A 120520-nucleotide genomic window follows, 5' to 3' on the forward strand; every position below is an offset into this window, starting at 1 on the left:
CAGTACGCTCGTTCAAATATTCTATTCTCCTGCAAAATCACAAGATAAAAAGAAAATCGCCAAAACAAAGGAAGATGACGAGGATCGAAAGTCACAAGTAGGTTCTATACATACGTTATATATTTCGGCAAAATAAATACTAAACTAAACCACATTGCAAAAGGAAGGGCGCAACTCAATGCGAAACCGGTCTCTGATATTTACATTTTCAACATCCCTAAGGATAATTTGTTTTCGACTGAAAATCCAGCTTCATTATTTTATTTTTAGATCATCCTTTGAATCCTTTGAAACCAAAATTGAAAACACTGTATATGTAGACTCGCATCGAAAATTCCGAATTTCAAAACTGTTAGAGCATACAAAAAATATAAAATAGGAATTATTCATTATTTTTTTTAGATTTATGCGATAACAGAGTTCATTGTTTTAACGAACATCTTAAAATATTATAAGCCTAACGAAAAGTGATATAACTTTAAAAAGTTTTTACAAATAGGCGTTGCAAATAAAATGCAAAATGCTATCGTCACAATTTTAAAAGTTACTCATACTCAATTCTTATTGATTAAATCGATTATAAATACATGTCAGAAAACGATATGCTAATATTTAACTTTCTATTGCTATTAATAAACGAAGATATCACAGAAAATAATCCGAATGTAGATTTACAGCGATCTAATGCCAAATAATCATTTGTTAGAGCTTAAAAAGTTAAAATTATATTTCATTTAGTTTTTCGTCTATAATGAGGTTGATTGTACTGTTTGTTGCAACTTATTTTGAATTATTTTTCAATGCCATCACAAACATAAGCACTTATTTTATTAAACGAATCTTCTTTTTCCATAAAATTTTACTTCTAGAACGTAGATTTGCAGTTCGTTAAAACAACATCTGAAGAAAGCCTTCGGAAGAGGGCAAATTTTAATACTGGAAGCGGCTTCGAAGGAACAGATCGTAATGCAGGAGGTCGCGACAAAAGTGGCTGGAACGGAAATAATCAAAAAAGTTCTAGTGGTACCAATAGCAAGATTGAATCAAACACTTCACGGAGAAAATCAACGATCCCAAAACCACCAGAAATAGAAAGTGTTTACGGGCCAAAGCATGTATCATCATCGTCTGCTAGTTTCGATGAACCAGAAAACTCGAAATCAGCTCAAATATCATTAGATCCTAAATATACTTTACAAAACGCACGTTCATCAGCCAACAGAACTATGCCGATAGATAATCGAAAGGGAAACGAGAAGTCGTGCAACAAAGACGTAAGAGTTTATATATCTATATATATATATATATATATATACGCAATACTTCTCCCGAACGGCTGGACCGATTTTGTTTAAATTTTATAATCATTATCAGTATGACTGAGAATCGGCTAACATATATGTTTCATACTCCTAAGTATACAACCATTTTCTATTATTTTATTTTTATAATTCATAATTCAAAAACACATCAAATCCTACATTTCACCCTTCAATCACAAACCCCATATTTCGTAATAATCACTATAGCAATCAAATCAAAAATGATAATTCAGTTTTTGAGAGAATGAAGCGTTCGATTTGATGAATTCAAAAAACATTTTGTTGAATATACTCAAAAATATCTAAATTCTCAAAAAGTTAAGAAAAACTTTTTTTTAAAACAAATCGAAAAAATTTCAAACTTCTAAAAAAAAAGTCAATATTTTGAAAAAAATTCTAAATTAACAAAAAAAATCGAAAAAAAAAATCAAATGTATTATAAACATGCACATAAGCTGTTTGTAAAATACACTCGTCGCCCGATTTAAAAAGCACTTATAAGTTAACAGTATGTATTTATAATAAATAATCTATTTGAAATTATTCAAAACAATTATTGATTATTTTCATTTCTCGAATGCTTAATTACGGTACAGAAAGTTCCAGCAATTTGCCTTAAAGCACGATGCCATGCGCTCCACTAGTTCTTTACTGAATTTTGATTAAGACTTTCTTAAACTTATGGAAGAGCTTAAATTTAAGTTTAATAAAAAAAAAACTTAATTTTAATAAATCAATATGCTCCAAGAGCATTTATGCTATATGTGACATGCATTGCATCGGGTAAACGATCCTTATAATTTGTGTTAGCTATCCCTATCACTTATATATCACTTCCACATTCACATTCAGTTAGTTAACTTTTATAGCAGAATAGTATAATGCTTAGTAAAATTAATGAAGTTCCTATATTTTTCAGACTTGCGCATTTCGCAGAAGCAGCTCAGTGAAAATAAATGCTCAACCAGCTAAAAATGAAAAGGGTGGACAGGTGAAAGGAATATCTCGAGAACCAGAAATATACCAAAACGAATCTGATGATATAACACCATCAGTAAGTAATGACAGAGGTTTCATAGACAAAATAACACCAAAAATATTACAAGTCACAATTATATACATATATAAAATTGAATATAGAATTCTGCGAAAATATATTATTTAGCTGAGTTTATAATAACCTGAATGTTAATTAATATTATGTACCATAGGACATGACCGAAGATAGCGAAGATGTATCAACTGATGATGATCTTGGATATGGACATCAAAGAAAATGATGGCATTTTAAAAACATTAATATTGTACGTTTATAATGAAGACTTCTTAATGTTATATATAATTAAATGTTAAATATAATTATTATGTTATTCAAAAAGTTCTAACCTGTAGGTTCTGATAATTCAATAATTTCAACTTCTTGCAAATCATTGAAGTGTGTTCCTGCTCTTATAGAAATGCGACTAGGCGTGTAGCTCTCATCAAGCTTATAATCAGTGTATATGTATATGTGACAAACTGAAATAAAAAGAATAACATAACTAATTTAATAAAAATGATTTATATATTTAACTTAATTTCATATTCATTTTTTGTTGTCATATATGGGGTTTATTTTGATTTTATGACTTTAATATATTAGAATTTTGTAATTTAAATATGTTGTGGCAATAATTACTATAATTAGCAATGTTTGCACAGCCTTATTTTCATTGTTAGATAATTACCTAAAGTCTTCTTTAAAAACTGTATATTAACAAGATGTGGTAACTGTCCATCAGACTGCCAATATGTGTCAATACAATCATCTCTTATTTGATCAACGCCAAAACCTAAATGTATAGTAAAATAAAATAATTTATGACACTATATACAAACATAATTATTGTAAAATAGTATCATTTTACCAGGTTTACAAGAAGATAAGCTCCAAATTGCTTTATTTCCAACTTCGCGAACAGTTCCTGTCCTCTCTACCTTCGCAGGATCTGTTTCAGGTTCTTTTTGAGTAGACATCACTGACTTCAGTCTAAAATAGATATAAAGAAAATTTCTTTCTATAAAGTCAGTTTTTATTTCTACACCTGCTATAAATACCTTTAATAATTGATAGTCAAATTTATATTAATTTGATATGATATAAATATAGCTGTATAGCCCAATGCTCCATTTAAGACTCAACCACAAGACCTAGAATAGTTTTCTATCTTAATCTTATAAGATCAATATTATTGCAGTTTTTTTTTTAATTTATTGTTTATTATATAAGTATTATTATTGCTTTAATATGTTGCATTCCAACTGAAAATAAAAAAATTTACTGGCTTATTGGGAGGAAATCCGAAACTTCTCTAGTACAAAGTACTTCTGTGCAAAGGTATAATAGTGCCCATTTGGACTTATGGAATCAAACTATGGGGTCGCCCTTGTAAATCAAACACAAACATTATTCAAACATGCCAGAACAAAATTCTAAGTATCTTAACTAATGAGCTATGGTATATTTCAAACTTTTGCCTACATAAGGATTTAAAAATCTCTACAGTCAAGGAAATGATCAAAATTACAAGTTTATCTTTCAACAATAAATTCATCCAGCATACAAATCCTACTATTCAAACGATTCACAGACCGTTAAGAAGACCAAGCAAGAAATGGCCTTCTGACCTACCTTACTTAATCCAATGTCTGCACAATCCAGATCTAATTAACGCACATAATTTACAAGCACCTAACTTTCAAACCGCATTGACAATATTTTCTTTGGATATTTTAATGAGTTATTCTGTCTATTCTTGTCTGTGAGTGTCTCACTAACTAATAAGACAGTTTGTAATTCAAATTAAAAAATAAAAAAAGATGTATAACTGTTACACTTCTAATACAATTTATCTCTAGTAGTCTCTTCAAAGTTGATATATCCCAAAAGTTTTAAAATAACCTTTTAACAAGTCTATATTCTAGGAAACTCCTAGAAACTAACCTTTACGGTCACAATTTTAAAGATTAAATGCATGGGATATATTTACTTCCAATTTTTTATTAATACATGATTCCATATTCGGTAAATACCACTTTGATTAAATACTAAATAATTTATAAATAAACGAAATAATAAACTAATTCTTAAGCATAAGCGGTACCTTAAAATTGTACATTACTTTCATAGCCTAGAATGATTTACTCACTTGAGCCCAGATGTTTTAATAATATTACAATTGGCTTGATACTATCAGTTCCAAATTAGATAAATCTTAATAATATTATTCTTTAAACTATAAAATAAAAATACGATGCGTTCGTTAAAATTAACTGTACAACTTTGACAGCCTAGACATAGACGTTTCATTCTCGCGGTATTTTGGTTCAAAGAATTAATTATTGCTACGGGCGCTACATTGCTATGGCGCTTCAATAGCATATCACTCGGCATTCAAATTAAAGCGCCAAAATTTGAAATACAAATATTTGTACTTTAAAAATAATGTATTATTAATATGAAAAAATATAGTCCTAAAATAGTTTATTAGAATTTGAACTTTGAATTATAATAAAAATATATTAAGTAATAACAAAAGTTATTACTATTATTATTAGACAATAATAATGTTTTCTTTGAATCAATCGCGCCTTCGAGCACACAATTGACAGGAGTAATACACAGTACACTACATTATGTATTCTTACATACATTATACACTTTCTATTATACTTCTTCTGCACTTGTTCTGCACTTCTTCTGCACTTGTTTATCTATGTCATACTCTTTGTTTAAACAACAATTAAAACTTTATAAACTTTTATACACAACACTCGTTACCACACCAGTGGCAAAACACAATAACAACCCTGATCAAAATGGCGGCTTAATGCTAGAGAATTAACAACCTGTCACTTGGTATCGACGCACTAGCGCCAAATTCTCACCTAGATGTCGATAACACGAAACATGGTTTGTGAACGACGATTTTACACGGCTCTAAACACCGGATTAACAAAGTGCTGAAACGAAAAAATCACGGTACCAACATTCAAAAATCAGAAATTCTTCTGAGCAGGCATACCAACTGCAGAGCATTCATATATGTCAAAACATTTGTCGCAACTGTCGAAACTTAACCTCAATTTCTTATTTTGGTGTTTAGTAATTAATTTTCATTCAGTCAGATATTGTTGCAATATTGGATTTTTGTTATGTATGGTAGATTTCAATTGAAGAACACTGGTAAACGTGAACTATTTTGTGTGCATAATTTGCTTGAACACAAAAATGTATAATTATGTAAGCCAAATACTGCTACATTTACAATCTTTCGTATTTATTATAGCAAGACTACTTGTATGATAGAATATCAAAATTAAATTTTTTTACCATTTCTTATATCTGTTCCATACTAGTGTGCAATATAATTGTTGAAAACTTTAAATATTGTTGACTACAAATGACTGAATTTCAGAACACAATCTTTATTATCAGAATAAGTGCATTATTCAAATCCAGGACTGTTCCAGTTTTTAACAGTAGTTTAAACTGTAGAATGCAACATTGAATAACTGAAAACTTTTAGATCACATAATTTTGCTACAGAAACAAAGCTATTTTTTTAAAAAAAAGATAAAGCATAATTGTGGTAATATTTTTTATTGAATGTGAATTAAATATATAGTTATTTACAAGAAATAGCTTACGAGTTAAAATCTATTTACACAATGTTAATATTAATGAGTAAAGCATGGCGTGAAGGAAAATTAGAAAACAAATTGTACCACATACCAGTATAACACACAACCACATACCAGTCAAACACAATTCTTCATGATTCAAAACTTATTATTAGTAATGTTATAATAAATAAATCAAATATTCACAATTTAAAACCTATCACTAAAAAGTGTAATAATAAATAAATCATATTTACAATTTAAAACCTATTACCATAATGTAATAATAAATAAAAATATATCGACAATTCAAAACGTATCACCGTAATGTAACAATTAATATCATATTTACAATTTAAAAACTATTACCGTAAAGTAACAATAAATAAATCATATTGACAATTCAAAACCTATTACCATAATATGAAAAGAAATATGTATGATTATAATTTAAAACTTATCTCCGCAATATAGCTTTAATAAATGTTATTCACATTAGAAATTTGAAAGATAGAATTGAAATGATAATATAAACAAATGAAACCAAATACCATAAATTGTGAGAGAAGAACTTTGTTGCATCATTAGATACACAAAATGCTCATTTCAACAATAGTGAGTTATTACAAAAACACACCACTCAAGTTGATTAAAAAGTAAAGCAACATAAATTATATAACATTACAGGTTAAATCCAACTCACCAATAACAATTAAAACATACGATGATATTTTCAATCCATTGCTTTTGGATTAATTCTGTTTATGATTAATGTATATATTATTTTTTCTGTTACTTATCTTATCACAGATATTTTTCGATGATTGAAAATCTATATAAAAATACCAAATAATAGAAAAGTGCATTGACAAAGTCTATAATCGAAAATGAACAAACCATTAAAAGAAGAAAATGTGATTTCTTCATGCTGGATGTGGATGGTGTGATCAACTTCGATATGTTGATGTAAGCCATTGTATCTGGATAATAACCTTTGACAATTGTCAAGGGGGCACAAGATCCTAGATTTCCTTTGAGTACCTATTAAAACATAACATTATTACTGTTTGCTGCATCATTGTTTAATAACATGTTTGGTACACATACCTGAAATATAGTTTATCTGCTGTTGAACACTGGTGCAAGAAGTGGATTGTGTGGCAATGGAGTTGATGATGGTGGTAGAAGTTGATGGTGTAGGTGAAATTGAGGCAGCATAGGAATGAAGGGCGACTGATGTTCTAGGGTTGATGCGGAAATTATTGAAGTAGGTGTTGTAGGTGATATGATCGGAATGAACTGTTTGAATATGTGAGGAAGAATTTGATGAGTGAGTGTCAGTGGCTAGAACAGAATTGGGAGCAGATGGTTGAAGAGGAATGGTAGGATGAAAGTGTGTAATATGTCTTTTCAAAGCATATGTCGAATGCAAAGCATGTAATATGTCTTTCAAAGCATATGTCGAATGCAAAGCCTTACTGCAATAAATGCACTGAAATGTTCGATCAAAATGCATGGGTTCTTTCCCATGCTTGGCCCTAATATGGCGATATAAAGAACTGTTTGTTTTACATACTGTAGAACAATACAAACAGGTTTTAGTAGTCGTAATATCCATAAGAAATAAAATAAAAATGTAGATTATATAAACATAATAGAGTAAAAACGTAAGTGTTAAACCTTAAAATAGTAAATAAGCTATACCTTAAAATAGTAAATAAGCTATACCTTAAAATAGTAAATATGCAAAGCTATATACCCTAAACAATGAATGAAATGAAAAGAATAACCTAACCTAAGTGGTAATCAGTAAAAAATGAATAAAAGGAAGCTTATAACTAAAGTGATATACCCTAAAATGATAAAGTAAAGTGAATAACCTAAGTGATAGCCTAAAGTAAATAATCTAAGTGCTAACCTAAAGTGATTAAAGTAAAGTAAAGAATGTAAGTGATTAATGTAAAGTTAAGAATCTACGATAATAGTATAGTTAAGAATGTAAGCGATTAAAGTAAACTTAATGTAATAATCTAAGTGATTAAACTAAAGTTAAGAATCTAAGTGAATAAAGTAAATCAATAAAAGTGATAGGGGCTGAAAATAAAATGAAACTAAAAGCTAATGAGATGAAAAAACTCGCGTCTCTTGCTGAAAAGAAACTAACCTTATTCCCTATAGAAGCTCTTGAATCCCGCAATAAAATAGCAAATATAAAATGTAAAGAAATAAAATAGCGCACAATCAACAAAATCACAAAATGATTAGTACACGTAGCAAAAAAACGTAATGAAAGAAAACGCGAATAAAAAATATAAAATACGAGACGCCCGAGTTACACAATAAGCACGCCGAAAAAAAAATTATAGTAATGGAGTCATAGATAAAAGAAGAGTATGGAGTATGGAGTAATCGTAACAGCGAATCCAACATAAAAAAGTTGAAAGCACAGTGCAAAAGATTTGACAAATCTGTAATGTGTTACAGCTAACAGGAGCCACTAAATTCTGATACATGACAGATGGGTTTTGACGTTTAAAAAGCACCTACGCTCTGAAGTTGGCTCCGGGATAGAGCATAACCTGTCATTTCGTGGAATATTTAGTCCCGCGTTCTTTTCTCATTTTTGTCGCGTCGCGTCGGTTTCGTTTCAAGTAAGCGTTTTATTATATTTTCTGCTTTTTCTTTTCGTGTAATTAGAATTCTTTCGTTCTGTTGCTATTTCTAATTCTATTATTTTTTTTATTTGTTTATAACAGTTTTTTTCACATATTTCGGTTCGGTTTTTCGTTTTTTTGCTCTGGATCGCTTTCCTTGCGTTGCTTTTTTTGCTCTAGTAAGCCTCTTATTATAATTCATGCTTATTTTTCATATTTCATAGTTACAATAAGTGTTTTTTAGGATTTTTTACTTTTTAGTTTAGTTACGTGTTTTTTTAGATTTTTACTTAGCTTGCGTAAGTTTATTTTTCGTTTCATATTTTTACTATTTAGATACTTACTTTTATTTCACTTCAGGTTACATTCTATTTTATAAGCTTATTTTTAGATTTTGTTCATTTACATTAGGTTACATTCTATTTTATAAGCTTATTTTTAGATTTTGCTCATTTAAGTTTATATTTAGTTTAGAATTAATATCATTTAGATACTCACTTTATATATTTACTTTTTCGCTTCTAATTTTCTTTACATTTATTACGATACGTTTTATTACCTTCATTACTTTTATTTTATATTTCACTTTATTACTTTACTTATGTGACAACATGGACAGCGACTTTTTCTGTACCGAGTGTCAGATTCCATTCACTGCTCGTAGCTCCTTGTATCGCCACATGAGACAAAAACATGACAAAGAGCCAAGAGCTGTTTATCCCAATGCGTGTGCTTTCTGCCTTAAAACTTTTAAATTTAAATATTTATTAACTCATCATGTGAGCCAAGTTCATAATAATATCCCTAACCCTTCACTTGCCCAATCTTCTTCGGTATCTTTTGAAGACATTACACACCTTTCCTCCTCCACTAAAACAAATATAAAGCATCCTTCTTTACCCACCTCATATACTACTACATGTTTGACATCACCTTACAATTTACTTTCACCCACATCAGATCCTCTTCACAAACATCCCCACGTAAGTTTATCGCCGCATCCTTGCACTTCCTCTATTAAAGTTCAAATTCACACGCCTCCCACTCCCAGTTCCCCAATCAGTTCTAAGGAAAATTTTACAGGTATGTAGTGCTTTTATATATGTACATTCATTTTATTTATTATTGTGTTACATATAAATCATTTTTGTAGGTACACCATCAACAAAAGAGAAACTAAGATGTCCACTTTCTGCTTGCTCATCTTTTATCTCTGCTCCTTCCATATCAGATCGTCTTCACAAACATTTCCACGTAAGTTTATCGCCACATCCTTGTACTTCCTCTACTAAAGTTCAAATTCACACGCCTCTCATTCCCAGTTCCCCAATCAGTACTAAGGAAAATTTTATAGGTATGTAGTGCTTTTATATATGTACATTCATCTTATTTATTATTGTGTTACATATAAATCATTTTTGTAGGTACACCATCAAGGAAATCCAGAATAAGATGTCCACTCCCTCCCTGCTCCTCTGTTTTTTCTAGGTACACAGGTTTATACGATCATATTGAGTTTTATCACAAAACTACAATTGATTATGAACAGTTTGTGTTTCAAAACATTAAAGGTTTGAAGTCTTCTCTCTCATAATTTATAACCCTAATTACACAATTACCTACATTTTTGACTTTGTAGATTTTGAATTGTGGAAAACAGACATAGAGCGGAAGGAGTTTTCGCATTATGTAAAATGCAATTCAGGATATAAATCAAAAACTGATGACAAGACAATTTATTTCGATTGCCACAGGTCATATACATATGACCAAAAACCCACTGTACGCTTGTTTACTAAAACGAGCAACAAAACCGGATATGCTTGCCCATCAAGGATTAGTTGTACTATTAATCACAATGGAACAGTTCATGTTGAATTTTGGAAGACACATATGGGACACAGTCAAGATATAAAATTTATTTCGTTAGATAAGAGCCTGAAAGAACATATCAAGGGTAAATTTTTAATTGACTTGTATGATTATAAAACTAAATACATTTTTGTTTTATTAATAACTTCTACAAAAAATACGGTTTTTCGGTTGGTGGAAGTTATATAACAAGGTTTCTGTCCATACTTCCATTTAAATTTTAAAATTCAGTTTTCATTTATTGTTCGGTTTAACTTTGGTTTGGCTTCTTCAAAATGCAATTCTTTTCTCTTTTTTATGTTTAATTTCAATGTTTATATTTATTCTATATTATTTATATTTATTCTATGTTATTTATATTTATTCTATATTATTTATTACATGTTTCCTGTGACATGCTTTATATTGTAAATAGTATGTGTATATATTTTGAATAAAAATATTTGATGAAATAGATGGTTTTAATTGTGTTTCTTATTACCTATGTTAATCATTGTTAGAAAAAGTAATCAGATCACTTAAAGATAAAAATAGGCAAAAATATCGGACTGAACTTAAGTTTATTACATTACTATACATATGCTAGCATGTAATATATATATATATATATATATATATATATATATATATATATATATATATATATATATATATATATACATCCATACATCCATACATATGAGTTAAGTTCTAATAATCAGATGTTACATGCTACAAGACTCTTGTAGCTATTTTGATGTTCAGGCTGAAGTCCTAATCTTAATTCAGTGAACCCTACAATAGAATTAAAACACACTAAGCAAACAAAAACAACCTGAATAACATTTACCTGGGTAAATAAAATAACTATACTAAAACACTCTGCGAAGCCCTAATTAAAAATTTCCTAATAATTTCTAACAAAACTGTACTAGGTTTTGAATAACTATATGTTTGGTTCCCTGAAATAATATTGGTTGTGAAGAGACAATGTATGACCATGTAAATGTAAAAGAACCGCTTTCGTAAATAATTATATACTTACAATTGGGATTTCTATGTAACTGTCTAAAAGGTGTCTAAATGTGAGAGGTGAGAGGTGAGAGACAATATAACAATGGGTGTACTATTTTGACGTTTGACAGTTTTGTTTTTTTGTTTGACAGTTTTGTTTGACGCACATAGGTTTTTTGTCTTTCAATGTTGTTACACTTTTTTTATTCTCGGTTGAGCGTCGTATGTTGGTATGACAAAGAAATGTGATATTATCATAAATTAGCTTCGTGTCAGCCAAACAAGTATTATTATTATTATATTGTCTAATACCAAGATGATAGCCTTTATCTTAGACAATATATTACGTTAAAATACAATATATCTTGTTCCCTCATAGCAAATATTGCAGAAAAAACGAAATATATCTGTCAATTCCAAGACAGTATGAAGTATTTTGGTTTAGTATTATAACATCAAAAGTGTTTCAATTTTATTTCATTACTGAACCTTCTATTTGTTGTTTGTTGAGTTTTAGTTAGCTTCCACTGAATTAAGGTTAAGATCGAAACCAAACCTAATAATGTATACAACGTAACCCTAACAAAAATAATGAATAAAATGTAACCCTATGCGTAAAACGTAAGCCTAAATTATTTTTTAAAACAAAATTATAACTAAAACATTGTATAAAATCTAAGCTAGACTAAAATGATCTTTGAATGAAAAGAATCCTAAAATATAACCCTAAAATGTAAAAATTATAATAAGAACTAAATATGCGCGTAATCAAAAAGCCAAAGCGAATAAACTTGAACGGACATAAAAAAATAAACACAAAAAGAATGAATCATAACGAAAAGCTAAAAAATATTAAATATGAAACAAGCCTACTTAATAAAAAACAATACGCCGACACAACGCTGATATAAAAATGAACAAAATGGCCGACGCGCTCTTGACATCTGAAATGCTTGACAGCTTGATATCAGTCTTCGCCGGCAACTTCATGCTGGCTGAATTATGCAAAGTCTTAGCTTGATTTAATGCCTCCTCATAAATACTTATGGCGTCTCCTGACACCTAGCGGTGAGAGTAACAACTAGAAACGCCAATACCAACTTCATAGGCACGTTGCGTGTGAAGAATGTCGCAAACTGTCAAAAATGCAATCTCACCCTCTTGTGCATCAACCCTTGGAAGAGTGAAGACATAAACCTAATCTAAATATATTTTATATCAGTGAAATACTTTATACTTATTATTATTATTGTAAATTAAACTTATATACACGTTATTCAGTTCTTTTAATTAGAAATATAAATAATATATAGACACAACATCTATATACTCTTCTTTCATCTATAAATAAATAAACATAGCATAAATGCAAACATGCTCTTTTTTATCTATGAGTGCATATACTCTTATTTTATCTATGAATGCAAATGAGCATGCAATGATAAACCTGTTCACATTTATTTTATCTATGCCTGTTGAGCATAGTGTGGTTTATTTATCTATGGTCTGGAGCCACAACGAACACAAGCAAACATAGCGAGCAATGTTGCGCAACTTATCGGTACATCAAAGAAAATTGTTTGTTTATGTTTGAACTCGTATGTTCAGTGTCGACGATACCACGAATGTAGACAAACATTTTTCTTTTCTGATGTTAGAGTAGTCATGCACTGATGTTAGAGTAGTCATATAATAATGATACTCTTCTTTTATCTATGGTCATGCATTAGTTTTGTGGACGTTCACGCCATAGATAAAAGAAGAGTATCATTATTATATTGTCTAGGAAGAGTATATTCAAGCCCTCACTGCTTTGAAGCGTTTGTTCAAGATTGTTTGGAATGATTTGCCTTCGTTCGTGTTCGTTCTTCTTTGTATTTTCATGTTCGTCATGTTCGTTCGTGCTTGTTCGATAGGTGAGGGCGCACCTTTACAATAGTTGATGCGTTAACGAATGAGAAACGGCTGAATAGTGTTCGGTGATTCAACGCCATAACTTTTGCAAACGTCAAACTACATGTGCTAAACATAACCTCTTTCACGTGCACATCATAAATATTTTTATTACAAAATAATAAATAACTAAAATAATTAAAATATACATAAATAAATGTCAGAATGGCGTCTTTTAAGAAAACGAATAGTAAAATATATATAAAATCGAAACCTATTGATACAGATGATACCATTTATTGGAAAAAAATAGGGGTATTAATTAATTATTATTCTTTGTTTTTATTTTATTTACATTTTATTTCTTGTTTCACTACCATTTTATTTTCTGTTGTAGGTACCAGTATTAGTTAAAGAATTTGGAGCTATAGATCATATAGACTTTTCTCCAGTAGAACCATATTACTTTGCAGTTACTTGTTCGATACGAGTGCAGTTGTATAATCCAATTACTAAACTGGTAGCAAAAAATATATCACGATTTCGTGAAAGTGCCTATGGCGGAACCTTTAGAAAAGATGGAAAACTATTATGTGCTGGTGGTGAAGAATCACATGTTAAACTTTTTGATGTCAGTTCTAAAAGCATGCTACGTTTATTCTCTGGACATACAGCACCAGTATGTTTATGCACAGGCATAAAATATATTTTATTAAATTTAATTAAATAGCACATTTTGATGAGTTATATTAAAATAATTTATTAAAAATTCCAGGTACATAGAACATCTTTTACATCAAATATGAATCAAATTGCGAGCTTTTCAGATGATAAAAGTGTAAAACTTTGGGATATCCCAAGTGAAAAATCTATTACAAACTTTATGGGACACAAGGATTACATAAGAGCAGGATGTTGTAGTCCAGTAAGTCCAAATATATTACTTTCTGGTGGATATGATGGTATAATAAATATGTGGGATGATAGAGATTCAACAAAATCTGTAATAAAAGTTGATCATGGCAATCCTGTGGAATCAGTTTTATTTTTACCAACTGGTGGTATTTTTCTTACTGCAGGAGGTACAGATATAAAGGTATATTTAATACATTCAAATTTTTAAAATAGATTTAATTTGGATAGTAGATATATAATATTAAAATATAAAGTATTAATTATTAGTTTAATACCTTTATTACTAATCATTGACTTCTTTCAAGGTTTGGGATGTTTTAGCTGGTCGTCTTTTAGCTAAAATAATACAACATCATAAAACAGTCACTTGTCTCAGGTTAGCTTCTGAAAATAAACGTTTACTCTCCGGGAGCCTAGATCGCCATGTAAAAGTTTATGATATTTCTACATATAATGTAATACACACAATTGATTATCCAAGTGCAGTACTTAGTTTGGCAATTTCTAAAAATGATGAAACATTAGTAGCAGGAATGGTTGATGGTTTAGTTTCAATTCATAGAAGGGACGAAAAAGTCAAAGCTACTAAAGCAAAATGCAAGATTAAATCATATAAATATGCATCTAACACACATTCAACTTTAGTTGATACGGTGGTGCCTGAAACATTAAAAGAATTACAGTCCAAGCACGATACTTGTTTGAGGAAATTTGAATATTCAAAAGCATTAGATATTGTTTTGCAGCCTTATGTTGTTAACAAAAATCCACATGTGACTGTATCGTTGATGCAAGAATTGTTGCGAAGAAAAGGATTGCATACTGCTGTTGCAGGTAGAGATATGAAGATAGTTAAAGCACTTCTTAGGTTTCTCATAAAATATATCGGAGACCACCGGTTCACAAGAACATTGATTGATGTTGCCAATGTTTTTCTTGATGTACATGATAATAGCTTAAATCAATTTCCACCTGATGTTATAAAAATGATAATTAGATTAGGAAGTAGAATATCCGAAGAAGAGCAGTTAAGTTTAGAATTGGCTAATCTTGAAGGCGCAATGCATTTGCTTTTAGCTGGATCAAGTGTAGCTGAAGACGATTCAGAAATTCAGACAGCCAATTTATTGCGATTAAAACCATCTGAGAAAGCAAAACAAAATATTGTAATTGATGTTAACTGATGTAATCTTATAAGATATAAATATTTTTATTTAAGAAATAAATATTGTTTTAATTATAGTACCTAGTAAAAATATTTTAAATTGTAAAATTAAATCTCAATAATAATATTAAAATCAATTGATTACACTTTTCTGAGAGCCTGCGCTCTGACGTTGCTAATAAAAAAAATCAAAAGCTATTGGTAAATATTTACTTATTTATCTCATTAACAACTTGTTCTTATTGTATAGTTATTCCCATGTTAATAGTATAGTTCAGACTCATAGTATAGTTATTTTCATGTTCCATATTGATGGACATGTCCTTCTAGGGTTAAACTATTAATAATATGAGCTATTTTAATGAACGAAATGAAAGTAATTTGAGTTTTTGATGATTAATATTCTGCATGAAGCAATTAGGGTTTTTCGGTTTTTAAAAACCCGTTTTTCGACGAAAATTATGGAATTCGAAATCCGGTCTTTTAGTAGATAAAGTCGGTTTTCACTGTATAAATGGTAAATGACAAAAATAACCAAATATAAAAAATAGATGAAGGCGTTTTGATTCTTGAAATCATATCGGTTCGATAATATTTGGAATCAATATCAGTCCGCTATGGCTCCCAGAAAGGTTTCGTGTTACCTTTTGTCTACTGTATATATTAATTTAGATTTTTATACCAGTTATATATTAATTTAAATTAGTTTCTTTACTCAAACTTGAAAAAAAAGTTTTAAGCCCTAGAAGCCATGTACAGATAAAAGAACAAAAAACTTAGAATTATTATATCAGGCTTTAAAACCAATTAAGCCTAGTTCGGTCGCAAGTAAGAGAGTGTTTCTGTGTCGGAAAATTTTGTGAGCGAACAAAAGACACGTCCAAGTAACAAATCAATATAGGTTCTCAGTTTTTTAAAATCATATTTTATTAAACAAGAAAATAATTAGAATTTATAAAATTAATTAATTAAAATTGCTCGAAATAGAAAATACTCGGGATTTAGCTTAATTGTTTTTAAAACTAAAATTGATATGTATCGACATGTACCTAATTTTTTTTTAATTTAATAAATGTTTTTTATTTAAAAATGTATTATTTTTATTTATTCTAAAACTTTCCTTTCACTACCATAAAAATATATTTTCATTCTTATATGTGAAAATGATGCATGAATAACGAATAATTATTTTCAAAGTTATTTAATCCACATATAGTCTTATTTCTTTGATCTACTATTAAAATTAAAATAATTTTGTTTACTGTCCATAAAATTAACCAATGAATAAATTTAGTCAAATACTGCTTTAAATCGCACTAAATTTGCGGATAAATATTTGTTATCACAGAATATTCGAGCAAAAATTTATTTTCTGTAAAAAATTCGAAAACCGGCTAAAACCGGTTTTCTGGTAAAATTAAAATTCGAAAGCCGGTTTCGAAAACAAAATTTTTGTATAAACCCTAGAAGCAATATTAGTACATTAAACCCAATTGGGTTTTTATTTACAGTTTCAAGAAAAACTTGCTCAATGGACATATAAATATATATATTTCGAACTTTGATTATATTATGAAATTTGATGCAATATGTTGTAAAATAACCTCTAATGTTCTACCAGGTTTAAGAAATAGTCTAATTTAATATAATATACGCGTATATTACGGAACCGTACCTCAATTTTCAATTCTGTCTTGAAAAGTGACGATAACTTACAAAATGTTATTTTTAACTTCCCGTAGGGTAAGCAAAACAATCGAAAATAAAAGTCTTTGCATATCTTTACGTTTCAAAGGTTTCTGAACATTTTGGCCTACCATAGAAAAAATTTCATCGACGATTTCACGAACACGGATCAACCGTTTTGAATAATTCAAATTGACGGGGAGACGTGCTGATAAGTTCTTAGCAAAGGCAAATCTAAATCGATTAAGTCGATTATTTACACATATCAGGAAGTTTATGCGACGTGCCTTAAGGCAAAATGACACCTAAGTAAGTAATTTACATTTAATTTAAGAACATATTATATGAAATTCATTAGTATAATAAACTTGTAGTAGTGTAACAATAATTATGCAGGAAATAATTCACGCTTACTAATAAGTTTAAACCGCATTACAAGCTAAATATTATATACAGGGCCGTGCCTGGGTATATGGCCGCCTACGAGCAAGTATAATTTTTTTTAATTTGAAAATTTGCTTTATTTGACTTAAATACATACATTGATTTTTACATAACGATACAAATTGTATACACCTACTCTGGGAATATCATTATACTATCATAATATAATATTGTTTGCATATATACATATACGAGGTCTGTTCAAAAAGTACCCGGAATTTTCGTTTTTTCAAAAAAATATTTATTTATTCGTCTACATTAATGTGGTCCCCTTCAAAGTAGTCCCCCCCAGATATAATACACTTATGCCAGCGTTTTTTCCAATTTTCGAAGCACCCTTGATATTCACTTTTTGATATGTCCTTGAGCACTCTCAGCGATTTTCTTCAATCGAGGAAAACCGCCGTCCTTTCATGGGTCTCTTCAACTTTGGGAATAGGAAAAAGTCACACGGAGCCATATCTGGTGAATTTTTGCACTTTGCAACACTTTATTTCATTTTTTACGCAAAATTTAATACAAATTCTTTGACTTTTCAATTCTTCCATTGTAAAAATCGCCGAGCTCAGAAAAACACGTCGAACCTTAGCGACTACCACAGACAAAGTAAACAGTGAATATAGCTGAAAATTTCATCATACTTTAGGGGCATGTATACCAACACAATAAAAAAAAAATTTTGACAATCAGACACTCCAGACCCGCGAAATTTAATTATTAGTAATTCCGGGTACTTTTTGAACACACCTCGTATATATATATACATATATATATATACATATATATATATATATATATATATATATATATATATATATATATGCAAATCTATTCTGGGAATATCATTATACTATCATAATATAATATTGTGAAATATATATATAAATAATATATATATATATATATATATATATATATATATATATATATATATATATATTTGTTTCAATTAACTTATATAAGTATGAAAAGAGCTATTAAAAACATACTGCGTTCAAGTACATATATGCCCCCCCTTGAAAATAACGTAACTTGTAGCAGAACATCAAATATATTCTCACGAAAAAAATCGACTTGTAATTTTTATGTTTTCTCGACATTTAAAGTCATTCTGAATCGTTTGAGATTCAGGCCGATTTTTGACTTCTCGCCAACGTTTTCTCAAAAAACGGTTAAATCGTTAAATCGCAGCGTTTCTTTACGTGAGTCAAAATTTCATCTTTAGTCGACGTTTTCTTAAAAATACGCAAATCTATTTGAAAAATCAATGAAACTCGATAAAGACTCATGCTTGTTAGTTCTGCCTCACAATGCCCAAGCCGTTTCTTTAGAATTATCAAAAAAGTGTCAAATTTTGGGTCGACGTAACAGCCTAAATTCGTGAATTGATTCGAAAATTCAAAAACCATTACAAAGGTACTATTTGAGAATCGTGCTGATTAGCTTTTGTCAATGATCGGTCGAGTCGTTTCACAGTTATTATTAACAATTTTTTTGGCGTTTTTGGATTCTCTTCTTAATGAACATACTACAAGTTTGTTTTTTGTTCAATAATATGTAATTTTTAAACCACTTTTAAAAAATAACTAACATTTTTAGAAATTTTGCACAAGATTGCAATGTTCTCATGAATTAATATATTTTTTTATAGTTAAGTCGATTATTAACACATATTAGAATGTTCGTGCAACTTGCTTGAAGCCAAAGTTTCACTTACATCAAGTTTCCACACTTATAAATTTATATTTGTAAACAAAGCCTTCAATAGCCGCTTTTTAATTCGATTCTTCGGCTGATTTTTACTAAGATCGTCTTTTAACTTAGCGGACTTTCAATACGGCCGCGAAATAATTCAGCGGACTTTAAGTTTGGCCGCCTCTTAATCCAGCAGAGTCTTTTAACTTGGCCGCCTTTTAATTCAGTGGAATTTTTTTGCGACCGTTTTTTATCACGGCTTCTTGTCGTTGCGTCGCCTTTGAATTTGCTCGTTGTTTGATTTGGCCACCTTAATGCACGCATTGCACGCTGGCCAGGCACGGCCCTGATTATATTAGGTTGTCAAATATCTCCCTTCCGCCTTTTTGTATTATGAACCAAGAGCAAAAAAGCGGAAGGGAGATATTTGACAACCTAATATAATATAATCTATTTGATGATTACTGTAATATGACTTAAAATACTATAATATCTATTTGCTTAGAAATTCTTTATGATAGTGTAAATATTATTGTATTATACACATTTTTCATACTTTCGGGACGGCACCGATTTCAAAACAATCTTGTTTACCGGCTGTAAACTTGATTTCATTGTATATGTTATGCAATTTGTTTGATAAAAATTTGTGATCATTGAAGGACTTGCATTTATAATACTAATTTATTTTTGATCATTTTATAAAGAATGGTGACCTTCAAAACAATTTCCAAAATGCATAGTTGGTTGATTTTGACATGCTTTACAATAAAATGTTGTTCGCCGCCTTTATCCTAGTGCTTTTTGTCATAACAGACAATACAATCTCTTTTTCTTTCTCTCGTATTTAGAATATGCCACTAATTAGTCAGTATATTTGTTCATTTTTGTGCTGCCATAATAGTTTGTTTTTTCTATTATATTATCTAACAATTCATTTGTAAAATATAAAGTAAAATAATCTCTTGGATGTCTTATATTGCTTGGTATTTGTAGTAGGAGTGTTTGTTGATGTATGTCAAACTATAGATTATTGAAGGAGAATCGGCACATTCGCTAATGTCTTCCTGCTCTTAATTTATTTTGTCGAACTTCTTCTTTTTATTAGTTGGATAATACATCATCACATTCATCACTATCATCGGTGTGAATAGTAAAATATGTCTGTATGCAGTGGCGTAACTATAGGGTGGCGTGGGTGGCAAAATGCCACGGGCCCCCGGCCCAAGGGGGCCCCGGCCCAAAAGGACGCATGCTCAGAAATATTTTTACATTATATTCTAATACTTTATTTTACTTGAAAAGTATGTTTTCGTAAGAATCAGGGGCGTAACTACCGTCGTATCAGCCGTATCAAATATACGGGGCCCCCAATGTCCGTAAGAAACATTAATAATATAAAAAAATCATGAAAAACGAATTAATCATGGAAACTTCGTTCAACCAAATTTAATGTCGTTAAAAAAGTACGCGAGGAATGTAAGACTATTATTTTAAAGAGTTTTATTTTGTCTAGGCCACGGGGGCCCCAAATACGCGTAAAAAAGTACGCGAGGAATGTAAGATTATTATTTTAAAGAGTTTTATTTTGTCCAGGCGTAAAAAAGTACGCGAGGAATGTAAGATTATTATTTTAAAGAGTTTTATTTTGTCCAGGCCACGGGGGCCCCAAATACGCGTAAAAAAAGTACGCGAGGAATGTAAGATTATTATTTTAAAGAGTTTTATTTTGTCCAGGCCACGGGGGCCCCAAATACGCGTAAAAAAGTACGCGAGGAATGTAAGGTTATTATTTTAAAGAGTTTTATTTTGTCCAGGCCACGGAGGCCCCAAATACGCGTAAAAAAGTACGCGAGGAATGTAAGATTATTATTTTAAAGAGTTTTATTTTGTCCAGGCCACGGGGGCCCCAAATACGCGTAAAAAAGTACGCGAGGAATGTAAGATTATTATTTTAAAGAGTTTTATTTTGTCCAGGCCACGGGGGCCCCAAATACGCGTAAAAAAAGTACGCGAGGAATGTAAGATTATTATTTTAAAGAGTTTTATTTTGTCCAGGCCACGGGGGCCCCAAATACGCGTAAAAAAGTACGCGAGGAATGTAAGGTTATTATTTTAAAGAGTTTTATTTTGTCCAGGCGTAAAAAAGTACGCGAGGAATGTAAGATTATTATTTTAAAGAGTTTTATTTTGTCCAGGCCACGGGGGCCCCAAATACGCGTAAAAAAAGTACGCGAGGAATGTAAGATTATTATTTTAAAGAGTTTTATTTTGTCCAGGCCACGGGGGCCCCAAATACGCGTAAAAAAGTACGCGAGGAATGAAAGATTATTATTTTAAAGAGTTTTATTTTGTCCAGGCCACGGAGGCCCTAAATACGCGTAAAAATTAGTAAAATCTAACAAATTTTGGTTTTATTTCACTAATAACAGAAGTTAGAATAAACATGAAAATTTTCTTCTAAATAAATTTAATTTCGAAAAAAAACATGAGCGTGTAAGAATGTAAAAATATAATTTTAGAGTGTTGTGATTTTTTTTAATAATTTCTTTAATATTATTTATGCAGCTCTATAATATGCAAATAATAACTAATAAAAAACTAACTTTTCATTAAGTTTTGAAAATACTATGGCTCGTTCATTAAATTTTGATGATGTCATAGACACCTTTGCAGAACAGAAAGCACGAAGAAAAGATTTTAATTAATAAATACCTTATTGAAATTAAATTGTTGTTTTTGTTTCATTCCAAATTTATGCATATTTTAAATAGGTTTCTTCACCAAAAAGGGCCAGCGAGTATATGACGAATATGAAGTTTTCAAAAAGTATTAAAAAAGATTTGATTGTTGAGAAAACACGTGTAAAATTGATTGTTAATGTTAGGTTATGTAATAATTATTTTTAACCCCAAAGTACTATGTTCTTTCTCTGTTGAATTCAGTCATAAAAAAATCTTTCTATAGTTCATGTATTACAATGTTTAAACACAAAAATTTTATGTTTGATTTTCAAAACAAAGTAGTAAGTAGTAACAAACAGATGTACTTTTAAATTATTAATTTTGACTTATAATTATTTTTATTTTTATGTTTTCTTGTACTTATACATTTTAATTTTTTTTTTAAATTTTTGTATACATACATTTTAAATAATTTCTCAATTTAAAACCATAAAATATGAATAAGTCGAAGTAGATTTACTCATTTTTAATACAATTCATTACAAATCGTGTATATATATATATATATATATATATATATAACATTTAAATCAACACGTTGAAAAATTTCGAGTTTTTTTAAATTAAATTAAAACCACTTGATTTTACTGATGGGGGGCCCCATAAAAAAAATTCGCCACGGGCCCCGGGTGGCCTAGTTACGCCACTGTCTGTATGAATGTCTATTTGAAACTCATCTTTACTACTGCTTAATTCACAAAATTTACCAGTCGTTTTGCCATATTTAAAAGCGCTCGGTCGTTTTAAATATTAAAAAAAGACCATATAGCAAAGAAAAAGGCTAAAAATACTACTAAAATAACTTAAAATTATTTTCAAAATACAACACTGTTTATCACGGCTATATGTAATTTATTCAACTTTTCTATGCAAACTGAGTCATTGTTTATAAAATAGCCTGCGCCTCACAGAGTATGTTTGTCCACTGAGGTGAACAGCCGTCCCCAAAGTGTTAAAACTTCATTTATCTTGTCATCAGCGCGTTCTTTATTCGCTTTATTTATTATTATTCATTATTATATCATACGCGTTCACTATTCTTTACACCTATTAGAATCTATAAACAAGTGCAATTGTTTTCAGTTAACCAGTTAAACGTGGCGCGCTCATAGAATAGTGCCACGGACGTGTCTTATATCAGATCAAAAAGATTTTTTTTTTTACAAAATTGAAAGTTTTAATACTACATTTTAATTCTTATTAAATATTGGGCCAAGTCAAAAGTTTGATTCGTTTATTTTGTGAAACTCAACAAGTTTTTTTATAATTATTCAAACTAAATATGCTTCATTAATATCGGCATCGGTGAAGATCTTCTGTGGTTTCTGGTTGAAAAGCTAAATCAAGCTCTTTTTCAAATCAGTTTAATTCCATTAAGAAAGTTATGCAGAGATCGGAACAAATATTAGTCAGAGGGTGCTATGTCTGGAGTATACGGTGGATCAAATTACTCAACTAAGCTTTTGCAACTTTTGGCAGGTCATCAAATAAGTGTATGGTCGGGCTTTGTCATAGTGGATGACAATATCTTCAATTGATGTAATTATTTTAATTGTTTGGCGTAATCTCTCTATTGATTTACAGTATGGTTAATAATTAATGGCCTGACCAACTGAAAGTTGCTGATGACGATTGACAATTACCTTCCAGTCCCACCACAAACACAGCATCACCTTTTTTAGTGCCGTTCCTAACTTGTAAACGTTTGTCGATGCTCATCTTCACTAAACTATGATTTATTTTGCCTTCAATTGTCGTATATAATTTACTTTTTCTTACCAGTTATGAAATGTTTCAGAAATGATTCGATTTCATTGCATTTCAGCAGCGTATCGCGGAAGTGATTCGGTCTATCAAGTTATTCGTCTATCCAAACAATTTGTACTTAGCACGGTTAACATAAATTATTTTTTTTAACAAAAACTCAATTATCGATTAAGTCGCCTTGTTAAAAACCTACTAACAACTACTTATTTTATAACTTGAAATATTTACCATCTTAAGTTAGAATGATTTGTTTTTCTCCAATGCTAATAGTCAATGATTTATTTACACGCAAATATAGATATACTTTTCCATGACGAGTATTCTTGACAAAAATAGTTAAAAAATTCGAAAAGAAAAACGACAATCTTAATATTGAGAACTTCTTATAACTATTGTTATATATTATATAGACAACTTCTAATTACAGATTTTCTCATCCTCAATCATTGCGGGTTCAATTGTACGCACATTTACGAATAAAGGCAATCATACATAATTATCATATTACAGAAATACTAGGTTAAAAATTATTTTAATAATGAAAAAACATCATTTGAAGCATCTTTATTTATTCGAAAAATATTTATTGTTATACATTCAGTAATATAAGCACTATAACCTAAAAGATAGTCTTTTTAATGCTGCACATTGATCAGATAATGGTTTAACATCGTCCACCTTTGGTTTATAAAACTCACACATTTAACATGAAATGCTTCTATATAAGCTATGATTTTAATTCACCGAATGGGTATGATTTGAGAAATTAATTTAAAAAAAATCTAACTAAATAGCATAGTTATTGAGCAATGGAAGTTTTGAGATCTCAGAATATTAGATTCTTAATTAAATGCACTGTGCAAATGAGCACCTTTAAAATTTGACCTTATATCGGGCCTAAATTTCACTTTATTTTTTCCAGAAACTTAAGTGCTCTAACGCTGCGGACATATTTCACACAAATAAAACTGGTTACAATTTTGTCGTATTATTCGAAAGAACTTCGGAACACCTGAGCAGAACTTTAGACGCGAGAGTTCGAGTCGAATTTAAACCAGGATTATGATTAACGTGGTTTTGATGTACTTGCACAACCTGATATTTTTTCATGTTTCTCACATGATGATTGTTATTTCCTGAATATGGAGAGTCTTCAACCAGAACAAGAGTTTCCTCTTCGGGCGATGCCACTTTAACACGAACTGTTCCGGTATTGACACGCATTATGGTTGCATTTGTCACAGTACTGCGACGATTCAAGGAGTTGTCTCTGAAACCAATTCATTGGCAATATTATTAAAAAACAAATTAAACTCTACTAGAGACCAGATTTATACATTTAGTATGATACTATCACTTTTCCATGTGCACACAAGAAAAAAGCTTATCCATTGGTTAAATATGAATTAAATGATTTGAAATGCGATAGGCGTGTAATACTTAGGTTTATAACATCATGTTACACGATATTATTTATAATGAATTATATTGGGCTGCATTTATGAGTGAATTTTGTGAGGATTAATTATACTTACATAAAACAAAATCTTTTTAAATTTGCCTAGGAAAAAACTTCGTTCCCACGATAAAATCCGATCTTCACTGTGAATGGTTTTGAGACTAAAATTGGAAAAACTAGTGTGTATGTTGTGTGAGATGTTTAACCTTTCGCCGACTTTCTCTCAAGATTATTTAATCTATATGAAAATTTTTAAAAGATAGAGACTAATCAGTTGTCCTGAAACGAATTAAAAGAAGGGTGCAAAAACTTTCGTTCACGGTTCAGCCAAAAATCTAAAATTCCTTTTAACTAAATTCGAAAACTGTTATATATATACATATATATATATATGTATATATATATATATATACATATATTAGGGTGGTCCTTAAAATGGTCATTTTCGCATTTTCTTGCTCAGAGGGGCTTAAATGGTTCCAAATAGATAAGAAACAATTCTCTGAAAGTTTTAGCTCTTAATATTAACGTTTAGATAGAGCGCAATTCAATCAAAGTTTTGTAGCATGGAAAAATTTTCAAAAATTTTCAAAAATTTTAATTTTAATTTTTATTTTTATTGATTGTGTTTTTAGTAAAGATGATCCGGACCGTTTCTTTGTAAGTTGTTCGAATATTTTGTCTGGCGATTTTTATTACAGTTTTTTGCTGTTAAAGATCATGGCCTTATATAACATACTAAAATATTTTGAAGGAGCTAACATTACTTATTCAATAACTAGCTTGTAAGATATAGAATCTTTCAGGCCTACACTATACATATTGTAATGTATTATATTTTTGTTATATGTATAAAACAATTTTTTTTTTTTTTTTGAAAAAAGAAGATGCCTTTAGTTCAGAATAGTGTATTATGGCCAACGATTGTAACCGCTGATTGGACAATCTAGGGGATATTAAAACAATATACGCACTAACTGCATAATTATGGACCAATTCTCTCGTAAAAACAGACCAAAATGGGCAACGCTATATTACGCTGCTTTTTTCATGTAAAATGGTAGTAAAAACTGCCAAAATGCTATGTATTTGCTGTGCAATCAGGCATTTTATACATAAAATCTTACTTCTTGTATTTGTTATTATGGCACATCACAAAGATGCACTTACGATAAAATTACATAGTTAGCATTTTGACAGTGTTTAATGCCATTTTATACAAAAAAAGCAGCATAACTTTATTCCATTTCACGGCAGAGTTGGTTTATTGGACTAACAAAACTATGTTTATAGATTTATAAACCCATATCGAAAACAAACACGATCATAAAGATTATATATAGAATATCTATATAGAAATATAGAAATCAAATTCTATGAATTATATTAATAATTGCAATGCCACCAAATAAAAGTCATATTCTAGCGAAAGCTTCATATAATTTTGAACTTTGTTTTCTAAATTAGATAAAAATGTACAAGATGGTGATCTGATGTTTCGATTTCATTATATTGATGTTATTTACTACGAATCCAAGTTATGCTGACTACATTACCTCGCATCTCAATTGCAATACACCCTCAAGGGCTTCGATTTAGAACATTAGAACTAAACCTCATATAACCGTGACCGGCGGCTTATTCAAATTGCGACAAGATACAAATCTTGCAACGCAAGCAGAATATTGAACTTTGGTTAACAGATAATTAAAACTAGTGCTGAATGTTGAATTGAAAAAAACAAGTGCATGTCAGATTGAATTTTACGGTTTATTAAAATTGCATGAAAAGCTTACAAAAGTGTACAGATAATTAAATAATTGCTTACAAAAAACCATACATAATCGAGACTCTAATGTGCGTTTGTGGAATCAAAAAAATGTCTTACATTTCAATCAAGATATAGAAGCGAATATGGAATCGGACAGTAAACCATCAGAAATCCCAAAACTACGTAGGACCGTTATTGGATCCAGCAAATACAGCAAGATACCTCGCGAGGAAGGTCGGACCAATATGTTTACATCGGAAAAGATCTCGCTGCGTTCAACTTCATCAGTTACTGACTCAATGCAGGAAGTAATATCATCTAGTAATAATGCATCTACAAGCCTCTCTCAACCACATTCTGATGTCAAGAAACCTCCTAATTCATGGCAAGTAGTCAATTTCAAAAAAAGAAAAACTTCATTTGAACCATTAGGAATAGATGTCAAAATTCAAAACAGATTTTCGGCCCTTTCAACAATAGACACAGCTAATGATGACAACTCAGTTAAACCGGCTCCAGTTAGTAAGCCCCCTCCAATATTTATTTACGGAGTTGACGATATTAATGATATGTCTAATCAATTAAATGAAATAATTCCGCACGATCAATATTTCCTGAGAAGTTTAGCTAACAATACATTTAAAATTCTATGTAATTCTGTCGACCTTTTTCGAACTTTATCCAGACATCTAAAAGAAACTAATGCCGTATATCATACATATCAATTAAAAGAAGAGAAGGCTTATAGGGTTGTTCTTAGAAATGTACACTTTTCAACAAGCACAGATGCAATTAAATTAGAACTATTAAAACAGGGTCATGTCGTACGTAATATCCTAAATATTAGACATAGAATAACAAAAGAACCTCTTAATATGCTTTTTGTTGATCTGGAACCAAATAGAAATAACAAAAATATTTATAACATTTATAAATTATTCAACTGCATAATACGCGTCGAACCACCGAGAAAGTCCAACAACATTATACAATGCACTCGCTTTCAACTCTTTAATTATACCAAAAAATACTGCAATAGACCATTTGCTTGCCTAAAATGCGGTAACAATCATAATACTAAAGCTTGTACCAAAGATCCGAATGCTCCGGCATGTTGTTATTTTTGCGACGGTGCTCATCCAGCTAATTATCGCGGTTGCTCATACTTCCAAAAAATTAAAGAACAAAGAAACAAATCTCCAGTAAATGAATCAGTCATAAATCCAAATCCAAATAACCAAAATTTTAAAAATTCTAATAATTCTAATTCTAATAATAAAATAAACAACATTTCTCCGGCCTTAAATCCAACAATTCAAAATTCATCCTATGCAGACATTGCAAAAAACAATTACTCTGCTTCTAATCATTCACCTTCAAATCCCGATTCTGATTCTCTAGCAACACTTATTTTAGAATTTAAAAATATCTTCAATCAGCTTTTGCAACAGAACACCATAATAATAAATATGTTATCCACGTTAGTCAACAACAAAAGCAATGGCAAAAATAATTAAAATTGCTGAATGGAATGCCAACGGTTTAATACCTCACAAAAATGAAGTAGAATGTTTTTTAAAGTTAAACTTAATAGATATCTTATTAATCTCAGAAACTCACTTCACTGAAAAAAACTACTTTAAAATTTATAACTACACTACTTATAACTCAAATCACCCAAGTGGCAGGGCTCGCGGCGGTTCGGCTATATTAATCAAAAATAATATAAAGCATTTTGTTCTACCAAATATTTCTGATGATTTTCTACAAGCAACTCAAATTTCTGTTGAAACAAATTTATAAAATTTTTGTGTTTCTGCTGTTTATTGTCCACCAAGATTCAAAATTTCTTGTGCTCAGTTTTCTTCATTTTTCTCTCAATTAGGTAATAAATTTATCATTGGTGGTGACTTTAATTGTAAACATATTGCCTGGGGTTCTAGACTGACTACAGCCAAAGGAAAGATTCTTCATGCAGCCATAGGGCAAAATAACCTCTCCTTTATTTCAACTTGCAGTCCAACTTATTGGCCTTCTGACCCTACTAAAGTTCCAGACCTTTTAGATTTTTTTATTGTGAAGGGTATTGATCTTTCAAATCTCAATATTGAATCTAGTTACGATCTCTCTTCAGATCATTCTCCAATACTTGTGACGTTTAGCACATTTCCTACTCCAGTTATCAACAATCATATTCTACACAACAATCTTTCTAACTGGATTCAATTCAAATCCATACTTGATTCAAAATTATTTCCAAAATCTAGGCCTACAAGCGTTATTGATATAGAAAATAATATAGATTATTTTTCTGAGATTGTACGTGAAACAACCAAGCAGATCACCCCGAACATTATTCCAAGAAATGATAATCTAATAATTCCGCAAGAGATTAAGAAGCTAATTGCACAGAAACGAAGAGCAAGACGTACCTGGCAACATTCTCATCTACCAACGGATAAGACATCGCTTAATCATCTCAATAATACGCTGAGGAAAAAAATGAAAGAATGGAAGAATTGTACATTCAGGTCGTATATATTGCAGCTAAATAGGTACGATAATTCCATATGGAAACCAATCAGAAACAAAAGTAAACCCCTACAACAAAACCCTCCTCTGAAAATAACCAACCAAAACGGATTCATTTGGGCAAAAAGCAACGAAGAAAAAGCGGAGGCATTTGCTGATCATCTAAGTAGCATTTTTAGCGCTCGAAATATTTCCCAGAATAATTTAATTAACAATTTCGTAAATCAACCCATACATTCTACACCGTTAGGACATTTTTCACCAAATGATGTCTTATGTGAAATAAAAAGGATAAAAAATAGATCTTCGCCGGGTATGGATAAAATTACTCCAAAGATGTTAAAAGAATTGCCTACAAAAGGTATTTTATATATAACAAATATTTTCAACGCCATACTTCAATACAATTATTGGCCCACAGCGTGGAAGACTGCAGAAATTATTATGATCGCTAAACCAAACAAAAACCATCACACTGCTAGTTCATACCGTCCTATCAGTCTTTTATCGATATTATCGAAAATTTTAGAGAGACTTTTGTTGCAGAGATTGTCAGAAGATCATCCGAATGATAGTTGGATTCCTCACCATCAGTTTGGCTTCAGAAAAAATCACTCTACAATTCAACAATGCAACAGAACGGTGTCTCGTATTCTTGAAGCCATGAATAGAAAGGAACACAGCGTAGCCGTATTCTTAGATGTCAGTCAGGCTTTCGATAAGGTTTGGCACTCAGGACTCCTATATAAAATCAAAACAACTTTTCCAAACTACTTCAATATCTTAAGCTCATATTTGCTTAATAGAAAATTTAGAATCAAAATTAAAGATGTGACTTCGAGCATCAGAAATATAGAATGCGGGGTACCACAGGGCAGTGTGCTAAGCCCTGTACTCTATCTTCTTTTCACAAACGATATGCCCACAGATGATCTTCTAACCATATGCACTTACGCCGATGACATAGCAATTATTTCATGCAATTCCGATATTAGAACAGCAACTTGTCAGTTACAAAATTATTTATCTAGTCTCGAAAAATGGTTTTTAGATTGGAATATCAAAATCAATATCGAAAAATCTCAGCACTTAATTGTTTCTCTAAAACATCACAACAGTCCACCTATCATCATGAACAATTCAATAATTCCACTATGCAATTCTGTTAAATATTTAGGCATGCACATTGATTCGAAATTGACATGGAGAACGCACATTGAATATAAAAAGAAACAAATCCAACTGAAAATAAAAGATTTTTACTGGCTTTTTGGGAGGAAATCTGAAATCTCTCTCGATAACAAGGTACTTTTGTATAAAACTATCATAGTGCCCATTTGGACTTATGGAATCGAACTAAGGGGTTGCTCATGCAAATCTAACATAAACATCATTCAAAGGTGCCAGAACAAAATTCTGCGTATCCTTTCTAATGCGTCTTGGTGTATTTCGAATTTTTGCCTACATAAGGATTTGAAAATCTCAACAGTCAACGAAATGATCAAGATTAGAAGTTCACCTTTTAACAACAAATTAATCCAGCATACAAATCCTACAATTCAAGCGATTCAGAGACCGATAAGAAGATTGAGCAAGAAATGGCCTTCCGATCTACCAAACACCTAGCCCAATGTCTGCACGCGTCCTGACGTAGTACGCGGCATACATCATCACGTCATCGTTCATTTATGTTATTATTTTTGTATTACTGTTTTAATTTAATTTTTATTTTAACTTTTTTCATTTTATATTCAATGTATTGCATTTTTTGATTTTTTGTATTTTTTTTTTTTTTTTGCTCATATCAATTTTGTAAATAAGACATTAAAGTCTTGATTAACAAAAATAAATTGTATCAAAAAAAAAAAAAAAAAGAATGTTGAATTGCAAATATCTGCAAAGATAAATCGCTGAAACTATCCGATTTTTGTTCACTAACAAAAATTTTAACTTCAACTTTTTCAACACTTTGAAAAAATAAAAATTTATACATTTGCTATTTTAAGAAATCTTTGCTCGTGTATTTTTAACAACCCGTAGAGTAATTAACTTTCCGTGGGGTTAGACATAGTAATCGTAAAAATTTTATAGTATGTGTATAGTATGTGTGTGTGTTCGGATACAAATTTTTGTCGACGATTTCGGGAACACGATTCAACCGATTTGAATGATTTAAAAAAAAATTCGATTCCTTTTCAAAAGGAGACCTGCTGATTAGTTTTTGGACAATGCAGAACCAACCGTCAAAGATACGGGGCAAGAAGTAACAAACATTCAGTTTTTAAGAGAATGAAGCTTCAAATTTTAATAATTCTAAAAAGCGTTTTCTCGTATTTACTTGTATTTACAAAATGAAGAACTTATTTGAGTTTTGGGAAAGCAGCCCATATGCTTATTTTAGAAATTTTAATAATAAGTATAAGTTTTGTTTACATTTTGATGGGTTCCGTAACATTGTTTATTCGCTAGACAGTGAAAAGAAAACTTCAAAATTTTCAAGATATTTCAAAATATAAAAAAAAATTTAAAAAAAGGCTTTTCAAGAAACGATCAAAGGTCAAATTATATCAATTTTAAAAAATGTTAGATTTTTTTTTGTATGGAAAGTTCCAGCAACACCACAAATTTCAATTTAAATTAACTACTAAGTACGGAAACCTAATGCGTAAATGAAATGATGTTATTAACTTCTCTGGAGAATACAGTCAATTATACATTATGTTTGCTTGTACTATAAATGAGGAATATAATTTTCAAAATAAAATTAGGATGCAAGATAAAATTTTAAATCTACTGTTAATGGTTTATTATGAAATGTTTTTTAATATCACTATTTATTTGATAGATTATAAAAAGACATAATACAGATACAAGAATAAATTTTTTACATCTATACAAATTCATGAATAAACAATAATACATAGTACATTTCTCAAGATGAGTTAATAACAAAATTTCTCAAATGGTTCTCAAATAGAGAACTCACATCACACATAGAGAAAGCTAAAAGTTAAATTGATACAAATTAAATTGAATCAGTTACACAATTTCTTTTGGGAAGCTTCACGATTTTCAAATTAAGCAGGAAAATTGATAGTTCATTAGAATGATCTTCAATCATTTAAGTCGTAACCATCAGTCTCCAATAAAATCTTTTGCGAACGAAATGTTCAAATAATTATGAATTATGAAGTTCGAAATATACCAGGAAGCATCAGTAATGGTTATGATAGTTTTAGATAGTAGTTTTTGCATTAGTACAATTTTCGAATTGCTGACCAATCCCAAAAGTTCAGAACAATAAGGATTTAAGTATGGTTTTATACTTAAGGTCACATGCTTAAAAAGAATGATTTGAATTTTTGATATTAAAACAGTGGTAAAAAATTCATTTTCATTTGGAAATACATTTAGATCAAAACATGTGTCCAGTGAAAATAGCTCTTCCCGGTAGTGCTTAGGTTCAAATATGTCAAAACACCACTAGGAAAAGAATAACAATCATATAGAAAGGATATCTTATAAACAACGTTGTATGGAAACTATTTAATCGCAATTTTAATTTAATTCTTAGTTCTGATTGCCATTCAAATAAATAATACAAAATTGCATAAATGAACTCAAGTAACTTGATAAAAGTAATGTAAGGCAAATATTCATATTCAGATACTTTTTGTTTATGCTTTGAGCGAAAAGACATTTTACATTTTCTTGAAAACAATAAATATTCGATTTGAGTTGAATATAAAATGATAAAAAGGTTGTGATCCTTTAGAGCGGAAAAAAACTGTTTATGATAACGAATCATGACAGGAAGGTTTTTGATCTAGGAAAATCGTGACAAGGCTTCTCTTGAAATATTAAGATGGACAGAAATACAAAGAATAAGATTGATAAAGGGTTCCAGAAATGTCAGAAATAAAAATGCAAAACCTCAGATCAATTTGCAATCGAGTGAAATGTAATATGCAACTGCTGTAACTTCGCATTGAAAATGAATATCATATGAATATAGAGAATTTAAAAAAAGATTATATGTGACATTTTAAATTTTATGAACGTTAAAAAATTACATTTATATATATATATATATATTTAAAAGAACAGGAAAAAACTGAACACTTAAAAAGTTTGAGCTTTAAAAAGTTGCAAAATATTGAAAAATTAAAAAAAGCAACTCCTGTCAATTGGCTGTGATTATTAAAATCATTAATTGATTGATTTTCTCTCAAAACCATTCTCAACTATATATGTACATTTAATTTTTCGAATATTATGTAAAAATGATCTAAAAGTACTAAACTTCAAAAAACTAACAAATTTTCATTAAAATAGTTTAAAAAGATAGTAAAAATTATTATCAAACAAACGATTTGCTTATATGTATTCGACAATTTTTATCACTGGAAATTTTGATACTAGTATGGCTGGTGAAAAGCCGTTTTCACTCGAAAACATATTGCAGACTATATTTTCAGTAAATAATTTTGATGACACTACTGCCCGAGATCAGGCTGATTGTGGAGGGTATCGAACTTGCAACCTTCTATTTGGAAGGACATAGCTCTAAGCACTATGCTACGCAAAAGACTATGTGTAATACATCAACATCAAAATTCTTAACGATATACATAGAAAATATCAACAGATTTATTTTGTTGGGCAATCAGATGCAGATAAGTAGCTGAAACGTTTCATATATTGTGTATACATATCTCAAAATTACTTAAGCAATAATTTGGAGCATCTTTAATTAATACGGTATCATTCCCTTCCTGGACTGAAATGCATTAATGCTAGGATTGCATTATTCGGGTATACGGACATAGGGAACATATATAATATAAACGGGAGCCTGATGACTTCATTTATTCATAAGCCTTATTAGATGAATTCTAATAATAAAGTCATCACATATGGATAGATTAATCATTGGGTTACCATAAAAAATACAAAGTAAGGAGAAGTTCCAAAAAGAAGAAAAAAAATCATAAGCAAGGCCCTTGTCAAGCCCATTTATAATAACTTATTAAAGTAAAGTGATTTTATAGTTCACAGTCAACCCTATTACAATGCGGTTTTCACACCTTTCAAAGCCTACAGACCTCCTTATAACATGGTACTCCTACAGTGCGGTTTTTGTTCAATGACCATAGTAACATAGATATTGTAGAGGCTCTAATAGAAATTATCTATTCCATTCAATATAAACAAATTATATTTTTTATCATATCTTTATATCAAATCTTCAATTTAATAAAAATAATTTATAATTTATTGGATTTTTTGTATTTATTAGTCTCCATATAACGCGGCACAAATGATGTGCTTTGCGCTAATTTAGGGCTTTTTTAATAGTGCGGTATCCATACAGAAACAGTTAAATCCGAGTTTCTCATTGAGCTGTTTCAAAAAAAGAATCGATTTGACAATTCTTAAGAAAAACACATAATAATAACACTGGAATAAAGTTTCAGTTACAACTGTGGGTCAATGGCATGACGTTGTGCACTCACCACATTATAATAAGGAATTAATAGAAGGGTTGACTAGCTGCACAACCTTCGTTATTCAAATAAATAAAACTAAAAGTAAACATGCATATATCAAAATGCACAAAATCATTATCAATCACAAAACAAGTAAAAATCTTGCGCATAATTTGCTCATCTTGTCTTGAATATTCGTTATAAAGTTCTCTGTTTTGAAAATTGGAAAGATTTTCAATAAAGCCTAAATATATGTGTAACTATAAAATTTTTATTGTAAAAACTATAATATTAAGAAGTAACGATAGTTGCTGCAGCGATTATATTTGATAAAAAAAAGTAATTGGTTGTACTATTTATCATATGGTTGAACTATAAACATAACAATTTGTTAATTTTATTGCAAAAAAGTATATTATTTATTACAAACACAACTTCAAAAGGTGTAAAATGGCTTACTTTTGCATGTATTGAAACTGGTGATTTTATTAAATACTTTTCTACGAAATAAAATGATAAATTCTATGAAGTTTTATTTTAAAAAATGAGCCATCTAGATGCTTTTGAATATATAGAAATAAATATTAATATTTACTGTTATAGTCAAGCAAAATGTAAACGATAAGAATAACAAATTTTAATTTATTAGAAGTAACTTTTATTTATAGTCATTTGAAGAGCTAAAATTGTCTTGATCACTCTTTAACATTCAAAATTGTTGGAAGAGGTTAATATCACATCTTACGGCAAGCTCAAAAAGGGAAAATGAATGATATTCATAATTCATTTTATTTTAATGAAATCATTTTGCTTTTCATTCTTGAAAAAATAAATATTGTTCAATATCAAGCTTTCAGCAAGGCAACTAATATATTAATAAATTTACAATATTAATGTATATCATAAGTATATACCTATAGGATTTAATCCAGACTTAATAAATTATTTGTTACGCATGTCATATACATAACCTTTATCATTTGAAAATATTTTAATGCTAATCATGTCCAAGCCCCTACACAATTATTCTCGAATTATCCTGAATTTCCTGGAGCGTTCTGATAATATATATGAGATAGCTATACGATTAAAATCAAATATTCGGTAGTTGATACGATTGTCTGTGACTGAAATTCATGCTATTATAGCTCATGTAATTTTGGCTAAACATTATTATGTGAACAATTTAATATTCAGCGTTAAATTGCACTTAAAGTAATTATTATTTTATTGATTATTCTAAATTAGTTATTATTAGATCATATCTTTTAGCAAATATTTTTGGTACAAAGCAAAACATATTCAATGATTAGTAGTAAGGTGAACATATTTTTTCAAGTCGGTATTTTGTTTAAATACTTTATCTATGATAATTATTTACTATCTTATATTTTCGATCTATATGTTTATTTTGCATTCGCGCCTTGCATAAAATTCTATTCACTTTTCTTCATAATTAATTTCAAAATTTTAGCACTTGTACGTTTGTTTTCATAATTTCTGTTAATTTACCCATTAATTTTTGAAAAAAAAACAGGACAATCCGGGACAAAAGATCTAAATCTAGGACAAATATTGCTTTTAAAAAACTGGGACTTATGGTCACCTTAATAGTGGTCATGCATGATAGGATTCTAACATGTTAGCTAAAAGCAATTTGTTTTTTAGTAAAACTGGCAAGCAAACTCGAGAGAATTCTCATAATAATAATAGCAATGCAAAACTTGTACAAAACATTTTGTTAAGGAGGTTGTGAAACAGTATGTAAATAAAATGTTCTTTACTAGTAATGATATAATTTAAACTTCTGAGATGTATATATAAAAGTGCATTGTAAACTGAAAAATCTTATAGTGAGTTATGTATTGTTTATTTTTTATTACAATGCAGCTTTTCTGAATACTGCTCAAGGTTCTATAAAATTGATTGTTTATAAGAGCAAGCATTTATAATAATTCAAACATATCTTAAGAAAAGCCAGCCAAGATAATGGAAATTACTCACAGATTATCGTCAGTCAGCATTCATTTTTGTCAAATATATTTCTTTCTCATTTTCATTGCTACAAATAGAATATCATGAACACTAAAAACATATTTTTCCAAATAGGAAAACATTAATGATTGCATATCATGTTCACGCTTCTTACCAGAATATGATCCAATGGTGGAACTTGAAGATTTTGTTTCTATTACTATAAACTGATATTAAAATATAGAAATCCTATATCATATATATATCTTCTCGTTAAAAATAATCGACGTATAGGGTTAATAAATGTTCTAGTTAACAGAGCAAACACATTATGTTTCTGCTCATAATATGAATGATTTGGTATAAAAAGAGTAGACGTGTTGATAACATATAAACAGAACAAAATATTGATAAAACAAAATATTAGTGCGAGAAATAATATTGATTATTGCCATGAATCGAATATAAACGTAAAATTCACATTTTAACGAATAAACTTAATTCTAGAAAACTTCAGGCTGTTTTGTCATTATTTTTGACTTTGGTTTTAGAAACTTTATTTAATGTTACAGTTTCTAAGTTTAAATTAACTAGAAAATCACTTAAACAAATGAATAATAAGAATTGCATAGTATATTTTTTTCCCAAAGGAGAATTTTAAATTTTCATCAAAAATGATTCGCTAATTTTATGTTTCTTCGACATTTCAAGCCATTCTAAATCGAATGAGATCAAATTTGGAAAAAGTATGTGTGTGTATGTGAACAGATTTTTTGCCATAAAACGACGTTTTCTCAAAAGCGTCTGGACCGGTTTCAAAAATTTAAAAGTCGTTCGATGTATCTCAATGAGGACTAGCGTTTATCAATTTTGCGCGACGATCGGCCGAACCGTTTCTTTGTAAATCGCAGAAAAGTGAAAAATTATTCGTCCACGTTTTAGCCCCAATTTTGAATCGATTTTGAAAATTTTGGAGATATTGGTTTTGGAATCGATCTGATTAGTTTTTGGTAAAGATCGGCCGGACCGTTTTCTTGTAATAAAGTGTTAAATTTTTTTTTCTCAAAATCGCCTGAACCGATTTCAGAAATTTAAAAGCCATTTGATGTATCTCGATGAGAATTATCGTTTGTCAGTTTGTACGACGATCTGCCAAGCCGTTTCTTTGTAATTTGGAAAAAAACTGTAGAACTTTTGATCCACATTTAAGCTCATACTACAGAATCGATTTTAAAGAATCAAAATCTTTTCGAAAGATATTAGTCGGGAATGATACTGATTAGTTTTAGGTGCCAATCTACCGAGCCGTTTTCTTGTAATTAACTGTTGAAAAAAAAATTAAGCCGATTTTCATGGAACTTTTTTTTGGCGATATATATCATGGTCTTATAGAACTTACTGAAATATCACAGCGTTACGACAAGCAGATTAATTTTAAAAATTCATCAAAGTTTGAGAGAATGAGTAGTTTTTTTGACATTTGTTAGAATTAAAATTAGACGATTTACTTGGTATAATGAGTACTTGGTCTTAATGAACATACTAAACCATTGAAATCCTACGGAAACTGGTTCAATTATAAAATTATTTGATTTTTGAAAAAATGCTTTTAGAAAATTCTCCGAGTTAACGTGTTCGTTCGTTTTCAAATATGTGTAATAAATCCACTCGGAATACTTTAAATCACTAATAAATTAATTTGTTTTTTATTGATTAAGTCAATTATTTACACATAGCGGGAAGTTTATGTAACTTGCCTCAAGGCAAAATACCAATACCAACTAGTTATGATAGTTAGATACAATCATAAACTTAGTTTATACTAAATTTGCGATTGAAAATTGCGCTTCAATTACAATATCAGCATTGCAAGGATGAAAGAAATAAAACGCAAATTATTCATAATATTAAGATGGAGTTTCAAACACAACGCATAGATGTGTTTTCAGAAAAAAATTACTTTATGAAGTTACTATCAGATTACGATATCACCTTATCCAATTCCGTATTATTTTTGAATTCAATACTCACAGGTTTACTCTTCTGGGATAATGATAAAACTTCACATAATGATAGAGTTTATAGTCAAACCGAACACCTTAAAATAGTGTAAGTCTATCTATAAGAAGGGGTTTAAATATGAAAATTAATTAAATTTACAAAAAATAGACCGCGCGCAATACGTACGCGTGTAGTGTACTGTATAACCATGAGAAGTTTCATGAAAATCCCAGAAAAGTAAACTTGAAGTTCTCCTTGTTAGCATGAACATTCAAATCAAATGTTGCCAGAATATTAAGTAGGTTTACTTTTTATGGAACAATCTCTATATATTAATAAAAAAATAAGTCATTTTCTTTGTACATTTGTTCTATAAAAAAACTATTAAAAATAATTCAAATTTAATTGATAAAAAGAGTATTGTGGCATTTCAATTTATTTTATGATAACGAGTGATGAAAACTATCCCACCACCAATAGATTGATATAGTATATAAATATAGATATAGTAAATTTTTCCAATAGGGATATGGCATATGTATGATCTATGATCCATGATCGTCGCTTAAAGAATGTTATGATGATTGATGGTTGATTCAGATAAATTGGAATCCTCACAACGACGAAATGATTGCTTCTAAGGCATGCATGAGTCCAATAAAATACATGTGGTTTATGTGGAATGTACAAAGAGATCGTATTTATAGCCTTTACCTGTTGCTATAACGGCTGCTCGTGTTTCTCTTCCTTTTCCTAGATGGCCACAGATGAAAGGCGCCGTATATCAGCGGATTTACGAGACTGTTGCTACTACCGAAGAAAAATATTGCCTCTTGAAGATCATCGCTTTCCTGAGAAGAGAGAAAATATTTTTTGACATATTCAAATAAAATTGCATACGTGACATCATCAATTGCATTTATGAGCCAACAATCGCACTTGTTATTGAACGAATGTACGCGCTGTCCATAGAAATGTTATGCACGATTATTAATACTAGTTGGCAAGGTAAAGAAAACCAGGGTGAGGGTAATGCATGATCAGTAGGGTTTATACAAAAACCGACATTTCAGAAACCTAGTTTTTGAATTCTAATTTCCTCTGAAAACGGGTTTCAACCAATTTCGAATTTTATATATAAAAAATTTTCAACAAAAAAAATTATTATGATTAAAGTAGTTTTTGACTGAAATTAGTTACTGTTTAATTCTATTGGTATTTTTTTTATTCAAATTATTAGAACAAAAAAATAATAGTCGACCAGGATTAAAAAAATTAAGAAAAATTTATTCGTTGTTAATGCATAATTTTCAGATTTAAGGTTATATCGTTTTCGTTACCGTTTTCTTGGAATTAACTGTTGAAAAAAAATAGCCGATTTTTATGGAACTTTTTTTGGCGATATATATCATGGCCTTATAGAACTTACTGAAATATTACGGCCTTACGGTAATATAGTAGTTTAATTTTAAGAATTCATCAAAGTTTGAGAAAATGAGTAGTTTTTTTTGACGTGTGGTAAAGTTAAAATTAGATGATTTACTTAGTATAACGCTAGAGTACTTGGTCTCAATGCACATACTGAAGGAAATTAGTTCAATTATAAAAATTATTGATTATTATGAAAATGATTACTAAAGTCCTACGGTAACTGGTTCAATTATAAAAATTATTGATTATTGAAAATTTGCTGTTATAAAATACTCCGAGTTAACGTGTTCATTCGTCTTCAATTGTGTGTTAAAATAAAAACATATAAATTAATTTTTTTTATTGATTAAGTCGATTATTTACACATATCGGGAAGTTCATGTAACTTGCCTCAAGGCGAAATACCAATACCAACTAGTTTATTATTATTTTTATTGATTATTCCTAATCATTCTAAGCATGTTCTAGACAATTTTTTCCCATCTAATTTGAAAATCAACAAAAATTTAATTTAGTTTAGAATAAAATCAGCAATTAAAATAGTGCGCGGTTGAGTGAAACATACCAGAACTCTAATAAATATTTTATTTCACAAAGCCGTGATTAAAAATTTCTGATAATGTCTGTTTCACAAAAAACGGTGAAACAGATAAAGGATCATCTAGTAGGAATAAATGCGTGTGGGGTGTATAATTATCATATTAAATTTGTTCATTTTTTAATATTTTGAGTTGAGCACACATTTTTTGGATGTCCATTTGCTTTTTTTTTATAATTTCAGAATTACACAGAGATTTTCATCATTTCTTGTAAATGCATAAATATTTTATTTTAAAATATTTCTAAAACTAAATAAACTAAAAATAAACACTATTCAACAAAAACAATGAATAGTTAATTATAATCAGCTTGTATAATAAAATTCTTCGAGTCCTCATTAGAGTTCTGTTACGATACAATAATTAAGAGCGATAGCCTTAAATATTTAAACAATATTCTAAATCTTCAACTCATTTATGAAATTATACGTTATTATTTAAGAAAACCATTTTTTGTGCATTTTATTAATGGCCAGTAATAATGCCGTGAGATAATGAACATTAAAAAGTTACTCTTTATTAGAAATTATTAGAAAGTTTAGTACATCCTTCTATTTAGTAGTTGTTCTATTTTATCGATCCCAAATTTGATGATTATTTTATAGAATAAAAAACGCAATGGTAAATATTCCTAATATATACAAATAATTCAAGTTGAATATATTATTTCAAAATGTTTAATATTATGACGAAGAATTAAAAATTTAAAGTATTTATTAATTGATTAAATATTATAGGGTAAAGCGGGGCTTGAAGGTCCACGGATATAAAGATCAACCACCGATATCTCAAAAACCAGTAAAGTTAGGAATTTTAAAAAAAAAAATTATTTAATAGTAGAGTGAAAAATATGTATCACCTGGATTTTTACAACGTAAAGGTTTGAAAATTCAGAACAAAAGTATTTTTTTCGTTGTTAGTTTATTTGATTGTGAGCACTGTTATTTAGTTGACGAGACCTTAATATAATTTTAAATAATACTTATTTTGATTTTTCAGGAGTATTGTTAATTTTATGTTAGATTCAACCGCTTTTATATATAATCTCTACATCTGGGTGATACAAGAAGGACCAACTAAATCTTTACCCTAGCAAAAAATAGCAAATAAAAGAGTAAATTAAGTTAAAACAATTTACAGGAGATAATTTAAATAAATAGTTACTCCAATCCTTCTGATATTTTTCTGACAAAATACCAGATCAAGATTATTTACAGTGTCATCTCTGTAAAAATCCACCCATAAAATTCATATTTTGCATTGGTTGAATAATGTAGCTATTATTTTGTAAAATCCCTTTAAAACTAAAATAAAACATTAAACCTGTTTCTCCTTAGCCGTCCCAATTTACACCGCCTATGGGGTAAAAGGAACCAAAATACAAATTTTTGAAAAACAGCAAATAACATTTCTACAATGATGAATTAGCTGGGAGTTTTACTGAACATAGTCAGATAGTTGTTTGCTTGATATGTGCTATTTGCTGTGATATATAATTGGTTTGGTTTTCACAATATAATTGGTCAGAGTCAATTTGAACCTATGTACTCCGCCCTACCCTATTTGTTAATATATTAATTTATATAGTACTATAACTGTGTTTAATAAATGATAATAAATGAAAATAACCGTACCATTTAATTTATTGTAGGTACCATTAGATGTACAATGTAATAAATCATTAATTACTGTACTACATAGAATACATGAAACAATCTTCTCAGTACTTAAGACTGGTTCCAATGCGCATACAAATTGGAATTGTAAATACAATAACATAAATCATTACTATTGCACAGTATGGTTTCAGACAAAGACGTTACATTTTACATTCGTTAGTGCAATTAATAGAAAATAAGACATTGAATTTTAATAAACGTGCGTGGATGTTTACTACTACTTGGAAAAAGCTCTTGATGCAATACGAATTAAAGGAGTTCTTCACAAAATAAATTAAAAATAAAATATGAAATATTTGAACAGAGTTCACAATTACAAAAATTTACAGACAATAATTCAAATCATAACTTTCGTCCATAATACAGCTATTAAAACTATTATCACAAGAAGTAAAAAATATTAAGTAAATAGCTAAATCTTAATTTTTGAGTATTAAGTATATTATTTCCACATCTCGGGAAGTCCATGCAACTTGCCGAACATGCAACTTGGTGAAATGCCGAAGTAGTTGTACTAGGGCAAGTTGTAATAGTTTTTTTTAAAACTAATATATTTTGAGATGTACTGATTATATTTCTACGAAATAAAGATGGATAGTTGCTGTAACAATTACTCTACCGAATCAAGCAAAAATAATTCGATAACTTTTATTCATTATTTCACAATTTTCTGGAAAAATGGTATGTTACAACTTACCCCGTGTTTGAGGCTAGTTGTATGCAACTTCTACCAAGTCTAGTAGCTAAAAATTACAATAATACAGGAGAAGCCCATGCACTTCACACAAATCCTCTAATTAAAGGGAGACTTATTGATATTAAGGCATAAAAACATAAAATTAATTGATCGAATGTTTAATATTTAGAGATAACTCTCGATTGCGAGATTTTCAAGAAATACCTATATATTACCACGCGAGCGCATGGCTTGGTAAATATTCTGAAATATCTCATTAAACTTCAAAAAATCATTAATTTTGCATATCAAAAGAGAAATAAATTTATCACTAATATCTCTCTGAGATTTCAAAATTTTGACAATTTTTGTATTACGTGTAAAATAAAATATTGGACTTGAATTATTGTTTTTCCATATGTATTATCCATAACTGTTCTAAAGAAACTTTCTCTGTTCTAAAAGTTCTCTGGTTGTTTATGAAAAGAGATACATTTACGATTTTCTCAAGAACTACTTAAATAATTTTATTAAAAGTGAACCAAAATAATTAGAATTCCGTCATATCGCATCATAGCATTTTTCAATGGAAAAGATTGCAAGCATTTTGCATTTTGCCTCGTATTTCGATCATGCCCTGAGTCGGAATGCAGGGTCCTTCGAGTGCTTTTGTGAAGTCTGGTTACACATCAAAGTATAATATTTTCTGAACTGCTAGACCACTTTGATATTTAGAATATTTAGCTTTACCATAATGAAATTCCGAATAAACAGCTGTTTGAATTAAATGCTAAATGATAATAAAAGCAGTTATGCTTAATAAGAATGAGAGAAAACGCTTAATAACAAAAACATTTTAAAAATAGTTATTGAATTTTTAGGTGTATTGTATTGTCTACTTGTCTAATAAAAAAAATTGTCTAATAAAAGTTGAATGTTGCAAGATATGAATTTAAATTTCAGTTCAATATGGGGTGAACTTTTTTCCACAGCCATACGTAGAAAAAAGCTACGATACGTCATAAACAATTTATATTTTAACTTCACTGTATAAGAAATTACCCTAAGAAACCTTATATATAAAAACAAAGGACTTGCGCTTGACGACCTTTGTGATGATTGTCGTCTATAGACGATATAGACGAAGTCAATTGACTTTTGCTTCAAGATTTATTATTCTGAATTAAACTAATGAGAATTATAATTTGTTATCGTCATATTTAGTTCTTTAGAAAATCATTTATACCACTTGTAACAAATGCTGGGGCAGTTTTATAGCTCGTACAAGAGTGAGAAAAATACTTGAATTCCGCTCATTAAGATTTATTTCAAATTCATACGATTCAGACTTTTGTGAGTTTTTTGTCAGTTTTCAACTTCCCGTAGGGTAGTTATAGTAATGGACCAAAAATCGAAAATAAATTTTTTTGCATATCTTCACGTTTTGAAGGTTTCTGAATATTTTGGCACACCTCAGAAAAAATGGATGTGTGTGTGTAGGTGCGTTTTGTATGCCCGCATTTTTTCGTTCACGTTTTCGGGCGTACGGATCAACCGATTTGAATGATTCAAAAAACATTCAATTTTTATTGATAGGAAAATGTGCTGATTAGTTTTTGGTAAAGGCAAGTCCAGCCGTTACGGAGATACAGAGCAAAGGATGCCAAAACTATAAATCGAGATTTTGAGGGAACGGAGTCTTGATTTGAATGATCTAAAAAACATTCAGTTTATAATGATGGGGGAGAAGTGATCATTAGTTTTTGGTAAAGGCAGACCCAGTTGTTTTAAAGATACGGAGCTAAATGTACAAAAATGGCAGTTTTTGAGAGAACTAAGCTTGTTTGATGAAACAATTGCTTTCGCAAAAATCAAATTTTTTTTTTCATTTTTTTTTGTATTTCAAAAACAATTCAAATTTTAATACTTGCTAAAGTTTTAAAGTTCACTTATATACTTTAAATAAATAATTTTACCTTTGCAAATCAGTTTATATAATTCTTATAAATATTAGACAATGTTACAGTATTCATTCATAATAATAAATATGAAAACATTTTGTAACGGTACGGGAAGTTCTAGCAATTTGCCATAAGGTACGATGCCACACACTACTAGTTAAATTTTATATTGCACACCCTAAATATGTGCCTAATTTATTAAATATGTTAATTTTTTGCAGTGTTTTATAGGCGAACCCCATGTCAAAAATGTAGTACAATATAATAATTTATATAAATCCCTAAAAAATGGAAAATAAATCGTTTCAAGAAATCTTATGGTTTTGACATACCTTAGGTAAAAGGGATATGTATATCTGCATGCGAGTATGTATATATGTACGTCAAAAAATAATTTTTCGTCATCGTTTTCGAGAGAGCGCTTTAATCGATTTGAATGATGAACATTAGATTCGTACTGACGTTGAAAGTTAACATAACATGAAAAAAGAGGTTTTTAAGCCCGGCTGATACATCTCTTGTATTATTATAATAAAATTAATATATACATAATTTAAATAAACTAGATGTACGTGGCATTCAAGGAAAGAATCTGTTTAATCAACAATAATCGAAATAATCAACAATTAAAATTTATCAACTTTTAAAATTATGATTAGAATTTTGAAAATTTGACATTGCTCATTATTTCAAACAGTAATGAATTTTTATATTTTTTATTGGTCTCGTTTAGCCACCTACAAGATTTCATTTTCTTTCTTTATATTCTATATCATCTTCATATGCTATATTCTATACTATCTTTTCATGTATATCATATTATTCTATCTTAATGTTCTACTAACTGAATTCTTCATTCTTCATTTTTTCTTCTAAATCTGATCTTCAATTCTAATCTTTTTTTCTTCTTACTTTTGATTTTTTATTCAAATTCATCTTAACGTAATTCTGATCTCCAATTCTAATCTTTTCTTGCTTTCTTCTTATTTCTAATTGTAATTCAAACTCAATTCAACGTTCTAATTATATTAAATTTTTTTCTAATTAACTAAATTAACTATTTCTAGTCAACAATTCAATTTCTATTAAACTTTTTCATATTTTTTATGTAATTGCTAAGAATTGATCCAACAACCGTTAGCGTGCGAGTCGGGGACGCAACTGATGAGATATTCCCGCCACAATTTTTATAGTTAAAACAATTTTCGTACACCTTTAATATTTTAGAATGTTTATTAAAACCATGAACTCTGTTACTAAGCAATGTTTCATTAATTGCAAAAACGTTTGTGTTGTATAACATAATCTAGAGTATATTTCCATATCAACATAAGAAAAACTCAACACATATAATATATTCAGTAGAAAACCTAGCGACCATATGAAATAATTATAATTTTGAATATTACTGATTACTGAAATTATTTGTAAAAATATTTCAGTTAATTCAAACCAAATTACTCAGCTATCTTGATTCAAAAAACTCATTTTGCCTAGACGCATTTGCTTGGCGAGTGAAAAAAGCTTTTTGCGGAAAAGCCGTTTTTGTGCAGCTTTAGCTCTTTCCATATTCCCTTTATAGTGCAGTATATTATAAAAGGTTTTCTCAAAAAATATCACGGTAAAATGTAGTTTTTATAAAGCAGATAATGGGTAAAGCAAACTAATACCACAACCAATTCCACTGACATACTCAATTTGGGTTAAATTAAAGTTATTTGAATTAAAACTATTTGGATGTTCTTAATGCGCTGATAATTAATTCAACAACGACTACTTATAAGTTCGCTAGAAAAATTTTACTACATAAAACAAACTAATTCGTTAGCAAATATAATAAAAAAAATATCAAACTTATTTAAATTTTAATATAATTTATTCAGTCTGCCTGTAACACCTAATAATAAAGACAGAACTCTGGAGCTTGGATATGAAAAATTAAAAAAGGAGATATTGATTTCAAAAGTTATTATACTTGAAATTGCATTTAAAACTGAGAAGAGTCTATTTCTGTTTGCTATTTGCTTGATTATTAACAAATTTCTATAAATTTGGTTTACTTGATTTGGATAGTATGTGGCCAGGGCCGATTTGAATTGTCTACTGAAACCATTTTTCATGACATTTATTTTTGTGAAAACTGGAACAGTCAAAACATAAACAAAATGGAAAATATATAATATAAAAAATATATATTAAATAAAGTGTAAAACAATTTTGAATACAAACATATTTTTAGTCTTCTTGATGAACACTGGGTAGCATTTAGATAATTAGATTTTGGTAGAATTGCAATTCATTGTTGTAGAGAGAATGTATTTCTAGTCTTGATAAATTTAGTGAGGTAATGAATTTTAAAAATTATTTTACCAGAAACATATGTAATCTATTTTCTTTCTATTTACTACAATGATGCTGATGTATCGATTAGGTGAAAAGTACATTCTAACTCAAAATTGTATTATTTTTTTTTACCGTGAGTTTATCTTTGTATAGTATATATATATATATATATATATATATATATATATATATACAGTGGCGTTGTCGAGCCGGAACGCGCCGGAACGTCGTTCCGGCAAATCATTTTTGAGCCGGAACGCGTTCCGGCAAGAAAAAATATAAAAACATCGCTACATACAGAAAATGATTTAATAAGTAAATTTTATAAGTTATTATTCAACTAATTTTTATTAAATGTTATTATTGTAATAAACATACATATATGTGCACAAAATGAGTTTTGTAATAATTTTTGTTTCTTTCCTTTTTGAACGGAACTGGAAAAACATGAAAACCGGTTTTAGAACCGGTTTTTAAATTTTAGCGTTCCGGCAAAAAAATATTAGCACAAAACCACTGGTTTTATCAAAGTCGTTTTTAATTTAGTAACAAATTGAGGTGTATGAACTTCTTATAGAAAAAATAATATTTATAAATTAAATCTTACATTCATTCGCATTTCTTATACGCTAACATCTACATCATAGGTTCCTATTCATGTATTTTTATAGCCTTACGTGTGCCTATACGTTGCATTCTATACTACACGCCTTACATCTGTACCATACGCTATATTTCATTATATACTCTCAAATCCCTACATTGTATACCGAATACACCTAACCTATATCTACTATATATCCTATTACCTATAATTTCCCTTACACGCTACATTAACCCTACCGAGATTCGAACCCGGGTCCGCCGCGTGGCACGCGACGACCTTATCCACTACACCACCGTAACGCTACAATCAACCGTCTTTTTTCGCGTGTCGTCGCGCCACCTTAGTATTAATTACCTAATTAATTAGAAAATGACCCGCGGAAACAACAGTGCGTCCCATATTATATTATTAGTGGGGGTATCCGATAGGGTAGTGGTTAAGGTGCGCGACTTCCACGCGGAGGTCCCGGGTTCAATTCCCGGTATAGACAATAGGTAGGTAGAGATAATACATAGAGCGTAAGGTAAACCTATATAATATAGGTGAATATATAAATTAGACAGTAGTATTTATAAGAAGTAAAAGGTCTGTAGGTATATAATAAGTTAATGACGGTATAGATATCTCACGGTATGATAGATAATAGATATCTATATATGATATACAATAATATAGTATAGTATGATAGGTAATAGGTTATCTATCATATTATTAATAGAATATATAAATTAGACAGTAGTATTTATAAGAAGTAAAAGGTATGTAGGGTATATAATAAGTTAATGACGGTATAGATATCTCACGGTATGATAGATATTAGATATCTATATATGATATACAATAATATAGTATAGTATGATAGGTAATAGGTTATCTATCATATTATTAGGTTAAGTCTTATAAAGTATTGTAATAAATCTTTAGTACTTTTATATCATAATAAATACCTGTAGGTATTAATGAATACAAATAATACCAGAATAAATATGATTAATGTCATTGAAGAATATAAATTATGTACTCAATGATTCCCTCATACTTGTACAATTTAATATATAGACTAGCTGTGTATAATAGAGTTAATTATATAAAAAGTCAATATATTAGATTTGTGAGTTCTTATCGAAATATATCAAATTTTTTGAACCGATTTATGAACCGGATTTTAAATTTTAGCGTTCCGGCAAAAAAAAATATTAGCACAACACCACTGTATATATATATATATATATATATATATATATATATAGTGTACGTATAATTGCATTATTCTACCGAATATATAAATAACTTTATATGTATTATTTAAAAGCTCCCGTGAAAGCTCTTTCTAGTTGATTAGATAATGAGACCTTTTCTTCTGCTCCGTAACAAGACATCCTGTGATTCCTCTGTATTAAATATTAATGCATTAAATAGCAGTCCTTTCTTTACATAGGACTATTTACTCTGCTCTGCATTTTTTGTAGATAAGACAATTTTCCTTCCGATGTCATTTCGATCTAATCTATTTTAAAGTTTTAAAGCAACCCTTCTCACAAAATAACTTCATGATAGAGATAAAATCATAAGATCTGCTTTTCGTTATTTATTGAAATTTATGATAATTACATATTAATATGATTTAAAACATCCTTTACAGCATGTGTATTAAAATATAAATAAATACTGCAGTATTACATCAATAAATATTAAAATTGAAAATTAGGCACATAATTTAAATTTCACCAAATACAAACTCAACATCAAAAACGTAGATGTCAATCGATATATGACTAAGATCTCTTAAGCAAAATTATAATCATATTTCACAATTAGAGTATTTGAACCGAAATCTGATTATTGTGTTAAGTCAAATGGAACTAGTGTATTGTAATGGACTTTTAAAGTATAATTTTTTTTCCTTTTATGCTTGTTTGAACAATATCAATTTAAAATTTCCTAGAAGCTCAGGGATACATAATACCAGAGTAACTGATTGATGAGAACTGACATCATTAGCTGTTATTTGCTTAATTCTCCGCGTTTCATTCATATTTTAAAGTTGAAAATACAGACAATAAGTATGTTCTGTCTTATGATATCTGAGATTCAAAGAATTTATTCCACGAATGTATAATACTTTCATAATAAAGATACATAGACTTTAAACTCTTTCCTTTTTCTAATAAAATTTTTCGAATTTGTTTATGAAGTTTACCCTAATCGGGAAAATTTAAATATATGCAAATTTTCGAATAATGTTTAAAACAAACTTAATTAATTAATCAATCAATTTAGGCCAGACCACGTTGTTGGTTTTGATATAGCAAAAATTAAAAAAAAATCGATTTTTTTAGTGGAATTACATTTTTTGAATTAACCATTTGATCTGTATTATAAACACAAACCGAATAAATTTTTAAGACGCAAAATACATATTTATATTCATGGAAGTTTTTAGAAAGATAAACAAATCATCTATTGATTAATCATTTTTAAAGATATTCTTTCGATTGTTATATTTGATTATAAATTCACGGTCATGATTTGAAATTATTTGAATTTTCAAAAATTTTAAGATTTTTATTCAAAATTATTTTAAGTTTTCGTTATTAGTTAACAACGTGTTTTTCATGACACTAGTCCTTTACGATCATCAAATTCACTATTTTAATTGTTTTATTTTATTAAACAAAAACTATAAGAAAATAATTTAGACTGAACTTATATAAGTTTGCATCTGAATATTGAATGCATCATAAGTTTGATTATTATGTGTAATTGGAATCGTACTAGTTACATCAGGTGTGAATTATTATGTTGCAAGTTATTCAATTTTGTGTGAAATCAACAAAACGTGATATGTACTTCCGACAAATAGTTTGAATATTATATAATATTAAACAAAAAATGAACACGCACTTAAAATACACGTGTATTTTTAAAAAGGGTAACCAATTATTTCAAACTTCAGACAGAACTCTGGAGCTTGGATATGAAAAATTAAAAAAGGAGATATTGATTTCAATAGTTATTATACTTGAAATTGCATTTAAAACTGAGAAGAGTCTATTTCTGTTTGCTATTTGCTTGATTATTAACAAATTTCTATAAATTTGGTTTACTTGATTTGGATAGTATGTGGCCAGGGCCGATTTGAATTGTCTACTGAAACCATTTTTCATGACATTTATTTTTGTGAAAACTGGAACAGTCAAAACATAAACAAAATGGAAAATATATAATATAAAAAATATATAATAAATAAAGTGTAAAACAATTTTGAATACAAACATATTTTTAGTTTTCTTGATGAACACTGGGTAGCATTTAGATAATTAGATTTTGGTAGAATTGCAATTCATTGTTGTAGAGAGAATGTATTTCTAGTCTTGATAAATTTAGTGCGGTAATGAATTTTAAAAATTATTTTACCAGAAACATATGTAATCTATTTTCTTTCTATTTACTACAATGATGCTGATGTATCGATTAGGTGAAAAGTACATTCTAACTCAAAATTGTATTATTTTTTTTTACCGTGAGTTTATCTTTGTATAGTATATATATATATTTATATATATATATATATATATATATATATATATACAGTGGTGTTGTCGAGCCGGAACGCGCCGGAACGTCGTTCCGGCAAATCATTTTTGAGCCGGAACGCGTTCCGGCAAGCAAAAATATAAAAACATCGCTACATACAGAAAATGATTTAATAAGTAAATTTTATAAGTTATTATTCAACTAATTTTTATTAAATGTTATTATTGTAATAAACATACATATATGTGCACAAAATGAGTTTTGTAATAATTTTTGTTTCTTTCCTTTTTGAACGGAACTGGAAAAACATGAAAACCGGTTTTAGAACCGGTTTTTAAATTTTAGCGTTCCGGCAAAAAAATATTAGCACAAAACCACTGGTTTTATCAAAGTCGTTTTTAATTTAGTAACAAATTGAGGTGTATGAACTTCTTATAGAAAAAATAATATTTATAAATTAAATCTTACATTCATTCGCATTTCTTATACGCTAACATCTACATCATAGGTTCCTATTCATGTATTTTTATAGCCTTAAGTGTGCCTATACGTTGCATTCTATACTACACGCCTTACATCTGTACCATGCGCTATATTTCATTATATACTCTCAAATCCCTACATTGTATACCGAATACACCTAACCTATGCCTATATCTACTATATATCCTATTACCTATAATTTCCCTTACACGCTACATTAACCCTACCGAGATTCGAACCCGGGTCCGCCGCGTGGCATGCGACGACCTTATCCACTACACCACCGTAACGCTACAATCAACCGTCTTTTTCCGCGTGTCGTCGCGCCACCTTAGTATTAATTACCTAATTAATTAGAAAATGACCCGCGGAAACAACAGTGCGTCCCATATTATATTATTAGTGGGGGTATCCGATAGGGTAGTGGTTAAGGTGCGCGACTTCCACGCGGAGGTCCCGGGTTCAATTCCCGGTATAGACAATAGGTAGGTAGAGATAATACATAGAGCGTAAGGTAAACCTATATAATATAGGTGAATATATAAATTAGACAGTAGTATTTATAAGAAGTAAAAGGTCTGTAGGTATATAATAAGTTAATGACGGTATAGATATCTCACGGTATGATAGATAATAGATATCTATATATGATATACAATAATATAGTATAGTATGATAGGTAATAGGTTATCTATCATATTATTAGGTTAAGTCTTATAAAGTATTGTAATAAATCTTTAGTACTTTTATATCATAATAAATACCTGTAGGTATTAATGAATACAAATAATACCAGAATAAATATGACTAATGTCATTGAAGAATATAAATTATGTACTCAATGATTCCCTCATACTTGTACAATTTAATATATAGACTAGCTGTGTATAATAGAGTTAATTATATAAAAAGTCAATATATTAGATTTGTGAGTTCTTATCGAAATATATCAAATTTTTTGAACCGATTTATGAACCGGATTTTAAATTTTAGCGTTCCGGCAAAAAAAAATATTAGCACAACACCACTGTATATATATATATATATATATATATATATAGTGTATATATATATATATGTATATATAGTGTATATATATATATATATATATACTGTATATATATGTATAGTGTATATATATATATATATATATATACTGTATATATATATAATTGCATTATTCTACCGAATATATAAATAACTTTATATGTATTATTTAAAAGCTCCCGTGAAAGCTCTTTCTAGTTGATTAGATAATGAGACCTTTTCTTCTGCTCCGTAACAAGACATTCTGTGATTCCTCTGTATTAAATATTAATGCATTAAATAGCAGTCCTTTCTTTACATAGGACTATTTACTCTGCTCTGCATTTTTTGTAGATAAGACAATTTTCCTTCCGATGTCATTTCGATCTAATCTATTTTAAAGTTTTAAAGCAACCCTTCTCACAAAATAACTTCATGATAGAGATAAAATCATAAGATCTGCTTTTCGTTATTTATTGAAATTTATGATAATTACATATTAATATGATTTAAAACATCCTTTACAGCATGTGTATTAAAATATAAATAAATACTGCAGTATTACATCAATAAATATTAAAATTGAAAATTAGGCACATAATTTAAATTTCACCAAATACAAACTCAACATCAAAAACGTAGATGTCAATCGATATATGACTAAGATCTCTTAAGCAAAATTATAATCATATTTCACAATTAGAGTATTTGAACCGAAATCTGATTATTGTGTTAAGTCAAATGGAACTAGTGTATTGTAATGGACTTTTAAAGTATAATTTTTTTTCCTTTTATGCTTGTTTGAACAATATCAATTTAAAATTTCCTAGAAGCTCAGGGATACATAATACCAGAGTAACTGATTGATGAGAACTGACATCATTAGCTGTTATTTGCTTAATTCTCCGCGTTTCATTCATATTTTAAAGTTGAAAATACAGACAATAAGTATGTTCTGTCTTATGATATCTGAGATTCAAAGAATTTATTCCACGAATGTATAATACTTTCATAATAAAGATACATAGACTTTAAACTCTTTCCTTTTTCTAATAAAATTTTTCGAATTTGTTTATGAAGTTTACCCTAATCGGGAAAATTTAAATATATGCAAATTTTCGAATAATGTTTAAAACAAACTTAATTAATTAATCAATCAATTTAGGCCAGACCACGTTGTTGGTTTTGATATAGCAAAAATTAAAAAAAAATCGATTTTTTTAGTGGAATTACATTTTTTGAATTAACCATTTGATCTGTATTATAAACACAAACCGAATAAATTTTTAAGACGCAAAATACATATTTATATTCATGGAAGTTTTTAGAAAGATAAACAAATCATCTATTGATTAATCATTTTTAAAGATATTCTTTCGATTGTTATATTTGATTATAAATTCACGGTCATGATTTGAAATTATTTGAATTTTCAAAAATTTTAAGATTTTTATTCAAAATTATTTTAAGTTTTCGTTATTAGTTAACAACGTGTTTTTCATGACACTAGTCCTTTACGATCATCAAATTCACTATTTTAATTGTTTTATTTTATTAAACAAAAACTATAAGAAAATAATTTAGACTGAACTTATATAAGTTTGCATCTGAATATTGAATGCATCATAAGTTTGATTATTATGTGTAATTGGAATCGTACTAGTTACATCAGGTGTGAATTATTATGTTGCAAGTTATTCAATTTTGTGTGAAATCAACAAAACGTGATATGTACTTCCGACAAATAGTTTGAATATTATATAATATTAAACAAAAAATGAACACGCACTTAAAATACACGTGTATTTTTAAAAAGGGTAACCAATTATTTCAAACTTCAATGAATTTTTATAATGAATCCAACTGTCGTAGGTTATATTTAAGAATGTTCGTTAAATTGAATCTATTTAATAGATTCGCAACCGTTATATATCGAACAAGTTTCGATTTTTTAAAATCTGTTTGATTTTTGGCCAAAATGTGGACAAAAACTTTTGCACTTTTCTGGTAATAATAAAGAAACGGCTTGAATAATTATCGCACAATGCAGGAACTTTTGACTAAATACATAGATTGGCTTTTGAAACTTCTGAAATCGGTCCAGTCGATACAAGTTTGACACACACATATATATATATATATATAATAATATTTAAATAATACACATACTTTTACCTCTAAAACGGTCTCAACGTTTTCTAATGAATTAAAATGCATAGAAAACATAAAATTAACAAATTATTTTTTTTGTGAAAATATAAACTATTTCAGTTCTATGATTCGATATTTCATCTCTACGCAAGAATCTGCTACGCAGCGCAATTGCTTTAAAAATCAAATACTTTAAAAAAATCGAAATTTCTTTTAAAAGCTTTTAAAATTTTCAAATATCGGTACGTGAAGTTCCAGTAATTTGCTTTAAGACACGATGAATCTGTAACTTATAAATACATTTGCATTAATTAACCCCGTTCAGGGTTTCCCAACGTTTTATGGGTTGCGCCCCATATTCACGTTTCTAAAATTGCTGTGGGCCTCATATAAAATTTTTGATCTCTAATAATGTTTTTTTTTTAAATATAAAATTAGAAATCACTATCAAACTGTGATCAAAACTTCGTAAGTAAAACATGTTACAAAAATTTAAATTCAAATTAATTTTATTACTGGCTTTTTTACATTCAATCAAGCCTATTTTTTTTTCTAACTTTTTGAAAAAGTGTTCAGAAAATTTTAGTGTCTAATTTCATGATTTTTGGATGTTTTTTGGCATTTACTGGAAGTTTTCTCAAAAATAGCTGCACCGGTTTCAGAAGTTAAAAGGGCATTTGATATATTTCTATAAAAACTCGTAAAACTCGTAATATATTGATTTCTTATTGATTAACTCTATTATAAACAGCTGCACCTAATCTTTACATTAAATTCAGGGAGTCATGGAGTAGATACTTTATATCCGATAATTAAATTTATTTGGATATTAATTGTATTTATTAACACCTACAAGTTTTTATTATGATATAAGGTACGCAAGATTTATTGCAATACGTTATAAGACTATCTAACGCTAATGATATATATTATATTATCTTATACTATTATCTATCATACTATTATATCATGCTATATTATTATATATCATAGATAATCTAACTATTATCTATCATACCGTGGGAAACCTATACCATCAATTCCTATCCTTACAAATAATCTGTTACCACTACATTATTATTTGCTTATTAACTTATTATATATGAATAACTTACACCATACACACCCATTTCTACTATTTATACGCTATTAATTTACGTCCTTTTCATGATCTTTACTTATCAATTGCCTACACCGGGGATTGAACCCGGGGCCACCGCGTGGCAGTCGTGCGCCTTAACCACTGCTCTACTGGGTCCCCCAATTAACAATATATTAAGGGACGCACTGTTTTTCCACGGTTTCTTTACTAATTAATTAAGTAATTAATACTAAGGTGACGCGACAATACGCGAAAATAGACGATCGATTGTAGCGACACGGTGGTGCAGTGGTAAGGTCGCTGCTTACCACGCAGAGGACCCGGGTTCGATTCTCGGTAGGGTATAAAAAAAATTAGCGTTTAAGGAAAATTATAGGTGTAGGATAATAAATCGTATTAGGCGTATAGGGGGTGTGTAGGTTATAGTAGTTATAAGGCGTATGACAACATAGAATGTAATGTTTAGGCATAAATAAGCGTATACACGTACACGGAAAGAAACTTATGATGTAGGGGTTATCGTATAAGAAATGCAAATGTTATATAGATTTAATTTATAAATATTCTTTCTTCTATAGAATTATTCTATATTCTACAGGAATATCGAAAATGCCTACCTTCGAAGGCAATGGTTTAAAGTCGTGTCATTTTTCAATTTGGCCCTTGAATTTAAAAATTGCCCTTCTGTGGGGAGTGTTCCTGAGATTGGGAGTACTCTACACTATCACTGTATAATAGTATAAATTATTAATTATAACAGTAAAATAAACATATATAAATGTATATAAAAACTAGTGGTGTATGGCATCGTGATTCAAGGCAAATTGCTGAAACTTTTCTCAAATGTTTTCAAATAGATTATTATAAATAATGTTACATTGTCTAACATTTATTTATAAGAATTATATAAACTGAATTACAGAGTTAAAATTATTTATTTATAGTATGCAAGTGATTTTTAGAACTTCAGCCAGAATTAAAATTAAAGTTTGAATTATTTTCGATATAAAAAAATTTTTTTTTTGAAAAACAAAATTTAATGTTTTTTGGTACATTAAAATCGGGTACTCCGTCCTCTCAAAAACTCGATTACTAATTTCTGCACTCTTTGACCAAGCTACAGAAAATACAAGAATAACTATTTTTTATTGTAAATACTTCCATACAATCATTCGATTAGATAATTAACTTTGACTAGAAGGACAAGCGAAATGCAAGAGTAACATTCAAAATTAAGAATCTGTTTTATTAAGATAATTTTAAATATTTGAAAATATAAATATAATAAAATAATAAGTTTTAGAATAACCTAGTGAAAAATTTATATGTACACTTATATAATATTACAGTGAATTTCATTATTGCTGAGGTAAAACAACAAGCTGACCCGGAAAACTTTGTTTTGCTAAGAGAGGTATTTTCTAAACAATTTCTAGAGAATCAAAAAAATAATATTTTATTTTAGGAGTGTAAGGATGTGTTGTTTGAATGGTACAGACAATGAGGTATTATAAACACAATAAACCCCAAAGTCTACTTGTATAATAATGAATTATATAATTTATAATAACAATATTCGTTTCAGACATTTTTAACCCCGGACCTTCATATATTACTATCTATTCTTAGATAAATTCTGGGAAATTATAACTGGGAAAATGTTATTGGACAAAATGTCTATTTGATCCATACTAAATTTAGGTTCAGAATCTGAAAATAACATATATGAAAAATAATATAACTTAGAAAATGTTTTTTAAATACCAATGAATATATAATTATACAAATGAAATCTTTCCGAGCACCGTGTTTGAGAAAAATATGTCAAAAAGTGCATTTTCATAGTAACATTTCAAAAAAGTTGATATTATGAGTTTCTAGTAACACTTACGGCCCGTTTAATAACGTTTTTGTGTATACATAAAACTACGAATCAAACTACTTACTACAATTTATTCATAATTAAATAATATTCACGTTAAACATCCTATTAAAAGTAATTGAACACTATCTGTCAAAAACGTTTGACATTTCACATATTAGCCACCGTCCGGCTTTAGCCGTTTTCGAATTTTACCGAATCATTTGATCGAGAGCTCCATTTTTATATATAAGAAGATATGTAATGTTTTTAATATGAACTGAATAAATATTATCTTCGAATATAACTTCTATAATTGTAGGTTAAATATCATTCACCAAATTTTAGTAAATGTTAATAAAATGACGTATGGCTTTATTTGTATCTATTATTAATTTCAAATGAGAAATATCGCTTGAGTTCTCGTATGGACTTTCGTACGTGTGAAGAATTTTAAGAGCTTAGTACTGGAAAAACTTTACTAAATCGAAATTGAGAAATGTAGAACAAATCCCGCAGTATCCAATTCTCGTTTCGGGAAATCATTAAAACTATTCCACAAGTTCTACTTGTATCTGGAGAAAATGTGATCAATGAAGTTGAACATTCTCCAAATTTCCTTAAATCGAAGCACACTTGATTTAGTGTATAATAGGTGTTACAAGAATTCTTACGAGTTCGACTTATAAAATTTTGTTAAAGCATTTACATGCTAGACTTACTTTGCTTTGTTTCAATCACATTCCATGAACGCTGTTATAAATAAGTTTAAAATACTTAAAATATTTGTTCAAGTTTAAAAACTTATGTGGTTATGCAAGATTATTATATTTAACTTCCCAAAAGAGAGGTTTATGATTTCATAAAAAAATCCGATTAGCTAATTTTATGTGCCATTCTGAATCAAATAAGACCACATTTCGAAAAAGTATGTGTGTGTGTGAGTGTGAACAGATTTTTTGGTGTTAATCGACGTTTTCTCAAAAACGGCTGGACCAATTTCTAAAATTTAAAAGCCATTCGATATATCTCGATGAGTACTAGCGTTTATCAATTTTGCGCGACGATCAGCCAAGCCTTTTCTTTGTAAATCGCAGAGAAGTGAAAAAAAAATTGTCCTCGCTTTAACCTGCAATTCTGAATCGATTTTGAAAATTCAAAAACTGTTCGAAAGATATTGTTTTGAAATCGTGCTGATTAGATTTTAAGGTAAAGATTAGCTGAGCCGTTTTCTTGTAAAAAGGCCAATTTTTATGAATCTTTTTTGGCGATATATATCTTGGTCTTATAAAATTTACTAAAATATTACGGCCTTACGACAAGTAGTTTAAATTTAAAAATTCATCAAAGTTTGAGAAAATGAGTAGTTTTTTTTGACATTTGTTAAAATTAAAATTAGACGATTTACTTGGTAAAATGATAGAGTAGGTACTTGGTCTTAATAAACATACTAAGCCATTAATGTCCTACGGAAACTAGTTCAATTATAAAAATTATTGATTTGTAAAAATTTGCCTTTAGAAAATATTTAAGTTAACGTGTTCGTTTGTTTTCAATTATGTGTAATAAATCCACTCGGAATACTTTTAATCACTCATAAATTAATTTATTTTTTATTGATTAAGTCCATTTTTTACACATATTGGGAAGTTCATGTAACTTGCGTCAAGGCAAAATACCAATACCAACTAGTTTTACATTTTTTTCTTCTTAGAAAGTTTTTTTATCGGTTTGAAGGTCCGCAGACAAAAAGCATCATGATCATTATCGCAAAAAGAATTAAAGTGGAGAATTCTTTAGTGATACTATTTTAAAGTAGAAGGCAAACTAATGGGGAGCATGGCATCGTGCCTTAAGGCAAATTGCTAGAACTTCCCGTATTGTACTTAAAAATCTTGATATAGAATCCAAAAAAATTCACACAAAATGTGTACACATTCTTTAAATCTCTATGAAATATCTGATAATTTGTTGTACATATGTCCAATAAACATTTTTGACTGCCAAATGACATTTTTCAACTTTAACTTCCCGTAGGGTAAGTTATCATAATCGCAAAAAAATCTAAAACGAAAATTTTAATATATCTTCACGTTTCAGAGGTTTCTGAACATTTTGGCATACATTAGAAATACTGGGTGTATGTGTGTATGTGTGAGTGCGGATACGAATTTTTGCGACGATTTTGGGAACACCGATCAATCGATTTTAATAATTCAAAAAAACATTTGATTCGTATTAATAAGAAGACGTGCTGATTAGTTTTTTGCATAGGCAGGTCTAGCCGTTTCGAAGATACGGGACAAAAAGTACCACAAACGGTAACTCAGTTTTTAAGAGAATGGAGCGTCCGATTTTAATAATTCAAAAACATTTTACTTGTATTGGCAAGATGGAGAACTGAATAAATTTTTATGAACGTAGGTTTAGCGGTTTCGCAGATCTGGTGAAAAATGTAAAAAAAGCCCATTGGCGATCAAAAATGATCATTAGACGTATGCACATTAAATTATCAGATATTTTATAGAGATTTTAATAAAAAGTATAAATTTTGATTACATTCCTCTGGGTTGCGTACCAATGTTTTCCGTTAGAAGGCGATGCGTTGCTTACGCGCTTCGGTATTTCGCCTCTATGCCGTTAAAGCAGTGCGATTGCTTAAAAGCTCAGTTTAAAATTTATAAATTAAATTGTGAAGAAATAGCTAAGTCGATTTTGATGAAAGTCAGTTCAAAATTAATTTAAATTGAAACCTGTGCATATGAAATATCTAATATAGTCAAAAGTAATTTTAACACTAAATAATGAATAATCGCGAGACGTTTGCAAGGATAGCAAACGAGAATGATGTAATTATATTTAGAATCTTTTAATGAAGAACATCTAAGAAGCAATGTCGCGGTCGTCAGAGGTAATTAATTAAAACATACATTGAAAGAGAGACATAAGCCTTAAAGGTGTGTAGATGTATACATAATGAGTGTAACTAAGAAGGCACTCTAATTTCTCTGGTATGATGTTTATTACTCCCAAGTGTCGAATACACTCCTGACCTGCTGAGTATCTGAATTAAAATGATACTATAGCTAATGACCATCATTACGTGTCTTATAAGCAGCGTAAAAGTACACGAGCTTTTTGATGCTTTTTGATGCTTTTGATGAGCATATTTATACATTTTTAATGAAGTCTAATTTACTGCGAGCTACTAATTTTATTACGAATATAGATGTTTCATAATAAATATAATTTATTTCAAATATGCATAAATTGCTCACCAAAAGCACACACGAGCTACATAGATATCTATCTTTCCGAAAGAAAAGTTAATATTCTGACTGAAAATCGAATTTGATAATTTTATGTTTCTTCGGCGGTACAATTGGAAAAAATATATGCTTTTATTTGTGTGTATATATGTATGATGTATGTGATTATGCGCGAGCGTTTCCTTATAATTATCAGAAAAGTGCAATCTTACTCAGCCACATTTTAGTCAAAAATAGAACAAATTTTGAAAAATTAAAAAAGCGCAAAATATCAGTTAGGAATCGTGCTGATTAGTTTTTGGTAAAGATCATCCGAGCCATTTCTTCGTAATCAATTTTTTAATTTGTTTTGATTATTTTGATGAAACTATTTTTGATGATAAAGATCATGGTATTGAAAAAACTACTAAAATATTATGATCGTTTAATTAAAATTAGCAGAAAAGAGTTCGTGCACTATAATTACTATAATTTTATACATCATATACTTATTGCACGATTATAAATGCATTTCCTGAGAATATTGCCATTAGTCCAGTCATTTGGTCGTTTTGCCGGTACAGTACTCCGGGAATTCTGAAAATTAGTAATCTTATAGATTTCGAGGTGCTCTTTACGAAAATCAACTTTGCCACCCCAAATTTGAACGGCAAGTTGCCGCCATATTGGAAAAATAGCGTCAAAAAACAGCTTTTTTGAAATATCTCCTTTTTGGCTTATTCTACAATAAAAGTATTATTTTACGAATTAAACTAGATAAAATTTTTTATAATTCTTTAGAAAACCGTTTTTATGTAAAATTGATAGTTTGAGAGTACGGCCGCCTCAAAGTCTTTGCTGCTCTCGCCGTAGTATCAAATCTCTCCATATATGACAGCACTTTGAACTTGACCACATTCTTTCTAATAAATAAATATTTTCAATGTTAAATTAAGCGAATAAGATCTAGAAATAAAATAATTTAAATATTTTTCTGTTTTTTTGCTGATTTTTTAACACTTCAAGCTTCTTACTTATAGCTTCTTTGCCATTGAAGTGTTAAAAAATCAGCTAAAAAACAGAAAAATATTTGAATTATTTTATTTCAAGATCTTTTTCGCTTAATTTAACATTGAAAATATTTATTTATTAGAGAGAATGTGGTCAAGTTCAAAGTGCTGTCATATATGGAGAGATTTGATACTACGGCGAGAGCAGCAAATACTTCGAGGCGGCCGTACTCTCAAACTCAAACTATCAATTTTACGAAAAAAAACGGTTTCCTAAAGAATTGTAGGCAATTTCATCTAGTTTCATTCGTACATAGATACTTTTATTGTAGAATCAGCCAGAAAGGAGATATTTTAAAAAAAAGCTGTTGTTAGACGCCATTTTTTCAATATAGCGGCAACTTGCCGTTTAAATTTAAGGTGGCAAAGTTGATTTTCGTAAAAAGCACCTCCAAATCCATAAGATTACCAATTTTCAGAATTCCCGGAGTACTGTACCGGCAACAGCCTTTTTTTGCACCAAATGACTGGACTACATCTATATTCACATTAATTTATTTGCAAAATATTCACAACAATATTCGATTATAGGAAATCAAGAATTAAATCAAAAATATATATTGTAACTATACATATACACATGTGACATTGTTATTATGAAAATGAAAGAAAATCAATTTTGCTCTATCTGTATATATATATATATTAATTGTTTAATATGAACAAAACAGCACTCAGATTTGTTTAACACAACTTTATTTTATGATTACAGACGTTTCGAGACCATGGTGTGTCTCATCTTCAGTGTAATTTCAAAAACAGTTACTTATATACTACACATTCTTTAATAATTTATTTAAATTTCATCTAATTTTTGGTATACAAAAAACACCAACTATTCCTTGCAATGCTTGACACAGTACTAAAGAAACATAACACTTACAGAAATATTCTAAACAAATTTGAAGTACTTATATAGATGGAGACAGAGAGGGTATCATTATAATGTAAACAAAAGGAGTGCTATCGCATACAAAATCGATAAAAATGAAAAAACAAATTAATTTATTGAAAAGAATAAGATAAATGAAAAAATTTTTATAAATTATTAATGATGTTTATATAAGTGTCATGTAAAATATTTGTGTCGGTTCTTAGATTTATGCTATTGTTAGTCCGAACTATTAACATTGATTCTGCCATGCTCCGTTTAAATAAGTCTTTCTCATGGAATAAAATTTGGGGATTGTCAAAATCAAACTTATGGTTGTTGATATTAGCATGATCCACAAGTGTACTTTTAAATTTTTTGTTATCTATTTTTTCACATTGTAATTCATGTTGCCTGAGTCTCTTTTCTAAGTTCTGGCAGGTCTGGCCAATATAAGAGCAATTACAATCCAAACAATTTACTTTATAAACTATATCTTTCTTTTTTGTTAATGGAGTTTCATCTTTAATTTTGGAATATAAAAATTTTAATTGTTTTAATGGAGAAAAAGTAATACGAATATTGTGTTTTTTGAAAAGTCTTTTTGATAATTGGTTAAAATTATTGTCAAGATATGGAAAATTAATGAAAAAAGTTTTTTCAGGAACACTTGTTTTGCCAGGCTCTTCCGGTTTCTTATCAAACGGTTCAAGTAATTTTGCGACTCTATTTTTAATAATTGGACAAATTAACTTATATGGAAAATTATTGCCAAGTAGGATCGTTTTAACTAATTTTATGTTTGTATCATAAAACAGGGGATCAGATAATAAAATAGCGTGATCTACAAGATTTAGAATGGTAGAAATTTTTATATTGAGAGGAACATGCGAATTAAAATTAATGTATCTCCCGGACCAACTATCTTTTCTGTACCAGTCTGTATAACATACACCGCCTCTATTAATGAGTTTTACGTCAAGAAAATGTAACGTCGAATCATTCTCAAGTTCCTGAGTGAATTGTAAAAAAGAATTGTACTCATTGAATTTGTTGAAAACATTATCTATATCTTTTTTATTAAGTAATATTAATGTGTCATCGACATATCTGAAATAGACCATAGGTTTGGAAGGTAAAGAATTTAAGACATGATTTTCCAAATCTTGTAATACTAAATCCGCCAAAACAGGACTTAATGGGCTGCCCATTGGACAACCTCTCTTCATCGTATAATATTTTTTATTAAAAGTGAAATATGATGCTTTTAAAAGTAATTCTATTCCTGAAATAAAAATTTCCATCGGTAAACAAGTGAATTCAACTATTTGTATCCATCTTTTCTTTATAGCTGTAATAATTAGATCATGCGGAAGATTATTAAATAAATTAATGACGTCAAGACTCATAAAGGAACAATCAGGAGGAATTACTTTATGTTTTATATGTTCTATTAACTGGAAAGAGTTATTTAAACGGTATGGAGAATCTATGGTGACATTCTTTAAAATATCTGAAAAATATTTTGCTAAAAAATAGTATGGCGAATCAATGTAGGAAACAATTGGTCTAAATGGGCAATTAGGTTTATGGATCTTTGGAAGGCAATAGAATTGCCGAATTATATTGGCCAGACCTGCCAGAACTTAGAAAAGAGACTCAGGCAACATGAATTACAATGTGAAAAAATAGATAACAAAAAATTTAAAAGTACACTTGTGGATCATGCTAATATCAACAACCATAAGTTTGATTTTGACAATCCCCAAATTTTATTCCATGAGAAAGACTTATTTAAACGGAGCATGGCAGAATCAATGTTAATAGTTCGGACTAACAATAGCATAAATCTAAGAACCGACACAAATATTTTACATGACACTTATATAAACATCATTAATAATTTATAAATTTTTTTTCATTTATCTTATTCTTTTCAATAAATTAATTTGTTTTTTCATTTTTATCGATTTTGTATGCGATAGCACTCCTTTTGTTTACATTATAATGATACCCTCTCTGTCTCCATCTATATAAGTACTTCAAATTTGTTTAGAATATTTCTGTAAGTGTTATGTTTCTTTAGTACTGTGTCAAGCATTGCAAGGAATAGTTGGTGTTTTTTGTATACCAAAAATTAAATGAAATTTAAATAAATTATTAAAGAATGTGTAGTATATAAGTAACTGTTTTTGAAATTACACTGAAGATGAGACACACCATGGTCTCGAAACGTCTGTAATCTGAGTGCTGTTTTGTTCATATTAAACAATTAATATTCGTTCCACTCATATCATAAAATTCTATAATATATATATATATATATAATAAATAATATATATATATATATATATATATATATATATATATATATATATATATCAGTTAAAATAATTCTTTAAGCATATTTTAGCAAAAGTTTTCAGTACAAAGCATTGTATATTATAATTTTAACATAAATAGAGAATGCCGTCTTTGATTATTAAAAATAGCAATTTATAATGACGGTTTATGTCTATTTACTAGGAACAACAATGCAATTAAACATCGATTAAGAATATATTTTTTTGAAAACAAAAAATAACTATTAGAATTTCAAGCCGAGAAAAAAACAATATAATTACACATACAGATATACATAATATACACACACATATATATATATATATATATATATTTATATATATGTAATTTTGTTTATTCAAATATAAGGCTCATTGAAATGTTGTAGATGAAATCAATTGTAAACCAATTTATTTTCAATCTCAACAAAAAAAGGTATTTTTGGCTCTATCATGACAATAACTATCTCTATACCGACACTAACAACACAATTATCATTAATTTATAAATATTATAAAAATATAAGTTGCTATTATTAGTTTATCGATTTTATAAGCAAATACATTAACCATAATATTAGTTATATTTGAGATTTATAAAATATTTTAATTAATATTATATTACTTTTATTAAAGAGCAATATTTTTTGGATAAGTAAAAATGTGCTCTTTAAGACTCTGTGCATTTTAAGGATTGTTTTACAGAAAATTTTTTGACGAGGGTATAAATATATGAGTAATAAACATGTGTGATTTAAAAATCCACACCAGGGTTAGAAAAAGTGAATTGAAATAATCCACTTTAAAAATTATTATCACAATATTTATTTATTCCATAAAGTTAAAAGTTGTAATTTTAATAATAAAAGAACAAAAACGTCAACTATTCCTGAAAAGCTTATTGACAACAATATTTAGCTACTAATTCACCAACAAAAATTGTAGTTTTTCAAAAAACATAACTGTCGCCAAAGTAACCAACCAATCACGTGTATTAATTAAGATACTTATTCATCAATCTCGATTACTGAAAAAGTCGAACTTACGTATGTTTACACTACAGGTATAAAAGTATAGCCGAATGATAATTCGAATGTGAAAATGAAAATCTAATAATCCATGTATTTGATCACATCACGACGACAAAAATATTTGCGCTTCTGAATATTAAATTTAATTTAAATATTGTATCGATGTTTATAAAGCATGAATAAATATTGTTCCTCGTAATTTTAATTATATTTTATTTTAATATAATCTTTATTTCAGTTTATATAAAATTTATGGTGTCAGACAGATATATTAGTGATTCACAACATTTATTTTAAATTTTGATTAATCAGTTGTATCTACTAACGATAATTAGTTTGGAATCTTAAATAATTTGAAGTTCACAAAACTTATTTTGATAGTTAATTAACACTCTTCTTGATTTTTCTATAAATTTTCCAAATAACTATGTTTTTTTTTTCGCGGATGACGCATAAATCTTAATTCTATAAAATGATGGAGACAACGAATATTAATATTTATGCCCTTTGCTAGGCTTTCTAAACTGAAATAATATTTTCATACACAGAAATGCGAATATTATGACCCGCTGTGAATTGAAAGTCACATAATTCATTATTATCAAAAAATTGGATAAAACATTTATTCGGTTTCAAATTTACATATGGAGGTTCATAATTACTGTTTTTTTTGTTTCCTTAATTAATTTCTCATGTAAAACAAAACTTAGTAAAATGAAATCCAAATCTTTTGTCAAAATTGTGCGATTTTTTTTTGAAAACCTCTTGTTCCCTGTAAAAGTATGAGACTAACATTATATTCGTAATTGATTCACAGCAGTGCCTTCATTTCATTACCAATCATGCGATATGATTCGAATCAGAAATCGAACAATTTACGAGGTCTGTTCAAAAAGTACCCGGAATTACTAATAATTAAATTTCGCGGGTCTGGAGTGTCTGATTGTCAAATTTTTTTTTTATTGTGTTGGTATACATGCCCCTAAAGTATGATGAAATTTTCAGCTATATTTACTGTTTACTTTGTCTGTGGTAGTCGCTAAGGTTCGACGTGTTTTTCTGAGCTCGGCGATTTTTACAATGGAAGAATTGAAAAGTCAAAGAATTTGTATTAAATTTTGCGTAAAAAATGAAATAAAGTGTTGCAAAGTGCAAAAATTCACCAGATATGGCTCCGCGTGACTTTTTCCTATTCCCAAAGTTGAAGAGACCCATGAAAGGACGGCGGTTTTCCTCGATTGAAGAAAATCGCTGAGAGTGCTCAAGGACATATCAAAAAGTGAATATCAAGGGTGCTTCGAAAATTGGAAAAAACGCTGGCATAAGTGTATTATATCTGGGGGGGACTACTTTGAAGGGGACCACATTAATGTAGACCAGTGGTCGGGAAACTTTTGGAACCGTTACCCCAAAATGTTTTTGTGCAACCTCTCACTACCCCACAAAAAAAAATTAACTAAAAGAGCCTATAATCGGAATCTGTTTGCAACATATTTCTGTATAACCTGCCATAACCCGCAGATTAACGGTTTGCTACATTGTTTGTTACTTCTAAACTTTGAAAAAGGCTGAAACAAATGGTTTGAAGAAAAATAAGTAAAAACTATATTCATTATGAATAAATATATTTTTCATGGAAATCCTACTCTATATATGAATAAACTAGTGGTGTATGCTATCATGCGTTAAGGCAAATTGCTGGAACTTTCCGCACCGTGACGAAATTTTCGAGGAATTTTAAATGTTTCCAATTAGATTATTATAAATACTGTAACATTGTATAATATTCATAAGATATAAATAAGCTGAATTACAAAATTTAAAAAAATTATTTATTCGAAGTATATAAGTGAGCTTTAGAACTTTAGCCAGAATTAAAATTAAAATCTGAATTATTTTCGATATACAAAGAAAAATTTTCTGAAAAAGTAATTGTTTTGTCAACACAAACAGCAAGTTTTTTTGATCATTCAAATCGGATGCTTAGTTCTCTTAAAAACTGCCATTTTTGTACATTTAACTCTGTATCTTCGAAATGGCTGGATATGTCTTTGTCCATACCTAATCACTACTTCTCCCAATCATTACAAATTGAATGTTTTTTGGATCATTCATATGGGATACTCCGTTCTCTTAAAAACTCAATTTCTATTTTCTGCACTCTTTACTCCGTATCTCTGTAACGGCTGGACTTGCCTTTGCCAAATACTAATCAGCATATCTCCTTATCAATAGGAACCGAATGTTGAATGAACCATTCAAATCGGTCCATCCGTGCGCTCGAAAACGTGAACGAAAAAATGCGGACACACATCCATTTTTTCTGAATATGAGGTATGGCAAAATGTTCAAAAACCTCTGAAACGTGAAGAAATACAAAAATTTTCATATTCGATTTTCGGCCCATTCCCATAACTTACCCTGCGGGAATTTAACAATAATGCCACAAGTGACAACAAACACGCACACATGTAATGTAAGAACATTACGTTTTGGAGAAATGGTGTTGCTTCATCTTTGACACAATTTCTTCAGAATTTTATGTCTGCTAAATATGCGAGATATGCAACCCAGGAAGAGTATTTAAAATTTTTAGCAAGAATATTTTTTTGAGAAACCATAGAGATTCCAGCTTCATTTTTAAGAGTCCATACTCAATTTAAAATATTTCCGCGAGAGAGCCACCTTACTTCTGTATAATAAAGAAGGTAAGTCTCAGCTTCACCATCCTGACATAATTCACAAAATAGTCGCGTATTTAGTGCATGTCCCTTGATAAAATTTATAATCTTGATAACATCATGAGTGTGGGTTATTTTCCCTTACAAAAGCTGAAAAACTATAAATATGACCCATCATAGATGGAGCTTAATCCAAAGACACCAAATTGCAATTTTCCCATTTTAATCTTTGCGCTTTGAAGTATTCGTTTACTTTATTATAAATATCTATTCCACGATATCTGAACTTGAGAAGAAAACAAAACAGCAATTTCTTTTCACAATTATCTGCACCTTTATAGCAAACATATACCAGTTGTGAATTACTACTGAAATCGTTGTCTCAAGCTGAATGGCAAAATATTTAGTTTGTTTTAATGCAAAAACTTCACATTTTTTGCTAAAGCAGAGATTCTTTTCGGTAGTATGTTTTACTGAAGCTGATTTAAACTAAGCAAGATATTTAACTTGTTTTAGTGCGAAAACTACTTATTCCTTCACATTTTCTGCTAATGCAAAAATTCTTTCCGATAGTAGGTTTTACTGAAGCTGATTTAGTGCTTTGCAAATATATACTTTTTACCCCCAAAAATTCCACTTTTACCCCATTTGGGGTAATTTACCCCGGTTCCCCGACCACTGATGTAGACGAATAAATAAATATTTTTTTGAAAAAACGAAAATTTCGGGTACTTTTTGAACAGACCTCGTATATGATTATCAACGAAACGAGTTGATTCTAATCAAGTAAAATCTGATTGGAAACCTAATTTAGAGTTGTCCAGGGCTTGACAGGGGAAAGAATCATTTTTTTAGCTATTGGAGATCTTTGTAATTCTGCATCTATGAGTCGTTTCATAGAAATTTTGTCTAACAGTAATTTTCAAGCCAGACAACTGTCAACACTTAAAGAATAGAATGAAAATGTGTCATATATAGTAATAGAATTTGTCTATATAAAAATCAACAAACTTGCAAATAATAGACGTACGAAAATAGTTGCGGTATTCATTAAATTTTAACCATAATCCATTGATCTGAAAGATCAAAATTAATCTGCATTGAATATGTTTAATTAAAAGTGAAAACAAGCAAAATAAATATTTAGTAATATGTAATTATTTCATTTATATTTTTTACAATTCAATTTATTTACTTTACCGATAATTAATCACTTTTAGGTAAAGTCAATGATAAACATAGTTTTTTTTACATTTTTATTTTTGAGAAGCAAAGAAATAGCGTTAGTATAGTATTCGAGTATAGATACAAAAGTAGATTGCATTTCTTACATGAAAAAATTAAACATTTGGCCATAAAACAGGATAAAAATTGTTACTAGAGTAATAACAAATTGCAAATTTAAATGTTAATTTCTATGCAGTTTTTAACGTATTATGTATCTTTTGATAAAATCTCAATTTTTAGTATACATGTAAACCATGATAACTAAACAACATCATTACATACTTCATTTCATATTATTACAGCTACATTATTATTTTATTACAGCTACTGAACTTAAGAGTTCAATAAAATATTTTTAAGATACCAATGATTGGTCTACCTATATTTGACGAACATAATATTTGTTAATTTTCTTATTTGATAATTTGTAATATATATTATACAATATATAACAAATTTGAAAATATTTATCATCAAAATTTCTCTAATAGAAATGATTAGGATTTGTCTATGATTTACGTGGTGTATTCCTGAGGATTTTTGGATCCCCCCTCCTTCTTGGTAATACTTGGTGATACTTAAAACTACCCCTCCTCCCCCACACAACATCAGGTGATCTTTAGAGAAAAAATTGTAAATTTTTTATTGAATTTTTTTTATATAGAGGTGAAAATTAAATTCATGTGACATCTTATCAGATCCTCATCTCTCCCACGTAATATTTCGTATTTTTTTGGAAAAGCCCCACCCCTTCAAGCTCACGTGATTAATGGGCGCCCCCTTAAGCGATGTCACTACTACCTAAAAACTACCTGGAAATCTTTTAGTTCTTCAGCCGGAGCTTTAACCACTAACCCAAAAGCAAGCTTTTTATGTAAATACGTATATGAAATAAACTTTTTAATGTTAATAAACTATTTAAAACTCTGTGCAATATCACGTTCTATTTTATCTATATTAAAAACATTGATTAATATAATAGTACAAATATTTCAAAGTATAACGCATAGAATGACAATTTTTGACAAGCATTTTCAATTCCGGAAGTAATTATACTGAATATGAATAGATTATTGCAAAGCATTTACATAGAAATACAAAGAATGCCAAAGGATAATATTTTAGATATACTGTCAATTCTATTTGGCTTTAACATGTATGAACTATCACTCTATGTTTATTCATGGCAGCTTCTGAAACAAACGTCGCTTTAATGGCACATATTCATATATATTCTCTACCCTTGTAGTTGTCTTCATTATAGCTTGGGGTATTAATCACGTTGCAAAAACCGCATCAAAATTCTGCAGTATGCAGAATCTACCCTGAATATGTGTTCCGGATACAAATAAAGCTATCCCATTTATGTAAGCATTGCATAAATCAAAATTATACAAAACCTGACATGATCCCATTGTATGTCAAAAGCATAAGCTCAATTTTGATTGCAATGTGATATTGTAATAATGATATTCATGAGAATCGACATTTCTAAATTTGCTTTATGAATACATTTTTATAATAACAAATTTGGAATACAAACTAAAAAATAGTAGTGAAAGAATAAAATGAACCAGGTGTAAAAATACAGATAGAGACGGAAAATACAAATGCTTATATACAAAATCGTGATAAACAAAGGGATTGACCTGTTGGAAGAAGCCCACAAATTTTGAACATTTTCCATTTAAAAAAATCAAAGTAGATTTGTCCATAAGAAACTAAAACTTCCCAAGAAGTTGTAAAAGCAACAAGTTCATCTAGTTTTAACATAGTTCACAATTACATGTGCAAATAGCTGCTTCTACACTTCTTGCTGAAGCAAATCTAAAAAGAATGAGCTAAATGATATATGTAATTTAAGACTAATTTAAGATTTAAGATTATTCTTACTGCTATTTGAAAGTTAATATATATTAGAATGGAAACTTTGTAAGTGCGATTTTGAGCTTAGATAGTTTCAATTAAATTTTTAGGTTTGCTGACGTAATCCAAATGTAAAATACCTTTAGTTAATAAATAGTATGTAGGCAGTTTAGATGGATCAAAAAAGTGTTTTGATCCATTGCGTAGTTTTTATTTGACGTTTATTAAATGATTGATGAGAAAATCAAGTCAATTTTTTTTATCATATTTTGCTTTTTTATTTCTGCAAAGACAAAGAAGCATATTGAGCTGAAGAAAAGTTAAAAGCTGTTTGTGTATCGTGGTTTGTCACACTTCGTTCTAGCGATTTTTCATTCTAAGATAAAAAACCCTAAGGTCGTCTAGCTGAAGTTGATTTAAAAGAAACTTTTATAATAGAGAAATTTCAACTATTTTCACCAACCGAATGATTAATTCTGATGTGTATTATGAACAACCCTCGAAATTAAACATACGTATTTAAATACTGCTGGTAAAGCGGCCTGAATAGCCAAATGGAAACGGTGATTCATTTCATTATTGACATCATATATCTTTGGCCACACGGAAAAAATTATTGGGGCTTGGTTGGGATATTTTGCCATATCCACCATGCGTGAAGACCTTGCAGCTTTTGTTTACTTAATTTTCGATTTTACAAAACTTTTTGAATAAATAATAAAATATTTCAATGATTATGATGATCAAATTGTACTTGACTCATTTTTTGATAGTAAGATTTATCAAAGTGAAGAAGATGATGCTGCTTGTAAGGTAACAAAAAGTTATTGACCAGAACGGACAATACATTACAAAATGTAAATGCATGAAAACATCTCTGAATTTTTAATCAAAATTTACTATTAATTTCTAACCAAATATATATAACCGTACAACTTGTTTAACGATTGCGTCGAAATATTGAAGACAAAATAAAAAAACTGAATTCTTCAATTTGAATATTCAAGAAAAATCACGTTGCCTCTCAGGAATCAGGAAGTTACGATTCTATTCAGTGACAAACTCTACCTATTACAGGATCGATTATTATGCGGAATTTTCTAAATAAATAATTATTTTGTTTGTTTTATTCATACAAAAATTTTGCATGAGTATTATCGAAAAAGAAACTGCTACTTTACTTTAAGTAATAGTTCATAGTAGAGATGGGTAACTCACTCCGGAGTTATCACTCCGATACAACTCCTCCCTCGGAGTGAATCCGAGTGGAGTTGTTTCACAGGATTTGTCATATCCGACTTCCTTAAACTGGTATTAAATCTGTTAACTCGTACAGGCATTTAGTGTTTTTGTCGTTTTTGCTTTGGAAGGAAGCGGTCACTTTCTTGTCTCGCAGGCAGTTTTATAACCTTTTTTAGGTATAAAAGTCAAAATAAATACCATTGTGTATTTTCTAGAAAATAGAAAAATATTACTTTAAAGACACAGAACAATGAAATTGTATTCAAGTGTGAATAGCTCAAATGTATAATTTATTGAATAGTAAGGGGTGATATTTCTAACTACGACAATCTTTGGCCGTAAATGACGGAAATCAGAAATATACATACCGAAAAATATACGAAACGAAATACATTTATTTAATCTTGATTTTCGATAGCCTGAAATAACAACACTTTAGAGTACAAAATTTATCAGTAATATCATTAGTATTTAAGCAGTGAAAAATATTCAGTATTATATTATTACTTTTACACAATTATATAATTGTATAAAAGTAATATTATGCTGATCGAACTACGCGATATAATATTAATTCTCAAATGGAAATAACAAAAGAAAAATTTTTAAAGCAGAATTATTATGTTTTGCTTCTATTACAAAGTTTACTACATAATTTTTATATAAAATTAATCAAAAAAATCAATTATTTTCTCATCAAAAGGAAATCATTAAATTGAATTTGATTCTCAAGTTTTGCGTTTTTACTTTGGTCAACACTGCTAAAAATACGAGTCACTGAGTCGATCATCTGGTCGACCGAAACTTTTACAATCCGTCATTTATTCGTGAATTTTTTAGAAAAATTATTTTATTGATAATTATTCACAAATTTTTATTTCAAATAATTAACGGAATTTGACAAATCCTTAGATACATAAACAGCATACTATAATACAAATTTGTTTCGAGTATTTCGGTTTCAAAATTGTCGGAGTCGTGGAGTTGTTTAGCGGATATAACTCCACCATGAAGCGGAGTCAAATCCGAGTCGATCCGGCTTCGGATATAATAAGCCATCTCTAGTTCATAGGTATATAATAAGCAGAATTATAAGTAGGAACAAATTTAACGAAGGTAGCTGCAGCTGCAGCTGCAGTTGGACCGTAAGTACATAGTTCTGTTTCGCGAAGCGCAAATCGTTGCAAATATTTGGAATACAGCATATATCATTAGTGCTTTACGTTAAGTAGTTTTCAAAAGAGATTAGTTTATAAACACTCATATTATGCCCATGTATACACATATATTTGCATACATACACACACATATATAAAGAGGACAGGGCGGGGCACCAAACTGTAAACTATATGCACTACATGACAAAACATAATATGCATCAAACAAGTAACTATCGAACTATGTTCAGTATAATGCCTAGTGAACTTCTAATCATCAAGTATTTTACGAACCTGATTTTTGATGAAAATACCTAATGCACTTAAGTGCACTTTTCAAAAGGATGGCTCCTCAAAGTCGACCGACTTTAAAAATTTCAAATGAATAGTTCAGCAGAAAAAACTTAATTCTCAAAAACTTGGGGAATTGTGTTAATATTTTTCACTTAAATCCTGTGTTGAAATAGTATTCATTGCTATGTTTTCAATATCTAAAAGAACAAAACTAATGTGAATTGACCATGATGACCGATAAATGGTCATAATTTCACCAGAGTTCTAAGTTTCGTCTAAAAGTTCATAGTTTAAAAACAACGCAAGATAATGTTTTTTCCTAATTATTTTCATAATAGCAAAGGTTGATGTTATCATTCTATATATAAATATATACAGAGCAATATATTTCATGATTCATAGAAAAGGATATTTATATCATTGAAAATATGAATAAACTAGTTGGTATTGGTATTTTGCCTTGAGGAAAGTTACATAAACTTCCCGATATGAGTAAATAATCGATTTAATCAATAAAAAATAAATTAATTTATGACTGATTAAAAGTATTCCGAATGGATTTATTACACATAATTGAAAACAAACGAACACGTTAACTCGGAGTATTTTCTAAAAGCAAATGTTCAAAAATCAACAATTTTTTTAAATTGAACCAGTTTTCGTAGGACTTTAATGGTTTCATATGTTCATTAAGACCAGGTACTCTATCGTTATACCAAGTAAATCGTCTAATTTTAATTTTTAATAAACAAATATAAAAAAAAACTACTAATTTTCTCAAACTATGAAGACTTTTTAAAATTAAACTACTTGTCGTAAGGCCGTAATATTCCAATAAGTTCTATAAGACCATGACATATATCGCCAAAAAGTTCCAAAAATCGGCTTAAATTTTTTTTTCAACAGTTAATTGCAAGAAAATGGCTCAGTAGATTTTTACCTAAAACTCATTGAGATCATCAAATGATCTTTTAAATTTTTGAAATTGGTTCAGGCGTTTCTGAGCCAACCTTGATGAAAGGTCTAGTTTTGACAAATGCTAAAAAAACGATAGTATTTTTTGGAAACTTTGACGAATTTTTCAAGCTAAACAAGTTGTCGTAGAGCCGTAATATTTTAATATGATCTAGAATACTATGGTGTCTACCATAAAAAAAATAATAATAAAAATCGTCGAAAATTCTTGTTCAATACTTTATAACAATAAATCGGGCTGACCGATCTCTACCAAAAACTCATTAGCACGATTACCAACTAATATCTTTCGAACGGTTTTTGCATTTTCAAAATAGATTCAGAACTGCGGGCTAAAACGTGAACGATTTTTTTCTCACTTTTCTGCTATTTACAAAGAAACGGCTTGGCTGATCGTCGCGCAAAATTGACAAACGCTAGTCCTCATCGCCGTACATCGAATGACTTTAAAATTTGAAATCGGTCCAGCCGTTTTTGAGAAAACGTGGATTTACGGCAAAAAATCTGTTCACACACACACACATTTTCTTCAAATTTGGTCTCATTCGATTCAGAATGGCTTGAAACGTCGAGAAAACAAAATTAGAAAATCGGATTTTTTGATTAAAAATAAACTTCTCCTTCGGGAACTTAATTATAAAATTAAAATTATATTCAAATAAAAAATATTATTCTACAAATCTTAAAATAAAAAATCTGTTCACACACACACAAACACACACACATACTTTCTCCAAATTTGGTCTCATTCGATTCAGAATGGCTTGAAACGTAGAGAAAACATAAAATTAGATAATCGGATTTTTTGATGAAAACAAACTTTTTCCGAGAAGTTAATAGTGCATTTAGGCTGAAACTCTCGTATAACGATGTAGAACATCTACAGAAAATTTTCAATTAATTCATATTTTAAAAATAATTTTAGAACCCCAATTTAAATTTGTCTATATTCATTTTCCTCCAACTTCATCTATGTATATATGCAAAAATATGTATCAAATATGTACATATCGTTAGAGTGTTATATGCTATATGTATATATATATACTTTGTACTATTTTTTGGTAGAGTCGAACTAATTATTTATAAAAAAGTTAAAATTTGAAAACTTAGTTCTCGAAATAAATTTTAATTTTTTTTAAATTTAGCAGGTCAGAAGCTAAATCCTAATAAGATATAATAAAACTCTCCAATAAATACAAAGTAAAATAGCAAAATAAACATTTAGCTTGCAATAATAAATGAGATTCATAATAATAGAAATAAACCTCTCTTTCAAGTTGGACTGTAATCATATATAAAGGGCAACAAAGTTTTATCAAAATTCATTTAATAGTTTATTGCAAACATAAATCATGACACCAAGATTTCGTATAATAGCTATGTAGATTTAAGTAGCTATGTAGTAAGATAAAAATAGCGGTAGAGTGAAATTTTATTGCACTATAAACATAATGATTCACATTAAAACATTCTTACCGGTTTTCCGGGATCCATGAACATGAAAATAATCATCATTGTGTAGTAGGGCGTCCAGCATATGATGAATGCCATCACGATAACCACGGAAATTCGCAGAGACTTCATTTTCGCTCGATGTATGAGGCGACGCCTGTTCAGATCCGGCGCTGAACGCTGACAGCGCAATTGCACTTCAGCCCGGAACACTTGCTCACTCTCTGCAAATCGAAAATGGAAAATTTAACATATTTTTCAAACACTAAACAAACATTTTCTTAATTGATTTTTTTTTGTAGTTGATTTTTTGTATGAATAAATTTAATTTTGTATATATAGTAAAATAAACTCGATTAACCAGGTTAATTGTTGTCGATAGGCATTCGGATAATTAAAAATTTGTATGAACAAATATATAAAAATCTATGTTTATTAAGAAATTAACACTTATGTATGTACACACAATAGATGGGTAACTCACTCCGGAGTTCACTTCAAAACAACAACTCCCTCGAGCGAGAGAATACGAGCGGAGTGGTATCGGAGTTTTGTCATATACGACTTCATTAAACTGGTACTAAATGTGTTAACAAGTACAGACATTTAATCGAGATTTTTTACTAATGCAAATATTTGCATCAAAAGAAGCGGTCGCCTTCGCGTCTCACGGCCAGTTTTATAACTTTCTAGGCATAAAATGTCCCAAAATAATGCAACTTTGAATTCTATAATCTGTCTACGATAATCCTTGTTCGTGAATGAATGACATCTAACAAGTGGACAGAAGTGGGCCACGTTATTATTTTTGAATCTAAAATTTTCTTAATTTTTTTTTAGTTGCAAGGGTAGGGTAGGGCGGCGCTAGTTGAGCAAATTTTCACTTAAACGAATGTAGCTCCTCAATGAAAAGTTTCAATAAATTGCTATACGACCTAATGGATTTGTTGTTTATCGCTTCACAAAAGTGTTAATACTATTATTTTGTAATATGTAAAATTTAAAAGCTACAGCTGTTTAAATGCAAAAAGTCAATATGCTCAATGTACCCCATAGGTGGGGCAAGTTGAGCACTAAGAAATTATAGATTTATTGTCGATTAGTGATGAAATAAAATAAGTTTTTAATTACCAGTTCTATACTAATAGTTTTTATTGACAGAGAAAACAAAACTTATAGTAATTTTCTTTGAATATTTAGCCAAAAGTAGAATCAACAAAACAATATCGTATCTTAGGAATTATTTTACCATTATATTCAGTGTTTTTGTTTAAAATCATCATTTCTTTATATTATTACTCATAGACTTAGCCTAAATCTTAAAAATAATAATTAATTTCTTGAAGTTAATGATAATTGTCTTAGTGACAGAACAAGTTTAGCAACTGTGCTCAACTAACCCCAACACGGAATTTTGAAATGAAAGTGAGTTTATAAAAAAAACCGTGAGAATTATACCCAGAACCTCTATGCATATTAAAAGTAGTATAACTATATGGAAGAATAACATTTACCTGTATAAAAATAAACAACATTTGACTAAAGCAGACGAAAACTCGTGATGAATTAGTTTTTTACTTTTTGGTCTCAAAATAAACAAAACGCCCGTGAGTCTCACTCATTTTTATGGGATGTTTATTTCTCCCAAACCTCTATCTTCCGCCATATAATGCCTAAACGGACGGTGAATAGTTTTCGAAATACTTCGATTGCTCAACTTGCCCCTATGCTCAACTAGCCCCGCCCTACCCTACTCCAAAATGTAACTTTTTATCATAGCAAATGCTTGAAATTATGTTTGGAACTACTTCTCTTTTTGAATGACAAAAAAGTATATTTAAGGTGTTTTCCGAAAATGTAGGGAAAAGTGGGCCACCCAAACTTTTATCCGAAAAAAGTAATACTATGACTTTTTAAAAAAAGCTTATAGATTGCATAGTTCTGAACTTGAACCTTGGCCATTAAAGTGTATTTTTATTAGTAAAATTTAAACAAAATTTTGATTTTCATTATGCATACGTTAAGTAATGATTGTTTGGCTTCAGGACACCGTGTTTAGATATTATTCTTTCGTAAATCCAAAGAGGCTTGTCAGGCTATTTAGCATATTGAATATACGAATCGAATAGTTTTATACTAGCAAAGTAATTCAAAGCTGCCAAACGTAGCAGATTTGCCAAATATATTTATCCAATACGCGTGTTAGAACGATACTATCGAGTTTTATAGCAGGGGATAGTACTATCGTGCCATTTTTTTACCAGTTAGCTGAGAGGAAAGTGAATTAAATGGTAGTTTGAACATTTGTCTAGGTGGAAATACTGAAATACGGTCTTTATTTCAGTCCACGATGGATTAGTTATGAAATCAAATTACATTGTCACAATTGTCCACACCCCCAGGGTCAGTTGTGACTGATATAAGAATAGGTTAAAAACAATAGGTATAAACACCAGAATAATTTTTGTCAGAACGAATTTTATTGTCAAAAATATGTAACACAACGCAATATATGACAAAACATAATTTTTTATACAAAGTTAACAAATATTCATTGTCAAATCTTTTTTTTCTTATATTGAATTTTCTTTTTCCTTTCTTTTTAAGTTAGATTTTTTTTATCTGTTTAATCTTCACTCGAAAAAGACAAAACATACATGTCACAACCGTACCCAAATCACACTTTTGAAAACAAATTATTGTTTAAAAAATTATTTAAGCAAAAACTAATTGCTGGTGAATAACTACTAAAGTTCAACCCTGTTCAACTTACGGCCAAATGAACAATTCAATCCATTTGTGTTCAATTAACAGTTATGATTAGACGAAATCACACATGAAAACTTTTGACCTTTTGAAAGCGATGTGGTCTACAGATCATGTTAATGCAAAGCACTGACTGAAAGCAATAATGTAAACTTGTTCAAAGAGAATTACTTCTTTCACAATTTAGACCCAATCAGAAAATCAGTATAGTTTAGTTGTTATAATGACTGTCACTACCGCACCCAGTCTCCCCTACTTATAAAAACTGAATGCTTTTGGAATCAACTTCGGGTCAATACATTTCATCAAAGCTATACAAAAAGAAAGTATCGATCAAATATCAATTTTGAAGCCAATGACTTGATATTGCGGTTGTGCCTTCAGTGTGGCGGTATATCAATATTTAAATGCTTTGGGATGTTTATTAGATAAGGTAAATGTTATTGAGTGACTCTATCAAGAACCATAAAATATCTAATATAAAATACAGAATACGTTGGCGCAGTTACAAAAATCACTTAATCTTTAGGTACGATTCTTTGTGATATATAATATTTACTCTACGGGAGCTTAATAATAACATCTGCATTTTCATTTTTGCAGAATATTAAAATTGCTTTGCACCGTTATATCTGTAAAAAATTAATTGGAAAAGAGTTGCATTGCATAAGTCGAAGACACAGAGAAACGCAAAGCTTTATATTTCTTCAAAAGAACTTAATTGAGTCTTACGATTTTTCCTTGTGATAGACTAAATGAAATTGGTTCAATTGCTTTTTTTTCAAATTTTGTTTTTTTATTTCCATTAGCAGAATCTTGCAGAAAATGAATTGAAAATGTCTGTAAGAATTTATTATGAAATGAGGTATTGTTTGAAAACAAAGCGGTAATGGATGCATTGATACTGAAAAGAATCAATTTGACGGTTAGTTTACAAGATGCTTACGTCTTAGATATTTCATGATATTACTGTCATAAGTTCAATTCCTTCGAGAGATATATTTGATATTCGAGAAATATATATTGCGTTTGGTTTGTAACGTTTATGGTATTGTGTTTTGTGATATGAGGATTGGGGAAATAAGTGACAATTATTTTATATATATATATACATGTGTGTGTTTTTTAAATGCTTCGGTTTTCTCTTTTTTGCCTTTGGCCGTGTTGTGAAATTTGATGGTTTTGGTTTTAACCGAATTGTAGTGGATTGACAATTGTTGACATTTATATTGAATCATTGCTAATATATTTAAATGTATGTATGCCTGTTTGTCTGTCTTATGCATTCAAAAATTAAACATCAAATCGCCGAAAAATTTGGAAAATGGTTATAATATATCCCCGAACAGGTTTTCGGATATTTTTATTGAACCCAAATGGCAATGGACCGAGTGCGGAAGTGACAGTCGTCATAACAACTGAACTATACCGATTTTGAGATTGGATCTAAAGGGTGAAAGAAGTAACTTTCTTTGAACAAGTCCCTGGCAAGGATTGACCACCCCGACGTTTTTTTTTATTTAATTTTTTTGATAATTTTAATTTTTTCATTTATTCATAATGCGCATATAAAAAGCCCTAAAATTTTGACCTATTTACACAACTTTTTTAATAGATGCACTACATATATATATATATATATATATATATATATATATATATATATATATATATGTAGCGGCCTGTCAACACGCATCGCATTTCTACTGGACAGATAGGCTCATCATAGTGACAGCACGGACAAAACAAAAGTTCAAGTGTCAGTTGGTATCTCTCGATTGTTTCTCCCCAGTCTCACTGCCAAAAGTATAATTAACACTTTTCCTTTTTATTGAAAACACGAATACTAACTATATTTTATAAATGATAAATATGATAACACATAGTGTCGTTACTATTTTATTATAAATAAAATATATATATTACATATGAACCACGGCTTTCCATATATATATATGCTAAAATTGTTCTCGGGCATCTATCCAGTTTTATTGAAAGAAAATGTTTTTATTAAAAAAACATACGTTTCGGGTCTTGATTTGACCCATCTTCAGTGCATACAAAACACAAAAACAAATTTATAAAACGTCGAGTTATGATAAATTTTAAATAATTGTATAATTAAAATAAACATAAAAATAAATAATATATTTTATTATAAAAAAGCTTATTCCAAACGAACATATCAGCTTGGAGTTTGTGTAACATGTCAGTCATGTTAATTACTGGATGGATGCCCAAGAACATATTATTTTATCATTATTATTTCACCATCTGAAGAAAAACCTCTCGCTTTATTTATATACATATATATATATATATATATATATATATATATATAAATAATTATTTATATATATTATAATATATATATGTGTGTGTGTGTAAATATATACGTATTTTTTCTTTAATTGTTCTATGATATCCATTGTTACTTCAGTAACTATAAAAGCTTACATATTGTTCGGGTAAAACAAAAAAAAAATGTAACAAAATTAGTACACTTGTTTAAAATGTCTATAAAACCTGATAATTTGATGTGCATATGTCTAATGATCATTTTAGACCGCTAAATATTATTTTTCTTACATTTTCCTCTATACCTCCGAAACTGCTAGACCTGCCTTTCAAAAAATGCAATCAATTCTTTACTTCACCAATACAAGTAAATAGTTGTTTAAATCTGTTACTTAAAAAATTGAATTACTATTTTTGGCACTTTTTGCCCCGTATCTTGAAAATGGCTGGACCTGTCTTCCCTAAAAACTATCAGTAGTAATCGGAATCATACAAATTGCCTGAAATATAAACTCAAATAGCCTGAAATCGTGGACGAAAAATTGTATCCAAACATATACATACAAAATGTTCAGAAACCTTTGAAACGCAAAGATATGCAAAAACTTTCATTTTTGATTATTTTGCGATTACTATAACTTACCCTATGGGAAAAGTTAAAAATCAAATGCTTATATGCTTGTAATATAATACATTTTAATAACTAAATGCAAGGGAATCGCATTTTTGTTTGGATTCTTATTTACATGTAAAACACAGCAACGCCTGATCATATTTAGCTAGTAGTGATATATAAGTTCAATTTTAAAAGTTTTGTAATTTGAATTCATTGCCATTTTATTCAATTCATTCGGAAGTTTTTTGCAACTTGCATGAAGGCCAACATGCCACTTACACCTAGTTATCAGATTTAATTTTTGTAGATAAAATACAATATTTTCCATTCGATTTCAGGCTATTCTATTTTCTTAAATCAATTGATGAAAGAAAATGTGCTGTTCATAACTATGACGTTTCAAGGCGATTCTCTCCAACAGGCACTTTATACGTCATTTAAGTAGCTGACATTTTTCAAGAATAAATACGTAGTACGACAAAATCGTCTAAAAGCCTAGATGTATGTAAATGCCAAGTTTTAGTGATTTACCAGTCACATACATTATAAATTTATTATTTATGTTCTCCCTAGTAGTATGAAATAAAAGTGATTTCTAGTTTGACATCGTAATGACAAGGAAAGTTCAATATCGAGACAAGCATGTGGTCTAAGATATTTTATGCTGTCACATAATTGATTCAGCATATTGATAAAAAAAATTGCATGTTGATGCTTTGGTAATGTGAGACCTTTCAAATATAGGGAAGACTGGGTACGGTGTGCCAATTTTTGATCATCTATCTTAATTAAAACTAGTGGGACGCATGTCGTGCCCTAAGGTAAATTGTTGGAACTTTCCGTACCGCAATTAAACATGCGAGCAATAAAAATAATAAGTACTTGTTTTGAATGATTTCGAATTGACTATTTATTATAAATAAATACATACTTAAACTTGTAAGTGCTTTTTAAATTAGGCGACGAGCGAATTCTACAAATAACTTTTAAAATAACAAAGAAATTTGTTCTTTTTTTAAATTTTTTTTTTGATAGAAATTTTTTCAAAACTGAAATTTTTTCAGAAGTTTTTTTTTTTAAAAAAAGCTTTTTTTTAAATTTTTTGAGAATTTGGAAATTTTGAAATATTCTCAAATTTTTGTAAGAATTCGTTTTTTTGAAATTGTGATATTTTCTGAAATTATTCAAAATTTAGTTTTTTTTAAAAAATGATGAAAAATTTCGAAAATACAAGAAATACACTCCCAACCGTTCCCACGCATTGTTGGTAGTAAACTACTACTGATGGTTAACTTGTAGTAAAACTAGTTGTGTATGGCATCGTGCGGCCTTAAGGCAAATTGCTGGAACTTTCCGTACCGTAACAAAATTTTTCAGAAATATTACATAAATGTTTTCATATAAATTATTATAAATACTACATTGTCTAATATTTATAAGAGTTATATAAACTTAATTACAAAGTTAAAATTATTTATTTAAAGAATATAAGTGAGCTTTAGAACTTTAGCCAGGATTTAAATTGAAATCTGAATTATTTTCGAAAAGAAAAAAAAAATCTGAGAAAAAAAAATTGGAAAAATAAATTTTGAAACAAATATTTTCCCAAAAGCAATAATCTTGTCAAAACAAGCTGAAAGTTATTTGAATCATTCAAATCGGATGCTTAGTTCTCTCAAAAACTGCCTTTTTTGAGCATTTTGCCTGGTATCTCCAAAACGGCTGGACCTGCCTTTGTCAAAAACTAATCACCACTTCTCCCCATCATTACAAATTGAATGTTTTTCGACCATTCAAATCGGTTCGAACTGCCTTTGCAAAAAACTAATCAGCACGTCTCGCTATCAATAGGAATCGAATGTTTTTTTGAACCATTCAGATCGGTTAATCCGTGCGCCCGAAAATGTGGACAAAAAATTGTAGCCATACATACATAAATACATAAAAAACGCCTAATTTGCAACTTTTATTTCAAATGTCTATCAAAAATCCAATTTTCTTTATATTTGATTATAGGTCATTCCGTGCTTTTAAGCCTACAAATTAAAACGCCGTTTATTTTTTTTTTTTCAGATAAGCCGATCAGCCGGAATCGTGGAGGAAGTGGGAGTTATTTTTTTCGAGGCGGGGGTGTTCAGAGCGCTGTAACTCTAGTTTGACTGAATATTTTTAGCTGAAATTTTATATTTATACTGTCCAAATATGTGTTAATAAATGATAAAAAACTTGAAGCTTGAAGAAAAAAAAACCTAAAATATCCCTAAAAAACAGGCCGTCACATAGGAAGACCCCCTTAACTCTTCAAAAGCAATGCGATCTACAGATCATGTTATTGTAGGGGGCCGACCTGACTTCATGCAATAATGGAAACTTGTTCGAACAATCAATCATACTTTATCTTTCTCTTTTTGGACCATATCGTAAAATTAGTATAGTTTAGCTAATACTTGTTAATACAACTGTCACTACAGTAGGGAAGAACCGTGTAAATTGAGCTATCACAAAAACTTCAGAAATAATTTATTTTTTCACTTTATGTAGTACGTCATAAACTATAATATTTCTATCAGGCTAAAAAATCTGACTCAAATAGCTATAGAATAGTATTATACAATATAATTCATATTATTGGTTAATTTTATTCACACATTTAAACACGTTATTCACGAACAAGTTCTATTCGTGGCGAATACTACATTTGAAAATAATTAACAATGTATTGCATTCATTTGATAAAATTTCCTACATGAACAGTAAATATAATACATATAAAAATATTAGAAATAACCAAATCGACATAAACAAACAAATCTTCGACTACATAAGTTTCTCTGATGCATATTACAATCAAGAAAAATGGTCTCTAATGAATAAAATTAAATTTCAAATTGAAATTGGAAAAACAATCGAGCTTCGTTTGGTATTCGATTGTCAACGATGTCCATATTACAAGAATTTATGTAGATTATATTCATAAATTCTTGCATTTCAATAGATATTTTAGAATTTAATATTTACTGTTGTACACACACGTTTTTAATACATGCGACTAATTTTTTTAAATTTTAGAATTATTGATTTTTTAAGGTTATTTGAGTAGATTTTTCATCCATTTCTAAATTTGCTATTATAACTATTAAAGGAAATACACGTCAAAATTATACCATTGTGAAACGTAATAAATTTCTTCGAAAATACCGTTTTCATAAGCTTAAAATTTCAATCCAGTGGATTATAATAAAAGCCGCAGTAAAGCGTGGCCGGGTAAGCTAGTGTATATATATATATATATATATATAGTTAAAACGATGAGTATGACTTAATATAGAATAATTATCTTTTAAAAACAGTAAATAGTAATTTGCATAGATTTAATTAAATTACATATTTACATATATTTCAATTGAATTTAGACCACAATATGTTTACATCGTGTAAACTTTACAAGAATTTGCTATAGTGAATATGTCATTAACATGAATAATTACAAATTTTAATCTAGATAAATGTAAAATTCAGAACGGAGTACTCCTGCACAATAATTTTAGAGGTCAATGCGGAATTCAAGTCAAAATATATTGATATACAGGTATTTATAAAACTTATTTATGTACATATAGAAAACTCACCAACCAACATGAAAATTTATTTCATTTGAAACAATTATTATAAATTAAAGAAAAAATAAATATTTTTAGTAATAACGAATTTTTGTGCTAAAAGTTATCCATATTGAATTACATATATCTCATATTTTATTAACATATCTTTTTTATTTTTCATTCACTAAGTATTGAGTTTCTTATGGAGATAATGTGGGTAAAATTTTAATTTGTTCAAATAATTTTATAACTTTGAGGCAAATGAATCCAAATTTTGAGAACAACATTGTATGCTTATTTTGATCATAATTAGAAAAGTGAAAAATTTTTCGTCCACGTTTTAGCCCGCAATTATGAATCGATTTTGAAAATTCAAAAACCGTTCGAAAGCTATTGATTGGGAATCGTGCTGATTAGTTTTTGGTAAAGATCGGCCGCGCCGTTTTCTTGTAATAAAGTTTAAAAAAAAAATTCGACGATTTTTATGATTTTTTTTGACGGCAGATACCATAGTTTTGTAGATCCTACTAAAATATTATGGCCCTACGACAAGTCGTTTAATTTTGAAAATTCGTCTAAGTTTGCAAAAATAAATATCGTTTTTTTGGCATTTGTCAAAATTATAACTTTGATCGTCGTTTTCTCAAAAACGCCTGAACCGCTTTCATAAATTTAAGTAATTTGATGTATCTCAATTAGGACTATAGTTTGTCAGTTTTGTGAGACGATCTGCCGAGCCGTTTCTTTGTAATTTGAAAAAAAAGTGTTAAACTTTTCATCCGCATTTGAGCTCATACTACCAAATCGATTTTAAAAAATCAAAAACTGTTCGAAAGATATTAGTTGGGAATGATACTGATTAGTTTTAGGTGAAAATCTACCGAGCCGTTTTTTTGTAATTAATTGTTGTAAAAAAAATTTCGTCGATTTCTATGGAAGCTTTTTTGGCGATATATATCATGGTCTTATAGAACTTACTGAAATATTATGGCCTTACGACAAGTAGTTTAATTTTAAAAATTCATCAAAGTTTGAGAAAATGAGTAGTTTTGTTGACGTTTGTTAAAATTAAAATTAGACGATTTACTTGGTATAACGATAGATTACTTGGTTTTAATGAAAATACTAAACCATTAACGTCTTACTAAAACTGGTTCAATTATAAAAATTATTGATTTGTGAAAATTTGCTATTGGAAAATACTCCTAGTTAACGTGTTCGTTTCAATTATATGTAATAAATCCTCTCGGAATACTTGTAATCACTCATAAATCAATTTGCTTATTATTGATTAAGTCGATTATTTACACATATCGGAAAGTTCATGTAACTTGCCTCAAGGCTAAATACGAATACTAACTAGTTAAAATTTGACCCAATCTTTGGGTGAATGCACAGGACATCAGAATTCATTTTAGAGATATGGTTTCTTCGGCAAAGTATCTTATTTTGATCCTCAGTATATGAAAATCATATGTGGTTATGTGACTTTGTTTACCCATACAAATCGACCCGCCCTAATATATATATATATATATATATATATATATATATATTTAAAACTATAATAAAAATAACTTACTGGCAATTGTAATGATTGTAGACACGTATGTGCAGACCAATACCAGTAACGGTAATATGAACATTGTCACCAGTGACAGGCTGGTATACAGCTGCTCCTGCCACTGTTCTGAGTAGAATCCATGAGTGACGCATTGATGAAAATCTTCCCAGAAAGGTCCTTTGGACACGTGGAAAATCGCCAACTGCAATTTAAATCAAGTGTCAGGAAACTAAAAGCTTTCTACTCAATGTAGGTAGAACATTGTTACATGTAATAGCTCAGCGAATTGGAGTAAGGACATATACAATCATTTTATCGTAATAGTGTAAGATTGAGAATTAACGTTGATTTTGAAGACAATTTCGAAATATAATTTATTGAATTTATTGAAATTGTTTTTTAAATAATCCACTGGAATATGCACTATATATATTGAACAAAATAATTCTACTTTTGTTCATTTATTTTTTATTGACATAACAATATTTAAATTCATTTGTGTTCTTCCTGGTATCTCATATATATGTACTTACTTAGTATTTTTTATGTAAAAATATGCAAGTTTTTGTACAATTCTTTTACAACTCCGGGAGAATATCATATATGTAATAATAAACGATTTCAAGAATCTATCATTTTTTACTTTGAGCCAACATATGAAGGTAATTAAAAGCTACAATGATAATTTAAATAGATCAGTTCATTAAAGAATTGCTGGAATAATTCTAATTTAAGCGCAATATTTTTTTGTATAATGATCATTTTATATGCCTAACAATCTACTAATTATATAGGATCTAAAATAAAATAAACTTGTATTAGTATTCTACCATTAGCATAAAATAAATATTTCTAAATTATTATGACTTATATAGCTAATAAATATATATATTAGGGTGGTCCTTAATATGGATATTTTCGAATTTCTTTTTTCCAGGGATCAAATGCTTCCAAATTGATAAAAAAAACTCTGAAAATTTTAGATCTTAATATTTTACTTTACTTTAAGATAGTCTGCACTCTAACCAAAGTTTCTTATAGATATAACATGGGTAAAATTCCATTTGTTTTTTTTAGAATGTAATAACTTATTGTGACAAACGAATCAAAATTTTGAGAATAACATAGCATTTGCTTATTTCGATAATAAATTAAAAAAATACAACAAAAATTTGATATATTTTATAAAATAAGTATTTACATAGGAAGAAAAACCAAGAAACTTTGGTTAGAGTTTCAGAGTTTTTTTTATCAAATTGGAAGCACTTGAACCACTGAGTTCAAAGAAATTCGAAAACATATTATAATTAAGGACCACTCAAATATTTATAGATATTTAAAATATTAGGTTGTCAAATATCTCCCTTCCGCTTTTTTGCTATTGGTTTATATTGGTTTATAATACAAAAAGGCGGAAGGGAGATATTTGACAACCTAATATGTTTGCAGGACTTTTACTCAGATTGCAGTTGAAATAGACTCTACTGGTGATTAGGTACATGATATTTTTGTTAAAGTTTTGTAGTTAAATATTTGACGAACAATGCAAATTACATTATATTTTGGATTATGTAATCAGCAGAACCCCTTCCAAAAGTGATAGTAATATAAAGAGTAATTGTAAATTTTAGACTTACTAATCAAAATGAAAAAACTGCAGCCATACAATTGATATATGAAATACTAATTCATTTTAAATAGCAACATAGTAATATTGAATTTCAAGAAACAATTATGCAATCATTTACTTGAGAAGCATATGTCATTATAAACTCAAAAGGAACAAGACATCCTGTACATTCTTGTGCATTTATATGAAATGCATGCAAAACACAAGAAACAATATAAAAACGCAACACAATTCATATTTTGAAGTTACAAATATTGCAAGATAAAAACAGCACAAATATATTGCAACTGTAGCAAAAAGAGAAATATAAAATATTCAAACAAAATTATAATTCGAAGCCACAATTATTAATAATGATATTTTTATCAGATGTGATTACTGCAATTATCATAATATACAGAGAAGTTTCTAAGTAACTGAATCGTCATTCATTAAATTATTATGCTTCGTTTACCTTAGATCAAAAATTAAAATTAATTTATTTTTAAATTTGATTTCAATATTTTATCAGCATTTATTTACTACTATTACCTACTATTACCTACTAGAAAACTAAATAATTGAAGGATAGTTAGTACTCACGATTGGCAATATTCAAATACACAATATTGAATTTTCAATGCGAAATTGATCAAATCATGTTTATTTTACAAGCCAAGTGATGACAAACTAATCACGCATATGCATGAATAATATACAATTTTGCCTAAGAGCAAGTTCATGAACTGACAGAAACAATAATAAGAAAGTTCTAGTAAACGGTTTTGATCTGCTTTTTGCCCCGAATTATTGAATGATTGTTGAAAAAAATGTTATTGTTGCTTTATATCAAGTTAAAGCAAATAGTCGAAAAGCCAGTGAACTATTTGACTAACTTGTTTTCTGAGAGCTAGAATTTTTTTTAATGATATTTTATTATCGACCGCGTGTGTACTGGTTCTGGTTTGTACAATTTTTCAGTGTTTTTCACAAATTTGATTTGAACGATATTTGCAGTACTAGAAGAAAAAACAATAGGCTTTTGAATAACGCTAAATACTAAAGTAATTAAACAAAACGCACTATCCGAAAATATTAATTGAAAAATTATTTTATCCTTCTCAGCTAAAAATAAAGGATTATTTAGCATATATAAAATACATCATGTGGTCTAAGCCAATATGAGTAGAATCACATATTTTTTTCGATATCTTTTATGATTATGCCAAAAATTGAGTTTGAAAAGGGGCCACTTTGGCATATTTTTAATGATATCTCGGCCATAACGTTTTGGTATATCGGATGTTTTTAAAAAGACCTTCAAAATGGTGTATAAATTATTTAAATACAAGGGTGTTAGTCGATTATGTATGGCAACGATTGTGATTATGATCGTGATTATTATGTACTCGACTGGCAGACCCTTGCAACTGTCAGAATGGGCTGGCTTTTTACATATGCTTTCTGAACAGTTAAGAGAATACACCCTCAAAATTGGGAGCAAGTAATGAATTTTTTTTGTCATTTTCACAAATTGATGGGATGATGACGCAACCGCGGAATGACTGCCAGAATGGTACTTTCTTAATGGGTCGATAATAAAATATCATTAAAACAAATTCTAGCTCTCAGAAAACAGGTTAGTCAAATAGCTCACTGACTCTTCTACTAAAATCTTTAAGTCACAAACTGTAACCACCAATTGGTGCAACCGTATCTACTACACCAAAAACAATAAATTAGATTACAAAGAGATGTGGAGGCAAGTTATGACGAAACGAAAATTATTATTGAAACCAAATTTTGTGTCGTGATATAATTAATTCAGATGGGAACCATTTCGAACTTTTCAGACAATGAGAAATTGTAAACCCAATTTACATTACTCATGTGTTGTACTAAATTATATTTCGTTAGCAAATATTATTGCAAATCAGCAATTTTGCTTAAATGTGCTTCTCTTAAATCCTGTTAAACATCAAACCGCATTGTTCGTGGTGCTACGATTATTATTACCAGTTTGCTAAAGGGAATGAAAATTATTGCCTCTGCACGGTCAATTATTCAAAACTAATATTTATTCAATGGACGTAGAATAACATACAGAGTATCTACAGGAATACACATGCGCTTCTATTTCGAAATTGACATCCATGTAGAAAAGAGCTTATAAAATGGAAAAAATAAATAAAATAAAAGGTAAATATTTCGCAAGCTCTGTTTTTATTAGGAGAATAACATCTTACGATAAAAGACTATCCTCTTACATAAAAACATTTCAAATACATGAGTTTAAAGTATATTTTTGTGCGATATTTTGTGTCATCTGGTTTTATTTACTCTTCTAGATATATTAATTTTAACAATGTTTGATATATTATAAAAATATCAGAACTTGTATATATTATTGTTAACCTCTTGACTCACGATTTAGATTCGAAAATGTTGAGCCAAAGTTGTACAAGCTGGCTCCGCGTTTGTGACTATTTTTTTTACACAGTGTACAGTTTATCACAATTTTCTTTTGTGTGTTTCATAGTTTCGTATAAATAAATATTTTGAAATACTTGGAATCACCGTACCGCGTCGTTTTTTTTCTCAAAAATGTTTTCCAAAACTAACCAGGATCAGGAATATATGTCTAAATTTTCAGAAGCAAATTTAGATTATTTTTGGAGTTACAGAAGAAATAGTAAGCAAACGTCGAGCATGTATTCGAGCGGAACGGAAACTTCTACGCGCAATTTCTCGGTTTTTCATTTTTTCGATTTTACCTAATTGGCGGGAAAGATAAGAAAAAACTGAAGATCCTATCGAAACGAGACAAAATTGATTGTATTCAGAATTGAATTTTTTCTAGTTGAACCCAAAAAAAATTTGAAATAAGTTATAACTGACCCACTTTTTAAATAATCTAAATTGAAAATCAGCAAAAAAAAACATGATTTTTTTTAAATTGCAAAAAATTGATGAATTTCTCACATTTTTCTGAATTTTTCAGTTTTAACTAGAGTCTATACTATTGAAAATATAAATTTGATTCGTTTTTTTTTTGTTTCGGATGGAAATTGTGAACTGCATCTTTCCCGCCAAACGACACATGCCCGCTCGTGGCACCTTGGCAAAATGCTTGCAACCGGCATATTATAACGCATATTTTAATGAAAAAAAATAAGAATGCTGAAATATATAAGTATAAAACCTAAAAGTTTCATTAGAATCAAATATTTTTTTCCATAAAATTTTTTCAAAAGAAGCGATTTTTTTTGAAGCCTTAATATTATATCCCGTAATAAACAGACTTTACGCTGACGAATCTCTGGCTTACGATAAAAAATGATTAAGTGTGCCTATGTGTTGAAATTTCTATAAAAATCAATTTTATGTTATGTATACATTTACATATAATTGATTTTTATTTTATTATATAATCAGAAAGACTAATAAAATTATGTCCAGATTTAAGTATTATAACATATGGGCAGTAATATTACAGTAAAATGTCAAGCGCTTCAAATATCATATTAAATGCCATTTTCACTGCAAGGAGATACTCCTCTCTAACAATTTCCATTCTTGGCTACGTCAATATTTTGGAGCTTCATTCAAATAATATCTCGCAACATAATCAAAAAACCATTAATCCATAGTAGTCAAATAAAATGGAACATAGGCGTGGTTTTTATTTTATGAATTATCAACATGCATATGGAATCCCTAACCTATAGAATTATATAAATGGGTGTTGATAAATTGCTTAATATTGATGACGTAGAAATGATAAGTAATATTCATTGGTTTTTATATCCCTATTTTTTACACCCAATAAAACCTGATCAATTTCTAATCATTGAAAAGTTTTAAGTAGACACTCTGTATGAATATGTATCTAAATTTTCAATGTTAAAAATATTAGACACAATATTAATTTCAAATCTACTTTTACTTTTAGTTTTAAAACATATTTCTAATATACAAGAAATTTAACAGTGCTAAACGTAAGAATTTTATAAAAAACTTATTAGTAGGCACTTTTTGAGCAAGAAAGCTGCCGCAAAATCTATAAAATCTGCTGACTCGGCTTCATTATCAGATGCTTAGAAAGCAAGTTCAAAGATTGACGGAATAAAGCTATTGCTTTGGGATATTATATAGAAAAATTGAATTAAATTGATATTTTTCTAAAAACACGGCGATGACGGACTTATTTTGTTATCGATAATAAGAGATTACTCAAGCCAATCACTTCTAGGAGCCGCTTCAGTATATCAATATGTAAATGAGTCAATGTAAGTAATTTTGACGGTAACTTCTTATATGGCTTTTTTAAATTGTTGGCAACCCAGTAGTTGTTCAATCCAGTTAGGGCTAATTAACTGTACTCGGCTTATTTGTTTAGATTTTATGATTTAATTTTAAACAAATTTAACTTATTCATATTTGAGATCTATTGCCTCCAGTGGAAGTTTGACATCAAATCTGCCCGATTGAAGCAGCAAACCCGAGACTATTTTGGTCACACTAGCCCATGCCTGAATAGAGTTCATTTCATCCTATTTTCACTAACGCACTGTAAGATTTTTTCTGACGATGATATGATATTAAGATTTTAGTCGATTTCAAATCAACCACTGGTAAGGGTTTCATCTGAAGTTAGCCAGCAGGTATTGATATCAGATTTCCAATTAAGATTATAATTCTAAATATAATTTCAAGTAACAGTAGCATTTCGGGGCATTGGTAATATACTTTCATCGTTATTAGAAAAATATCTAATATAATCTTATTAAAAAAGAAATATATTGAAAAAAGTTTATTGTTTTCTAGAAACATTAGGTAAATGTATGCGTATCAAATGTATGTGCATGTCAATGGATGTACACCACAACAGATTATAGAACACATAGTTCTAAATGTTTGAAATTTAAAAAGTAGAATTGATAAAAAAATGAAAACAATATGAAAACAATCGAATCTCAAATAATTATGGGATATGACTATGTAGTATATTTATGGCACATATTTAACGTCATTAGTAATAAATAACAAAATCAAATACAACATTATTAAAAAAAGAATTTAAACATCTCAATAAAACGAATAAAAAAGTTTTACTGCAGCAATTACATATTTTCGAGGCCTAATGATGAGGCTATATACTAATTATATAAAATTGAGAGTAGACATTCCTATAGAAGACATGACTATTTATAAATCAATATATGAACTAGTGGTGAATGGCATCGTGCCTTAAGGCAAACTGCTGGAACTTCCCGTACCGTAATGGAATATTTGAAGAATATTAAATATTTTCAAAAAGATTATTATAAATTCTGTAATTTATACATGTTTACAGAAAACTAAATAAACAAAACTTAATCAATCAAATTTAAAATGAAGGACATTGTCTAATATTTATAAGAATTATATAAACTGAATTGCAAAGTTAAAATTATTAATTTGAAATATATTAGTGAGCTTTGGAACTTTGGTTAGAACAAATATTAAAATTCGATTTATTTCGTTTCGTCAACACAAGCAGAAAGTTTTTTGAATCATTGAAATAGGATGCTTAGTTCTCTAACGGCTGTACCTGCCTTTGCTAAAAACTAATCACCACTTTTCCCCATCATTAAGAATCGAATTTTTATTAGATTTTTATTTTCTGCACTATTTGCTTCGTATATCCGAAACGTCTGGACCTGCCTTTAACAAAAACTAATCATGACATCTCCCAATTATTTGAACCAGTTAAATCGGCTAATCCATGCGCCCGAAAACGTGGATTATATAAGGGCAGTTTGAGTCTACATCACATATGTGCAAAAAATTATCGAACTTTTATGGAAATTGCAACTATGTCAAATGCCTTTATATATTTTAACATGAGATAACCTTGTAAGAGATCTTTTAAAAATAATTCAAAGTCTAAAGGTGTAGGTATTATATATCATATATTTGAATTTCATTTACAATAAAGCTTATCATTTGTTCTACATATAATTTTATATTCATTTGTACTTTTAAAATATAATTCGCCGGCTGAAAAAGTTGTTGAATAATCTCAAATTTATTGTTAGTTTTTTTAAGCAAGAGTGATTGCTTGTGCTTCCTTGACTCAAGGAATAAAGGAATAGCTCAAGTCATATAGAAAAGTTTTTTAGCTAAAAGTTTATGGTATTTTCAAGTTTTGAACTTTTGCAATTTTTTAGATGGTTTTTACTGTATCTGACACATTTGATTTTTTGATTATTTGATCTTTTCAAAAACAATATTTGCTTATTTGCTTCAACATTAGATCTTATCCGACCGTATTTTATCGACGCCTATAGAATATTTATGTGTATATAATAATAATGATTAGTACTGCTCTAGGGAAAAAACGTGAGCTGATTCAAACTTCAACTCTTTTCGGAAAAATATTGTGAGATTTGTCATTGGCCATTTCACACCGCAGTGCACACATTTTTATTTCAAGTAAAAATGGGCATCACTACTGCACGATGTCACGTCCGCAGGCTAATCATTACGCCATGAAGCACCAATCATTACACACACACAAACACAGATACACATACATATATATGTATATATATATATTTGTGTATGTGTGTGTTAATAAAAACTGTTCTAGTGCATAACGTATCATTTGAAAATGTAAAATTTATATAATTATAACTAATTAATTTTTGAGCACCGAAACCGGTGCGTTTGAATAAAACAAATAAGAGATTAACATCGTTATTTGCATATCATGTAATTATATGAATCAGTTTATATAGAAATATATAATTAAACTTTAAATTATAGGTTTTACCTAGTACATGAAAATTAAAGCCTCTAGAATGAAAATGCCGCTTCAATTAACATAGGAATTTAATATTACATATAACTTTATAAGTGACATCTGATTTATGATGTAATTTAGTTCGCTTTGGCAGTAGAAGCGCTTAATTACAACTACAAGTAAATGTGATAAATGAAACAAACACTTTTGGGCAATTAAAGACTAGTTAAATTTAAAAATTGAAAACCATCTATTTTTGCCAGTTTAAGATTATACCAGTAATTGGTTTTATTTACCTAAAAATAATTAGCAGTCATAATATTTTGTACCTACTTTACATATATTTAATTTAAAATGTGAATATGAAAATTATTTTATATTAATGATACTTATCAATTTATAATTAGTGATGAAAAATTTCCGCATAATATTTGTTCATAATATAAAATTGCATGAAATTAATTTGAATATGAACACAATACGCAACAACACAAATATGAGAATAATTATGACGCATCCAATGCTATATGAATTAGTCAATTAAAATTAATTACATAAAATTTTCATTTAATAAATTACATTTTTCATTATACATGTAGCTTTGAAATTCAACGTCGTGAAAGCAGCAAATCTGTTTTTGCGGTAACATATGAAAAATAATTATAATACGTAAAAAGGTATATAGATTTACAATATTTGCATAAAATAGATAGTTGAATAAATAATTGGTCAGTAATGTTTGTCATCATCTAAATGATATAAAATAATATAAAATCTGATAATGGAAATAACATTGTAAAATAGAATGAAAACTCCACTTGAGTGCCGTTTTCATCTATCTAATATTATATACATTATACGATTATACACATTTTCTGTCAGAAAATCATTTTTAAGAATTCCTTAAATTCTTGGAACAGCTGTTTTTGTTAAAAAAAATACAATATGAGCAATATATGTTGTTCGTATACTCGGAAAATGTATCGCAGAAATAATATGATATGATATTCGTTTATAAATAATCAAAAGCCTCTGTAATAACAAAGTCAAATTATATGAAGAAGTCGAGTATGTTTGAATGTCAACTGATATTCATGGTTTTATCTCAATCTGTCACCAGTAGCATAATGATCATTAAAATCTATTAAATAAAATAGAAGAAAAATTATTTTGTCTTGGTTTTGTCTATGTAAAACAAGTTAATTGGAAACTATCAAACATTTAATGTCCAATCTGCTGATCAACTTAACATGAATTCTCTTCGAAATAAGGATATATTAAATGAAGATTATTTAATGATGTTTATATTTTATTCGGATACAGAAGTAGACTTGTAACTGTTAGAAATATAACTAATACAAAATGAAAACGTCATTAAGCCAAAATTTCAAATTACGATATACAACTTTAGGGTAATATAATATAATATACAACTTAGGGTATAACAATACCTTATAAGGAATTAAAAAGATGTATACAACTAACTTCAATTATATTTTTCCTCATATCTTAATAGCAATCAAAACCTTACGTCCAATGAGCTGTTGGGCTGAAACTTCTCCTTACTTCATATTTTTAGATGGCAACCCATCCATAATTGATTTATTATTAGAAAGTATCTAATAAAGCTGACTTCTTTTATTGGCGCAGCAATGCCGGCTAAAATTTATTTTCAGCTGGAAACACATTGCTATCTGTATTTCCAAGTGAAAACCATCACTGTCCCACTGCCTGAGAACAGACAGTCCGAACGCGGGACCTCTGAATCAAGTCCCTACGGGCGAACCAATTACAATGCATATATAATAATAATATGACATATTTCTCGAACAATGCTAATAAAATTTTCCGGAAATAAAATTGATTGTTTTGAGATTCTTTTGACGGTAAAAAATACTGCAAATATTAGTCAAGCATTTTTTTTATTTTTTATTTTAACTCAGTTTTATTTAGCAACCAGAAATACATAAAGATTCCTATGAGCTAAAATGACAATATTTATGAGTGAATGCTTAAGAAAAACTCCAATGAGAACTTCTCAGTTTTACAATTAATATGATATATTAGACCTAATCTAAGACTAAGTCTAAGGGCCATTGTCGTTTCAACCTCCTAATGCCAAAAGGTTGAGTAATGTCAACTATAGAAGGGTTCAAATGTGCGTCCAGTTTGCGCTTATATTTTTCCTTAACTTCTTTAAACGTTAATTGCACCGTTTTCATGTTGAGGTCGCTGTGAATGGTTTCATTTGCCACGTACCACGGAGAATTAAGAATTGTACGTAAAATTTTTGATTGAGTTCTCTGCATTATAGCTACATTAGATTTGTAAGCACATCCCCAGAGCTCAATTCCGTAGGTCCAGATTGGTTTAATAATCGATTTATATAGCAGCAACTTTAATATTTTGTCAATCCAGGGGTCACGTCAACAAAAAAATAATTTCGCGGTCCAAAATTATAAATGCCTTTTTGTGAATACTAACAATAATTTGATATTTGTAAAAATGGCGATATCCTAATCTAAAAGAGATGTAGATTGGACATTATTTAGCCGGGAGATGTAAAATTATTTTTTACAAAACTATTGCCTAATGTTAATAATTAAACATTAAAACTTTTCGCTTGGTTTATATTTTCACAATAAACTTTAGTCAAGTTAGAAAATAATAAAAAATCGGGTAAGGGTGTCCAAGGAAAAGCCTAAAGGGTTTATTACAAAATTTTGGGAATCTATTATCTAGACAAATTAATTATATTATATTATATAGACAAATCACACGAGTGTATATTAATAAAGCCATTTTCGTAATCGCAATCACCATGCTTCTAAATCCAAAACAACCAAAACTATGCTTGTTGACGACGAAATGTGATTCACTCAAAGATACCAAACGAAAGTTTAAAGAAGAGTTAAAACTCATTTTGATGATTCCATTGATCTATACAGACACGTCCTTTAAATTTAACGAATTCTAAATTCATTGTGTTTTCACCTTTTCGAGTCAGAGAAATTTATATCTGTAGTATGTTTCGTCTATTTTTGACTTGACCTATAGTATATTTTTTAACAGTGAGTTTTATATTAGGTTGTCAAATATCTCCCTTCCGCCTCTTTGTATTATAAAACAATAGCAAAAAAGCGGAAGGGAGATATTTGACAACCTAATATATTGTTCACTGTCGACATCACTTGAAGGTCGATCTTATCAATCAATTTGTTGTAAAATATTTAACTGTACCTGTTATTGAAGGAGATTAATGTTATGCAACGAGAACCGATATAGTTGAAACGGTAATTTAACTCTTTGGGGACGGCTATCTATCTGAGTGGACAAACAAACTCTGTGAGGCACAGGCTATTTTATAAACAATGACTCAGTTTGCATCGAAAAGTTGAATAAATTACATATATCAGTGATAAACAGTGTTGTATTTTGAAAATAATTTTAAGTTATTTTAGTAATATTTTTAGCCTTTTTCTTTGCTATATAGTCTTTTTTTTAATATTTGAAACGACCGAGCGCTTTTAAATATGACAAAACGACTAGTAAATTTTATGAATTAAGCAGTAGTAAAGATGAGTTTCAAATAGACATTCATACAGACAAATTTGATGAAATTACTATTTGCACCGAAGTGATGAATGTGATGAAGTTCGACAAATTCAATGAAGAGCGTTGACATACATCAAGAAATACCCCGACTACAAATACCAAGCAATATAAGACATCCAATCGATTATTTTACTTTATATTTTACAAATGCATTATTAGACAATATAATAGAAAAAACAAACCATTATGGCAACACAAAAATGAACAAATATACTGACTAATCAGTGGCATATTCTAAATGCGAAAGAAAGAAAAAAGATTGTATTGTCTGTTCTGCCAGAAAAGCAATAGGAGGAAAGCGGCGAACACATTTTATTGTAAAACATGATCAAATCAACCAGCTATGCATTTTCGAAATTGTTTTGAACGTCACCATTCTTTATAAAATGATAAAAATAAATTAATATTACAAATGTATGTCCTTCAACGACCACAATTTTTTATCAAACAAATTGCATAACATACACAATGAAATGGGCTTGCCCGTAGATAAGCGGTTAAGAACGACGGGACTTGATTCAGAGGTCACAGGTTCGATACCCACTTCAAGCAGCTTGTTGTCAGGCAGCAGTGACAACGATTTTCACTTGAAAATATAGATAGCAATATGTTTTCAAGTGAAAATAGCCCTTGCCCCGGCATTGCTGCACCAATAAAATGTCAGCCCTATTAGATTAATTCTAATAACAAAAAATCATCAAATATGGATGGATTAACCATTGGATAACCATCTAAAAAATACGAAGTAAAGAGAAGTTTTAGCCCAACAGCTCATAGGACGTAAGGTTCTGATTGCTGTTCAAAAATAATAATGATAAAAAAAAAACACAATGAAATCAAGTTTACAGCCGGTACAGTAGATTGTTTTGAAATCGGTGCCTTTCCGTAAGTGTTAATACCTTATATAACTGTTGATTGATTCTATATTAAAATCAGAAAGAAGTATGTACTCATTAGGATTAGTATCTGCTTCTGGTATATGTCAGTATTCAGAATTGTGCAATTTTTGACAGATGAGTGTAGTATATTAGGATCTCTAACGGTATTTTTTTTAAATTATTGCCTGAATAACTTTACATTAGATAGAGTGCATAAACGAGATGTAATATGTATCCTTTTCATCTACCATAGAATGATAAACAACTCAGTCAAATCTGGAGCCATTATATTATCCAAATTAAATTATGAAGCGAGACATGATTTAACTTGAAAAATATAAATAATTTAGATTTTTCAGATAATGTTTTATTTTTTAGATACAAGATTTTGACAATAATTACAGAAATAAAATCATCTGTTTTAATTTGACAAAAGTATTCAATTTTTAACTTCTCGAAAGAGAAGTTCATGTTTAAAAAATTGTAAAAAGTATGTGTGTGTATGTATGTATGGATGTGTATGTATGTATGAATGTGTGTGTATGTAAGCCGATTTTCAATCTTTCATCGATGTTCCTCAAAAACAGCTAAACCGATTTCAAAAATATAAAAACTCTTCAATGTATCACGATGAGGACAAGCGTTTATCTGTTTCGCGCGAGGATCAGCCGAGCCATTTTTTTGAAATTAGCAAAAAAAAAAGTAAAAATTTTTGTCTAGTTTTTAGCTTTATAGAACATACTAACATATTGCAACCCCAGACATGCAGCTTAATTTTAAAAATTCACCAGAGTTTGAAAAAATTAGTAGCGTTTTTTTGATGTTTGGCAAAATTAATTGTTTTACTTGGTATGGCGTTAGAGTAGGTACCTAGTCTTAATGATTATACTAATGCATGTTAATCCTACGTAAACTATTTCAACTATAAAAATTGATTAAATTATAAAAAAATGATTTTAGAAAATACTCCGATTAGTACGTATTCGATTTTTAATATTGTGTAATAAATCCACTCGGAATACTTACAAAACACTTATAAATTAAATTGTTCATTATTGATTAAGTCGATTAGTTTCAGGTATCGGGAAGTTTACGTAACTTGCCTCAAGGCCAACCTGCGCTTACAACTAGTTACGAACATGTATTGTATGTAGAAATATTAGTTTTCGACATGATAATAATTTTCAAACCTTTTAAAATTATTATAATAAAGTGCAGAAAATCTACCACATATGAATTCCAGAAATATTTGTAGCTACTATCAATATTGTCCTTCGTAAAAGTATTTTAACTTATTTACTGATATATAAATATTTATTTAGAAAAAAACAAGTCATCAATGTATTAAAAAAACATATACATTAAATTAAAGTAATCTTTCACTTACAATGCAAATTCGCGCGTATCCAACAATTTTTGGCGCCAACACTTAATGTTGCGTGAAGTTGCAATTGATTCATCTTCTAAGCAAATTAGCACACACCTTACACATAACAAATAATACATTTTTGAAAACACAATTATACAAAACTATCTATAAAATAATACGATGAATAATTGCTACATTTAACACTTTTATCACAAAAACCCGAATAACAGTAAGTTTAGGAAATGTAACCGAAACGCGTGCGATCTAGGTACTGACGCTGCCGGCCAAATGACGCCGAAAATCTGCAAAGAAATTTGTTCATAGGGTTGCCACATTAGACAAAATGTAACTCTTAGGTCAAAGTATATATTTAGAAAATATATAACCGAAAATTAAATCTGGCAAATTTAAATCTGTAATTTTAGAGATTGATGTGTCGACAATTATTTTTGGACAAAATAATCAAATTAATTGCTCATGATGCAATACAAGTACACAGTGTTCAAACTAGGTGAAAAATTTTATTTATATAAAAAAAACTGTCAAATATGTACTTGTTGCACAAGGTTCGTTATATTTTAAAATAAAAATACGATTACCACTCTGCTTATAGCTACGATAACTGATAATGACTCACACAAGTTCAGAAAAAAATGAATACTTTCAGTATTTAGTATTTTGAGTTCAATTAGATCCCAATAGCTCATATAACGATTGCATTCAAATTGCCGTTTTTTTATAAATCGCAGAAGAGTGAAAAATTTTTCGTCTATGTTTCAGCCCGCAATTCTTAATCGATTTTGAAAATTCAAAAACCGTTCGAAAGATATTGGTTGGGAATCGTGCTGATTAGTTTTTGGTAGAGATCGGCCGGGCCGTTTTCTTGTAATAAAGTTTAAAAAAAAAAATTCGCCGATTTTTATGATTATTTTTTTGATGGTAAATACCATAGTCTTCTAGATCATACTAAAATATTACGGCCCTACGGCAACTGGTTTAGCTTTGAAAATTCGTCAAAGTTTGCAAAAATTAGTATGGTCTTTTTGGCATTTGTGAAAATTAGAACTTTCATCGACGTTTGCTCAAAAACGCCTGAACCGATTTTAGATATTTAAAAAGCATTTGATGTATCTCGATGAGGATTATCGTGTCTCAGTTTTGTGCGACGATCGGCCGAGCCGTTTCTTTGTAATTAGGGAAAAAAGTGTTAAATTTTTCGTCCACGTTTAAGCTCATACTACCAAACCGATTTTAAAAAATCAAAAACTGTTCGAAAGATGTTAGTTGGGAATGATACTGATTAGTTTTAGATGAAAATCTATCAAACCGTTTTCTTGTAATTAACTGTTGAAAAAAAATTTAAGCCGATTTTTATGGAACTTTTTTGGCGATATATATCATGGTATCATAGAACTTACTGAAATATTACGGCCTTACGACAAGTAGTTTAATTTTAAAAATTCATCAAAGTTTGAGAAAATAAGTAGTTTTTTTTAACGTTTGTTAAAAATAAAATTAGATGATTTAGTTGGTATAACGATAGTGTACTTGGTCTTGAAAATAGTAAACCAATAAAGTCCTACAAAAACTGGTTCAATTATAAAAATTATTGATTTTTAAAAATTTGCTTTTAGAAAATACTTCGAGTTAATGTGTTCGTTCGTTCGTTTGCAATGATGTGTAATAAAACCACTTGGAATACTTATTATCACTCATAAATTAATTTATTTTTTATTAATTAAGTCGATTATTTACACATTTCGGGAAGTTCATGTAACTTTCCTCAAGGCAAAATACCAACTAGTTACTTTACATATCTAAAGTTAATTATATCTTTTCATTTACGGTTTTTAAATAAAGTTGTGTATGAAGGATGTAAGATTAGATAAGTCCAATACTAAAAATAAAAGCAGAAATATCATGTTGCCCAAGGTTCTTAATCTTATATGCATGTGTAAAGGTAGGATCATCGTGTAATCATACATAGAATCAGAATGCGCTTTGATGCACATTTTTCACAATCATATCAAATAGAGTTCTCTTCTATTCCACTTTTTGAAGTTGGTACATAATACTACATTTCAAATCTCATGCAAATGTAACATTTTATCTGTTTCTTTTCCTAGCCGAAACTCATATTTTTCTGTCATTCTTCCATTAGAACGTTTTGCCGCTGCCTTATCAGTTCCATGTTTCTTTATAAAATCTAAATTATTGCTCAATCATTTGTCGCTCAATTTTCGAGTTTTTTTTTATTTGCAGCTCAGTAGTTGCCCAATCCAGTTGTGACTAATCTCCACGTTTCAGAGGTTGTTGGACATTTTGGCTAACCTCAGAAAAAATGGATGTGTCTGTATGTGTAGATACAATATTTCGTCGACGATTTTGGGCAAATGAATGGACCGACCGATTTGAATAATTCTTATTGATAGGGAGATGTGCTGATTAGTTTTTGGCAAAGGCAGATCCAGCTGTTTCGAAAATATGAAGCTAAATTAGCAAAATATGGCAGATTTTGAGAGAATTATGCATCCGATTTAAACTATTTAAAACACTTTCTGTTTCCGAGATACGAAGCAAAATGGGCATAAAATGCAGGTTTTGAGAGAACTAAGCATCCGATTTGAATGATTTAAAAAACTTTCTGCTTTTGTAGACGAAACGATTGCTTTTGGAGAAAGAATTTTTTTTATTCTATTTGTTTTTTAAATTCCAATTTTTTTTTTGTAAATCGAAAATAATTTTAAACATTTAAGCTCATACTACCAAATCGTTATTAAAAATCAAAAACTATTGGAAAGGTATTAGTTGGGATTAGTTATAGGTGAAAAATTAAAGGTAATTAATTGTTGGAAAAAAAATTTAAGCCGATTTTAAAGGAACTTTTTGGCGATATATATATATATATATATATATATATATATCATGGTCTTATAGAACTTACTAAAATATTACGGTCTCACAAGTATTTAAATTTTAAAAATTCATCGAAGTTTTAGAAAATTAGTTGTTAGAGGTTTGTTAAAATTAAAATTAGATGATTTACTTTTTTTTAAATTTTATTTACATAAAAGTCCTACGGAAACTCGGTTCAATTATAAAGATTGTTGATTTCTGAAAATTTTTGTTTAGAAAATACTCCGAGTTAACGTATTCGTTCGCTTCCAATTATGTGTAATAAATTCACTCGGAATACTTTTAATCACTCATAAATTAATTTATTTTTTATTGATTAAGTCGATTATTTACACATATCGGGAAGTTCACGTAACTTGCCTCAAGGCAAAATACCAATACCAACTTGTTAACTTTTCATACAAACATATATAAATGTCGTCGTCCAATTCATAAGCTCTTATATTTTGTTAATAATATACGAATAATGAACGAAGTTACAGTACTTATAATAATCTTTTTAAAAACATTTAATATTCCTTGAATGTTAAATGTGTCAAATAGATTACTTCTAAGTAGTGCATATTTTGTACAAGTATAAAAATTTTAGTAAAAGTATAAAAAATTTCATTACGGTACGGAAAGTTCCAGCAATTTGTCTTGAGACACGATGCCATACACCTAGTTCTAGTATTCCCTTGTCCTGCATATTTTGTACAGTTTCGTTCAGCATCAATATGTTGATCCCTTTTTCTTGCTCTCTCGACTTTTATTTTTAGTTTTCCCGGTTTCTTCACATTTAGATCTTATCTTGTTCTTTCGTGATTGTTCTACGGACGTTTATCCTTATCCGAGAAGTTTTTTATGATCAGTCACCCTTTTACCATTATCATCTGTCATATCATAGGTTTGCTTTTCCTTTGCGTCCAATCCATCCCTTCCGTTGGCGGCAAATTTGACCTTCGCTATAGGTTGTAGTGCAGCCCTGTATATTTTATTGTATAATCAAAAAATATATACCACTTTATATTAATACAGTAAATAAAGTATGATCATTGATATTTTTTAATTCCCGAAGGAGCAGTTTGTTTTCATAAAAAAATCCGATTCGCTAATTTTATGTTTTCTCGACGATTCAAGCCATTCTGAATCGAATGAGATCAAATTAGGAAAAAGTACGCGTGTGTGAACAGATTTTTTGCCGTAATTCGATGTTTTCTCAAAAACGGCTGGGCCGATTTCAAAAATTCAAAAACAATTTGATGTATCTCGATAAGGACTATTATAATCAGTACATCTTTGATTTTTGGCCCATTACTATAACTTACCCTACGGGAAGTTATCTATACAATAGTTTAAGATGTGACCATTAAAATTATAAGGTTGAGCAGCATCACTCAATAAATCCGTAGAAACTTATTGAGTGTGTATGATATCACATAATTTAATGAATAATTAAGGAAAGATATGCTTGATGTTTTATAACAATTTATAATAGCCAGTTATGATATTTTCCAAATTCCTAAATAAATACTAAATAAATAAATAATTATATATCTTACTGTTAAATTAATAATTAGTTATAATATATTCTACGGAATCCATTGAGTGATGTGTTATAATGCACTTTTAATGGGACTAGCAGAGTTTTTGAAGTAGAAAATTATTTAATTAGTAATTGCAAGTAGAACAAAAGCACAAGAAAAAGAAAGAAATAGAAAAAATTCGCGTTAAATATAGAATTCAGAATAGAATAGGAAAATGTAGGTATGGTATGATATATTTATACCATTTCAGATTTCTGTATGCAATGCTAACAAAAGTCAACCAAAATTCTAAATTACATTTTTCTTGATGATTTCATACCGAATAATTTTCTAAATTAATAACTTTTTATACCTTGATTTTAAAAAGCCAATAACGTTTTTACTGGTGCTTGTAATTTCAGCATTGAATTTAAAAGGCATATGCAGCAATATTGGCAATTAATTTTTTATATATTGCTTATTTGTAAATTGGTGAATTGCAGTAATTTGCCTTTAGAATGAAATGAATTAGTTATTGCTATGTAAAAACAAGTTAAGTACTGTATTTATTTATATTACAGAACTATACAAATCTGTATTATTGTACGTACGATTATTTTATATTCTATAATTCTTTCATTGATTTCTATCATTCTATCCGTACTTATCTGTGACATCTGTTTTTTGATCAGGCAGACGATCAGATAGGCAATCACATGATCAGAACTATTTGTATAATTATTTGAGCACTGCATAATTTTCAAGAACGATGTTGGTAGATGGCAATACATTGATTGAAAGAACTCCTGTTTGGAAGCCCATGGCTCTAACCACCAAGCCCCGGAGAAGTTTCACCGTCACATCAGTGGTTCGATTTCATGTGTAGGTTTTATAATTATATAAAATGGCTTTTTTCGTGTTTTTATTACTATTATTAGTAAATTTGTTCTCAATTTATTAACTCGATGGGGTATGGCGCGTGTCTTAGCAGGGGGGTCTTAGATATATAGGATACGTCTGAAAGTCAAATGAGAAAAATAATATATATATATATATATATATATATATATATATATATATATATATATTTGATGAGTTATTTAGAATCGGGCAGTAACAGCAAGTAAAGAAAAAAAACTAAAGTAGTTTTGAAATACTTTATTTATCCATACGTTTCGATCTTCATCGAGACCGTCATTTAGTGGAAAACTAAAAGATTTTATATGATGTAGGAGGAAAATAATATAAAGTTATAACTTATATATATAGTTAAAGTTAAAGTATTTCTTCGTTTTCAATAATATGTAATAAATCCACTTGGAATACTTTCAATCTCTCATAAATTAATTTATTTTTTATTGATTTACAAAATAATCAATTGGCTGGGATTATTGCCAAAACGTCTTCTACTTCTAATATTAGAATAGCAAATTTATTTTTGAACTAAATGAAAGTTGTGGCAATAGACGAATTTCGTCTGACGAAATGTATGGATTCAAAAAAGTTCAGAAAGCCGTTTCGGTTTGGAAATAAATGCAATGAATGGGTATGATCAATACTAAATATTTGACTTAACTAATTTTTTTATGATACTGCAAATTAAAATACTATATAAATGTTAAGTTTACAAAACATTCTATATATTAACTGCTTTATTATAAGTTTGGATTTCACTGAATTTGTGATGAGTTTAAAATATTCAAGCTGTATCAAACAGAGTTTTATATATATATATATATATATATATATATATATATATATACAGTGGTGTTGTGCTAATATTTTTTTTGCCGGAACGCTAAAATTTAAAATCCGGTTCAAAAAATTTGATATATTTCGATAAGACCTCACAAATGTAATATATTGACTTATTATATAATTAACTCTATTATATACAGCTAGTCTATACATTAAATTGTACAAGTATGAGGGAATCATTGAGTACATAATTTATATTCTTCAATGACATTAATTATATTTATTCTGGTATTATTTGTATTCATTAATACCTACATGTATTTATTATGATATAAACGTACTCAAGATTTATTACAATACTTTATAAGACTTAACCTAATAATATGATAACCTATTACCTATCATACTATATTATATTATTGTATATCATAGATAGATATCTATTATCTATCATACCGTGAGATACCTATACCGTCATTAACTTATTATATACCTACATACCTTTTACTTCTTATAAATACTACTGTCTAATTTATATATTCACCTATATTATATATTATATTATTGTATATCATAGATAGATATCTATTATCTATCATACCGTGAGATACCTATACCGTCATTAACTTGTTATATACCTACATACCTTTTACTTCTTATAAATACTACTGTCTAATTTATATATTCACCTATATTATATAGGTTTACCTTACGCCCTATGTATTATCTTTACCTATTATATATATTATCTATTGTCTATACCGGGAATTGAACCCGGGACCTCCGCGTGGAAGTCGCGCACCTTAACCACTACCCTATCGGGTACCCCCATTAATAATATAATATGGGACGCACTGTTGTTTCCGCGGGTCATTTTCTAATTAATTAGATAATTAATACTGAGGTGCGCGCGACGACACGCGAAAAAAGACGGTTGATTGTTGCGTTACGGTGGTGTAGTGGTTAAGGTCGTCGCGTTCCACGCGGCGGACCCGGGTTCGATTCTCGGTAGGGTTAATGTAGCGTGTAAAAAAAATATAGGTAATAGGATATATAGTAGGTATAGGTTAGGTGTATTTGGTATACAATGTAGGGATTTGAGAGTATGTTATGAAATATAGCGCATAGTATATAGATGTAAGGCATGTAGTATAGAATGCAACGTATAGGCATACGTAAGGCTACAGAAATACATGAATAGGAACCTATGATGTAGGTGTTAGCGTATAAGAAATGCGAATTTATATAAGAATTATAAGATAAGATATAAGATTTAATTTATAAATATTATTTTTTCTATAAGAAATTTTATCTCGGTATTAAATATCTAAAATATCCGTTAAGGCGTCGATTACACCTTACTGCTGCCTTTGCCGTTATCACTTCATAAAAAATTAATTACTGTACTTTTAAACGAATGTGTGCACTATGCGACAATAGACATAGAACTATAAATTTTATTAAATGTTTGAGTAACTTTTGCGAGCTGAATTTCTTAAGGGGGTATTCTACTGTAGAATTTTTAAAAAATCGAAAAAAATTTTTTTCATATTTTCAAAGTTTAGTTATTCAGAAATATGTCGTTGAAAGGATTTTTCAAAATCACTATTATTTCCTGAGTTATGTCCGTTTAAGTGACGTGGCCTCGGTTTGGGTCCGACCGAGTCTCAAAACTTTGAACGCGTTTTTCTCGGAACTACTTTTTTCGAGCTGGCGGTAAGGATATCTCGAGTTCTAATGAACCGATTTACTTCAAATTTGGAGAGGATCTTCTCCATACATCGCTTTATGGCATGAACCTTTCCCAAAACTATAACTTTTTATTTAGTATTTTTAAAAAAATCGGAATTGTTAAAAAAAACATGAAAAAAAAAATTATTTTTTCAAAATGTCGCCATTCAAACAAAAAAATTTTTTTTAACTTATCCAACGTTCATACGATAGCGGCATCTATAATAATTAAGAATCCATCTATTTTTTATGTTTCGGATCACCAGGAGGGTTGGAACCATGCCAGGACGCCCTCTTTTTTTTTGAGCCCCCACTTTGACTGCTTATAACTTTGTGAATTCTATTTTTTTTTAAATTATTTTTTTTATGTAATAATAAAATATCAATAAACAAATCATAAAAAATCGATAGTGAAAATATTATTTGTTTCCTTTATACAGCTCTTCAAAAACCGGCCAAAATTCATGCTTCTACAGTAGAATACCCCCTTAAGGTGTTCTTAGTCTCGCAACTTACTGAATTCTAAAAATTCTAAATTTAAAAATATAATATAAAAATTATTATACCGCTGTTTGGGAGGTATGGCAATTTATAAATATACAGACTAATATATACAGAATTTGGAATTTTTCTATAATCCGTAATATTGAGAAAGTTTGCATTAGAAGGGATCCGTATTTACCTAAGCTATGGAAATATATATGGAAAAATTATATGATTTGCACATGCATCCTGTGCTTACTTAGACTAAACAATGATCATAATATGTTTAACAATTTTTTAACAGTATTAACAAATTATATTCAGATCACCCAAAGCAAGTGGGTTGAAGTCGTGTAATTTTTTAATTTGCCTCCCCCCTCTGAATTTAAAAATGGATTTTTCTGTAGGGCGAGCGCCCCACGTTGGGAATTACTAGTCTAGGAGTACAATTTTTTAATCTACTACCAGGTTAAAATAATCGAGTGATCATCAATTCCACAGAACCTTCATCAGATTTTCAAAAGATCAAAGTTTCTATGAATATGCATACAAATCTCAAATTGTAGGCCGAAATTGAGACCATAAGTCAGTCTATCAGGGTAACTCTTTTGCTATAAATTGTCAACTAATTTACCACTAAATAGATGTCAATAAAACAATGATTAAAAAAAATTACCAATAGATCTTGGATTGTAAAAATTTACATGCGATCGAACGGCTTATATTTTTGCCTTAGATGGCAAAAAATTCATCGAATTATTAAAATATTTTTTTTTTAATTTAATTAAAAGCAAAAGAGTTCTTATGCTTTTGTATTTATAGAATTGCTTTTTTCGCTACAATCAATTTCCATTATATGAATGTCTTAAATTATTTATTTTATTCGACTAACGCCCGCTATGTCCGAAACAAGTCCAACTTATATCCGCAATATTAGGGTGTCGGACACTTTTCGGTCTTAAAGTAACATATGTGAAATTTGAAATACACTACTGTATTGTAATTGATATTTCAGTTCATACACCTCAATTTGTTACTAAATTAAAAACGACTTTGATAAAACCAGTGGTGTTGTGCTAATATTTTTTGCCGGAACGCTAAAATTTAAAAACCGGTTCTAAAACCAGTTTTCATGTTTTTTCCGGTTCCGTTCGAAAAGGAAAGAAACAAAAATTATTACAAAACCCATTTTGTGCACATGTATGTATGTTTATTACAATAATAACATTTAATAAAAATTAGTTGAATAATAACGTATAAAATTTACTTATTAAATCATTTTCTGTATGTAGCGATTTTTTTATATTTTTTCTTGCCGGAACGCGTTCCGCCCCAAAAATGATTTGCTGGAACGACGTTTATTACAATAATAAGAACATTTAATAAAAATTAGTTGAATAATAGTTTATAAAATATACTTATTAAATCATTTTCTGTATGCAGCGATTTTTTTATATCTTTTTTTGCCGGAACGCGTTCCGCCCCAAAAATGATTTGCCGGCACGACGTTCCGGCGCGTTCCGGCTCGACAACACCACTGTATATATATATATATATATATATATATATATATATATATATATGATAAAATTGTTTCTTGGGCATCCATCCAGTAATTAAAAACAGTTTTATTGAAAGAAAATGTTTTTATTCAGAGAACATACGTTTCGGGTCTTGATTTGACCCATCTTCAGTGCTACAATTAAATATTTCAGGGTTACAATTTAAAACATAATAAAAAATACATAATTACAGACAAAAATAAATAAAAATATGTAAAAAAAATATATATAAATTTAACCAATTTAATAAATTTGTTTTAAAACAAATATATATTGTGAAAGTATATATGTGAACAAGTATATATGAAAAACAGCCATAAAATAAACAAATGTTATAGAACTAAGTAAAATATTACGGCCTTACGACAAATAGTTTAATTTTGAAAATTTATCAAAGTTTGAGAAAATGAGTACTTTTTTTGACGTTTGTTGAAATTTAATTAAACGATTTACTTCGTATAACGATAACTTGGTCTTAATGTACATACTAAACCATTAAAGTTCTACGGAAACTGGTTCAATTAAAAATTTTGTTGATTTTTGAAAAATTTTATTTAGAAAATACTGAGAGTTAACGTGTTCGTTCGCTTTCAATGATGTGTAATAAATCCACTCGCAATACTTATAATCACTCATAAATTAATCTATTTTTTATTGATTAAGTCGATTACTTTCACATTTCGGGAAGTTCATGTAACTTGCCCCAAGGCAAAATACCAATACCAACTAGTTTTTACATAGATAATAAATATGACTAATGTCTAAGTTATTATAAACGTATAAATAATTACATTTTTATTTGCAAGAATAGTAATTAAATAATACAGATATCAAAATACATAAATGTATAAAATAAATTTTATATAGTAGACATACGCATTGTCTACAAATGAGTAAAGGAAAGTGGAACAAACTCCAATATTTCTCAAGTAAGATTTTAAGTAATTAATCTTTAAGAACAAATTCCTTTCCGCGTTTTATGCAGAATAATGATGCAAAAATGCAACTATTTCAGACAAATTTTGCTACATAAAGTTTTCAAGTTTTTGAAGATAATTTCCTCTGTTTAGTAGAAAGATAAATAGGGTATGGTAGGGCACTGAGGTACAACTTGACTTTGAAAAATTATATAGTCAAAAACCAAACCAATTACAATACAATAAATATCGCATATCAAACGAACGACTATCTGACTATGTTCAATAAAACTCCCGGCTATAGGCTGGGTAATGTGAGACAGCCAGGGGGCAAATAGGTATTAGATTATTTTTTAGGAGATTTTACAAAAAAAATAACTATATTATTTAACCAAAGCAAAATATAAATTTCAGAGGTGCATTTTTTCCAGAGATAACATTGTAAATATCCTTCATCTGGTATTTCGTCCAGAATATTCATAAGCAGAGTTGGTATAAATATGTATTTAATTTATTTTTTGTAAAATGATTTTTTTAACTTGATTTACTTTTGTATTCGTTTTACCTTTGTCAAAGTTGCGCGTTTTTACCCCACTCCTCCTTTCATTTGAAAAAATAAAAAGTTTATATTAAAATTTAATGCTTTTACTTTTACACTATTATATATATACATATAAATATAAACCTATACTAAATAAGCTATGTTGTAGCTTGATATCAAATTTTCTTATATGACGTGGTACGATAAAACTTATAAGCCCGAGTTGGATTATTTCTCAAGTCATCTTAACTTTCATGACATTTGGAAAGCAAAAGGGTTGAAAGAACCATCCGGATAAATAAGAAAATAATCCATAGAAAAACGAATGGTTTGTAAGAAAACACGAAGAAAATCCTATGTTTAAATATAATTCATAAGATTACATATTTTCATATATAGAATATAAAGATTTAGAGAAGTACCAGATATAATTAAATGTCAACCCCAATTCATTTTGTGTTTCATATTAAATAATTCTTGAAATCTTTTATGTTTATATAAAATTTTACTTGAAATAATCAAAAGTATAGTTTTCAAAATCAAATATATAAATATACAAAAAAACTATTCATATTTCGAGCTTCATTCAAAATTGAGCCTTAAAGAACTCTTAATATTAAAACAAACCTAGATGCGAATATTAGTTTGCTATAAGGCAAGTTTATGGGTTTTCACACACACACACACACACACACACACACACACATATATATATATATATATATATATATTTTAATCAATAAGAATTGAAATTTACAAACGTTTAAAATTGTCACGATATAATTTACAAACTGCGATGAGCTTTTTTTAATTAAAAAAACTTTTTATAAGCCTTTTATATCTTAGAATGATCGGTAAAACCATGAACTATATCATCATAAAGTTTATCAATATCGCCAGAAAATTTCTTTGAACAATCGTTTATAAAGAAACGATCAAGCGAATTTTCACCAAAAACTATAGTCAAACCCATTCGTAACTAATACTCTTCGCACGGCTTTAATTTTTCAAAATCAGTTCAAGACTTTTTTACTAAAACGTTGATGATGTTAGTTTTGCACTTTTTTTTAAAGCTTAACCAATCGTCTAGCAAAACTGACTAAAGCCAAAATTTGATTATTTGTCGAAAGTTGCATCACGGCTTTTAAATTTGTAAAATCTGTGCCATATTTAAATAAATCGCGGACAAACGGTCTAATTTTAGCTCAACTGAAAATTATATCTCCTTTTAGGACCAAGATCAAACCAATCAACGTACAATAAAATTTTGATATACAAAACTATTTTAAAACCAATATGAACATATGGCATCCAGTTTTGGGGCTGCGCTAGTAACACTAACATCAAAATAATTTAAAAAATTCAAAATATGGTCTTGAAAATCTGCTTATCAGCGCCTAAATATGTCCGGAACTAGCTAATGCACCAAGATACTAATTAAAATATTTAAGCTTCAGAAAAGAGCTATTCGAATAATTTTTTCTTTACCCAGTAAAGCCTCCTGCAGACCCATATTTAAAAAACACAATATTCTAACTGTCCCATGCATTTTTCTGCTGGTAACATTATCTTTAAAAAAAAATTCGAAACTTTTTGATATGGCTTCGTCCTCCTCAAACTACAACACTAGACACAAACTTATTAAGGCGCGCACATATAAATTAGCCAGCTCTTTCAATACGATCGACGGTCTAGGTATTCAACTTATGAATAAACTTCCACTCAATATCCGAAACTTTGACAGCAAAAAATTTCATGCTTTCTTAGTTAAACTTTTTAAAGAATTAGCTTTTTATGATATTACTGAATAATCACAATTTGATTTCAATAACTATTTTCTTGCATAATCCTTATACTTTATCTATGTAGTCTGCCTATTTATTTGATCGCCTGTACAACCATGTTTTTTTATTGCTATTTTATTAATTTAATTTTTTTACGGTTTTAAATGAGTATAACTTTCAACCTTGTGCAAGAATTTTGAGCTTAACTGGTAGTCAAATAGACTTTAATATGATGAACTTGATGATGAACATTGTATTTAATATTCGAATGCTTTCTTTTCAGTTCTTTTTTTCAGAAGCGAAATTCGTGCAGCTACTATGATTATTATAAAATTACTATGCTTTTAATATTAATTATGAATAAGCTTGACAAGAGCCTGAAATAATATCTATTATTATTAATTACGGCTTGCTTATGAATAAAATGAAAATAAAATAAAAATACTAATATGTTCACAGTCCACAAAGAAATAGCACGGTTTGCAAACAAACACAAAGAAAAATATTGAAGTCTCAACCAAATCAATTAGCAAACATTCCAAGGAGACTAAAACGAACGCATCCATTAGAACTCCGTAAAGAAATGAAATTTGAATTCAAATCTATTCATATATTTTTCTTTTACTCTATTTTTTCCTTTCCTTAAAACAAATGTATTTTGTATTTGGAGTAAAAGTAACACTGGCTAGTCAATTTATTTGCCATATGTAATCTAATAATATTATCTTTAAATTTATTAGATGTCGACTAAAAAAGTTGTAAATTATATGGTGAAATAAAAATGGCTCAACCAAACATATACACACATACTTTTACCAATTTTGATGTCAAACGATTCAGAATGAATCAAAATTTCGTGAATATATAAAATTAACAAATTTCAAAACAAACTTTTCCCTCGGAAAGCAAATAATGACAATAGCCAAGAAATGTCAAATATGTAAAATCGGATCATATCGGAATCAATTTTGATGGATTGACTGAAGCTTAGGCCTGCCAAAAGCTTAGGCCTGCGCTTTATATAAAATGAATGAAGAATATGAAATGTCGACAAGATATGCGTTTCTGTAATTTTAAATCGATTCCCAAACAACGTATTGTGCAACGACTTATCGTCTGTCAGATTCAGTTGTTCGGTAGAAAAAGTTCCCTAAGAATTTCATTTCATGGCAGTGCACGCGACACTGATGAAGACGAATGTATCAGTTTTCAATTCTATTTCCGCTTTGCTAAACAATGCACCAAGACGTGACTTTTGTCTCTGTTCGCTGACTGCAAAGAGCTATGCAACGCGAACTCTGAAGATACTTCGAATTTTTTTTATTATCTATACTAAGGCTAAACTTTGGACATATATTGAAGATAATCCAGACTCGAAAACATCTGTATTACTACCGCAATGAAATGTATCGATACTAGTGACTTAGTGACGCATGGCATCGTGCCTTAAGACAAATTACTGAAACTTTCCGTGCCGTAATTTTTTTTTCAAACTTTATTACCTTTTTCTTACATTTTTAAGATACTTAACAGTTTTTCTTACGTACACATTAGTTTTTCTTACGTATTAGAAACATTTTTACTTTTTCATAACATATTGCATGATTATTACTTTTTCCTTTTATTACTTGAATTTTAACTTCTCCCAAAGGTGCACAGAGTCAGAGTCCTTGTGTTTTTCCTTTTTGAGTACAGGGATACAATCCGAGTACCTCTTTCTTACTTGTAAGAGGCATGTTGCTACTACAACTATTGCCCCCTCTGCATATACGTATGCTGCAGCAATGCCCACGAAAGGCCATTTTCACTTGAGATCATATTTGAAATCTATGATTTCAAGTGAAAATTTGGTATCAAGCTGCTTTGATACCAAACTGATCGGAGTTGGAATCGAACCCGGGACTAGGATTTGCTAGCCCACGTTCTTACCACGGGACCACGGCCGGCCCTGTTTATATTATTTAAAGCTTGAGTTGGTTGATTGTAGTCCCCATTGGGATACATCAAATGGCTTTTAAATTTATAAAATCGGTTCAGAAAACGTCGATCAAAAGTTTAATTTTGTCAAATGTCAAAGAAACGATACTAATTTTTGCAAACTTTGACGATTTTTCAAAATTAAACGACTTGTCGTAGGGCCATAATATTTTAGTATGATTTACAAGGCTATGGTATCTACCGTCAAAAAAAAATCATGAAAATCATCGATTTTTTTTTAAAAAACTATATTACAAAAAAACGGTCCGGCCGATATTTACCAAAAACTAATCAGCACGAATCCCAATCAATATCTATCGAACGGTTTTTGAATTTTCAAAATCGATTCAGAATTGCGCGCTAAAACGTGGACAATTTTTTTTTCACTTTTCTTTACAAAGAAACGGCCCAGCCGATCGTTGCACTGAGAAACGCTAGTCCTCATCGAGATACATCGAATGGCTTTTAAATTTTTGAAATCGATCCAGCCGTTTTTGAGAAAACGTCGATTTACGGCAAAAAATCTGTTCACACACACACACACATACTTTTTCCAAATTTGGTCTCATTCGATTCAGAATGGCTTGAAACGTCGAGAAAACATAAAATTAGCGAGTCGGATTTTTTGATAAAAACATAAACTTCTTCGGGAAGTTAAAAAATGATATTTGGCGGTCAAAAATGAACATTAGAAGTATGCACATCAAATTATCAGACATTTGATAAAGTTTTTAAAAATGAGTACTAATTTTTTGTTACAATTTTGTTGGGTTCCGTACCAAGATTTTTAATTTTTGAAGTTCACTTATACGGTTCAAGTAACTTTCAAAATTTTCCGAAAAAAATTTAAAATTTTTCAAAAATATACAAAGTTTTATACTTCAAATGTGAATTTCAAATTCACAATTTAGTTTCAAGATGTATATAGTAGAATCCTCAGACGGATTCATTCATTCACCTCCTGCTAATGTAAACTTTCACAGCGATAAGATCCTCACTGTATATTTTATGAACGATAAAATATATAGTGATTATAATTATCTATTCGAAAATGTATACAACAATTGTTGTAAATCATTGATAAATTTTATTGATTACTGATTTTTTCCCCTCGAATATATTCTGGTACGGAAAGTTTCAGCAATTTGCCTCAAGGCACGGCGCCATACACCACTAGTTATTTCTTTCAATGCAATTGCGCTGCATAGCTATTTTAGGGATAAAACATCAACTTTATTCTACACAAAGTTTTTTTTACAGCAATAAGAACTATTAAGTGTTCTATAAGCTGTACTGAGCACTGCTTTTTACTAAGACGTTTGTTGCGGTTAGTAAGCAATCCATTGATTGACCTAACTTTATCTGAGATATCGTTCTAATTTTTATACTGAACACTATTGAAAAACAAAGCCCAGATCGTCAATCTCATTGGGGTATTGCAGCAATGCCGGATTAAGGGCTAGTTTTACTTGGAAACATATTGCTATTCCCTATTCATATTAATATTTCCAAGTGAAAATCGTTGTCACTTCTGCCTGACAACAAGCTGTTCAAAGTGGGTATCGAACCCGGGGTCTCTGAATCAGTCCCGACGCTTTTAATCATAATTCGATTGGTATTGATGAAAAAATATGCCGTTCAGTTTCTGGAAGAGGCAGGTCTAGCCATTCCGGAGTTATGGAGAAAAAAGCGAATAAACATTCAATTTTTGAGAGAACGGCACATTTGATTAAAATGCCATTCCAACAATTTGTCTGAAGGTACAATGCCATGCACCACTAGTTTTTATAAATCATTTTCAAAATTTTAGTTTAACATAAAAGGTGTTTTAAAATCTATGAACGAATCGCAGAGTTATAATTGAGATGCAGAAGCAAGGTATCTGCAAGCCTAACTAATACATTTAAATTTCTGAAAATATTTTGTTTTCTATAAACAAAATCAAATTCTACAAAAAAATAAAAATGTAAAATGTATTTAATATATTGTTACAGAATTTTTATTTTATAATTAGGTGTATCACACTTTTAAATTCGCTGCCAACTTGGCATGTAAGTAGTACTTCTAAAGTAATTAAAAGTGCAACTTAAATTTTGGCTCTTAATTCACAAATTTTGAATAAATTTGCAGACCCAATATTAAGCCTAAATGATAAGTTGGGGCTAGGCGATTGCAGAGGTCCCAGGTTTGATCACCGTCTATAGATAATATGCAGAAATTTATGAATTTTATTTAAAAAACTTTCAGAAGCGCTATAAATATGGTTCTAGTTTTGCATTTAATTTCTTTTTGCGTATCATCTCTTGCATCCAAATCTGAACTTTATCTTAAATGATCAATAAGTATAGC

The 120520-nt window shown here is 29.1% G+C and overlaps 4 protein-coding genes across 6 annotated transcripts; 2 read left to right on the forward strand and 2 right to left on the reverse strand.

Moving 5' to 3' along the window:
* Positions 1–2703: 2703 nt before the first annotated feature.
* On the reverse strand, positions 2704–4647 carry LOC113368074 (anaphase-promoting complex subunit 10-like). 3 transcript variants are annotated; one of them, XM_026609639.1, is made up of 4 exons: positions 4511–4647; positions 3230–3351; positions 3050–3154; positions 2704–2840 (listed from the first exon to the last, which is right to left on the reverse strand). In XM_026609639.1, exons 2-4 carry the CDS (start codon positions 3336–3338, stop codon positions 2704–2706), a joined length of 351 nt encoding a protein of 116 aa, XP_026465424.1. In that variant the 5' UTR covers positions 3339–3351; positions 4511–4647. The 3 variants fall into 3 exon arrangements, with proteins under 3 accessions (XP_026465424.1, XP_026465425.1, XP_026465426.1); XM_026609640.1 differs by having other exon boundaries at positions 4466–4563; XM_026609641.1 differs by lacking the exon at positions 4511–4647 and adding an exon at positions 3420–3467.
* A 4551-nt stretch (positions 4648–9198) lies between these two features.
* On the forward strand, positions 9199–10000 carry LOC113367363 (gastrula zinc finger protein xFG20-1-like). Its single transcript, XM_026608974.1, has 2 exons — positions 9199–9721; positions 9792–10000. Exons 1-2 carry the CDS (start codon positions 9250–9252, stop codon positions 9998–10000), a joined length of 681 nt encoding a protein of 226 aa, XP_026464759.1. The 5' UTR covers positions 9199–9249.
* Positions 10001–13578: 3578 nt separating this feature from the next.
* LOC113366553 (U3 small nucleolar RNA-associated protein 15 homolog) lies at positions 13579–15552 on the forward strand. The gene is made up of 4 exons (XM_026608180.1): positions 13579–13711; positions 13794–14075; positions 14172–14492; positions 14617–15552. The coding sequence occupies exons 1-4, from the start codon at positions 13622–13624 to the stop codon at positions 15493–15495; spliced, it is 1572 nt and encodes a 523-aa protein (XP_026463965.1). The 5' UTR covers positions 13579–13621; the 3' UTR covers positions 15496–15552.
* A 9116-nt stretch (positions 15553–24668) lies between these two features.
* Positions 24669–103289, reverse strand: LOC113366759 (gonadotropin-releasing hormone receptor-like). The gene is made up of 5 exons (XM_026608415.1): positions 103076–103289; positions 88818–89001; positions 77978–78177; positions 39753–39889; positions 24669–25082 (listed from the first exon to the last, which is right to left on the reverse strand). The coding sequence occupies exons 2-5, from the start codon at positions 88879–88881 to the stop codon at positions 24785–24787; spliced, it is 699 nt and encodes a 232-aa protein (XP_026464200.1). The 5' UTR covers positions 88882–89001; positions 103076–103289; the 3' UTR covers positions 24669–24784.
* Between the last annotated feature and the right edge of the window lie 17231 nt (positions 103290–120520).

This window comes from Ctenocephalides felis, unplaced genomic scaffold (assembly GCF_003426905.1).
Source record: "Ctenocephalides felis isolate EL2017-DRISC unplaced genomic scaffold, ASM342690v1 CF-g0.4_SCAFFOLD_01170, whole genome shotgun sequence".
NCBI lineage: Eukaryota > Metazoa > Arthropoda > Insecta > Siphonaptera > Pulicidae > Ctenocephalides > Ctenocephalides felis.

Excerpts from the sequence above, each read along its gene's own strand:
- LOC113368074 (XM_026609639.1), bottom strand. The coding sequence starts at position 3,338 with ATGTCTACTCAAAAAGAACCTGAAACAGATCCTGCGAAGGTAGAGAGG. Across the intron at positions 3,155-3,229 it reads CTTATCTTCTTGTAAACCTG|GTTTTGGCGTTGATCAAATA; the intron begins GTAAAATGATAC and ends CTATACATTTAG. Across the intron at positions 2,841-3,049 it reads GTTTTTAAAGAAGACTTTAG|TTTGTCACATATACATATAC; the intron begins GTAATTATCTAA and ends TTTTTATTTCAG.
- LOC113367363 (XM_026608974.1), top strand. The coding sequence starts at position 9,250 with ATGGACAGCGACTTTTTCTGTACCGAGTGTCAGATTCCATTCACTGCT. Across the intron at positions 9,722-9,791 it reads TTCTAAGGAAAATTTTACAG|GTACACCATCAACAAAAGAG; the intron begins GTATGTAGTGCT and ends TCATTTTTGTAG.
- LOC113366553 (XM_026608180.1), top strand. The coding sequence starts at position 13,622 with ATGGCGTCTTTTAAGAAAACGAATAGTAAAATATATATAAAATCGAAA. Across the intron at positions 13,712-13,793 it reads TTTATTGGAAAAAAATAGGG|GTACCAGTATTAGTTAAAGA; the intron begins GTATTAATTAAT and ends TTTCTGTTGTAG. Across the intron at positions 14,076-14,171 it reads TCTCTGGACATACAGCACCA|GTACATAGAACATCTTTTAC; the intron begins GTATGTTTATGC and ends TAAAAATTCCAG.
- LOC113366759 (XM_026608415.1), bottom strand. The coding sequence starts at position 88,881 with ATGTTCATATTACCGTTACTGGTATTGGTCTGCACATACGTGTCTACA. Across the intron at positions 39,890-77,977 it reads TCATGGATCCCGGAAAACCG|GAAAGCGATGATCTTCAAGA; the intron begins GTAAGAATGTTT and ends CTCTCTTCTCAG. Across the intron at positions 25,083-39,752 it reads AGCAGCCGTTATAGCAACAG|AGACAACTCCTTGAATCGTC; the intron begins GTAAAGGCTATA and ends AATTGGTTTCAG.